This window comes from Mobula hypostoma, chromosome 22 (genome assembly GCF_963921235.1).
Source record: "Mobula hypostoma chromosome 22, sMobHyp1.1, whole genome shotgun sequence".
Classification (NCBI taxonomy): domain Eukaryota; kingdom Metazoa; phylum Chordata; class Chondrichthyes; order Myliobatiformes; family Myliobatidae; genus Mobula; species Mobula hypostoma.
The window spans coordinates 34,220,740-34,364,918 of record NC_086118.1 but is presented as its reverse complement, the minus strand read 5'-3'; the positions used below and the strand labels follow the sequence as shown (position 1 = coordinate 34,364,918).

The window sequence follows — 144,179 nt, the reverse complement described above, 5'->3', positions numbered from 1 at the left end:
GCTAATGTGGGTACTTCCCAATGTGTTGATGTCAGAGTAAACAGATTAACCAATTCAAATTAACTTTTTGATGTTGGGGTGTCCTGTGCACTAACTAATACTTGATTTAGATTTGCTGAGTTCACATAATACTCATGTGCATAAAATTTTGAAAATGAATGCAAGAACAACGTAACAGTTACAAAAGCCTGATCAATCCTACATCAAAATAAAATACTGAAAACTAACTTTTGGAGAAACCTTACAAAATGCATTGATTTTAGAAAGATGAGAAGAAAACAAAAAGCAAATTAATGACATCTATAACTATTAATGACATATGCAGAGCCAATAGGAAAATTTTGTATCATTTTCATACTCTACTTGGATAAAAAGATATAATACACAATGAATATTATATGATAAAATATAAAGAGATGTAAAAGAGATAACCGTTAAAAGGCAATAAATGGCAACAACTATCAAAATGAGTAAATCTCCACTTGCTATTTTGTTGACATGATTTTGATTAGTCATTTTAAATTTATGGCCAATTTAGTAAGGCTCTGGATATAATCCTGTTGAGTACAGAATAAAAATCCATGACGTTCCGATAGCACTTCCCTAACCTACTGCCCATGATAAGGTGTGTGGGAACATCACTACTTGCAGGTTCCCTTCCAGGTCACCGACCATTCTAACTTGGAAATATACTGCTGTTTCCTTGTCATCAGTGGGATATCCTTCTCAAATTGCTTTATGAGAGTATCTTCACTAGAAGCACAGCCATAGTTCAAGATAGTGACTCACAAGGCTAATTACAGACATGCAATAACTGCCGGCCTCCCCAACAATGCACATATCCTGAAAAATGAATAAAGATATCTTACCTTTGGATTCCCACACTGTTCACATTTCACATACTTAGCTGAAAATTAAGAAAAAAAATGTTATAAGGAAACCGATTTTATCATTCTTATGTCTAAGTTCACAAAATCTTTGAAAACATCAATATACAATTGTAAAGTGTAAAACCAGATGCATTTCGATGAAGGGTCTTGGCTCGAAACAGTTCTTTTCCATAGATGCTGCCTGGCCTGCTCAGTTCCTCCAGCATTTTGTGTGTGTTGCTTGGATTTCCAGCATCTGCAGATTTTCTTGTGTTTGTATTGAAACCTACATTCTTGCCTTCATCAGCCATAGGTTTAATTGTTTCTATACACCCAGGATTGGCATATTTTCTTTTTCTCTCTATAAATTTGATGTCATATAAAAATGTGCTGCTCTGGTTCTAATTTGCACCATCTAGTTCTCCAGTCACATGTCTTTTTTTTAATATAATGGCTCTCAATTCAATTTTAAAATTCTCATCCTTGCTTCTTTAGGTGGTCAGAAATAGTCTTCTTCCTACAGCTTTATAACTCACCAAGAAATCAAAGCTCCTCCAATTCTGTCCTCCTGATCAGTCCTAAATTTAATTTCTCCTTCATTGACGGATGTACCTTTGGTTGGCGAGACAATAAATTTCACTCCTATGCTCCTTCCTCTCCCCCCCCCCCATTTAAATGTTCTTTAAAAATGTAAACCTTAACTAAACTTCTGATCATCTCACCTTAAATGGATCAATGTACAGGTACCTTAACCAAAGAACACAAGAGTTGTTCAACTAGAATATATAAAGGTTCAAGTTTTACCATCCCCCCATCACCAAAATGCATTGATTGACAGCATTTCTGTTTCATTGTTGAAGACATGTAGGCACAAACTAAATCCCAGATGTCCTGGATTGGATAAACACCCCTTCAGTTAGCTTTTAACTGTTAAAGAGAGCAAAGCAAACTTTCAAATTCAGCTTTCATATAACGGGACAAATGAACAACAAAATGCGTCAACTGGTGAACAAGATAAATGTGAAGTTGTTCATTTTGGGAAAAAGGAATGGAAAAATTGAAATATTTATCATGCACATTCAGATGTTCAATGGAGCACAATTAAAGCCATAGAACAGAATGAAGACACAGGATTTTACAATAGTAATGACAGTGAAGCTACCATTATTGCTCAGAGAAACTACTGACAGTCAGCACCATTAACTGAAACTGACATCAACCTTAGGATGTCCATGTAGTATATTTTAATATGAAAATCCTGAAGATGCTGTCAGCCATGCATTACAATCCTGCAGGCTGTGATGATGATATTTCTGAAACAGGAATTAACAAACAAAGCAATGCGAATTTGTGTTTTTTTCCCAAATGTAGGAATATAACTCACCCATAGATTTTGCACCAGGTCCTAGAAGGTGCAAGAAGTATTTTCCCATAGTGGAGGGTTTTAATAGAAGACAAAAGCTGCGAGGGACCCAAGTAGCAGATTTTAATTCAAGACTTTCAAAAAATCATCCCAGTGGCTTGTTAATTTGTAAAAAAGAACTTTCGGAATGCATATTAATTTGAAAAGATTCAAAATAAATCTCTCATTTGGCTTGTTGATACAAATTTTTAAATTTTCAAAAAGCTATGTTTTGAAAATAAATTTCTCCAAGTTTTTGAAAGTGGCTGAAAGTTCCTAAAAATTTGAACAGTACTTTTCTCCCCTAACTGTTCAGACAGAATCCAAGGGAGAAACTTACTCTAGTTTTCATATCTTATTTTGTGTATGAAGATAATGTGGCCCCTCTTTGGGTATACCACTTTGCAAGCACACAAATTTACACAAAAAACAGTTATAGAAGATTGACTCACTGACCATCACCAGTTCCCACTGGCAGGACCCCTGGGGATTAAGTGGCGCTTCTGAAATGAGTCTATTGCCAATTGTTGTCAGTGGCTCTTGGCTGCAAAACCCAGGCCATAGCGCTTATTAAAACCAAGCTCAAAGCAATGAATTAATCTGGTATTTATATATGAAGGAATTAAGTAAGAAAAAGTATATAAGACATCACTGAAACTGTATTTACAATTTTGCAACCTTCAATAAAAAAGTGGATACAGAAAGCATGGCAAGATGCAATGTGGATTAAGTGGGATGATACTTGGGAATGAGACAGGGAAAACATAAGAAGCAGGAACAATAGCAGCCCCTTAAACCTGCTTCCCCATTCAATAAGACATTGACCTCAACAAACAGTTCATTGCCTATCCCTCAATTCATCTAATATCCATAAAATTATTGATCTCAATAAACTCAATGTTTAAACCTGCGCAGCTTTCTTAAGTAAAGGATTCCAATGATTCACCCCTATCAGTGAGGATTTCTTATTTCAGATCTAAATTATCTATCACTTACTGTGAGCCTCCACGTCTAGAATCTTAAACACATAAACTGTGTTCAAGATTATTACAGAATTTCAGAGGATAGTGGTAAAAGATTATTTACAGGCCTGTATCCATCAAGGCTTTTGAACAAATTAATGGAAGTTGGAAAAAAGTCTTTAAACAGAATGCATTTGATTTTGAATTTACCACCACATACAATTTCAAAGTGGATTCTATAAATGATTTTAAAGGGAAATTAAATACAGAACATGGATGACAAGAAGGAATGACCATGTGGCGCTTACAAATACAGACTGATGCACATGTTGCCATGTTACTGTGCTATAATCTTCAATTCTATGGCATGAATGGTAGGGCACTGAGGAGTGTGATAGAACAAAGGGGTCTGGGAATACAGGTCCAGAACTCATTGAAAGTAGTGTGACAGATAGATAGGGTCATAAATAAAGCACACTGGCCTTCATAAATCAATGTACTGAGTACAGGAGATAGGCTGATATGTTGAAGTTGTATAAGACATTGGTGAGGCCTAATTTGGAGTATTGTGTGAAGTTTTGGTCACCTACCTACAGGAAAGATGTAAACAAAGTTGAAAGGGTACAGAGAAAATTTACAAGGATTTTGCTGGGTTTGGTGGACCTGAGATATAAGGAAAGATTGAATAGGTTAGAACTGTATTCTTTACAATATAGCAGATTGAGAGGAGAATTAATAGAGGTATACGAAATTATGAGGGTTATAAATAGGGTAAATATAAGCAGCAGGCTTTTTCCACTGAGGTTGGGAGGGACCACAACCAAATGTTATGGGTTAAGGGTGAAAGGTGAGAAGTTTAAGAGGAACATGAAGGGAAACTTCTTCACTTAGAGGATCATGAGAGTGAGGAATGAGCTGTCAACATAAGCGGTGCATGTGTGCTTCATGTCAACATTTAAGAGAAGTCTGGATAGGTGATTGGTACATGGATAGTAGGGATATGGAGGGCTCGGGTCCTGGTGTAGGTCCATGAGACTAGGCAGTTTCAGCATGAACTAGTTGGGCTGAAGGGCCTGTTTCTGTGCTGTACTTCTCTATGTCTCTATGAAAAAGGACTAGGATACAAATTGGGCTAGAACAGTCTCGATGAGTGAACAGTCTTCTTTTGAAGCTGACATTTTATATTTTGTGTAATTACCATGCCTTATTCCCCATTCCTACTAATAGAAGACCTGAAAAAAATACTTCTGGTTTCCTTCAACTTCATTCAGGCCAAGTGATCACTATAATAAAATCCAGCTTCACTCAGATAGTGCTTTGATGTTATTGGATTTTAATTTATGTCACTGTGTCATATGTCCTTTGGTTTCTCCTTCATTTTGGAACCATGAACAGAGAATTCAAGGATTGAAAGAATGCAGTTAGTCTAGAATTTTATTAATTCTGCTTCCAAGTAGCATCTTGCATGACTCACTTTTAAGAATGATTTTAAATACTTTAGCAGGATTGGTATTGATATTGGTCTATTATTGATACAGTGAAAAGCATGCCTTTCATGTGTTCATACAAGTCGAATCACTACATGGTGCATTGAAGCAGAACAAGATATGTTGTGTTTGGAAATCCATGATGAGTCTTTTGCCATAGATTCAATGGGCAACAACCACGGGGCTGAGCAAAGAACACAGCTCACTGTACTCGGAAGGAACTCAAATATTTAGCAGTTGACCAGTAATTTGGTTTCTTTGCTTGAACTCAAGATGTTGTGGAGTTTTGTGCTGTACAGGATTCCATAAGTATTCAAACTTAAAGTATATTCTGATCAAAACATCACACTTTGACTGGGACCAGTGCAGGACTAATAACTCAGTGTACCCATCTATAAAATTGGCTTCATCCTTCACGTAGATCCCAAATTAGAAAACTTACGTTTCACTGAGGTATCAAAATTTTTTTTTGGATTTCGTGCTTTCTTTTTCTGTTTATTCTTTGAAAGGGATTCAAGATTCCCATCCTCCTCTTCCAGTGCTCTTTTCCCACTGGTTTTCCCACCATTAGGTTGTTCCCCATTTTGGGAATTACTGTCCTTGGGTCTGTCAAGCAGAACAGAAATATTATGTTTTAAATTGAAATTACTTACATCATATGTTACAGAGTCTGTGCACTTAAATATCATCAAGAGCGTCAGTGCAGAACATAATGTCCTGCTCAGAGCCTCTGATATGGTCACAATCCACTTGGTTGATTTGCCTTCCTTCTGTGTGAACATCAATTTATTGACACTCCCAAGTATACTACCCAAAAGCTAATAGTTCTTTTACAAAATTGAACAACTCTCTACAAAGGTTATAGCCACCCTGCTGCCTACCAGCTTGCGACTGTCACATTGTTGGTGCTGGATGGAAGTACCAAAGTACCAAGATCTGTCTGACCAATGTGTTCTGCACTTATTTTTCAATACTGCAGTGACTAAGTAACATTCGTGCATCATCTGCAAATAATTTCCTAAAACAACAATAAGCTTTGTTTTCTGTCAAACACAAGTCCAGCAACTTCTTCCAAATAATAAACGTCAGAGTTGAGTACTCAAAGAGGTTGGCGTTGAAGCATATCAAATCTTGCCTGAGAAGCAACTTGGATTTGCTCCAATTTACCTACTGGCACAACAGGTTCACATACCTCCTTGTGCAACTGGATTCCCCATTTCCTCACTTGCAAACCCAGTAAGTTCCAATTGGCAACAACATCTCCTCCATGATCGCCATCAGTACAGGTGCACCACAAGGCTGTGTGCTTAGCCCCTTGCTCTACTCACTTTACACCTATGACTGTGTGGCTAAGCACAGCTCCAATGCCATATTCAAGTTTGCTGATGACACCACTGTTGGCCAAATCAAAGGCGGTGTCAAATCAGCATATCGGAAGAAGAATTAAAATCTGGTTGGGTGGTACCACAACAAGCTCTTACTGAATGTCAGCAAGACCAGGGAGCTGATAATTGACTTCAGGAGGAAGAAACTGAAGGTCTATAAGTTAGTCCTCATCGGGAGATCAGAGGTAGAGAAAGTCACTTTAAGTTCCTCGGTGTTATCATTTCTGAGGACCTGTCCTGGGCCCAACACATAAGTGCAATTACAAAGAGAGCACAACATCACCTCTACTTCCTTAGAAGTTTGTGAAGATTTGGCATGACATCTAAAACTTTGACAAACTTCTATAGATGTGTGGTGGAGAGTATATTGGTTGTCTACATCACATCAATGCCCTTGAATGGAAAATCCTACAAAAAGTGGTGAGTACAGCCCAGTCCATACAGGTAAAACCCTCCCCACCATTGAGCACATCTACGTGGAGCATTGTCGCAGGAAAGCAGCACCGATCATCATCAGGGAACCCCTACCCCCCACCGTCCAGAACATGCTCTCTTCTCACTGCTGCCATCAGGAAGAAGGTACAGGAGCATCAGTACTCACACCACCAGGTTCAGGAACAGTTATTACCCCTCAACCATCAGGCTCTTGAACCAAAGTAGATACCTCCCCTCAGCTTCACTTGCCCCATCACTGAACTATTCCTACAGCCTATTAACTCATTTTCAAGGACTCTTCACCTCACCTTCTCAATATTTATTGCTTATTTATTTATTTTCTTCCTTTTGTATTTACACAGTTTGTTGTCTGCACATTGGTTGTCTGCCTTGTTGGGTGCGGTCTTTCATTGATTCTATTATGGTTATTAGATTTACTGAGAGTGCCCGCAAGAACATGAACCTCAGGATTGTATATGGTGACATATATGTACATTGATAATAAATTTATTTTAAACTTTAAGGTTAGAAGACATTTCCCGCCTAGTCACTGTATAAGCAAGAGTGGCACTGTGTGGCAAAAAGACAGGCACTGGATATCTGCAACTGCGCAGAGCAAAATAAAGAGAATTTAAGGTTGACAAAGTCTACAACCCAATTGTATGAACACTGAACAATTTCAGGTAACCCTTAACTCATGCCCCCCCCTCTCTATTTCCCATCCATGCCAGTCTTCCCATTTTTGTTCCTTTCCCATATCTGCTCCTAACTCTAGCCCCCCCATCACTCATTTGCACCCATGCCCCCCTTTCCCAGATTTGTCCGTCTACCACCCATGTACTTCATCTATCATATCTATTCCCCCTCTGGTTCCATCTGCCCTTCATCTTTACCTTAATAATTCCTATTTTCATCTTCCTTACTTTTCAGAGTCCAGGACTTCCAGACTTTGTGGCTCCACTTACCACAGTATCTACTTATACCTTCTCCTTCTCCCTTCTGGCACCATGTGACCTTATTTTCCCCTCATCTGCTTATACTTATCATCCTTCTCTTTCTGTCTCCTAACTCCACCACACTCCCAGCCCCACATGGCTCGTTCTGTCCACCATTCCTCACCACCACCCCCCCCCCGCCAATCTATCTGTCATCTATCGGCTCCTGTCTCAGCCCTTTCTCTCTCCTCTTTATACCAGCTATCTCCCCCCCCCACTCACTCCTAATGTAGAGTCTCGACCTGAAATGTTAGCAATTCCCTTCTCTACCCACAGATATTGCTCAGCCCACTGAATCCCTCCAGCAGTTCGCTTGTTGAATCCTTTCACTTGATTTACCATTTTCTTATATTTAATATTGGGTTGAAGACCCTACCTACTGTACTATACTGAGACATGGTGACATGCTCCTTTTGGGAGTTTTCTTGGGGAACAGGGGAGAAACTAAGACAGTTGAGGAAGGTTCTCTCATTTAGTGACTGAATTCAAGTGTTGGCTGAAATATTATTTGAGACCGTTAATATTCCAAAGTGATGGATTTCATTAAAAGAGCATTTTAGAAGTTCAATGAACTGAAGCATTAACTGGTTCTCTCCACAAAGATGTTACCTGATCTGTTCAGTACATCCAGCATTTTTCTTTCTTTTTTGTCTAAAAAGTTATAGTGGCTGCAACTCCATAGCCTTTTTATTCTCATCTATGTGCCTTTATATGACTGTAAATTCAGATGGCTGTGTTCATTTTTATTTCATATGTCGTTTATTTTACTTTACACATCAAGGAAAGTAATGTGTACCAGGGTAGGTACTCAAAGTGTGCGTGGCACAACTGCAAGTGTGTTTACAGACATTTTTAATCTCTCCCTCTCCCAGTGTAGAGTGTCCTTCTGCTTCAAAACAACCTATACCCAAAAAGACCTAAATGACTGGCATCCTGTCACACTCACCTCAATAATAAGCAAATGAGAGGCTGGTCAAGGACTACATCTGTAGAACGCTACCACCCACACTGGACACCTACAATTCGCCTACCTAACCGATCGCATAAACATCACCGAGGATCTCACGTGGTCTGTCCATTCTGGCTGTGAGGTGAAAAAGGCACAACAGCACCCCTTTCACCTCAGACAGTTGAAGAAGTTTGGTATGGGCCTCAAAATCCTAAGAACTTTCTACAGGGGCACAATTGAGAGCATCCTGACTGGCTGCATCACTGCCCAGTATGGGGACTGTACTTCCCTCAATCGCAGGACTCTGCAGAGAATGGTGCGGACAGCCCAGCGCATCTGTAGATGTGAACTTTCCATGATTCAGGACATTTACAAAGACAGGTGTGAAAAAAGGGCCCGAAGGATCATTGGAAACCGGAGTCACCCCAACTATGGTCTATTCCAACTGCTAACATCCTGGAAACGGTACTGCAGCATAAGAGCCAGGACCAGCAGTCTCTGAAACAGCTTCTTCCACCAGGCCATCAGACTGACTAATTCATGCTGACAACTGTATTTTTATGTTATATTGTCTGTCCTGTTAAACATACTATTTATTATAAATTACTATAAATTGCACATTGTACATATAGATGGAAATGTAACGAAAACATTTTTACTCCTTAGATATATGAAGGATGTAAGTAATATAAAGTCAATTCCATTCAATTGATCATCCTTTGAGATTCACTAAACATTTGATACTAACTGCTGTGTCCTGCGAGGACAGATTATCAGTGCAGTCAATGAAGCAGGTCACAATGATGAACACCATGACTGCAAATTCATTTTGGAGCTGTGAGAAGATTCAAGCGACATTTTGGTGATAATCAGCTCCAAGAATTTAAAACTGTAAATAATAATTAAGGCCCTCCATTACAAACCTTGAGATACATTATACAGGAAAACTCTGTATGTGATGAAGTGCACTGACCTTTTGGATTGGGTGTAGGTTCAAGTGCAAGTTTATTGCCGTGAGACTGTACATGTATACAACCAAATGAAAAGCGTTCCTCTGGACCACAATACATAGACTACACGCAGTACATAACACAAAATATTTCCAAAATAAGTTAATAAAATATAATTCAAAATGCACATGAAGTGTGCAGCATAGGTAAACAGTAAACAGCTCGGTGGTGCCAGGGCATTCATTATTCTCACATCCTGGGGGAACAAAATGTTACTCGGTCTGGCAGTCCTAGTCTTGATGCTCCTGTACCTCCTTCCTGACAGTAGTGGGTCAAGGAGATTGTGGGATATGTGGTAGGGATCCTCAACAACGCTTTTAATGAATATACAATGCTCCCAGTAAATGTCACAAATAAGGGAGAAGGAGACCCCGGTGATCCTTTCTATCCTCTGTTGTGTCTTGTGGTCTGATCCTTGCAGCTTCCATACCAGTCAATGATGCAGGCAGACCGGACACTCTCAATGGTGCTCCTGTAGAAGGCTTTTAGAATGGGGGTGGTGAGCCTCGCATGTCTCAATCTCTTTGGAAAGTGTAAACTCTGCTGTGCTTTCTGAACTAATAGGGAGGTGTAATGGGTCAAGGTTAGATATTCCGTTATGTGCACACCAATCAACTTTGTACTCCCCACTCTCAGAAACGGCAGAGCTATTAATTGAAATGGAGAGTGGTTGATCTCTGACTGCCTTTAGTCCACAATCATATTTTTTTGTCTTGTCCATGTTCTCAGGTTGTTGTTCTCACACCATTTGACACACCTTTCCACCTCCTCTTCATATGCCGACTCATCATTGTTGCACAATCGGCGAACTGAGCATACAGTCCTGGGGGACACCAGTGCTCAGCATGATAGAGCTTGAGATATTGCTGCTAACTTGGACTGATTGCGGTCTTTCCATCAAGAAGACTAAGATCCAATTCCAGAGAGGGGTGTTAAGTCCCAACAAGGACAGTTTACCCACCAGCCTCTGAGGGATGATCGTGTTCAATGCTGAGCTGAACTTGATGAACAACATCCTGGTGTATGAGGTTTGGTTTCTAGGTGGGAGATGATAGAATGGAGGGCCAAAGCTATGGCATCACCAGTGGACCAGTTTGAGCAGCAGATGAACTGTAAAAGGTCCGATGTTGCTGGAAGGTGGGATTTTATAGAATCCATCATCAGCTGCTCAAAGCACTTCATGATTGGGAGGTCACTGCCACTGGTTGGTAATCGTTAAGGCCAGTTACTGTTGCTCTCTTGTGCACCAGAATGATGGGGCTACCTTGAAGCCTGCAGGGACAGTGGACTGTTGCAAAGAGATGTTAAAATGTCCATTAGGACCTCTCTTAGCTGGGCCGCACAATCCCTCAGCACCCAACCATATATGATGTCTGGCTCCGCGACTTTGCAGAGGTTTACCTGGCTAGGATCCTCCTTACCTTGGCTATGGCCTGTCAAGGTGCCTGTTCCTCAGGGAGGGAGGGGGCTTTCCTTGATGTCACTGTGTCAAATCGTGCATAGAAGGCGTTTAGCCTATCACGAAGGGAGGCTGCGTTGTCATTGACGCACCGGGTGGACTTGTAATTGTCCCTAGTACCACAAAAGTGTCTATGAATTTTCTGGAGAACTCTCATTTTGTCTTCCTAATTGCACAGATCATGGCTCTCGCTGGCCTTAGAGTCATCGGCTGCCTAAGCAGTGGACGAACTTCTGCAGTCAGCCATGGTTTCTGAGTTGCCCTGGCAGTGTAGTGTTTAATCACAGTAACATTCACAAAGGATTTTCCTATGTAGCCAGTCACCGATTCCACATGCTCATTAATGTTGACGTGATGATCGTAGGTAGCCGCCTTACTGAATACGCTTCAGTCTTGTATTTTCAAAACAGTCCTGCAGTGCTGAGGTGACACGTTCTGGCCAGGTCCTGATCTTCCTGTAAACTGGTTTTACTCATTTAACCAATGGTCTGTATGCAGGGATTAGCCAAATGGATATGTGGTCTGAGTGTCCGAAGTGGGAGTGGGGTGCAACCTTGTAGGCTCCATGGACGTTGGTATAGACCAGATGTAATATATTCTCTTCTCTGCTTGCGAAGTTGACATGTTGGTAGAACTTGTTTAATTGGTATGCAGCGGGTGGGAAGCTATACTGCACAGGATCTGTGTAAAACTGCAGAGAATTGTAAAATTAGTCGGCTCCATCATGGGTACTAGCTGCCATAGAATCCAAGACATCTTCAAGGAGCAGTGTCTCAGAAAGGCTGAGTCAATCATTAAGGACCCCCAACACCCAGGACATGCCCTCTTCTCATTGTTACCATCAGGAAGAAGGTATGGAAGCCTGAAGGCACACACACTCAACGATTCAGTAGTATCTTCTTCCCTTTTGCCATCCAATTTCTGAATGGACATTGAACCCATGAACACTACCTCATGACATTATTTCTGTCTCTGCACTACTTACTTAACTAAACCATTTAATATACATAAATATATACTTACTATAATTCACAGTTTGTTTTCCTATATTTATCATGTATTGCATTGTATTGCTGCCGCAAAGTTAACAAATTTCACAACATAACATACACCAGTGATATTAAACCTGATTCTACTTCTGCTTCTGAACTTTGGCAGGACTGTTTTCTGTTGGTATGACTGAAGTCATCAGCAACAATAAGGCTAATGTTCAAATTCAGCACTGGCCATTATGCAAAAATATCCTTTACACTCAGTTTTAGTGTTCAATATAAAATGATAATGGAGCACATTTCCTGCAGGTATATGACACAAAAACTATCCATAATTTAGTACTCATAGACCATAAATTTGGCTGCTGTAAGAGTTGTTTTAGCTCTCTGTTGAATACTTTGCTGTCAAAGATCAATATTCTAATTTTGAATAACAAACATTCCCAACTCAGCAAATTGCTTTAACTACACTCCTAAATCTTCAAGAAATATGCTATTATATTGATTAAAATATATTGTAGGACATGAAAAAGAAATCTGTTTTAAAAAATTATGAATTTAGGAATCTTCAGGAAGTGTAAGAGTTTGACACTGTTGATTTCACTGGATCATCAGACAGTTCCATAGGAACATCCCAGCTGTCCACTTTATAGGTTAATGGCGAAAGCAAATTCACTTTTAAAACTTTTCATAATGAAACACTGAGGTATAACGCAGCTTAATCAGAAGACATAACATAACACATGTAAAGATACCCAGAACAGATGTAAACAAAGATACATAAAATGTGAATAGCTTTCATCTCCAATACCACACTCCAGTGTAAAACTGGAGTCACATTCCATCAAGCTTCTATCCCATAACTCTTCTGAGCTGAGTGGTTCTATATCACTAATTATGAACTGACATTGTATGTCTCCTTTTCAGCTTTTACTGCCTCAGTGACAGTGATCACCCACAACACTTGTGTGGAAAGGTACCCGTCATGACCAAGGAAGGAAGAATAGAATCAACTTTTCAATTGAACGTGGTAGGATAGTTGCTGAATTACTGCATTATGGAGTAACTGCCAAATGGTAGAACAGTATTTTCACATCACCTAGCTACTTTAAAGGTTACTTTTTTTTTTCCCCTCTCAAGGTACAATGGTATGAGTTTATGCATTTCCCAAGCACAGAGCTTCCAAACACGCAGAGATGTTGCCGGAAATTTGCCAAATTTAATTAAATTGTGCTGACCCTGATTCAAGGATAGGTTAGCTAACATTATGTCGGCAGATCCGCAGTCATAAACTCATAGAATCATACAGAATAGAATCAGGAACACGTACACACCAACCTATGGGCACCCTTATGTATTGATGCCATCTCTCAGCGCTTGGTGCTTCGTCTTCTATGCTGAAACGATTCAAGTGCATATAGATACTTATTAAAATTCTGAAAGCAACCTACGAGGGGTGATTGATAAGTTTGTGGCCTAAAGTAAAATGAGTCAATTTTAGAAAACCTAGCACATTTATTTTTCCTAGATTTACACACAGCGGTCGTGGAGCATACAGATCCCTTGTTTGTAGAAGTCGGTGTCTTGGACCTCCAGAAACTGGTCCACAGCAGTGGTGATTGATAAGTTCGTGGCCTACTATAGAAGGAGATGAGTTATTAACTTCAAACTTTCTGCATAATCACTCAAAGAGCTGAACTGCACATGCATATAACAAGAGCTGTATAACTCATCTCCTTCTACCTTAGGCCATGAACTTATCAATCACCCCTGCTGTGGACCACCTGGAGGTCCAAGACACTCTCATTACATGCACGTGCAGTTCAACTCTTTGAGTGATAATGCAGAAAGTTTGAAGTTAGTAACTCATCTCCTTCTACCTTAGACCACAAACTTATCAATCACCCCTGTTGTGGACCACCTCTACAAAGAAGGGATCCAAATGCTCCATGACTGCTGGACTAAGGCTACATCCACACTAGACCAGATAATTTTTAAAACGCCGGTTTCGCGTAAAAACAACAGGCAGCCACACTAGGCATTTTTAAAAATACCTCTGTCCACATTAAACTGGATATTTGGGCGAATCTCCTCCTACTGGGCATGCGCAGGACACACAGAAAACAAGCGAAAGGTCTCGGCCTGAAACGTCGACTGTACCTCTTCCTAGAGATGCTGCCTGGCCTGCAACTTTTATGTGTGTTGCTTGAATTTCCAGCATCTGCAGAATTCCTCATGTTTGCATTAATAAAGCACCTTGTTAAATGTATAAAACTATGTCTGCATCAGTGTTATCTTGTATTTCCATACAATGTTACGTGAGGCTGTTACACATCTATTGTCAGATATTGTTGTGGTGTTGGAGGTTGTGTTCAAGAGAACAATGAAATGCTGTGCTGCCGCCACCATTTGTTCCGGCACGTCATGACTGCGGTTTTAAAAATAGCCGGTTACTCTGTACACACTACGCCAGATATTAGGCGTTTCCAGATTCATTCACTCTGGAGAGCGTTTCTGAAAATCTTGGTTTTCAGGGGAGGAAAACACCTTTTCAATGTGGATGGAGGATCAAAACGAAGAGAAAAAGCTTCGGCTACTGATTTATCCAGTCTAGTATGGACGTAGCCCAAGTGTGTACATGTAGGAGTGGACTATGTTGAAAAGTAAATGTGCTAGGTTTTCTAAACCTGACTCCTTCTACCGTAGGTCACGAACTTATCAATCACCCCTCGTATTTCAATCACTCTCTCAGACAGTGCATTCCAAGTAGTTTCCTCTCTCTGGGTGAAGAAGTTCATCTTCGAATCTCCTCCAAATATCTCCCCCTTATGCTAAACCCATTTTCATTAGTTTTATTATCTGTTTATTTAGTTATTTAGAGAGAGAGTGCAGAACAGGCCCTTCCCACCCAATGGGCCACATTCCCAGCAACCCACCAACTTATTTAACCCCAGCCTAATCATAGGCCAATTTACACTGACTAATTGACCTACTAACTGGTATGTTTTTGGACTGTAGGAGAAAAACCAGATCATCTGGAGGAAATTCATGCGGACATGGAGAGAATGTACAAACGCCTTACAGACAGCGCCGGGATGGAGCTCTGAACTCCGATGTCCTGAGCTGTAATAATGTCGCAGAAACCGCTACACTACCATGGCATCCCATAAGGGGAATACTTCCTGCGTTATACCTGATATACACCCCTCATAATTTTATATACTGTATCTCCATCAGGTCCCCTAACTTCCTCTGTCCCAGAGAGAACAGATCTAATTTCTCTTTTTAACTAAACAACTCTGTCCCAGGCAACATCCCAGTAAATCTCCTTGGCACCCTCTCCAGTTTCACAACATCTACTGCCAAGAAAATCTGTATTTTATTTTATTTTTTTTAAATTGCAACTAAATAATTACATTAAGTAAAAAAATAAGGTGTTTAGCTCTCATTTTGAACAATTGGGAACTTCTTTTTTAAATGTAGCTATTATGTTAGCTTTGATAATATCCAAGTAATTCAACTATGATTATTTCACATCTGTTAAAATTTACTATACTTCTGCAAGGAATGATGAATTTAAACACTTCAGTTAATTGGGAGATGGAAGTTCTGCTTCATGACCGAGGTTTGCAAAAATCATTAGTAAGCACTAGCATTTAAGAAAAATACACCATCTATCACCAGCCAGTCTCTGCCTCGTCCCTTCCTCTTAATACTGGCAATCTCCCGTCTATACACTCTCTGCCTTGGGTTCCTCCAGCAGTCTGATTTTTGTGCTGGATTACAGCATTTCCAGCGTCCTGTGTCTCCACAAAAACACTGATTCATTATTCCATTTCTGTTTATAGAAGCTTACAGTATGTAAATTGGTTCCAATGTTTGCCTCATTAAACAGAGACTGCATTGGGAAAAGCTGTAAAGCATGTTAGGATTTGCTGAAAAGGACATGAAAGGTGCTACATAAATAGATAATAATCTTCAAGTGTATTAATATTGAATACAATTTAAGTATATATTGCTGTTTACATACATCCACTGATGCTTCTGGACACATCTTCAGTGATGTTCCTGGAATCATCGGGTGTTTCGGGTCTTTCAACATCATACAACCTCCTCCAGGTGACCCAGCCGGGGCTGATCAGACCCCAGCTTGTGTCCAGATGGCTAGCTACTTATGACTCCATGGCTCCCCTCTGTTGAGCCACAGCCATCTTGAGGCCCTCTCTGCCGCATCGGTATGTAAAGTATGATAAGTATGTAAATCATAGGCTGTGTACACCTTCTATGTTCCTTTCAGCAAATAATTTTCCTCGACTGTAAGCAACTCCTTCACAGTATTGGAACGATTAATTATGACTAAAATTTTGGTGCTGACTCTATTCTGATGGATCTGTTAATCACTGTAATATTGAAAGAAAATTATTGGATCTTAACTTGGAGTCTACTTTAAGCCAAATGCTGGCCAAGTCTTACGCTGAACTCAGCAATTAAAGATATTAACTTTTGCTCATCAGCAACAACGATGAGTTGCAGCGAAGTTACAGAGAAGTGGTCGAGCGGTTTGTGGACTTGTGCAAACTTAACACCTTGGGTTTCAATGTGGACAAGATGTGGACTTCACGAAGGTGCAAGCTAACCATTCCGTACTGCACTTCAACAGCTCCTCCGTGGAGAGAGTTAGGAGAACCAGGTTTCTTGGGGCGCACATCACAGATGATCTTCGCTCAAGAAAGCACAGCAGTGCCTCCACTTCCTGAGGAGACTGAGGTGAGCGAAGCTCCCTGCCCCCCTCATTCTAATCACATTCTACTGGAGCACCATCGAGATTACCCTGACCAGCTGTATCCCTGTCTGGTATGGGATTTGTAAGGCATCTGACTGCAAAACTCTGCAACAGATTGTGAGGGCTGCTATGAGAATTATCTGGGTCTCTATCTTCCCTCCACCCCATCCCAGGACACTTACTAGAAGCACTGTGTTTGCAGAGCCCTCAGCTTTGTCAAGGACCCCTCTCATCCATCCCACAATCTCTCACTGTCAAGCAGAAGGTACCGCAGTATAAGAACAAGAACTGTGTTAAGCTGGATAATAGTCTCTTCACCCAGGTTGTGAGACTTCTGGACACCCTACCACCAGTAGCTATAGTGTTGTATGTTTAACTATATGTTGTACATACACCTGATGTCAACTTGTACATCCAGAGAATTTTTATTATGTTAATATTATTGTGTTAATATTTTTTATGTCCTGAATAAGGGTCTTGGCCTGAAACATCAACTGTTTATTCACCTCCATAGATGCCACCTGACCTGCTGAGTTACTCCAGCATCTTGTGTGTGTTGCATGGGATATACGTACTGTGTTTTGTACCTTGATCCCAGAGGTAAGTTGTTTCATTTGGCTATAGACATGTGTACAGTTGAACAGCAATAAACTTGAACTTGAACATTTCTTCAGAGTTCAGATATTCCAGCTGCTTCCAAGTCAACCGTTGCTGATGCAGGCTTTTAGATTTCTCATTCGCAGCATTTCTTTACAAAACCCAATTCCTGAGCTCTTATGCATCAGTAGTCAAGTGATTTTAATTTTTTGACAGAGGGAAATGAGCAAATCCAAAATGGATCCCTTGTTTGATTATCCTTTGCACTGATTTTAATGTGGAAGAAAATCAGATAAGGTGTGCAAGCCAATTAGCTATTGCAAAGTTTAAACAATCATATCCCACATCCATTCAATTGAAATGAATTTGCGGGGGGGGGGGGGGACTTCCGGGTCATCAAGGGAATGGCGGCGTAAGGAAAAGGTCTCTCGACAAAAAAGAAGGTAAACTGCCCCAAAATCGAATTTAGACAAATACTTAATATTGCATAACTATATTAATAAAAGGGGCAAGGATGATGTCTAAGAACAAGAATAAAAAGTCCACTTCGAAGGCTGATAAACATAAAGAGATGCAGCAAGGCGACAGGCCTAGCTCCCCCACGGCAAGCCAGGACGGAGATAATGAGGGGGAATCGGTGACTCTGTCTTTGATTCTCGGAGAGATTCGCGAGTTCCGACAAGATAACAGCAAACAGCTAGAAGATATTAAAGGAGAAATAGTAAAAACTAACTCGCGGATAGATGAAGCCGAAGCGAGGATTGTTGGAATTGAAGAGAAGCTACAAAACGCCGAGGAAGTGATAGCAGAAATGCTGAAGCTACAAGACCAGCTCCAGTGGAAACTAATAGATCAAGAAGGCCGCTCGAGAAGGGAAAATGTGAGGATCTACAGAGTTCCCGAAGGAACCAAAGGTAAACCCGGATTGATGATTCCCTTCGTGGAGAAGCTGCTTAGAGAGAACCTTGATATACCGGCCGCAAAAGACCTACAGATAGAAAGGGCTCAACGCGCGTTGGCACCACAGCCTCCGGCAGGCGCCCAGCCCAGATCGATTCTGATCAGATTTCTCAGTTACAGAACGAAGGAAGAGGTGCTTAAAGAGCATGGCAAAAGAAAGGTTTCATGTGGAACAACTGCAAAATCAGTTTAGACCACGACTACGCACCGGGGATTCTTGCCAGACGGAAGGAATATACGGAAACACGGAGAATCCTGAAGGAAAACATCATCAGATTCCAGACCCTGTATCCAGCTCGGCTGAGAGTCTTTTACGACGAAGGGACAAAAACTTACGCTATGGTGGAGGAGGCAACGTTGGACCTGGCGGACCGGGGACTACCTATTAAAGTTATCACCCAACCGGAGTCGCTACTGGAGAGGATTCGGCAGAAGTCGTGGTAGTTAGTGGGGCGAGGACGCTCCACTCGAACCAGAGTGTCAAACTACAAGGAAAAGCTGCAAATATTCAGACGCGAATGTACAGAGAATACAGATTAATTAAGAGAAATGACTGAAAAGAGTAAATCGGACTTAAAAGTAAAATGAAAACTGGTAACTGAAAATAAACTAGGCGGAATAACTTGAATGATAGCAATATGGTCAAGACATAAATAGGAGAAAATTCTCTATGACTATTCAAACTGCTGAGGGCCCTCTAACACAGGGTGAAGATAGAGGTTATCCCTCTGAACTGAGGCGGGTCGGTGCTCAGGCCTCACTGTGGGAAGTCGGGAAAAATTTTCAAATGTTATACGTTCAGAAATGTCTAGGGTGTGGTTATATGTCTTGGTTTACTGTTGAGAAGGGATTGCTTACTGTTTGGTTAAAAAAGGAGAGTGCTTTTTTTCTACTAGAGAAAAATGCAAACTGAATTGGTAAAAATAATTTCCTATAATGTTAATGGGGTTTTGAATCCAATTAAAAGAAATAAGATTATGTCTAAATTGAAAAAAGAGAGGGCACAAATAGCTTTCCTCCAGGAAACACATATGAGCCAATCTGAACATGGAAAATTAAAAAGAATGGGCTTTAAGCATGTATTTTATTCATCATATAAATTGAGTCACAAAAGAGGGGTAGCTACTTTAATATCAAGTACTCTTAATTATGAACATATTTCAGAGACTAGAGACAAAGAAGGACGGTTTGTAAAAATCACAGGAAGAATAGAAGGTACAGAAATAACATTGCTGAATGTTTATGCTCCTCCAGGTAGTGAATGATCATTTTATAGACACATTTTTGACCTAATGGTCAGTTCTCAAGGGGTAGTAATTTGTGGAGGGGATTTTAATATTAGATTAAATCCTATATTAGATTCTTCAAGAATAGTTACTCAGAATAAACCTCTGACTCGGAAAGTGAATTCATTGATGGAGGAGTTGGGAATTATAGATGTCTGGAGGGAATTACACCCTACTAGTAAAGATTATACATATTACTCTTTCCCTCATTCAGCCTATTCAAGGATAGACTATTTCTTTATCTTTAATACAGATAGACTCAGGATAAAAAACTGTAATATTGCAACAATTGATCTGTCGGATCATAGCCCAGTCTCTATGTCTCTAATCCTGGAAAGGAAAATGAGGAAAACACTATGGAGGCTAAACTCACATATACTCAATAACCCGGAAGTAATGGAGAGATTAAGGGGAGAAATCAAAGAATATCTAGACCTTAATGACACGGAAGAAACATCACCAGTGATTTTATGGGATACATTGAAAGCTGTACTGAGGGGGAAAATTATTTCCATTACTACTCACATGAAAAAAATCAATGCACAAAAATTAGCAGACCTTCAAGGAAAATTAAAACAACTTCAAGTTGTATACAGCAACAAAAGTAATTCAAATCGAAAACAGGAAATTAGGAAATTGCAAAGTGAAATTGATGATATTTATACGTTGGAAACTCAAAGAAATTTTCTTTACCTGAGACAAAAGAATTATGAAGTAGGAGGTAAATCAGCTAGATTATTAGCATATAAATTACGAAAACAACAAGCAGTCAATACAATTCATAAAATAAAGAATCCAAAGACAAAGCTTGTGGAGAGTACAACAGGGAAAATTCAAGAGAGTTTTGAAACACATTATCGAGAGCTGTACTCCCAACCCCGGGCCCCCAATGAGCCCTATATAGACAGTGTATTGAATTTTTTAGATCTACCTAAACTTACAGATTTACAAAATGAAAGTTTATTAGAACCAGTAACTGTCAAAGAACTGAACGTGGCCATCTCTAGGTTAAAGGCTGGAAAGTCCCCAGGTTCTGATGGGTTTACCTCAGAGTGGTACAAGTCCCTGAAGACACAGTTAGCCCCATTACTACTTAACACCTTTAATTGGATCTTGCAGAGAGGAGAAACTCCACCTTCCTGGAGAGAAGCGATTATTTCAGTTATTCCTAAAGAGGGTAAAGATAAACTAGAATGTGGCAATTATCGGCCAATTAGTGTTCTTCATTTAGATTACAAACTATTTACATCTATATTAGCGCGCAGATTGGAAAAGCTTTTACCTGGCCTAATCCATTTAGACCAGACTGGATTTATTCAACAAAGACAAACACAGGACAACGTAAGGAAAACTCTGCACATATTAGAACAGGTTAATAAGAACGAGACAGAGACAATGGTAGTAGGATTGGACGCTGAGAAAGCTTTTGATTCGGTTAGTTGGGCATTCCTATACAGAGTGTTAGGAAGATTCGGCTTTCAAGAAAGGTTTATTAAAGTAATTCAGACTCTATATGACAGCCCTACAGCCCGAATTAAGATAAATGGGGACCTCTCTGACTCCTTCATTTTAGAGAGAGGCACTAGACAGGGATGCCCAATTTCTCCTCTCCTTTTTGCGCTATATATTGAACCACTTGCCCAACTAATAAGACAGAGCGAAATCGTAAAAGGTATCAAGGTGGCAGGGATTGAACAGAAAGTGGCGTTATTTGCAGATGATGTTTTGGTCTATCTGAGTGAACCAGAAAAATCATTTATAGGATTGTTTACACTGTTGGATGACTTTGGGAAAATATCAGGTTATAAAATAAATGTAAAGAAAACGCAGGTTATGTCCCTAAATTATACACCATCCAAAAAAATTGCAGGATACATACGATCTTAAGTGGGAAGCTAAATCATTAAAATATTTAGGAATAACCCTGCCGAAGGATCTTTCAACACTGTCACAGGTAAATTATGGGCCATTAATCTCAGAGATAAAAGCAGATATGCATAGATGGAATCTTATCCCCTTTTTAAGTTTAAATTCAAGGATAAATACTATAAAAATGAATATTCTTCCTCGGTTATTATATCTTTTCCGTACTTTACCAGTGGGTGGATGATAATCAATTCAGGGAATGGGACAAATGGATTTCCCGCTTCATTTGGCAAGGAAGGAAACCTAGAATTCGATATAACACCTTACAGTTAGGGAAGGAAGGAGGAGGTATGGTTCTTCCTTGCCTGAGAAATTATTTTTATGCCTCACAGATAACCCCTCTGTTATATTGGTGTAATAGGGAATATAAGGCTAGATGGAAGGAAATAGAATTTGGATTAGTTGACAGTTTTCCTCTTCAGGCCTCAATAGCTGACAAAGGATTGATGGCCCAGTTGGAAAAATTTAATAATGCTTGGATAAATCTTACATTAAAAGTATGGCAGAAGGTGGTTAATTCAGGTGGAATTAATAACATGTTAAAACTCTTTAGATGGTGTGCATATGATACCGAATTCCTTCCCAACAGAGGAGATAAAAGATTTGAGCTATGGATAAAGAAAGGTCTTACAACCTACCTCTCATTTATAGATAAAAGAGTATTACAAAGTTTCCAAATCCTGCAGGACAAACATGGCCTAGAACATAATGACTTTTTTAGGTACCTTCAAATACGAAACTATGTTAACCAGAGTTGTAGATATACAGACCTATCAACAGTAGAATTAGAATTTTTCAAGATTCTGAATTCGGCTTGCAGTTCAATACCTAGTAAATCAGTTTCTCGCCTATATAATGCACTCTCCCATGCTAAAAATGTAAATACACTGTATATTAAAGAGAAGTGGGAGAAAGAAGCGAGGTTGGTACTTTCAGAGGAGGCTTGGGGGAAAATCTGCAGCTTTCAATGGTCCTCGACTAATTCTTTGACTTGGAGAGAACATTGTTGGAAAAACATTATAAGATACTTCAAGACCCCATATCAGGAAAAATATAAAGATACAAATGTGATGTGTTGGAGAAGGTGCGGCTCCAAGGAGGCAAATTATTTTCATATTTTCTGGGATTGCCCTAAATTAAGTCTATTTTGGGAAGGTATTCATAGAACATTAGTTAAGGTACTTAGGTCCCAGATACCTCTGAACTTTGAGACGCTCTATTTGGGGCATGTATTGTTCCTTGAACAGAAGGAAGATATAAAGTTGCTGCAGGCCCTCTTAGCGGCAAGTAAGAAATCAATCACTAGAAAATGGCTAAATCCAATACCACCTACATTAGAAGATTGGTACGAAATTATCTTGGAAATATTTAAAATGGAAAAGTTGACTTACTCCCTGAGAACTCAAAAAGAAACATTTTATCAAATCTGGAATAAATGGATTGAATATATAACCCCAATGCGAGCAGACTTTAGATGACTCTCCTAATGATTTATATTGCTCTTCTCATCAACACAGTAATATTGCTAACGTAAGCACCCCTAGTCTAAATGTTTGTTTTTTTTTGGAAAATAGAGAATTAACACAAGTAAAGGGAAAGATTTGGGAAAGGGATAAAAAAAAATGAAAAAATTAAGTAAATAAGTACATAGGGATTGGAGAATTATGTCTGCGGGCAGGATCAAGCACGAACAAATTGGGATATAAACACCTACAATGGTTGGTATATAGGCTTGTATGCAACATTTTGGACCAGTGGAAATGATCCAGAAGGGTTGTATGGAAACTATTATTACCATTTTTCTTAACAACTAATTTCATTACTTAGCCTAATAGGTTAGATTTACCACAGTACATAATTATCTATTTAAATGTTTATTTTCCTTTTATATCATCTCAATGTGTACTTAAGAATGTATAAATAATTGTAGTTTTATACATATAAAAAAATGGAAAAGGTTATATGTGTGAAAAAAGTACATGATAATTGTGAATTCCTTATCCAAATAAAAATAAAATTAAAAAAAAAAGAAATGAATTTGCATCATTTCTCATTTAACTGTTAGCTTTGGCTTCCCCCAACCCTCCTCCAACAAGTTATTATTGTATAAATTTACAATAATCCAAGTTGAGTATTTTTGTAGCTCTGATTATAAATATGCCTGTCAGTGTAAACTCTAAATTTAAATCTCTCCTACCCTGGTCGGACATACGGTTGGCAAATCCAGTGAGGAAGAGGCAAATGGTTTTCTCCAGTTTCTTCTTCCTTTAAGTTAGATATTTCATCCTACAGACATTAGGAAACAGTTATAAATATTTGCAATAGAATAATGCAAAAAATTAATTCAAATTCTGCAAGCTCTTATTTACCATGGGTAAAATCTCCCTCTTATTTGAGTTCATTGCCATCTACAAATGGGGAGGTACCTTCACTGCTCAAACATTCTCTCCCCCCCACCCCCCCATCATGTTACATTCCAAATTCAGCTTTCAAAATCGACCTTTTTCCCCGATTCTGATAAACAATATAGTAGTGTTTTAAAATCTCTGCCCACAGAAAGTGCAGATTTTCCCCGTAGGAGTTGGCTGCCCAGGATTTGTGGCTACTTCCATAGTCAGATTGCTGAAGGGACTGGGAGTCTGAGACCAAGCTATAAAAGAACTCTCAGAGGTAGCCAAGCGAAACCTATTGGTTATGGATGAAGAGGAGTGATGGCAGCTGAGCCCTAAAATGACCCATGGGTGGCCAGATGTGAAGTTGCGGGGGGGGGGGGACTTGGCACACCAGGTTGCACTGTTGAACCCCCTGGAAATGTAGTGGGCTTAAATTGACAAAACATCTAAGAAAAGGGGTGCCCACCTGATGTTCCCTGAGAAGCATCTACCACCCTCCAAGCCCCTCCTCAAAATCTCTATGCTATGACCCGAGTTAGGATCTGCTTATCAACGGGATTGAAACATCTAGTCCTATGAGCTCGAACTGAAATAATTTCTGATGGAGAGATCCATGAGAAAGATCAACCTGAAAATGTCACTGTTTCTCACCTCAAAGACACTTGCTGCCCAACTGAGTATTTCTAAACTTTTCTACTTTGTTTTCCTGAAAAAGTAATTGATGTGGCATCTCCAGAACTACCTATGTACTCCAAAGCTCTTCTGTGTGATCTTCCATCACCACTCTTAATAATTTATAGTCAATATAAAGGTTTAATACTGAAACCAGCAAGTACCACTTGCCCTTCATCAATATGCAATAACTTACTTTGGTTGCTTTTACCCTTGCATTACAAATTTACAATTCTCATCCACAAGCTCATATTCTTTGAGACCCTGTACTCTCCCTTCATCCACGACTACATCCACCTTTATAATCCTGCCACAAATTTAACATCCTTCAGACTCTGGACATTCCTCACCCAGTGAATAGCTACATAGTCCTGCACTATGAATGGAATTTCTTCTCTACCTCTTAGCCTTCAAGGTAACTTTGACAATAGCTTTAAAAAATTCTTACTTTATGTTATTATATAATGCTTTTTTTCAAAAATATGGTTATGAATTTAAAAGTTGAAAATTAGCAAAGCACCTTGCAATTAAAATGCAGTTCTCCTTCATCCAGGCTCATGTTAATTTTAATGTGGTTAATGTCATTAGTATAATGAGCTATTCTTTGGGAATGCAACTGGCCACACGGTGTAGCTCATAACAGTCAAAAGCAATTGCACTGTAAGGTGATACTACATTCCATTTGAAACTCAGCATTACGTTGCAGATTAATCAAATCCAACTAGGCCTTTTAAAGAATATTTTCCGCTGCATATTCTAACGAAATCATGTTAATAAAATGTTTGTATTTTAACAGAATCAAAACAAGTTTCATTTTCAACCAGGCTTGTATTATTGTTGTGCCATCCTAATTTTATTCTGTAATAAATAAGCTGAATATATCTTTGCACAAAAAGAACAAATCTTCAGGAAAACAATATTAATTTCTTTAATGCAAAACATATCTATCTTTCCCCTTCAAAACACTTACATTGTCTTTCAGCAACAGATATACTTATTGTGGGTATGAGCACCAATTCCTTGATTATATCATAATTATGCATACCTGACACCTTCGTTTAAGTTCTTTGTTGACCTCTATAATGGCCTCCAGAGTTTTCACTTTTGCTAATTCCTCTCTTAATTCATGGTAAACCTGTAGCCTATAAAAAGCACAGGTCTCTGTTCAGTAAAATACACATTGACAAGTAAGAAGCTTGACAAATAACACAATGTGTTACATCAAAAGTTTTCAATTTTAAAAATGTAATTGCTAGTCCAACTGGAAAGATTTTAAAGGTTTTAAAATCAGACAAAGTAAAAATTCTGTAGCTGCTCTCAATCTGATAACTACTTTTCTCCCCTGGTTGTGCACAGTACAGTGGGCACAATGGGGCTCCATTCATTTTTATTACACAGGTATCAGCTACCTAGGGGCATCTATTGGTAATACAGGGAACACCACATGCAATCATACACCTCATTTACTTTCCCCATTCTAGGATGCAGTAAACTGGAATTACACCTTCAGGTGGTAGAGCTGATTATTTAATTTTGGTTATATAAAATCAGACGTGGAATAAAAGGACATAATGGCAAATTTGAGTCAGAGACAGAGTGAAGTAAGTCTCCTTCAAATAACATTTCCTATATAATCACACATAATATCATTCAAACCCTCATTAGAAAAATTGCTTAATCTTTCCTGCTGTGTGACATATTGAAAACAGAACATTCAAATTGCTTAGATTTAATCCGCCTTCATACCATTGAGAGTTTGTCAGCTTCCATCAAAATGGAGATGATCCTACTGACCCAATGGACTAACCCTTTCCAAGAGGATCACATTTCAAAGCTACTATTAATATGTAATGGTAACTCCTATTATCCCATCCATACAATAAATTATAAGTACTTCACAGGCTGCTTCTGAAAACACCTGACACTTGCATTTCATTGGTGCTCTTAATACAGGAAACAGGCTAAGGAGAGTCACATAAATGATATCAGATAAAGTGTGGCATTGAGCCAAGAACGAGAAGACTAAAAACTAACATGAGTTTCCCTCTCTGCCCCTGAAAGCTTTGTAAGAAACAGCCTCTTGATGAAGTGGTGAAATTGAAAAATAATATTTTTAATTCTTTTTTTAATTTTTCCCCAAATAATCTTTCTTTTCTTGATCTTTTACTATCTTTCTGCCCTTTAACACACAAAGATGTCTCTCCACCCTCCAACACGGAGGACACTAAATAAATACAAAGATCAGAATCAATCCAAAATTTATAGCAATTTCAAGTCTTCTAACAATGGAGTTAATTTTATAGAATAGGCCACTTCAATCTAGCAGGAGAAATGTGTATAACAAAGTATATTAAAAATATTAGATGTGATGCTGTATACTGTACCAGAGTAGTGTAAAACAGAAGTTCTTGTTTCATATTTCCAATAACGAAGTTTTATTTTTAAATAGACTCTCCAATACAAAAGGCACACACAGATAGTAGTCCTTACTATTTGCCTGTTATCTCTGTATAAACTGCAATAATTATGGGTAAGAAAACTAGAGACAAAGCATCTTCTTCTGATTCCTGTCATTTAAATTTATTCCTTTATTCTTTGATCCCAATACAATCTATCTGTCAACTTTCCTGAATAATATGTTTTACAATGAAGGACAGTGGTATTGCAGCTCTTGCTTTTATACAATTCAGATAACTAGACTGGGTTTAAAAGATGCACAGTTGTCAGAATCAACTGCATTAGAATAAAGTGAACAGCTTTTTGAGATGATTCTGGGTGGCTTCAGGGAACATTTGTTTCAATTCCTGCAGCCTCCTCCCCCCAACTTCAAACCCATTCAATCCCCCAGCTCATGGCACCAACCCCAAATCTGTCAATAGGAAATGGGTCTCACTTATCATTGCTTCTGATAGTGTTAGGCCAATGACAGATCTTCAGACCCATTGCAGGGGCTTCTCGGATGACGATCTGCCTATTCCATTGTCATGAAGGCATAGTACAAATTAAAAGAGAGACTCAGACTGCATCAAAGTAAGCACACCACTTAATGTTCTGATCATCACATTTAAGAATATTTACACAGCATACATTTAAGAAAATCCCAGGAAATAGCTATAATTGTGTACCTTGTCAAAAAGAGAATGGTGCTTTGTCTATCGTGTGTTATTCTTCAGCTATATTCATGTTGCTGTCTGGCAAAAGGTGCCCATAACCTTCAGCTTTATAAACACTGGCTTATTCCTGGGAATCAGCAGGAACATTGTTTTCTATGGTCTGTAAAGTTTGCCACCTGGGCGATCATGGAACATCGTACATATATAACTTATCCTACAGTTTCATTAGTAAATGGTGAATGTATTTCTGCGATTAATGTTGATCTGGTGCAGTTCGTGCAAAAAAGCAGAGGATCCTGTCCACATTGCTCAAAACAAGATGATCAGGCAGACTGTATTGAAGGCAATAATGAAGAAAGTTTGCTCATTAACTCACGTGTGATGCCAGAGTTTGAAGAGATGGGCTCTGACAAACGAAAGTGGACAAGGGTACTGGCTGACAATCTCTAAATACTCTTCTGCCATCTCCCACACAGGTGGCTTTCGACCTTCAAACAGAGCTGGGTTGTGCAGATTTCCCTCTGTCAGAGAAAGGTACAGAAATTGTAGACTCTAAAGTTAAAATTCCAAGTATCTTCTATACCCTAAAGCTACACAGAAGCTACATCTAGACCTTAACTCTAATTGTTATTTGCACATGGGACATATCAAAGTACTAGACCATTGTAAGAGAGAATCATACTTCCTCTATTTCAATTCTTTATCCTAATTTCAAGTGACAACATCAGAAATGAGCACTTTTAGTGTTGACTTTACCTTACTTAGAATCATGTGAAAAAAAATGTGTTGCATCCTTAGGTACTATAAATCTTAGGGATTATGAGTATTGAACACAGAATACATCAAGTAAAAAGCATTGTGCTTAACATAAGATGCTGTAATAACTGCCATTTAACAGCAAAAAATTAAAAATGCTGATAGCAACTCTTCTAAGATTTATTTTCAACAGAAAAATATGGCAATATCTCAAAATGAAAAAATATGGAATGGGCATCATTCAGATATAAGATTATGAACATAAGGAAGCATTTATAGTATGGCTTCAATTTATCATCTGATGTTCACTCAGACAAAACACAATGGGGTCCAACAACACCATGTTAGAATGCCTCATCTCTCAGGCTCAGAGACAATTTTAAGTTGATGGCTCATCATCACTGATGTCTCCCCACAGCAGCAATAAGTTTGCAAAATCAAAAGTCATATAATCTGAAAGATATTTATGTAGAAATAGTTCCAGGATCTGGAGTTTCTCTTGCCTACTACAGGATAGGTCACAGTGGTTGAAATGAAGAGCATTTCATATGGGCACACTGCAAATCTAAGATCAAACTTATAGATAAGCTGAAGATACCATAGCTATATTAAGTCCATTAATACTGCGGTCTCTTTCTTAACATGTTCTTTTCCTTCTTGAACCTTAGCTTGAACTGATATATTGCATTCTGATTGATTGATTGACTGTTGTATTTGATGATAACTCATTAACTGCACAGAGGAACCTGTGTGGGAGAGCATTGACTGCTACTGCATTTTAACTGGTATGTAAAAACACTTTAGTAATTCTTCTTCTGATTCTCATGACATATTCTGTAAATGGTACATGCTGGGAAAATAACCTGGCTCTAGATGATCAAAACTACAAGTCAATCATAGTCTGATGGCTTAGAACAATTGTGATTTTTATAGGAACATATTTTAAAGCATAACATATACAAGTTATCTCACTGAAATGCCTGGTGTTACAATCATAACAAATAAGATTTATTACCTTCTCTCTAATTGAATTCTTCCTTTCTCATTAAACCTGTTTCTCTAACCATTTCTGGTTTTGATGAAAGATCCAATCAGAAATGTTTTCTGCTTCTCATTCTGCTAAATTAACTTGCTGAACATTTACAGCATTATCTGCTTCTATTTCACCATAATTTCTTCAAAAATAAGTATGAATTATTATTTATTCTATCTTTTATTGCAGAAAGAAATGTAGCTATACATCTCTGACAGGACTATGGCCTAACAGCACTGTTTTTAAAAAAATATATATAATTTCCAACTGGTTATTTGCCGTGTAGGTGCCAAGTATAAACATATATACTATTACTTCATTGCACATTACATTGACGTAACAACACTGCAATGAATCACAGGTATTCTTAATACCTTTGACAAGCCGAGCAGAAGATAAAATACATTTGTCTGCCTTCATAATATCTCCATTGAACTGAAATGTATCCCCTTAGAAAAATAAGTACTTCATGGCACCATGACATTGCACATGAGAAGTCAAGATCAAATCTAGTCCTCTAATGAAAAGCGATCATGAAATAGCAGATTATTAGACCAAACTGTATAAAAATAATTTAAATTCTACCATATAATTCTGCACATTCTATCCTCAATTTGTATTCAAGTTTCTGAAAAGTACAAAGTTAATATTACTAATTGTCAACATTAACTGGGATAGCATTAGTATTGTAGGAGCTATGTATCTGTGTCCTATCTGCATTGTATGCTGTGTTGCATGTTTATTATGTCTGTTAGTCATGTGGGTGGGGGCGCATGGGTAAAGAGTTTTAATTATGTGTTCGTGTTTTTTACTCATTTTAATTAGTTTAGAACTAGGGAGTAGGTTGGGGTGATATCATTTTGTTGACAGTTTAATTCCGCTTATTTTGTTTAACTGTGTTTAATTTCGTTTAACCATTTGCATTTAATTTCGCTTAACTTCATTTCATTCTATTTAAGTACTCTAAATAGCGTTAGTTTTAGTTTCATTAATTATATCGCTTCAAGATTGTTTGTTTTGCTAGTTTCTTAATGAAGGATCAAATAAATTTCTTTAACTTTTGAACATGATTATTATTAGAGTCTATGGAAGATGCCTCAATCAGGATTAGCCTCCACCCACCCACCCCCCACCCAAGCCTGGTCTCTAAACTGTGCTGGTTGTTTGAGGGAGGAGGAGGAAAAGATTGCGCGGCCACTCCGGTGAATGATATCTGTAATCTGTCAAGTAGGGTGCCGTGCACAATTCTGATTTGATGGAGACAGACGTGAGAGAACGGAGGAACATCTGGAGAAACTTCTGAGATGCCTTTTCCGCTGCCGCTGTTACTGTGTGATCCAGAATCTCTAGAGAGGAAGGCCCCGAATCCTCGGCTTTGCTTGTTGATTGGCGGCTGGGACGGGGTCGAAGCGCTCGGCAGAGATGGTGCTTGGTGTCGAAGGGCTGGCTGGAGGCTCAAAGTTTTCGGCTGGACTCAGAGTCGGGTGCTTCCAACGCATCGATAGTTGTCGGCGCCTGGAGGTTTATGGCAGAGAGAGTTTCTCCCTTCTGCCGCCTGCTATTGGGGACTATCGGGAATCGATCGGAACTTTGAGACTTTTTTTTAACCGTTCCCATGGTCTGTTCTTTATCAAATTATGGTATTGCTTTGCACTGCTGTATCTATATGTTACAATTATGTGGTCTTGTCAGTGTTAGTCTTTGGTTTGTTCTGTTTTTTTTGTGATATCACTCTGGAGGAACATTGTATCATTTCTCAATGCATGTATGCATTTCTAAATGACAATAAACGAGGACTGAGTGTCCTCATAATCTAATCTAATCTAATAATACGTAGAGTGTTCTTGAAATGCTTTTGCCAAGTCCAACCCCAAAGCGGCAATACTGGAATTAGTCTTAGGATATGAACCTAAGCAAGTAGAAACACTGGCAGAAGAAAATATTTGATGCAACAACTGCAATAGTTATATTTGGCAGACTTATGAAAAAGGACAGAAAACTTTAAACTGGAATACATTTTATAGTGCTGAATATAAACAAATTGAAAACAAGGACTTGAAGGTAAATCTGTGTCATAGCATGGAGACATTCAGTATATGTATCAGTTGCAGAAATGGCATTTGGCATTTAATCTAGTCAAATGTGAGATATTACACTTTGGGAGATCAAATGTTAATGCTAATGGCAAGATCTTTAGCAGTACTGATGTACAGAATGATCCTGGGATCCAAGTTCACAGCTCTCTGAAAGTGGATGCACAGATTGATAGGGTCGGGAAGTTATGGTGCAGCTTTATAAAACTCTAGTTAGTCCACATCTGCATTTATTTCTCGTCACCACCTGATAGGAAGGATGTGGAGGCTTTGGAGAAGGTGCAGAAGAGGTTTAACATGTTGTTTCCTGGATTAGGGGCATGTGCTATAAAGTGTGAATAGACGAACTTCTTTCTTTGGAGTGGCAGAGCCTGAGGGTAGACTGACAGAAATTTATAAGATCATGAAAGGCACAGAATAGACAGCTGGTATCTTTGTCTGTACTAGAGGCTATGCACTTAAGGTGAGAGGGGTGAGTTTAAAGGAGAGGTGCAGGGCGTTTTTTTAAAAAATAGAATGGTAGGCACCTAGAATGCATTGACAGATTTGGTAGGGGAGGCAAATATGATGGGGGTGTATAAAAAGCTCTTAGATACGCACATAAGTGTGCAGAGAATGGAAAGATATGGAGATTGTGTAGTTGAAAAGATTAGTTCAGTTGATTACTAATTAGATCAGCATAATCTGTTCCTGTGCTGCAGTGTTGTATGTTCTATGTTTTTTTAAAATACAGTCAATTCTGCAAGTCATTCGATCTGTTCGTTACATGATATTACCCATGGGAAGTCAGGGTCAAGACTAATCCACTAGTGAATGTAGCACATTAACAGACCAGACTGTAGAAGGGGACCTTAATCCCAATCTTACAATCACACATTCATTCCATTTTTTAAATGATTTTTAGTTAAATGGAATAACTGATAGATTTTGCTATTACAGCAAGCTGACTGGGATAAAGATGATTCCATGTAGCAGCAGCCACTTTTGGAAATACTAAACTTGAGGTATTACAGTTCAATCATCGACAAGAGGATGCAACTGAAATGTGACAAGTTTGCTTCAATGATATACATGGATTATAGCAATTTATGATGGTACACCTTTATATAGTATTAAGCTTTTGTCAAAGGGAACTACATGTAGAAACAGGGTTCACACAGAGATATATTGCAGCAAAGAATGGATACTTAAGTGCAGAAATAAATCAGGCTAATTAGGAATAAGGTGAAGTAATTCTCCTTTGAGTACATACCTGCACTCATTACACCTTGTACATCAGTTTCCCGGAAGCATCGCTCCACATCACTTAAGTACTGGATATTGCCATTTGCAAAAACTGGAATGTTCACTTCTTTCCTGTGTTGAACAGAGTTATTCCACTTATTTTATGAAAATATTTAGGTATCACATTAATGTTTGATTATCAGTGTAGCAGAATGATATCAAATGTGTCTTTACTTGCGTATATTAAGTTTTAAATTTAAGTGGAAGCTGTTAACTGTAATTTGTCAGAACACTTTGTTAAAAGATAACCAAGTATTACAATATGGAAATAGCCCAATGAATGAATAAACTGACAGAATCAAGCTTTACCAGGAGTCTATTTTACAAATATTTTGTTTTAGAAGAAAATTGTCAAATTTCCATTTTCATTTGAGTATTATTAATCCAGTATACTGTATTCCCTAGTCCAAATCAAATAGGCTGCTTACACATTTTGCCTACAACCTTTAACCCCATAGGGAAAAAAATAATGTATATGATGCTCCTTCACTACCTAGTAATCCTTCATGCCACTGAAATTTTAGGTGAGCAAACTTCTTTTAGAACTCACAGTCCTAGAACTTTGACTTCAATTTTTTTCCCCCAATTTTTATCTGAACATAATACTGGAAAGGAGAGGCAATGATAAAAGGAGGAAAGAGTAAAACTGCAGAGCTACTGCATGCCTTCATGAGAGAATAGTTTTAAATGAGCAAAGGAGAGACCAGCAAAAGTGATGAACATTAGCTTCCCATGTTAAATAATATGCACTAACAGATACACAGGGATTTAGTGACATGAAATTTAAGGAATTGTAGAAAAAAATAGCAATTATTGAGAGATAGCTAATATGAATACTTTCTAGTCAGGGACAAACAATTGCTCCTCTCCTTTACTTCACTTCTTTATACTGCACTTACTGAAGGTGTTCGCTGAGCTGAACAAGTGTGTGGTTTATGAATTGAACTTTGTGCTTTGAATGACCATAAACAGCCTGCTTTTATTAAACAGCTTTAATCTGTACAGTTTATGCTGCACATACCGACACAGAAAGAACAACTAAAGTCTCCCATTATTAAAGTTCGTTACAATATTTTCTTAACATATATTTTCCATATGTAATGTAGTGAACTTGTAGGCAAATGATAAAGAAGGAAAATTGTTTTCCACTATGTATTATGGGTCTACTAGGAACAAATCACGTGAAAGAGCAACCCATAATCCTTTATGAGGAGATGGGAAGAGATCTGAAATATAATGCATGAATGCAAAAGAGTCATCACTATCTTTAACGTATGGAGATTTGCACAGCGGAAGGTTAAAATTAACATTAAAATAAAGAAACACTCATACCTAATGCCTCTTTGGTCAAGAAGGCAGAGCACTGTCTCCACTTACTGAGGGGACTGAAGAAAGTAAGACTCCCCCTACCCCCATTCTAATCTATTTTTACAAGAGCACCACTGAGAGTGACATGACTAGCTGTATCACTGCCTGGTAAAGGAATTGCAAGGAATATGACTGCAAGTCCTAACAAAGGATTGCAAGGACAGCTGAGAGGATTAATGATGTCTCTCTTGCTGCATGCGTAGTGCCCTTAACATTGTCAGTGATCTCTTCCATCCATCCAACAATTTCTTTGACCCCCCCTATCATCAGACAGGAGGTACCACAGTATTAGGACAAGAACTGTTAGGATGGCAAACAGCTTTTTTCCCCAGGCAATAAAATTACTAACCTTCTTGACATCATCCAGGTCTCATAACCTATGAAGCACCTGTGGTATTATACTGTTTACTTTGTAACTCGTGTCGTAAATGCATCTTATTATTTGTTAATTTATTTGCGGTAATATTTCTTTATGTGTTGTGTGTGAGTTATATGTACTGTGCTGTGCACCTTGGTCCAGAGGAACGTTATTTCGTGCCATGCTATACATGTATACAGTCAAATGACAACTAACTGAACTTGACCTTGAGACTTTTATATGATATTCAAGGTGAGAGCATAGTATTGGTAGTTCTGAAATCCAAATTTTATAACTTTCACAAGATTAAAATAATTTATTCATAGTCAGATCAAGTGAAAACTGAACAAGCTATAAATTTTAATTGAACAACTATGACAACATGACCAAAAATGAGCCAAGATTTCATTCGTAACTAGGCTCCACCCACTATGCAGATGAGGAAGAGGGTAAGAATGAATATACTTGTTACCTATTATCATGCACAACATTATTGGCTACTTACCTCACAGCTTTTATGTGTTCCCAATCAGCCACTCCAGTCAGGGGCCCCTTTTGTTCCTTTGTACGACCATGAACAGTTAGCAGCTGAAAAGGATTGGAATTTTTTTCATTACATACGCATTGTAAAATCAGAACATTTGGAAGGGGCAATACAAGCAACATAATTCTTTTGTTTGGCTACAAAATATAGTAAGTTTGGTTGAAATGTAGAGAAAGCCATTATCTTTGCCCCATTAAAGGCCTTGAATTTCTGTTGACTGTGATTTAACACATCTGAATATTAGGGCTAATCATTGAAAAGTGAATGCATCTCACCTTCCATATTTTCAAATGGAACTAGATTCCCAAAGTGAGGTTAAACAAATTCATAAAGTCCACCAAGTTTTAATACATTTAGGATTAAGGTAGGTTTGTGTTTAAAATCCATACCCATGCAAAGTAAACAGAGTGAATGCAAGTTTATCAATGTAGGTGCATACTGCAATAAGAAACTTGTATTTAATCACATTGGTTTGATCTCGATTTTTGATCCAGTCTCTGAGCAACATGTCAATCTTTTCCTTAAACAATTAATATAATACACCATTACTATGTTACAGCTTTTATTGTGGAGGAAAATATTTGAAATCAATTATATCACAAGACTTTCAGTTAATTTTTCATGATTTAAAATTCACAACATCAAAAACCCAGACATATTAGTTCCATAGTGTGCACAGTTAGGTCATTTAAAAAATCATCCATTGCTTACATGAACCATCTCAAGCTTCAGCTGAAGTAAGTAATTGTACATATCTGAAATATTCAATAGCAGTTAACAACAATACTTGGTTAGGATAAGTCATTAATTGTGCAAGGGAACATTCCAATTGTCCAAATGCTCAGATTTTGACTTTGCTAACTGTGTGTAAACTATATTATATAGTTACCTATAATTACTTATGGACTTCCACTTTGCATTGCTGAGTAATATATGGCTCCAAACATGACACAGTACAGGAATAAACCATATGTATTGTCAAATATTTCTTAAAGTATTCCAAAAATTCAGAACCCTGACCATATAATGCATTTGAAATCAATTTTCTCACTTGGGTGGGAAACTATAGGCTGAGCCAAACTGCCAATTTACAAATTACAATCACATCCAAATATGTGCTAAACGTATGCCACATATTTTCCAAAGTTCAACAATCAAGATTATTAGAAAGTAAAATAAGTATTTTAATTACCTGACAACCTGCCTTCTCCAGCATTTTTGCATATTGCACAGTTTTACTGACTTCTGGGAAGACACGAATTTTGCAGGTGATAGGAACAGAGATTCTCTTATGTGCCTCAGAAACTAAGAAAACAGAACAAATTGAATGCATTATTTATCTTTCTTAAGTCGTCCTCCGTTTAATCTCATTCCATGACATAAGCAAGTATTTACTCTTAAGCCTCAACAGTTAAATACATCAGGATGTCACCCAGCTGTTTTTATTAAATGTGTTTTCCAAATTCTCTTCTAAAGTCAGAGGCTGTAGTTTTAAAATTGCTCTACCACCTCCGACAAACATCTGTACATCAATGTGTTATTTTTTAAAAGACAGTTAAAATTCCACCTTCTTGTTTATAAAATTAGAGACTAATCGTTTCTCCTTTCCTCTCTTCACTTCCCCTTCCACTGAAAATACCTTCTGAGCTGGTATGTTATAGGCATCCGTTAGTCTCAGGAGACCATGGATTTGCGCCTTGGAAGGTTTCCAGGGCGCAGGCCTGGGCAAGGTTGTATAGAAGACCAGCAGTTGCCCATGCTGCAAGTCTCCCCTCTCCATGCCACCAATGTTGTCCAAGGGAAGGGCATTAGGACCTATACAGCTTGGCACCGGTGTCGTCGCAGAGCAATGTGTGGTAAAATGCCTTGCTCAAGGACACACACGCTGCCTCAGCCAAGGCTCGAACTAGCGACCTTTGAATCACTAGACGAATGCCCCTTGTGAATTAAGTGATCTATTTATGCTGCTGAATTTTCAGAAACAGCCTGATTTTATTAAGCAGATTTAAACTGCAGAATACATGCTGTACAGACTATCTGAGGATGGCATAACTTTAACACGTCCTCCTTCATAAAATTCTTCATTTGATTGGTTTAGTTTTGCATTTGTAACACTATACTTCGGGGCAAATGCTAAAGCAAGAAAAATTGTTCGTTGTGTAGTTCCACTCAAATTGTGTACATCTTGGAAAGGGTTTCAGTAATTTCAAGGAAATAATGAAAAACGCTAACAGATAGATCACAAATTACCTAAAGAAACTGAAGAGGGCCTGCAAATAAATTTTTAATTTTTAAACTAACTACTCACGCATTTTGTGTAGCAAGTCCCATTCTTCTTGTAGAAATGCTCCATAATGCCCTATAGACAAGAACAAACACATACATTTATTGTCATATTCCCAGCAAAATACCTTGCTGATTAAAAGAGAGGTATTATTTCAAAAGGATGAGTGTTTTTGCAGTCTCTGTTAAAGAGCGTGGTTCTCAGCAGCAGCTGAGAGCCAAGTGGAATGTTAGAGGATTCGCCACACATTAATATAAATTTATAAAATGTGTCACCTGCAAATTCTCTTCATTATCTCATTTATGTTCAGGCTTTTAATTATTTCCACTAATTATACAGCAATTAGTTAATGGTATATTTTAAGTTGAGTAAGATCACATTTGATTTAGTGCAGTAGAAAAGACCTTAGCTGCTGATCAAAAAATATAAAAATACATCCTTTTAATCCTTTTGTAGATTTTGGCTTTATGAAAATATATCAAGAAAAGAAACGGAAGCTCATATGAAGACTGCCAAATATTTGAGAGATTAATGCCGAGGAAATGAACTTCGTGTTACCACAGAGTTTCTTGAATTCAATTATTTTCTTTTTGCACTCTAACATATACCAAATGTATTGAAGTAGATAAATGATCATAAGCAAAAAATCAAGACAGGTCAGTTCTTTTTTTTGATAGTTTAAGGCAGTTTTAACGTCAATAAATACTACAATAAGTCAATGGCATTTCCCCAATTTTATTAAATGCTACTTACATCCCACCAACATGCACTAATTTTCTAATAGTTACATTCTTCTAAAGGATTAGCACTCCAAGGAAAGACTTAGCTATTCAAACTTGAACTAAATTGCAGTTGATCTATTCAACTGGTCATGCAAAACTGTAGTTCAAATATAGCTTCATCTTACAGAAGTGACTGACTTTTTTTCTATTAAAACATGCACTTTGTGTGCAATATTATTTTTAGATGTGAATTTAGATCACTTCTGATTATATATATTATTTGGTATGCAGTATGTACACCACCATCTGCATTCCCAACAACATTCATTAGATGGACCTCAATCCCAGGGGATAGACAAATATATAATAATGGGAAAAAAATAATCACAATCTATTTTAATCTAAGTATTCCATACTCTGTAATTGCTATTTTTTTTAAATGAAGCAAAAACAAGAAATGGATGTTACTAAATGAATATAATGCATGAAAGGCTTTCACTTGACAATTGGCAAGTGTTCCAAAAACCTTAGTAAAAATAAACCACATATTCCAATCAGATCATAATCACAACATTCATCAACTTTGTGTCCATTCTCCAACCCTATGCATGCAGCATGCTCACATTCAGACTTTTTGCTGATTTACACTCTCACCATACTATTAGATCTTTAGTTCTATGCATGCATAAATACAGTGTTTCAAGACTGAAGTAGGAAGAATCAGGCAATGTTCATAAACAATTTAATGTTTGCTTGCCCGGTCTATAAAGGCACAAAAAAACTTCCAAAACTGTTGTTCTGATATTAACATAGATGAAATATTTAAATAAAAATATTAAAAGGTTCAAAGTTTCATTTTATTCTCAAAGTATGCATTTATAATACAACTCCAATATTTGTCTACTCCAGATAGCCATTAAATAAAGAAAGACCATGGGGGTTGATGAAAGAAAAGACATCAACTCCACGCGCCCCCCCCCGCCCCCGCAACCGGCATGAAAAAGAAACAAAATCTGCAGACCCCAAAATACCCCCCTTGTCCGCAACAAAAAAAAAGCCACAAAATCAATGATCCTCAACACATAATAATTCCCGACCCCCTCACTTGCAGTAAAGAACAGTGACAATAGCACCAAATCCTCAACCCCCCCACACACAAAAAAATTATCAGATCATCCACCTGCCACACGAAAGAAAACACTGAAAAACTGAAAGAAACTAACATAAAGTACAGTTCAATAATTACATAAAACTTAGAATGTGGGAAACGTTTTTTCGTTGCATACAAGGAGAGCAGCCACACAAACGCAGTCCATCCTTAGAGTAACTGCTGATCTGGGTCCTAACACCGCCAATCCAGGGCTGAACGGCACCCACCTAGGCCCAAACACGCCGAACTGGGTCCAAACGCGCTGATCTGGCTGCCGACTGTCTTGAGCCAAGCCATTGCTGATCCCCTCTGCATTCACCCCAATGCTTCAATCTTCCTCGCTGCTTTGGGATGGAGTCATTCGTGACCCTGCAACTCATCTCTGGTCTTTTCCACGAGTCGGCTTGTGGTCTCGGAGCTTTTCGGCCCTCTGTCTCTGAGCTCCACAAGACAACTCTCCAGACATAGGAGATCAAGTTCCAAATTATACGTCACAGGCTCCAACAGTTTCCATAACACAGGCAAGACAAAAAGAACAAGCAGAAGGTGTAGAAAGAGTGAAATAATTGGAATGTTTTACTATTTGGAAGATGTTGCCCTTGGAATCGTTGCTCACTGGCGCCATCTTGACCAGAAATGCTAATTAAGACTAAACTACTTCCTGCATTGCTAGTACTTCAACATATTTTATGCTTATCAAAGCTTTTGGCCTTTAGGATTTAACTCTTTCACATTTATAGTTTGTGTTGTTTCAGATCCTCAAACAAATTTTACAATATATAAACATAGTCAATGACTCATTGGTAACATTCCGATCATTTTTACAAACAAGAGTGCTAACAGTTCAACCAACAATTTCTTATACATTGCACCACTCTAAAGACCAAAATGCCATGATGTAATTGGCTGAAAAAATGGTGTTTTTTTTTTAATTTCATGTCAGCATTAGTGCAGTTTAGTACATCAGATAAACAGAAAAAATCCTCAGCTACCTCGTTTTGCAATCATCTGTGGACAACCCAGGTTGAGATCAATGGCATTGCAGTAATCCTGAGCGAGCAAACAGGCTTGGACAAACACTTCTGGGTCATTTGCACAGAACTTAAAACAAAAAAAGACAATAAAACATATTAAAAATAGGTAATGCAATCAGACTGATATTTCACTAGGTTTTTTGGTAACCAGGAATATTGGATGATCTAGCTGCAGTGGACAAAGGATTACATTGAGTCAGGTTCAACTACAGATGTGCAATCCATCTGCCCAATTTCACCTACACTCGGGTGATCCATCTGATACACAGGGAAGTCTTCTTGTTATTGTAAATGGGACACTAAATGGAAATAGTTACTGGGTTATCGAAGCTAAATAAATTATAAACATTTTAGTTCATATTTTTCTGTTAATATGCTCAATATATTTAAATTAAATCAATAGACAGAATGATGTTACAATTCAGCGATAGAAGGAGTGTGAAAAGGTCAAGTTCAAATGTCAGTGAGGTATAGTTTTGCTTTATTCCTGTTATAATTGCTCTAAGCCCAATACCTGAACGACGAGTGGTCGATCTTCTGCATTTGTCTCATTGTACAGGTTCTCCTTTCTGTAATTTGCATCCCGCACGAATACCTGAGCATGAAGCATAGGTGTGTAACAGAGATGGGCACCATGGCGACGACTAAGCAACCTCCATGCAAGCTCACTCTGATCCACCATTGGAGCAACCACGTATCGTGCACCATTTAGCGTTGTCCTCCAGAAATCAAACCCCTCCAGTTTGGGCATCCCGACTGATCTGCAAAGAAAGCACGACTTCAGGATTGAACTTCTTTTTAGAACCGAGATGCAGAGAAATTTCTTTAGTCAGAGGGTGGTAAGTCTGTGGAATTTGTTGCCACGAGTGGCTGTGGAGGCCAAATCATTGGGTGTATTTAAGGCAGAGATAGATAGGTTCTTGATTAGCCAGGGCATCAAAGGGTATGGGGAGAAGGCAGGGGAGTGGGGATGACTGGAAGAATTGGATCAGCCCATGATTGAATGGCAGAGCAGACTCGATGGGCCGGATGGCTGACTTCTGCTCCTATATCTTATGGTCTTATGGAAAGCACAATGGAAGTTTTTATAATCTCAGATGATAGACTGTAACAGCAGAAGTTAGCAGGTCAGTATGAGAAACAGTGGTCAGTAAAAAAGTAACACACACAAAATGCTGGAAGAACTCAGCAGGTCAGGCAGCATATATGATAATGAATAGATAGTTGATGTTTAGACTCTTCTTCAGGATTTTGGGTTATCAAGAATCACCACTTTTTGAATCAGTGCCCATCGATCCCAAATGTGTGCGTTGCTTAGGATTTCCAGCATCTACAGACTTCCTTGTTTATAATAAACATGTGTTGTATTAAATCACTGTCATATGGGCATGTGAGTGCCAAATGAAAGATTTCAAATTAGATATGACCTGTGATCTTTCTAGAAGTCAGGATACCGGGTAAAACTCCAACTCCTCTTCAAAACTGAAATAGCAGGGGATCTTTTTTGGCCACAACTTACGAAAAGTACTACAAATGCTAAAAAACTCAAGCAGAAACAACAAGTGCTGAAACCCCTAAGCAGGTCAGGCAACAGCTGTGAATAAAGAAAAAAAGTGTTAACATTTCTGGCTGAAGGCTCTTGGTCAAGCAGCAATGCAGGAATTGCTCAATACTGCTTGTGCACATCAGCCTCGAGCACCAAGAAACAGTGTTTGAATCAGTAGGGTGGATCCATGTCTTAAAAACAGCTCTCTTGAAAGACCAGAAAATCTAATAATCCTTTCGTAACAACAAATTGCTCCTGCAAAAATAAAATCCATCCTTCCATGAGATGCACAAAATATAAACTACCTGCCTTTCTTTCCTGTCTTCCCCTCCTTTTCTTTACCCTTTTTTCATTACTTTGACAAAAAAAAACATCCTTTAAGGAAAGTTCTTTAAATTTCCAACCAATCAGCAAATTATGTTCTCTCATAGAACATTAATTACAGTAATCAAAAAGGCATTTCCAATCTGTATTTCTTAACTTTAAAAAGGGCAAATGTTGAAACTATCTTTGTGGCTACAGATGAAAAGAGAAACCTCTGAGAAACTCTATGGATTTGTACTGAGCTGCATGTCAGGTCTTGCCTCTGGATGCATGTTGAAGTCCTTGGGTGCGGCTGGAACCCATCGATTTATTTAACTGTAGTCTTACACTGTTCCTAAATAAATCAGTTATATATTGTGACCTCAGCTCCACATTTGGAAAGCACACAGGAATAGCCCAAAATTGCCCTTGAAAGGTTCAATTTCTCGTTTCTTTATGCCTAAAAGCAGCTTGTCATTTTTCTTTGCAATTGTTCAAACTAATTAACCAGATGAAAATTAATAAAAATTGCAGATGCTAGATACTTGAAAGAAAAATACTGCAAAAAGGAGGTTTTCTGGAAGAATGTGGGGCACGTGGCCAAGTGGTTAAGGCGATCTGGGAGTCCTGAGTTCGAGCCCCAGCTGAGGCAGCGTGTTGTGTCCTTGAGCAAGGCACTTAATCACACAATGCTCTGCGATGACACTGGCGCCAAGGTGTATGGGTCCTAATGCCCTTCCCTTGGACAACATGGGTGTCATGGAGAGGGGAGACTTGCAGCATGGGCAACTGCCAGTCTTCCATACAACCTTGCCCAGGCTTGTGCCCTGGAGAGTGAAGACTTTCCAGGCGCAGATCCATGGTCTTGCAAGACTAACGGATGCCTTTTTTTGTGGAAGAATAGGTGGAACAATGGATGTTCCTTCCTGAAGTTGTTATCAAATGTTCCAATCAGGGAGGCACAGTTTTGACCTCTAAATTCCAGATGCAAATGTCATATCTCAAAACAGTCACAGTACCTCCCTCTCAACTAGGTCCCTATTATTGAACCACAGGCTATTGTCTCCTGCACAGTCGTATTTTTCACTTCCTTGGAAGATCTTACCCCTTTTCACCCAACCCCCACATTTCCCAACTTTGTAGTGCCCCAGCCCAGTTCTACAAGTAGGACTGGCTTAACGAACCCATTGTTTCAGTCTGCTCTTACCCCATTATTTCTTCCTATTTTAACTCTACTCTTTATCCCTTGTCCAGTCCCTTACATCCATGATACCTTGAATGCCCACAGACATTGACAGTTCCATTTTCCTGGCCCTAAACTGGTGCATCCTCACCATGGATGTACAATCCCATTTGACCACCGTCCTGTATATGGAGGGTCTGAGAGCTTTCTGCTTCTTCCCTCAACAGAGACTCAACTAACCAGTTCCTCTCCATCAGCATACTTATTTGCCTGGCAGAACTTGTCTTCACAACGAGGAACTTCCCCTTCAAGTCCACTCACTTGTAGTTAGGGGAACTTGTATGGGCCTCAAGCTGTGTCTGTCTTTGGTAGGATACGTAGAACAAACTCTGAACCTCCCTCAACTCCCTCTTCTGGTACAGTGATGACTACATTGCGGCTGCTTCCTCCGTACATACGGAAATCAGAAATTTTATCAGTTTTTATTCCAATTTTCACCCTCTCTCTGTGAAGAGTAAGAATTTTAGATTGTATACTGTATACATTCTCTGATATTAAATTGAACCATTTGAACATCTGATCTAATTTTCACTTGCCCTATTTCCGAAGCTTCTCTTTCCTTTTCAGATCAATATCTTTGGGAATAGATTAACCACAGACATCCATTAAAAGCCCAAACAGTATCACGGCTACCTTGATAATATTTCCTCCCACCATGTATCTGAGAGAATTGAGAAGAGAATTGATACATCTTTAAAGGCGAAGGGTGGTCACACTAAATATTAATTTGATTTAGGCTTTTACTGTGTACTGCTCTTTGTAGTAATAATTTTTGTTATTTAGAAACATTTTTGAAAGCATCTTTGGTTTACAGAATATTTTTACATGTGCCTTAGACTTCTGCACAGTTACAGTACCACTGAGCTCAGGGGCATCTGTAGTTTACTGAGCCAAGTAGCTGAACACATTCTATATAAGTTCATGTAATGATAATCCTATATCTTTATCCTTTTAATTATCCATCACCTGATGATAGCCATTCGTTTGCCTAAGTTTTCCACATTTAAAAATAATTGTTTCCCCTCTAAGAATGTTCAGGGTAAAAAGTTCAGTGTCATATATTTGATGTGTATATATAATGTCATACACTTATTGAAAATAATTGATGGTGTATAACCAGACAGCCAGTGCATGGCAGTCTGGACTTAGAACTATTAAAAGTACCTGCAATATATCAATCAAGATGGTGGAAGAATGTGTTAGTTTTGAAACATTTCGTCAACAAATTTCCTATTTTGCCTCCCTTATTCTTAAATCTTTCTCAATTTTATTTCACTTGCTCCTGGCCTGCTTTCCCTCTTTCATCTTATTATCTACCAGTAGGTTGTATTCCCACTCATGATGCTAATGTTTGTCGGCTCATTGTGGGAGAAATACGTAATTCAGCAATTCAGTACTGTGCTGAGAAACTGTTCCAATGTTAGAAGATCTGGGCTGCTTTATGGATGAGACATTACAAATTAAACTTTGGTCTTCTCTTTCAGAATTTAAAAGGTTGCATGACATCAAGAAGACAGGAGCTAGTCTAGGACTTTTCAGCTTTCAAAACCCAATCCACCATTCAACATGATTGTGGCTAATCTGCAACCAAACTCCCTAACTGTTCCTGACATCTTCTAATAACTTCGGTTATTAAAAACTACTTAAATTATTGCAACCTAACATTATCCATTATTCTGCTGTCTCCTCCCTTCTTTTCCAGTTCTGCAGAGGGGTCTCAGCCTGAAACATCAACTGCTTATTCATTTCCATAGATCCTCCTGAGTTCCTCCAGCATTTTGGATTTGGATTTCCAGCATCTGCAGACTTTCTGGTGTTTATTATCCATATTTTTCAGAAGTAGAATTAAATTCCTACTGCACTCTGCACAGAGCAGTTTCCTAATATTATTCCTAAAAGCTATTTTATTAAATTTTACAACAGGCATCCAAATCTGACAATAGAAAATAGGAGCAGGAGTAGGCCCACAAGGCCAGACCTATATTTTAATATGACCTTTACTACGATGGGCTCAGCTCCTCTTCTATGCCAGCTCTCATTAAAACCTATGTTACAACATGGGTTTCAACCCCAAAACAGAAATGGCTAGAGTTGCTCAGCACTTTCATGCATGGGTATTTATTCAGTGCATCAGAAATCAAACTTACAAAAATAGTGAAAAGAAAACTGCAAATATTCACAAAAAGATATCTACCAAAAAAAACCACAATTATAGTTAAGTACTTATACTTGGCCGATGTGACCTGCTGGCAGCTCAATCTTTCTCTCCCCAACCGAGAGCGATCCACCCCATTTTTTAAGCATGGGGACGTACCATCTTTAATTACCCGCAAAGTTAAATTAAGACTACACATGAATTAGAATATGATGTACCCCACAATACAGTTACAGTCATACTACAAAATAAACAGAAGAATCCACCTTAAATACAGAATATAAACAATATATACACATTTACACATCCCTATTACTAAAGAAATGGAGTATTCCACTCTGTTTGGTGAGAAAGGCACCATTAAACCAACGCCATTATAAGAATATACCCGGTAAGACATCCAAGTGCGCACACTCAGTGCAACATCAGCAGAATGACAAGGAAATGTTTGTGTGTGTGTGTGTGTGTGTGTGTGTGTGTGTGTGTGTGTGTGTGTGTGTGTGTGTGTATAAATACGCATGTGTATGGAGTGCATTTACCGAGAGCTCTCTGTCACACCTTAATTGCTTGATCTTTCAAATACTGATCAATCTGCACATTAAATACACTTAGTGGCCACTTTATTAGATACATCTATACACCTGCTTATTATACAAGTATCTAATCAGCCAATCATGTGACAGCAACTCAATGCATAAAAGCATGCAGACATGGTCAAGAGGCTCAGTTGGGAGTGAGGAGTGAGGATTGAGGTTGGAGCAAAGGACTGAGCCTGTTGTTGGAAGTTGATCTCAGGCAGGAAATTGGGGGGGGGGGGAGTAGAGATGGCAGGAACTGACAGAGGAAGCGAATGGGAGGTGGTATTGGGTGTTAGGAGTTGTATGGAGGAAAGCAAGTGGCAGGTTTCTGAGAAACAGAAAAATAAGTGGCTGATTGAGGATTGCAGTGATGAAAGCAGCAGACAGGATTTAAATAAAAGAAGGAAGGAAGAGTTTAAGGTCTTCATCAGTTTTTGAATGTGAAGCTGTTTCTGATATCAATCTAATTAGACCTAAGGATTTAAAATAAACCAGTGGGAGATATGTGGCTGCAAAACCTTCAAGAGATGTATCACTCAGTATTTTATAAAGATAGTAAGCAATGTGAAAAAACTTTGCGGTTAAAAGCTGTGGAAGGAAGGAATTATATTGAATGATAGTGGTTTTGGGGAGTAATCGCTGGAGTGCCTCTAGATGCATCAATTGACCAAGTTACAAATAATTTAGTTGGGAGAAAACATGTGGGCGCTAAATGTTTAAAAAGGGAGTAAATTTGTAGTGGAGTAAGAACAAATAGCCTATTGGTGTTAATTAAATTTGACAGATTGAAGTTACTGGTTAGAGTATATGAGTTATATAGTTTTAGTCTATGCATCACCCTTTCTGAAATGTTTTCAATGCCAGAAGTTTAGCCATGTAGTAGCTGCATGGAATCATAAAAAGCAATGTGGTAGATGCACTGCAGAGCATGATTATGGCAATTGCAGAGAAGGCATTCAGCTAAAATACATAACAACTGTAGAGGAGAATATAGCTCTGCTTATGAGTGTCCTGTATTTAAGAAAACTGGAAGTCCAGCATGATCAGGTCAGGAAATGATCATATCATATGCAGAGGCTCTGTAGAAAGTACAGAAGACAGTGTCGGGGGACCTATTAATATCCAGAAATCAGATAAATTAAAGACAGTGTATAAAGGGCATGATTGTATAATAAAGGATTTATTGATTGTTGATAAACTAAAGTTTGTCACTTTCATGGCAAAAATGGTAAATTGTACAGCACAAACTAAAAGTAGGATAGAAAAAATTAAAGCCACACACAAAATGCTGGAGGAACTCAGCTGGCCAGGCAGTATCAGGAAGAATACAGTTGACGTTTCAAGCCAAGATCCTTCAATTATATAAATAGCAGCAAAATAAATCTAGAGATAAAAGACTTGACTCTAGAAGTCACTAATGATGCCCTTCACAGAATAAATAATGTTCAAGGTTCAAAGGAGGATTGTTAATGTTTTTTTTCTGATCTTACAATGGAATGCAAGAAGCCAACTAGCTAGTGGTCAAGAATTTAAGAAATTTACTGAAGACCTACAAATAAACCTGATATTATATGTGTACAATAAACATGATTGAAATCTTGTTTAAGTTTTAAGATACCAGGTTATGTTGATATAAGATGCAATTGGAAAATGGGTAATGAAGGAGGTGTCCTGAAGAAGCGTCTTGACCTGAAACGCCAACTGTTTATTCATTTCTATAGATACTGCCTGACCCAATGAGTCCTCTAGAATTTTGTGTGTGCTGCTTTGGATTTCCAGCATCTGCAGAATCTCTTGTGTAGGAAACTTTGTCACATGGTGTGAGCAGAATTATCTGCAGCTTAATGTGAAAAAGACTAAGGAGCTGGTGGTAGACCTGAGGAGGGCTAAGGCACCGGTGACCCCTGTTTCCATCCAGGGGGTCAGTGTAGACATGGTGGATGATTACAAATACCTGGGGATACGAGTTGACAATAAACTGGACTGATCAAAGAACACTGAGGCTGTCTACAAGAAGGGTCAGAGCCGTCTCTATTTCCTGAAGAGACTAAGGTCCTTTAACATCTGCCGGACGATGCTGAGGATGTTCTACGAGTCTGTGGTGGCCAGTGCTATCATATTTGCTGTTGTGTGCTGGGACAGCAGGCTGAGGGTAGCAGACACCAACAGAATCAACAAACTTATTCCTAAGGCCAGTGATGTTGTGAGGATGGAACTGGACTCTCTGACGGTGGTGTCTGAAAAGAGGATGCTGTCTAAGTTGCATGTCATCTTGGTCAATGTCTCCCATCCACTACATAATGTACTGGGTGGGCACAGGAGTACATTCAGCCAGAGACTCATTCCTCCAAGATGCAGCACAGAGCGTCATAGGAAGTCATTCCTGCCTGTGGCCATCAAACTTTGCAACTCCTCCCTTGGAGGGTCAGACACCCTGTGCCGATAGGCTGGTCCTGGATTTATTTCATAATTTACTGGCATAATTTACATATTACTATTTAACTATTTTTTATGTTGCAACTGTAACGAAAACCAATTTCCCCCTGGGATCAATAAAGTATGACTATGTGTTTATAATGGAGGAGGAGTGGCTACCTTTGTCAAAAATGGGATAGCACATAGTTATGGAAATTGGGGTTGCTTATGAGTCAATTGTGGTTGAAATTTGGGGGAAAGAATAGTAAAGTACAGATAATATATTTTTATAACCCTTGTAAAAGGTTAACATCTCATATATATTGGAAAGTGTTGATGGAAATGGGAGAAATAAGCTCATACATTGTGGGGATTTTAATGCTTAGTGCTACATGGAGTTGTGGTGTCACAAATGTGAATGGGACAGTGGTGGAAGACTTTCTGGAAAAAAGTGTTTGGAGTGCTTCAATGATGGTAGGAGTATAAGGATAAATCTATTAAACAACATTGTTTCTGCTATAGACCTTACACTGGTATCTGAGGATATAGCAAGTGTGTTTAACTGGGAAGTCTATAGTGATACGGTAGTGGGGAGTGATCATTTCCCAGTATCTGCACAATGGGAATAGATGTGCATCAGAGAAAAGGTTCTCATATCACAAGTTGAGAAGTTGTGTGGAGATCTCCAGCGCATTTTCAGTCTGAGTCTCAGCCTGGAAAGGGTCCTCACTGTGGTCCCAGTACCAAAGAAGGGCCAACCGAAAGGGTCTTGGCCCGAAACATTGGCTATATTTTTTTCCATTGATGCTGCCTGGCCTGCTGAGTCCCTCCAGCATTTTGTGTGTGTTGTTTGTTATAATATGTTTACACAATTATTGGATTTGAAACTTACGTTGGTTCTGAAGTTCTTTATTACAATATGGGTTGAAGAGCGACTTCCTCTTTCCTGGCAATGAGCAGTTGTTATCCCTATACTGAAACCTGGTAAGGATTAATCAGATTCTTCCAGTTATAGACCTATTTTGCTAACTTCACATGTATGTAAGACAATGGAACAAATGGTTAGAGCAATGCTTTCTTGTTTTGTGGAAAGTAGTGGAAAATTAGATAGAGTTCAAGCTCAAGCACTAAAATTATGTTGTGTGCTATTAAATCATCCCTAATTTCTGCCTTACTGGTAGAAGTAGGTGAAGTACCTTTGCATCTACACATATTACGGTTAGCAATGATTTATTGGGTTAGTAAGACTTCAAAGCTGGACATCCAAGATTGGCAACATTAGTAGAGCATTGGGAGAACTACGTTCCTAAGGTCATCAGATTTGGCTGGATGGGAAATGAATGGGCACAACATTGAATTGCTTAATGTGGAATATGGTCTCTTTGTACCCTTTTCTGTCACTCCTCCAAGGTTTTTCCCTTTACCTGAGGTTGATTTGGGTCTTCAGGAAAAGATCAAGATCAGGAATGATGTATATCAGTGGCAGAGGAAGTTCAGCAATATATACAAGGCCGATATTATGGCTTCTTACATATCTACACAAATGGTTCAAAAGATCCAGGGACAGGTCGTTCAGGTGTTTCTACTTATGTTCCAAAGTTTCATGTGACAATTGAGAAAAGATTATCAGACAAAGTATCAGTATACATGACTGAAATGATTATGTACTTCTGTGCTCAGATTGTTATCGGTGTTGGGATTTATTAAAACAAGTATTTCAAAATATAGGCCAGACATTCTTCTTGAGATTGAACATCTGTTGAGGCTGCAGAGGCTAGGCTTGTGTATACATTTCTTATAGTTCCCTGCTCCTGTTGGGGTTGAAGGAAATAAGGTGGCAGACATTCCAACCAAGCAATCACTTAAAATTGAGGATATGTGTTGCATATAAAAGTAGTGTTGCCTTTGCATAAAGGAGATGGAAGCCATAATTTAAAAACTCTATTTGATCACTGTAGCAACAAAGTTGGGATAAGGAAAAGAAAGGACAGCATATACATAAAATTAAGAGGATGGTGGAGACAAGTTTAGATGGGTATAAAAGGAGGGAAGAAGTTTTTTTTACTGTGGAATGATTGTTGGTGCCAGAACATCTCAGAAACCGTTGATCTCCTGGGATTTTCATGCACAAGTCTCTAGTTTACAAAGAATGGTGCAAAAATCAAAAAAAAAATCCAGTGAGCAAAAGTGAAAATGCCTTGTCAGTGAGAGAGGCCAGGGAAGAATGACCAGACTGGTTCAAGTTGATAGGAAGGCGACAGTAAATAAAATAACCACGTGCTATAACAGTGGTTGCAGAAGAGCACCTCTGAACGCACAACACATCACACTGTGAAGTGGATGGGCTACAGAAGCAGAAGTCCACATACACACACTTGGTGGCCATTTTACTCAGTACAGGATGTACCTGATAAAGTGACCACTGCTTGTCTGTCTAATGGTGGGAATTTTCTAGAAATTCACTACCCTCTGAGAGAAGAAATTCCTGTGCCCCTCAGTTTCAAATGTCCAGCCCCATATTTTGTAGGTGTGTTTTTTGCCTTTTCCCGTTGTATCTTTTCAACATGCATCCTGTAATGCCGCCTTCAGATCTAATGTGTTTCAGAAAGATCATCCTCGTTTAAACTCCAAGGAATACAAACCCAAACAGGTTATCCTTTCTTGACAGAATAATCCCCTTGTCCCTGGATTGATGCCCCAAGCAAAAGTAATTCTCTTGTAAACCTCAATCAAATCACTCCTTTACTAAACTTCCACATAATACACCACTAGCTGCTGTTATCATTCCTCAGTTTAACTCTTGGAATCCAGCTGGTATGCCAGAAAAATCTCTGCAGTCTTTCTTCCAAAAACAATCAAATGCATTACCTAAAATAGCTCACGGTTCCAATCAATGTTTTTGTTGAAAAGCAGTAAATATTTTCCACTTGTTTTCCAGTCCTTTGATAAAAAGCCAGAGTTCCATTAGCCTTCCTGATTTTCCTCTGCATCTATGACTTTTTAATAATTAAGAATTTGAGCAAAGTACCTTTGGGCCTGTACTGCTATTTATTTTTATAATTTCTGTTCTATCCATTTTAGATCCAATCTGCTATTTGCTTACAATGAAATTTAATTCATACAAGTATAAGCTTACACAAGTATGAGTGCAATGCTTCCACCTGGGCTGCTCACCTGTCTTTGGCGAACTTAGAACTGTGTTCCATCTATCACTCATGTCATTTATAAGCTTGATAAGGAGTTACACCCAAACAACAATCCTCATGAAAAAAAATCCTAAATCTGAATTCCTTGACAAAATTTACCCTTTAACCCACATCACAAAGAGAAAACATTTACTCATGAAGAAGGAATTGTTTGCGAGAGCTTGCGGCGTTTCCTGCTTTATCGCGCTGTTTTAGACTTTGCAAAGTATTTAAGTGGTCGCATATTGCTTCGAAAGATACCAGTGAAAAGTGTAATTTAAATGCAAGCGTTAATTTCTTCCTCCTAAACGTGACCCAACCCTCTTTCTCTCTCAATGTCCCAGCCGTTCCTTTGCTTCCCCTTTTTGACGTGACGGCTTTTCCCTCTGCCCCCTTTCTCCAGCTCGCTGCCGTATTCCCTGCCGCTCCCATCCCCTCCCTCTTCCCTGCTCTTTCTTTCCATGTGTTCCTTCTCGCCACTCACCCACTGCCGCCTCCGAGTCCGCTCCTTAAATCTGACCGCCGAGCGGTCCGTCTTTACTCTGCTCCGAATGGAAACCGAGTCCCTTCATCGCGTTCGGTCCGACGGCTGCAGCACCGCCTTTGGCCGCGCTGGGGATTGCGCTGATTGATGAGGGAGGAGCTGTGATGTCCTCTAATCTGCATTAGGTCCATCGGTGTAATTAAAAAGCACATTCTAAAAATCGAAATGATTTTTTTCTACTGATGTATTGCAGCATTCAATTATGTGCTGATGATTACTGTTCTCCTCAAATGATGTTTCACTTGCAAACCAACATCCACAGCATTGAGGCCCTAGTCAAGTCACTGGGTAACCTTGAGCAAGCTACTTATCTCATACGCCTAACACCTATCTCCAGAACTGTGGTAAACCATGTATATATGTTGTAACTCGGTTGCCTGTCTGGACACACCCCTCTGCTGACTGCCCCTGTGGCTCCTCCCACAGTGTCCTGTATAAAGGTGTTTTGCCTTGCCCCTCCCCCTCAGTCTGGGGGCAGACACTCACTGTGGAGGTGGTATTGTACAGCGAATAAAAGCCTTTCAGTATTTTACCAAACCTCAGTCTTTTGGAGTTATTGAAGGTACTTCAAGAACCAAAAAATCAATCTCATGTTCTATCATAAGTATGCATTTCCTGGTAGATGAAGATTCAAGGATGTCCTCAAAACCTCCTTAAATCTCCCTTGACTCCTCGGATTTCCTGGCCAATGATTACTCAAAGTGAAGAAAGAACAATTTAAATAATATTGGGAACTTCAAGGCCATGCACCAGAAGCATACAGACACTCTGTATAAATAGAAAAGGACCTCCTCATAAGCTACCCAGACATCTAATCCCACCCCCACCATCACTTGCCCATCTGTGGAGTCTATGGTTCTCAACTTTGCCACATCAGTCATCTCAGAACCTACTAAACTGGAGTAGACGCAAATCACCATCAATATAAGAGATTGCCTATGATGAAGGTCTTCTTTGTCATGGAGTTACAATATTTCTTAAATTTACTATGCATAAAACCAATCTGTATATGGTTTGTTACAAGTGTCTTGAGTTAGATTAAATTAAATCTTGGGAGAAGGAAATTTTGGTAAAGTCCAACACATCCGATGTCTTCCACAAAACAAACACCTAAAATAAATTGGCTTGTCACAAGTCCTGCTTATGCAACCACTGACACCGGGCAGACAATCTCTGAAGAGTAGTGATAATGGCTGGAGTCACCCATCATGCAAAGACACTGCCCAGATGAAGGCAATGATAAACTACTTATGTAGAAAAATTTGCCAAGAAAATTGTTATAGAAAAAATAGCATACCGGTCATCCAATAAATTAATGGCATGTTAAACATAGAGTGAAATTTATTATAAATAAGGTTGGAAAAGAATGCTTAGCAGAAAACAAATGAAGCAAAATCCACATTGCAAATAGGAAGCTTCATGGTAACTATCATCAAGTTGATTCATGTAATAAAGTGCATGAATGTTTCAACATATAACACAAATACAAAATCCAATTCCTAATACTCAGTCAGTATTGTAACTATAAGTACAGATTAAATTTATTGCGAGAAGTATTTTGGTCAGGAATGTGAAACTGGTTATGATAAATTATGGGTTTATAAACCAGAGGCCAAGCAAACCCTTGACTTTGCATTGTTCCATGGTGGAGAAGTATATTGCTTGGCACTGTTTCCTGTGATGCCAAAATTAACTTGTTTTGGGATAGGTTAGCTACTGGAGCTTTCTTGTTTCTGCTCTGTGGCCTACCTTTCTGACCCAGGACTTTGATCTCAGTGTGGAGATGCCCTGTGGCAATGAACGGGGAAGGTACTTCTAGTGCGGTCTCCCAGAAAATCCTCCAAACTGACTGGAGGGACAATTGAACCAACAGCAGCATCCTCTCCAGTCAAGCAGCTCTGACTGGAAGGTCAACAATCTGAAAGGTTAATCTGTTTCTTTATCAGTTGTTAATGTTATGGAGCAAAGGAAACAAAAAAATGTGGTAAAGCATATTTTTTCTTGATCAATATTTAACCTGTAGGCAATATTTATCCTCGCCATTCACCTTGATTGGCAAGGATCGCATACGCTCTTTGATAACACATGTGTTATACACATTTAGAGGTAAGGTACAGCATCTGTATCCAATGCACAGAGTTTTCAACATTGAGCCAAAGGAGCAAATGTTGGATTATATTGACAGACATGTGAACCCTGTGAAGAGCTCATAATGTATGATCTCCTGACCATTCCCTCAATAATCCTGGAAGAATCTTAATGGAGTCATCTGCCTCCAGGGCACTATTATGGGCACTAACTGGCCTGTACCTAGAAAATTATCTCCATACGCGTTAAGGAGCAGACTATTTAGTCTAATATTTATAGCAGTGATGAGAATGTTTTTAATAAGAAGAGAAAGTTATTATACTTGTTTGCTTCCTTTCCCATGCTACCTTATCTACTCAAGTCTTAGAAATATAGAAATATAGAAAACCTACAGCACAATACAGGCACTTTGGCGCACAAAGCTGTGCCGAACATGTCCTCACCTTAGAAATTACCTAGGGTTACCCATAGCCCTCTATTTTTCTGAGCTCTATATACCTACGTAGGAGTCTCTTAAAAGACCCTATTGTACCTGCCTCCACCACCGTCACCGGCAGCCCATTCCACACACTCACCACTCTCTGCGTAAAAAACTTACCCCTAACATCTCCTCTGTACCTACTTCCAAGCACCTTAAAACTGTGCCCTCTCATGCTAGCCATTTCAGCCCTGGGGAAAAGCCTCTGACTATCCACACGATCAATGCCTCAAAAGCATCTATACCTAAAAGCAACAACAAAACCTTTGGTGTAAACTATAGACACCAGCTCATCAATTTGCAACATCTGTCTGGCTAAATAGTTGCTCTTGTGTTTTATGGCTGCCTTGCTATCTATTCTGCTATTTGCCCAGTATATAATATGTTGACCTTAAAAATAAATACCTTATTGATCCCGAGTGGGAATTTCTTTGTTACAGCAGCAATATTTAAAAACACACTTAACAGAGTGCCGACTTAACTCATAATAAATCCAGGATAATAATATACCAATAATAATTTACCGATGTGCAATAATAATGCACAAAATAATAAAATGGAGACTATTGTATTCCTGTCGCATAGAGATGAACTGTTGCAAATGATTATTGTATTTGGTAGGAAAGTACTTGATTGCATTCTTTTTTCACTTTAAAGAATTCTTCTAAAGTCGTGTATCCTTTTTAAAGTCTGCTGATGACACTTTAAAATCTTACAAGAACATTCAAATTTTGATGATTGTGCAGTTCGAGCAGTTCAAATTAAATGCAGTATTTTAACTCCAGTCTTGTGCTTTTCCTGAATAATGTCAAAATCGCCATTATATATGTTTTTTCCCTTTTTTTCTGCCTCTTTCCTATTTGGAGTAGGTAAAGTTATAAGCAGAAATAGCTTATGAACTCACCTGTTTGTCCTTAAAGCGTTGAGCGCATTAATCTGTTCACTTCAGTATAGTACACTAAGCTGTAAACAAGTAAGTCTTTAATTCCCCCAAATACTGAAAATTCTCCATGAAGATGTGATGACAGAATGCTTTATGGATACTTGATAAAATATAAATGCTTGAGTTTAGTACTGAATAACCTCTATGCGTCTTTTGCAAATGTCGCCTATGTCAATATTTGGCACTACTGCAAGTTTAAAAATAGGGATTGAAAGAAAATCCAGCCGGTACCAACAAGCTACTGCTGCTGGAGATGACTATTGTTAAGTCTATTTGGAATGTTCTTATTTGTATGGAAATTATCGCAATCAGGCTGAACCTATGAGTGAGGTAGATAGATATTTTTGTTATGCAATTTGCTTCATAATATTTTCTTTGAAGGTTGACATTCTGTTCTGTTGTTATCTTGCAGTTGATCCTAAAGCTAAGGTACTCCTCTGGGCCAGTTGAGCAATCCTCCCCCCTCCCCAGCCCCAGTTGCCTTGGGGATAAGTCAGCTGCAGCATCCTTATCCCCAACCGCAGTCTTGAGTAGAGCCATGAAATTTCAGGCCAGCAGATAGTATTGTTAAATGCAGTACTCCTTAATTTGCCCCAATAAGTCTTGTTACCTGCGACCTAACAAAGATGGCATCACAGCAAGCCAGCCTAAAATGTCTGCCATTCATTGATAATTAACCAGAATCTACCTAGAGAGAAAAAAACAAGGGATCCTGCAGATGCTGGAAATCCAGAGCAACATAAACTAAATGCTGGCAGAACTCAGCCGGTCGGGCAACATCTATGGAAATGAATAAATAGTGAATCAGAATCAGAATCAAGTTTAATATCACTAACATGTGTCATGAAGTTCAGAACGAGGGGTCACAGTTTGAGGATAAAGGGGAAGCCTTTTAGGACCAAGATGAGGAAAAACTTCTTCACACAGAGAGTTGTGAATCTATGAACTTCTCTGCCACAGGAAACAGTTGAGGCCAGTATTTAAGAGGGAGTTAGATATGGCCCTTGTGGCTAAAGGGATCGGGGGTATGGAGAGAAGGTGGGTACAGGGTTCTGAGTTGGATGATCAGCCATGATCATACTGAATGGCAGTGCAGACTCAAAGGGCCGAATGGCCTACTCCTGCACCTATTTTCTATGTTTCTATGAAATTTGTTGACAGTACGATGCAATACATAATAATAAAGAAACTGTGAACTATAAAAACGGTGTATTATAATATAACTATTATACTGCATATATAAAATAGTTAAGTTAAATAGTAGTGCAAAAATAGAAATTAAAGAAGTCATGAGGTAGTGTTCATGGGTTCAATGTCCATTCAGAAAGGGGAAAAAATTGTTCCTGAATCACTGAGTGGGTGCCTTCACACTTCTGTACATCCTTCTTGAAAGTAACTTGGATGTATTTGTGTTCCTCAGCAGTAGCAGAGTGAAACGGAAGTATTTGATGGTTTCTATCAGAGCTGCTTGCACGAGTCCCCTTGACTATGGCGCCCGGAAATGCAGTGCCCTCCCTCAGGACTGGAAAGGAAGGGGGAGGAAGCCAGGACAAAAAGGTGGGAGAGGAGGGGGAGGAGGATAAGCTGGTAGGTGATAGGTGAAGCCAGGTGGGTGGAGGAGGAGGAGGGTGTTAAGTGAGAGGCTGGGAAGTGAAAACTGGAAAAGGCAAAGAGCTGGAGAGAAAGGAATCTGACAGGAGAGGAGGGTGGATAATGGGTGAAAGAGAAGGAAGAGGGGCACCTGGGAGATGAGGCAGGCAGGTGACCAGAAGAGGTAAGGGGGAGCCAGAGTGGGGAAATGAGAAGAGGGAAGGGGAGGGGAAAAATTACCAAAGCCACTGCGAGCACCAGATGACCCTAACAGATTTGCATGTGAGGTGTTGCATCACCAAAGACTGTTCCACATAGCCAACGAAAAGACAGGCATATTGTGACTTCATTTTATCCCCCATCATTCAGTCCCATTCCACCTATATCAGCGACACTTCTCATGCTGTCAGTCTCAACAAGTTTCAATTCCCTGGCCCTGATTGCCTCATTTTCACAATGGATGTTCTGTCCCTATACACTTCTATACCCCAATCAAGAAGGCCTTAAAGCTTTTTGCTTCTTTCTTGGCAACAGACCCGACTATCTCCCCTCCACCACCACCCTCCTCCATCTGGGGGACAGGTCCTCCCCCTCAACAATTTCTCTTTTGGCTCCTCCCACTTTCTCTTACTCAAGATGTAACCAAGGGCTCCCACAAGGGCCCCAAGCTACAACTGCCTTTTCATTGGCTACGTGGAACAGTCCACGTTCCAAGTCTTCACTGGTAATGCTCCGCAACTCCTTCTGCACTACATTGTCGACTGCATCAGTGCTGATTAATGAACCCATGCTGAGCACGTCAATTTCATCAACCTTGCCTCCAGCTTCCACTCTGAACTTAAATTTACTCAGTCTATTTCTGGCACCTCTCTCCCCTTTCTCTAGCTCTCTGTCTCCGTCACTGGAGACAAACCGTCCAGCGATACCTTTTATAAACTCACTGATTCCCAAGGCTATCTTGACTATTCCTCTTTACATCTTGTCTCCTGTAAAAATGCCTTTCCCTTTTCTCGGTTCCTTCGTCTCTACCTCATCTGTTCCCAGGATGAGGTTTTCCTCTCTAGGACATCAGAGGTGTTCTCCTTCAAAGAACAGCGTTTCCCTTGCTCCACCATCCATGCTGCCCTCACCCTCATTGCCTCCATTTCCTGGACATCAGCACTCCCTCCATCTTCCCACCGTTTTAACAAGGATAGAATTCCGCTTGTCGTCACCTACCTCCCCATCCAACACATCGTTCTCCACAACTTCCGTCATCTTCAAAGGGACTCTACTACCAAACTCATCTTTACCTCCACCCCCCTCCCCATTCTTTGCCTTCCACAAGGATCACTCCCTCCATGATTTTTTGTCCACTGGTCACACTAATTTCCCTTTTGGCACTTATCCTTGCAGGCTTCCTCAGTGCTACACCTGCCCATTCAATTCCTGCCTCATCTTCATTCAGGACACCAAAAAGTCCTTCCAGGGGAGGCAACACTTCCATGCAAATCTATTGACTATTGAATTGAATTGACTTCATTTCTTACATCCTTCACGTACATGAGGAGTAAAAATCTTCATGGTATGTCTCCATCTAAATGTGCAATATGCAATCATAGTAATTTATAATAAATAGAACAATCAATGTTATATAGAGTACAGTCAAATCAGTGTGAGTTCATCAGTCTGATGGCCTGGTGGAAGAAGATGTTCCAGAACCTGCTGGTCCTGGCTTTTATGCTATGGTACCGCTTCCCAGATGGTAGCAGCTGGGATAGATTGTGGTTGGGATGGCTTGAGTCCCCAATGATCCTACGGGGCCCCTTTTACACACCTGTCCTTGTAAATGTCCTGAATCATGGAAGTTCACAACTACAGATGCGCTGGGCTGTCCGCACCACTCTCTGCAGAGTCCTGCGATTAAGGGAGGCACAGTTCCCATACCAGGTAGTGATGCAGCCAGTCAGGATGCTCTCACTTGTGCCCCTGTAGAAAGTTCTTAGGATTTGGTGACTTCTATCAAACTTCCTCAACTGTCTGATGTGAAAGGGGTACTGTTGTGCCTTTTTCACTACACAGTTGGTGTGTGCAGACCACGTGAGGTCCTCAGTGATGTGGATGCCGAGGAACTTTAAGTTGTTTACCCTCTCAGCCCCAGATCCATTGATGTCAATAGGGGTTACCCCCGTCTCCATTCCTCCTGTAATCGACAACCAACCCCTTTGTTTTTGTGACATTGAAGGAGAGGTTGTTTTCTTGACACCACTGTGTCAGAGAGATTACTTCTTCTCTGTAGGTCACCTCGTTATTGTTTGAGATAGGGCCAATCAATGTAGTGTCATTGGCAAATTTAATTAGCAGATTGGAGCTGTGGGTGGTGATATAGTCATGGGTATACGGGGAGTAAAGGAGGGGACAGTACACAGCCCTGAGGGGCTCCTGTATTGAATGTCAGAAGGTTGGAGGTGAGGGAACCCACTCTTACAAACTTTCCTTTATGGATCCTGTCCATCAGAGAATGATCTGTCTACTGTATCTGGTGCTCCTGGTGCAGCCTCCTCTGCATTGGTGAGACCTGACCTACACTGGAGAACAGCTTTGTCAAGCACAATCTCCATCCACAACAAAGTGGAATTTCCGGTGACCAACTAATTCAATTCCTATCGCCATTCCCATTCCAACATGTTGGTCCATGGCCTCCTTGTCTGCCACAATGAAGCCATTCTCAGGTTGAAGGAGCAACACCTCATATTCTGTCTGGGCAGCCTCCAACCCGATAGTCTGAATATTGATTTCTCCAACTTCTGGTAATTCTTAACACTCATACTTCTCTACTCTGGGCTCTTACCTGTTCCCCTCTCCTGCTTGTCACCTCGTCCTGGCCCATCCCCGTTCCCATTCTCCCATGATCCACCCCTGTCTTCTATCAGATTCCTTCTTCTCCTGCCCTTTGCCTTTTCCATTTACCATCTCCCAGTATCTTACTGCATCACCCTCCCCCACTCACCTGGCTTCACCTATCACCTTCCAGCTAGTCATTCTTCCTCTCCCCTCCCCCCCCACACCCCCTTATTTTGGCATCTTTCCCCTTCCTTTCCAGTCTAGATGAAGGGTGTCAGCCTAAAACGTTGATTGTTTATTCATTTCCATAGTTGCTACCTGAGCATCTAGGCTACCTAGAAATATCAGTTACATAATATTGCTTTTCTTTATGACTGCAGGGGTTTACTTTTTGCCACAATTCCCTTTCCACGATAGACTTATAACCCTAATCTTCTATACAATTCCCTTTACAGTTCAAACCCGTATGTACACCTACTTTCTGAGATAATTTAATTTCCCCATAACATGTGAATATGTGATAGTTGTGAGGGAGACGTGGTGGCAGCAGGAAATAGATTGAGATCTAAATATTGAAGTATAAATGACATTTATGTAGGATTAGAAGCTAGGGAAGGTTGGAGGAGTGGTTCTGTTAATCAATGGTGCTGCTAGCACAATAAAGAGGAACGATCCAATTTCAGGAAACCAGGATGCAAGAGGCTTCGGTGAGGATGGGAAATGATGAAGGCAGCAGGTCACCAGACTACATCGAGGCCACCTGACAGTAGCCACATCATATTAAATGCAGCATATAAGGAAGAAAAAATTAAGAGTACAAGACAAAACCAGCCAAAAAAAAAACAAACTTGAGAATTTCTATAAGTGAAGTTCTAATAGATGGAGTATAATGTGGGAAGATGTGAAATTATCCATTTTGGCAGAAACAATGAGTGATTTAGATCTTTCAGATGCAGCAAAACCTGACACATGATTTGTAAAGACTAATAGTATAGTGCTTAATATTGTTTACTGCCAAGGGTATCAAGTACAAAAGTGGCCAGATTATACTTGAGATGTGAGAGATTACCAGTTTACATGGAATATAATGTATAGTGATTTGCTTTAAAGCAGAATGCTGAAGTATTGTAAGTAGTTAAAAGATTTTCTGGACTATGAAAAGGCCGACTGTCTTTTGAGAAAAGGTTCAACAGGCTAGGCTTGCAAATCTAGACACCGAAGAGGAGACATGTTTGAAACATAAGATCTGAGGGAATGTAATGGGAATACTTTCACTTCTGGGAAAATCTAGAACTTGAGGTGGGGGATGGGCACTGTTTAGCAACAAAGGGATGTCTAATTAAGATAATGATTTTTTTTTCAGTGAGCCCTGAGGGTTTTGTAGCACTGTTTATTAAAGTGAAGCAGAGATAAAGTCCTTGAAAAATTAGGGAAAATTATTTAGATTTTTGATAAGCAAGCCGGAGGCTTTGTATTGATGGCTTGGCAAACAGTCAGGTCATCCATGAACTTACAGGACAGAGCAGGCCTGAGGCCTAAGGGCTATAATGGCTGCTTTCTCATTCTGATGGGTTCACTTTACCATTTTCTGATGTGCAAATGTCATTTTCCCTGACAATACTGAATGTAACAATGGAAAGCTTTACGAAGTGATGTGTTTGTTATAGCTGCAGCTTCCAAGCATAAAGAGGATAAAAGGTTCCATTATGTATTGTATGCTTGGATTCAAAATCACCAAGGAAGTTTACGGAGTCACGTTTAGCCTTTTTGTATATGAGACAAGAACACCCATGTTAAACTAAATTCCTGACCGGTGAAATGGAGCTGTCTTTTTAGAAGTATCAGAAAATTTCACTTGTGTTCAGATATGGTTTTGCTCAGAAGAGTGCAGAAAAGTAAAATTAAATCTGATCAGAGGATGAAGCATAGGAGGCTAGATGAAACCTGCAGCAGAGTATACCACTTAAATCGTTGTGAATTGATGTTTTATTGGATGTTGATAATACAAACTGCATTGCCTCACCTCAAATACATATTAAAGTGTTCCTTGTACGATCAGTCTAGAAACCTGGGATATAACAGGAGGCAGGAATCAATTACATTCTTATGAGGAAATAGTTTAATGGCCATTAGTATATAACCAAAAATTGACTGACATCAGCCAATCCTTTCAGACCTCTAACCAGCTAAAATTACTCTTAAAATGCAACTAGTTCTGCTTTAGAAAAACAATTTTAAACAAGTTTCAGATGTTGATTTTTATTAAAACATAACATACATGAATATGGCCCAAGGTAGCTGTCTTACAAAACCAAGGAAAAAAAAATAAGCCACAAAATACATGAAAGAAATTTAATGACATTTGCTAACGACTGTTCGAACAGCAGAACTGGCTGATGTTCACAAATACACGGAATGTTCTTTTTTCCATGTCAAGATACCTGTCACATTAACTCAAAGCATGATCCTTACAGAGTCCCTCTGTAAATTTGACCTCTTTGGAAATATCTCAGCTACAGGTTCTACTGGGAGAAAAATGTGGCACTTGCAATACATGCACCTAATGCTTCACCAGAATATTCCAGTTTATTAAATAGTAATGGGTTCGTTCACCATCCACATGAAATGCTCAAAGCTTTGTGGCCCTTTGTGCGTTTATTTTGCAGGTTTTTCTGCAGAATCAGTGCCTTAGCCCGAGGGTGCTTCAGAAATATCAGCTACTAAACTGGAGAAGTTAGCAAATAATTAATGGGGGGGGGTAGGGGAACTAATTGTCTAGTGAGTTGGAGAAGGATCTTGGGAGTAACTGTATGAAAATGAAATGTTTTCCGCTTTCTCTGTGAAAAATAGCTATGGTTTTTGCTTTACATGAGCGACAGGGCATCAATGGTTGTTTAATGAAACCCTGTTTTGGCTGCCTTACATAGTATGCAATTTCAAGTCTTTCAAATTTCACTTGGCCTATGTTCCACTAGTCAAAGAAAAGTAAAATTTCTGCAGCTACCAATATTTGTCATAATGGGACATCAATGGCAACTTCCCATTTACCACAAAAAGCCTCACTCTTATGGTTTTTCCAAAGAGCAACTTTCCCAATCCAGACAAACCAAATGAACTGATGAGAGATTGCCAAATCCTAAAATCATTTTCTTCTGCCTTGAAACCAGGCACATAACAACTGATTATTCCAGATTAATCTGGTCATACTTACTTTAATGCCAATCTTCACTACTGGGGGAGGAAAAAAAAGACCGTCTTTATTTCATTCCACACACAAAAACACAAATATTTTATAACTTTTCTCCCATACTGTAAACATTACTTCCATAAAAATACAGAGGAATGGGTCATGCTTTTGATAGTTTCCACATTACATCATTCTTTTACAAGCTATTCCAATGGACAAATTAAAAAACTGAAGCATCATTGGTTTCTATTTCCTCATAGACAATGAACATCTCAGAAATAGGTCAGTCAGTTTTTCCTTGTTTGCCCGTATTGGTCCAGCCACGTACCAGTTTTTTTTTGCTCTATTAAGCACTATATTTACTGCTCTGAATTTCAACTAAGCCACATAAAATTACAGCTTTTGCAACAAATTCATTTTGTGAAGAGACTTAATAGCTGTACAATCTATTCCACGCGGTAGGAACCAGAGTCAAATTAACAGTACTTTGATATTTTCTTCAACCCTCCCGAGCGGCAACTCGTGGCTCAGCCAATGTGTTATGGATGATGCTGACGACAGAATCCACTGACGTCCCCTTCAGGAAAGTCCAGTGATCTCCTTCAATGACATGAATTAAGACCATGCCATCACAAACCTGGAAGTGGAAGTGGAACAAAATTAATCTCCTTCACTGCAGAAATATGGGAGTGCAAATGTCAGTTATGCAGCACATAAACAGGCCTTGTAGCCCAAATCATCCATGTTAACCAAGGCATCTCCAAATTGTATCATTTCTTAATGCATGTACTACTAAATGACAATAAAAGAGGACTGCGTGTCCTCATAACCTAATCTAATCATTGTTCCTGTTGCGATGGTGAGGATAAGGGAATGGACTGGGCTGATGGAAATTTATATACTATCCAAGTACCGGGAACTGATTAAGGTGCTTTTAGAAGCTGTGAAGATGAAGACACAAACTGGTTCATCGAGAGCTAAAATATTTACATTACTCATTTTGTAACACATGGTCAATTAACTTCCCTGTCCACAGAGTTAATGATGCAATTGAGGGGCTCATCTTCTGATTATCCCAACTGCTCTGCCAGCAACAGATCCTGGATCACCATCTATTTCAGCGTATACTGGCAAGTAACGTATGTAAAGTACACTTTACATCATTTCCATTCTTCTATACAAACTGTAATAAATCACCCTCTGGGATGTGGGTAGAGAAATACCACTTGTAGAGAGACTTGATAACTTAAGATCCCATCTTTTTTTTTTGAAATCATGAGTAAATCTGAGAAAGAGCACTTAGCCTCTTCAAAGTTTTATAACACTTTATAAATACAGTAGATTGTGTTTAATTGGGACATATCAGGACGAGTACATTTTGGCCCAATTAAGCAACTTCCCTAATAAACTCAAGTACCATGGAAATAGTTAAAAAGGTTAAAAAAGACTCAGTTAACAAATCATATATTTAAATGAAATACAGAATTAGAACATTACCATTATTCCAGTATTATAAAATTATGTACTGATTCCCAATTATGGATAGAGGAATTCATCCAGTGTACACTGCTGTGTTCTTTACATCGACTGTAAATTAACAGAATCAGTGCAGACACCTAGTGCAGGCAATGAATTTCCTTCAACGATTGTATCTTCCAAACTTTCATTACCATTGTAACATTCAAGATGATTGTTGATACCATCTAATTTGTTGAAGTAGTGAAATTGTTTCATTTTCATTCCTGGCCATTTCTGGCATCTCCAAGCCTGAATGCTTGAAGCCGTAGTGAGCAAAACAGTTCTGTATCGCCTTACTACATTTTTCTTGCCAGCTATCAGTGGCAAAAATAACTGCTTTTTGAACACAAACACATGCAAATGATGTTATTTAAAAACTTCACTCTAAGCGCAATGTAGTATCTGACAGCCACAAAAGTGCATGCAACTGATGCCAGTTACTGTTCAGCAATAGTCTCCTGTCCCAAAATAAGTGGTAGTGTTCCAAATAAATGGTTAGTTTTTGATTTTTTTTTAAAAAGAAAAAAGTTGTCCAAAATAAGCAGCTGCCCCGATTAACTGTAGCCCAATTAACCAGAATCCACTAAGTGCAACATCAGCACACATGCAAACATCCCATATTACTGATTGTCAATACAAAAATGATACATTTATCTCAACTGTGGCTAACCAGCAGAAAATATGCTAGCTATGCACATTTTCTGGTTCCCCTTTAATTATCCTGTCTATGATATCTGCCAAGAAACTCTTTCATAATACCATTTTGTCTTATATTAACTCAAAAACTATAGATGCCAGCATTTTGCTGCTGACAGATATTTGACTACTTGTCTATTGGTCTTTTGATTTGTGTCTCCCTCCAATGGTGGGTGTGTGCACACGTGCACGTGCCTTTTCTTTCTCCCACCCCCAAGTTCTATGGGGCCTTTCCTAATTCCAAGCAAATTTGCTATGCTGCTACTCTTCAACTTTGTCGTTTGGATGTATGAGAATTGACATCTAAGTTTAGACTTTGAAAGACCAATGACATTTGAAGAGCACACTCCCTAAGAAGCAAATGCCAAAGTACAGCAAGCTCTTTCAGGTATCTTTCCCCTCAATTCAAATTACCAGATTAAAAAGGGCGGGGGGGGGCAGGGGAAGGAAGAACATTTTGTTTAACTATTGTTTTTAATAGATTTGAGTTCCTTTTCAGCCCAGAGCCACCAGACTGCATACCATGCATACCTGTGTAACACCCTGGGAAGGCTTCACTGCTAACACAATGGTCTTTTTGCAGAAGCAGTGTTTGGGTTACAGTTACAGATTATGGATGCTTTGGAATGTGATCTGCCCTATGAGGGGAGTGCGGTTTTGAGTTGTGTGCCTGACACCGGTGTGAGCTGGGCCTTTTTGTTTGGCGGGAGATGAAGAAAGAAGATGCTGGGGCAAACTGGTTGTAGGATACGACTCAGTGGGAGACTCGTTTGTTCGAGATAGATTGCAAGCGATGTTCAGAAGGTGCTGTATGCTTTCACGCAGACTGTGGGCCCAGCGCGGGAGTGACAGACAAGTTCAAGATGAGCTCCAGCTTGTGCAATTTTGGCTGTTAGATTATAATGGGCCCTTTGCACTTTTTCTTTACTAACCCTCTAGTTAAGATTCATAAATACAATTCCTTTAATCATGTGCAGTGTGCTGTCTGTTATTTCTTGGCACTGAGTTGTAACAGGGTAACAAATTACACAGCATCCATACAAACCAGGGTTTGGGGTGGGAGGGCCATCTCAATCTCACGGGTTTGACGGGACCAGAGCACGTCTTCCCTAGACTTATGCAGCCAAGGAAAGCAGGTGGTTTCATAGGGGAAAAGGCCATGGCAGATTAAGGCACGAGGGAAAATACAACATATTTATATGCCCCCCTTTAACATAGCAAAACATCCAAAAGTACTTCACAGCACTTTTTCCAAACAGTAATAATGAATCATAAAAGGTGATATTTGGGTAGATATCTAGAAGTATTGTCAAAGTGGCAGATTGTTAGGACGCAAAGCTATGTTTTCAATGCGTTTAGCAAGAAAAACTAAACAAACTCTACTGTGTTTCCAAATGCATCCATTTCTATTATCAAATGGAAGTAACTATAGGAGACAGTGCAAGGGAGCAAGCATGTGAACAAGGGAGACAGAGCACAAGCAAGAAAAAGAGAGAACCATCTAAAAGTCATCAACAGCTCACCTCTGAAAGTTGGTAATCTCCACCAAGACCTTCCTGAAGTTCATGAGTTGTCTTTGCTCGCAGCAGTGTGATATTTCCACCAAATTTAGATGCTGGGACATACTCATCCGCTGCTTTAAGTTTGTAATAGAAGGCAGTAGCTGCAAAGCTGAGCGTGTTACGGTTAATGCCTTTATGGTTTGTGATGATCATATCAACAACTGCATTGACTCTTGCTTGCAAGTTCTCCAGAGGCAGTAACTTCTCGAAGAGCTGTAGAAAGCAGGATGTTAATGGTTAATCTTTCACCAACCACATTGGTCAACTGTACAAAAATTCTCATACATCACCAACTCACTAGTTCAAGGAGGATCTCGGGACTTGCCAAAGACCACCTGTAAAAAAGGTGCCCACCTATGCAGTCAGATTTTGGCCAGCCTTTGGCAGAGGTAGTGGATCCCATATTGGTTTCCTTGGCCATTTTAGAACCACAAAGCTAGAAAGGATGCAAGCCATTCTCAAATCTGCCTTAGGATAGAACTAGAGCTTAAGTTTCAAAGAAACGCAGAAAAATTAATAAGTTCATAACTGTTCTGCTTTATTTAGAAAATAAGCCCAACTAAAAAAAAAAATCACTTTAACATACTACCTTGTTTAAAATAAAACAACACAATAAGAATGAGGGAAAGTTTTACATTGTTTCATGGAGAGTTGCAGAAATGTGGCATTGTTAAAATAATTAGATTTGGAGGTAATGTACAATTTATTGTTTTTCCAATAATCTCTAACCCAAACTCCTCAATAATTTGAGTCTTTCAGTGCTCCTGTTACCATGAACAACATGTAATCTGCAAGGCTGATGGATTCCTTTTTCCCTCGGGCTTCCACACACTCCATTTCTATCAAAGACTTCTTCAGGAGGAGGTGCCTCAAGGGGGTAGCATCCATTATTAAGGACCTGCACCATCCGGGACCTGCCCACTTCTTATTGCTACCATCAAGGACGTGGTACAAGAACCTGAGGATCTAAGCTCAAGCTTCTTCTCCTCCGCCATCAGCTTTCTGAACAGTCCATAAATACTCACTCATCATTCCTTTATGCTGCACTGTTTATTCATTTTTGTAATTTATACATTTTTGGTTTTCCACTACATTACTGTCACAAAGCAACAAATTTCACATCATGTGATAATAAATCTGATTCCAGATTCTAAATTCTAAGCAGAAAGGCAGGAGCACCCCATCCTGAAACTTATTTAAATATTCCGAATATCATGGCAATATTTATTGCAGTTGAAACATAGATGTCATTACTGTACATTGGATCCACGGTAATTACAAGTTTTAGGCACCAAGCTCAATCATTAGATTACAATTATTTCTGCTCCATTGCTCGGAGTGGAATTTAATGAAGACCCACAGGATAATGGGGAAGACTAACTTATCTCCTCAACATCACTTGTTTAGAGATACCAGTGATGTTTATGACATGTAATTAACTGGTGTTCACGTTGGAATTGTTGTGACAATGATGAGGCCCAACACTTCACATGTGAATCCATCAGGGATGCTCGCTGTATCTGGTGCTTCTAGTGTGGCCTCCCCTACACTGGTGAGCCCCAATGCAGATTGGGCGATTGCTTCTTCGAACACATCACTTTGTCCACTGTAACAGCCAGGATCTCCCGATGGCCAGTTCTTCTAATTTCAGTTCCCATTCCCCTACTGACAAGTCTGTCCGTGGCCTCCTGTACTGCCACATTGAGGCCAGACACAGACTGGAGGAACAACACCTCGTTTGTCTTGGTGGCATCCAAACTAACGGCATCCACATCAATCATTCTACGTTCCAGTAACCGCTCCCCCTGAGCACCCCCTTTGATTTCCCTTATTACTAAGACCCCTTTCACCCTTTCCCCCTCCTCTGCTCTCATGACCTGCCCATTCACCACACCTTCTTCTCTCTGGTTCCCCACCTTCCCCCCACCCCCCGCAGTCTACTGTTCTCTTTTCAGATTCTTTCTTCTTCAGCCCTTTGCCTCTTCCACCTATTACCAGCCAGTTTCTCACATCATCCCCCACCCCCCAAACAGCTCCACCTCCTCACCCCCCCCCCCATTGTGGCCTTTGCCATTTTTCTTTCCAGTCCCAGTGAAAGGTTCTCGGCCCAAAATGCCCACGGCCTTTTCCTCTCCAGAGGTCCTGCTGAGTTCCTGCGGCATTTTGTAAGAGTGGTTTCTCTCTCACATCTGCATTTGTGCTGACCGATTCATTTTTCACAGAGCTTACCTTGTTGTGTTCTGCATTTGTGAACTGCCCAACGAACGCACACATGGCTTTGGTTTCTGCTTCAGCGTCATTGCCGGTAGTCAGTTTTGCTTTGTAACTCTGAAAGTATATGGAAACAGAACTGTTAGTGCCAATCTTAGGAAACCACCAGGATTAAAAAAAAGGTCTAGGAGTTGATATTTCTTTGTAAAATTGCACGTGTGTGTGTGTTGGGGGGTGGGGGGGGGAAGGTTAGAGAAAGAAAAAGGGTCAAGTATGCTTTCTGTATTATTTATATTTTGTATTTGTACAGTTTCTCTTGTTTTGCATATTAGTTATTTGTCAGTCTTCGCAAGTAGTTTTTAAAAAAAATATTTGTACTTCTTTGTTCTACTGTGAATGCCTGTAAGAAAATGAATCTCAGGGTCATAAATGGAGACATGCATGTACTTTGATAATAAATTTACTTTGAACTTTGAAGTAATATTACCAGTTTCCAATTATGGAAACATTTTTTTGATTTTGCCCATGAAGCTTCTTCTACTCACTGAGTGAAGTCAGTATCAGGTTCTATAATTCTAAGTTTGAAAAAGGATGATCTCATGAGAAGCGAGCAAAGGTCACCACCACTTTGAGGAATCTTCACTGAGAGGGTTAAATTAGTGTCTTCGCGGAGTTCCCTTGTGATCTGGGAGGATGCAGAGCAGATAAACAACAGGGCAAAGAACAGATCTACACCAAAGTAGGAGGTATTGTGCAAGATGGAAATTTAGAACAGGTTATTCAGGCAAGGGAAGACACTTCACATATTTTTTCTTCAACAGGACCTTAAATGGAACAATTTCTGGAGGTGGGTTAATCAGGGTTTGGGAATGAGGTGTGAATAAGAGGAGAAAAAATACAGGTCTGTTGAGTTTAGGTAATTTGCAAGATATTAAAGATAGAATCTTGACATAGTTTGATACCTGAGTGTATGCTGCCACATAGGAGTGGGAACCGTCAAGTAAAATAAGGCAATCAACAGGTCGTGGCATGCTGGCCTGCGCTTGCAACTGTGTGCAGATTTCAAATGCCACACAGGCACCGAAGGAATAGCCGGCAATTCTGTAGGGTCCCTCCGGCTGAACCTGTTTAATGCAGCTTAGGTAATACGAAGCCAGGTTGGGAATACTATCCAGGGGAGCGGCTGCATCGGAAAACAGAAAAACTTGAATTAATCCATACTGTTATATCCTGCATTTCTGGTTTTGTTTTTTTTCTTTTTACTACATAAGATAGAATCATTTATCCTTGACATGATCTGCCATTATGGCATGCAAATAAAAGCTTTTTCTGAAGCTCGGTACATGTGACAATAATAAACCAACATCAATACTATGGATAAATACTACCAATAAATAAAGCTGTTGTATACATATTGAGAGCAGAATATCCAGGTCTCTAAAACAATCCTCTGCCCCTCACTGTGGAATGGGGAGGGAGAGGCAGGATTGAGAAATTTGACAGGAATATTTAATTTTTTTAAAAAAAGATTTTTTTTAAATATAAAAAGACCACAGCAGTGAAGTGGAACAGTAGTTTCTTTGTAGTACTGCTATGGGGAACGCAGGTGTCACTCGAATGACAAAAGTGTCCGACTGAACTTTGTTTTTTAAATATACAATATAACAAAAACCAAGACTATTTGTACTACCGTTGCTGGTAGATAAATACAGTCCAGAATTTCAGTCCTGATTGCAGACACGCTGCTTTGAAGCTTGGAGCTCTCCAAGACTACAGAATTTTTGGCAAAGTAGAACATCTGCATCTGTGCTTACTAAATCACCTTAATGCTGTTTTCAGGTACAGTACTAATACTTCGATAAAATCTTGTTAAAAATTAGAATACTGTGATGCTTAATGAATAGCAAATAATATATTTTCTATAGCTAATGCTGCATAAAATCTAGCTAGAATCTGAACATTTATTTATTCCCCCCCTCCCCGAGGAATATTCTCCCAAAATTTCCATAGTGATGGAAGCATTTTTAGACAAACACATTCATGAATTTACCTTGTGTACACTGAAGACCATAGCAGGGAATGCTGACTTTGGATGCAAGGGTCTTGAAGGCTTCAACTGACCCTTCAATTGGGTGAACAAAAAAGAGGGGGCGCTCATTACTCTCCACGTTATTCAGCTGGGTGATGGTTGAACTTTCAGGATTGACGAGTAGCACATTGAGGTCCAACTCTTTCAGCTGCGAGTCTATTGGCGTCAGGGGAGCAGGTTTTGATTCTGTATCAAAGAACATATTAATTATCTAAAGCAAGGTTATGTGCTTTAAATTTGTACTTGAAACATGCAACATCACAATATATATTGATATAAATTAACATCTGCAGAAACCTCAACAGGACTAATATCAGTAAGTAGCTCAGGTGACACTTGGAGAATGCAGCTGGATTTTGCTGTAAGCAGATACAAGAGCACTTGCCACACAGGCCCTTAGCAGTTCAAAAGGTGTTACTTGAAAAGCATTAACATGTACTTATTCATGTGACATTTGAGGAAGAAAGCATCCCACATTAATCTGTCTATAATTGACCATCATTATGCTTTAAAAGGGGAGAGTCATTGGGAGAACATTTCCTCCACATTCCAAGATCATTCGAAGCTTGCCATATGGGAAAATAAGAAATGGGTACACAAGATGGAAAAGATTTATTTTTGCTTTCAGCCCATTGAAGTGTTAAATTATTCTTCTTATACAAGGCAAAACAGAAATGTGGAACACTCTTCCTCAAAAAAATGGTGTGGATTTGAGCTCAACTGACTCTTTGAAGAGTGAGATCAAAGTATCTTCAAAGCAAAAGTTTTGGAGAAAAGTCTGGTAAAAGGGGATGAGATAGAGATTAAATTTCCAGCATAGGCTCTGGGACAGACTGGTTCTGGTCAAGTGTGCTACCACATCTTCCTATATCTGCAGACCTGTTCAAATAGCAAATTCTGGGAACTCCTGCACTTCATGTATAAACAACAAATACACCTTGGTATGCCGTTTTGTTGGAACAGCAAAAAAAAATTCATATTCCTACCTCCAGTACTGCTAGATTTATCCACTAGTTCACGCAGTTTATTGATGGTGAGCTGTCGGATTTCTCTCATCGTCACAACTATTTCATAGTCCCGTTCAAGAGTTTGTCGTACTTCTACTGCCATCAGAGAGTCAAGGCCTAGGTCAGCAAGAGTTGCATCTGGGTTCAAGCCGTTAACATCACGTGCACCTTGGAGGAGTGAAAGAGCAGAATTTTAGCTCAAGTGGCCAAGTGGTTAAGGCATTGGACTAGCAACCTGAAGGTCGTGAGTTCGAGCCCCAGCCAACGTGTTGTGTCCTTGAGCAAGGCACTTAATCACACATTGCTCTGCGACGACACTGGTGCCAAGCTGTATGGGTTCTAATGCCCTTCCCTTGGACAACATTGGTGTCGTGGAGAGGGGAGACTTGCAGCATGGGCAACAGCTGGTCTCCCATACAACCTTGCCCAGGCCTGCGCCCTGGAGAGGAAGACTTTCCAGGCGCAGATCCATGGTCTCGCAAGACTAATGGATGCCTTTAATAATTAGCAAATTCCCAATGAGCTAATTATTGTGTATGAGAAAGCATGTCAAACTGCAAACTTCTATGTGGCTGTCAGTTATGTACCTTCATTGTTGTTGGAAATGCCTGCTTATAAGTGTTTGTAAACATTTTTTAATTACACAATGCTGTAAGATTCTTCTGATGTACTTAAGTATCTGAAACAAGTGGTTTCTTAAACAATCACAAGATGGGCTGATTCCAACAACACTGTTAAAAAGCATTGAGACGATGACTGGTGCATTGTAAACCACGTCCTAACCCAGAGTCAACAGAAAGTGCAAATGGGTTAGAATTCAACATGACACATGACTTGCAGAATTCAATTAAGGCATAACAACCAGGAGTAACTCTTCATATTATGATTCAAAGATAATATCTAAAATGCATGTTTATTTGTAAAGTAATGAAAGGACTTGACCACCACACACTCCGAGAGCTTAATGATGCGCCAACACTTGCAGTAAAAACACATACGTCGGAAACCATGATGCATTCTAAATCATACCCCATTACAGAGTCAACAGGAAGTAAGTGTGGGTGGGTTAAAATTCAATGTGGCACATAGCTTGCAGAATTGGATCAGCTGAAAGGTGTAGCTATCCAAGGTCAATAAAGTGTCAATCCAAGTATTTAACAGTCAGTTAACCTGCTACTTCTGATTTGGTGCTCAGGTCACCACTGAATTATACCCTCAACACACCTATAATGAGCGAATGGCAGAAGTCTGATGGGGAGAAACTAGAGGCAAATGTCTGTCAAAAGCGCTTCCAGCTGAATTGTACCCAACCAATCTTTATGGTATGTTGTGGAATTGTCACGATTTACAGACACTTTTGTTGTAAAATGACTATAATGAAGTACAGAGTTGACAAGCATACTTTAATTCAGAATTTTTGAAAAATAATGAGGAATAATCTGTTATTTTATGAAAATTTATATGAACTTTGATTTATTAATGTGGATCTCAATGTATTGCAAGGCTAATAACTGTCAACTGAGTTAAACTGCATTTAACTTGAGCACGAGTAGTGTTACAAGTGTAGCCAGGGAGAAATTTTAAAGGGAATGGAGAAAGGAAGCCATCAGAGCCTCTTAGCAGATAGATCAAAAGGTACATTCACAATAGTGTGAAATAGTAGCTTAAATCAAACCATGGGTACAGCTACATTAATAAGTCATTTTATTACAGGATGTAATATTGAGACAAGAGATATTGCAGATGCTAGAAATTTGGAGCAACACATAAAATGCTGGAGAAACTTAACAGGTCAATCTAGGGAGAGAAATGGACAGTTGATGTTTCGGGTCAAAACCATTCATCAGGATGGGAAGGAGGAGAGAAAGCCAGAATATTGGCTGGAAGAAGACTATAGCTGGGAGATTAACGTCCAAGGATACACATTGTACTGAAAGGACAGGCAAGAAGGCAGAGGGGGTGGCATTGCTCTGTTGGTAAAAACAAAAACGAAATCAAATCATTAGGAAGAGGTGACATAGCACAGAAGGTGTGAAGCATGTGGATAGAGCTACGGAACTGCAAGAGTAAAAAGAGTTATATACAGGCCCCCAAACAGTAGTAAGGACATGGCCTAAAAATTACAATGGGAGATTGAAAATGCATGCCAAAACGGCAATGTTACAATAGTCATGGGGGATTTCAATATGCAGGTAGATTTGGAAAAATCGGGTTGGTGCTGCATTCCAAGAGGGGGCATTTCTAGAATGCTTACAATGCCCACTAGATGATCAGTTATTCTGGATTCGGTATTGTGCAATGAACCAGAATTAATTGGAGAGCTTTAAGGTAAAATAACATTTAGGGACAAGTGATCATAATATGATCAAATTCACCCTGAAATTTGAGAACAAGCAGTTAAAGTCAGATATATCAGCATTACAGTGGAGTAAAGGAAATTAGAGGCATGAGAGAGGAGTTAGCCAGGACTGATTGGAAAAGAACACTGGCAGGGATGATGGCAGATTAGCAATGGCTGGAATTTCGGGAAGCACTTCGGAAGGCACATGATACATACATCCCAGAGAGGAAGAAGTATTCAAAAGGCAAGATGAAACAACCATGGCTGATAAGGGAAGTCAAAGCCAACATAAAAGCCAAAGAGAAGGCATATAATAGAGCAAATATTAGTGAGAAGTTAAAGGTTTAGGAAGCTTTTAAAAGCCAACAGAAGGCAACTAAAAAAGTCATTAAGATAAAGATGGAATAAAAAGTAAGCTAGCCAATAATATTAAAGAGGATACCTAAAGTTTCTTCAGATACAAAGTGTAAAAGCGAGGTGAGAGTGGATATCAGACTCCTGGAAAACTATGCTGGAGAGTGGTAATGGTGGGACAAGGAAATGGCAGACGAACTGAAGTATTTTGCATCAGTCTTTACTGTGAAAGACACTACCATTACGGTGGAATTTCCAGGTATCAGGGGTCATAAAGTGTGTGAAGTTACCATTACTAGGGAGAAGGTTCTTGGGAAACTGAAAATTCTTTATATAGTTAAGTCACCTGGACCAGATGAAGTACACCCTAGGTTTCTGAAAGAGGCGGCTGAAGAGATTGTGGAGACATTAGTAATGATCTTTCAAAAAAAAGAAAAAACAACACACACTAGATTCTGGAATGGTTCTAGAACACTGGAAAATTGCAAATCTCACTCCACTCTTCAAGAAGGGAGAGGCAGAAGAAACAAAATTATAGGCCAGTTAGTCTGATCTGAGTGGTTGGAAAGATGTTGGATTGTTAAGGATGTGTTTTGGGGTACTTGGAAGCACATGATAAAATAGGCCCTAGTCAGCGTGGCTTCCTCAAGGGAAAATCTTATGACTTAAACAGATAGATTGTCTTGCAAAGTACATACCTACATTCACTAGGTATGAATACCTATTTTTACATTTAGTTGCATTAATGACACAATAATCAGACCAGAGGCAGCAGCATTATTACCATTATATAGATTGTAAAATCCATACTTTTGATCAGAAATACATAGTTGAAAATCATACTGGACGCAACGTGAATCAGCAAAGCTTACCGAGTATATGGGCAACAGCCTCAATGAGGTCCCTTTGGCCACTGCCATCAGTCTTCATAACCATTGCCTTCTGAGCGAGGACAAAGCTGCACATAACTGGATGAGACTGATTCAGGAACTGGTCCAGAACATCTAAACAGGAGCTGATCTTCTGAGGCAAAGTTCCACCAATTACTGTGTCATTATCACCCATAGTTTCCAAGATAACACCCACATCTCCAATGGCACCCCACTGTATGGCTAGACCTAATAAAAAAAATTCAAAAAATACTCATTGTAAATTACTGAAATATACTTAAGTATCATCAGGTAGCTTGCCATACTTTTATACTCCTTGATTACTGCATTGAAACTATTTCTCATTTGAATGTTTCCAGTTGAATGCTCAAGTTTCACTTGGACATATTACATATCCCTTTATTCCTGACCTCCATTATTCAAGTATTATTAAGGAAAACATTAATATATATATTTTGCAGTTATGTTATTGGAACAATTGCTTTTGGGAGTGGTGCCAAATTGCAACAAGGTGGAAAGCAAATATGATGTCAAAGGTAGGTTGTTATACAAAGGACAGAATTTGAATGAGTAGATATTTTGTGAGATGCCAAGTACAATTATTGATTATTTGAATACTCTGTCCCATTTTTTCCTACCCTCACAAAACCACTCACCACACAATGCACCGTAAGCAGAATTGACACCAATAGATGTGTAGAGGTAAACTAGCCTGCATATTAGATTCACATTACTTCACAATAATAAAAGTTTAACATTAAATTGGCTGATAGCCCAGTTCTGGCAACTGGAAGACGATGATTGATAATAGGCTGTTCTCCAGAACATTAATAACAAATAGTCATTACCAAAAGTTTAAAAAAAAAATCAAGATTTTTTTCATGGGTGTGTGTGTGTGTGTGTGTGAGGGAGGTGGTAGGGGATTAGATTATGAGGACACTCAGTCCTCCTTTATTGTCATTTAGAAATGCATACATTAAGAAATGATACAATGTTCCTCCAGAGTGATATCACAAAAAAAAGGACAAACCAAAGACCAACACTGACAAGACCACATAATTATAACATATAATTACAGCAAAGCAATACCATAATTTGATAAAGAGCAGACCATGGGCACGGTAAAAAGAAGTCTCAAAGTCCGATCGACTCTCGATAGTCCCGATAGCAGGCGGCAAAAGGAAGAAATTCTCCCTGCCATAAATCTCAAGGTGCCGACAACTGCCAATGCATTGGAAGTACCCGACCATAGCCGACGCCGAGTACGTCCAAAAACTTTGAGCCTCCGACCAGCCCTCCAACACCGAGCACCATCTCTGCCGAGCGCTTTGACCCCGCCCCGGCCGCCAAGCAACAAGCAAAGCCAAGGACTCGGGGCCTTCTCCTCTGGAGATCCTGGATCACACAGTAGCAGCTGCAGCGAAAAAGGCATTTCAGAAGTTTCTCCAGATGTTCCTCTGTTTTCTCACGTCTGTCTCCATCAAATCAGGATTGTGTACGGCATCTTACTTGACAGATTACAGATATCATTCACCAGAATGGCCACTGCGTACTGCATCGCACCACCATCTTCTCCTCTCCTTGAGAACCGAACATTGGAAGGGAGACTGCACAGAGTCATTCACCAAAGGGAAAATGTAACGCTCGGAATTTGCTGGACCAGTTGTTCTGGCAGAACACTCATTTAGGTACATTTTAAATTCTCAAAACGGAATGATAAAATATTCCTTACAAGCTCCAGGTGAGAAACGTAGTGGCCAGGAATCTGGATGAAATAAGGGGTTTCTTTCCTGCAGAAGTGTCCACATCTTCTGGGCTTTAGGGCCATTTTCAGAAGATGTTCAGCCAAAGTTATTGCTAGCACTTCTGTTTGTGCTACCACCCTACAAGTACCTGGATGTGCACAGCCTCAAATGGTGTTCACCCATCATTTCACAATGATCAACCTTCTGTTAGCCTTGTCCATGAGAGCACTGGAGTAAATCTTAACTGGAGGGTTGAAATTTGCATCAGGATCTGATGAAGGGTCTCGGTCCAAAACATTGAATCTTATTCCTTTCCATAGGTGCTGCCTGAGCTGCTGAGCTCCACCAGCATTGTGTGCATGTTACTCTGGAATTCCAGCACCTGCAGAATCTCTCACGTCTGTTCCACAAACACTTTCCTGATATAATTTCTCCTTCACACTCCATCACCTCCCCCAAAGCTGCACAATTCCCTCCCTGATGTGGTTCTTCCGCAACTTTCACAATACCATGCATTTGGAGAAGGAGGATGTATTTGATGTCACATGACATATTTGTGCCCAGTACAGCAACTTGAGAATTTGACCTCAAATTAAAGTTTGGGTATCCCTTGCCCATCTCAACTACTTTGAGAAGTAGCATCATGTGAAACTGGGTACAGAGCAAGAAGTGGGCCAAGAGAAAAAATCAAATTTTAACATCCATAAAGCTCCTCAAATTTACTAGCTGTAACAAATCGAAGTCAGTGTAATTGTTCTGTTCCAAATCTGGAAAGGTTATTTTGCAATGTGAAAACAAATCTCTCAAAAATGCTTCCATTTTCAGAAGATGACAAGCTAAGATTTCAGCCAACACTTAGTTGCAGGGACAGCAGGTTGGACACTGCAATACGTTTTCCAGGTAAAATTCCATGACATAGGAGGCCAATGAGAACAAAGAAGTTAGCATAACCTTTAGAGAGCGAGGTGGATATATATTTATCAAACCCATTGGCAGGTTGAAGACCAACTGCTGCTCAAGTAGTGGGGTACTGCAAATCATCTGGTTTCTCCCCTCAACCATTGCACATAATTACAGCGAGCCAATGCCATTAAACTGTTTATTTCAGCAACATATTCCACACATATATATTTAATGCATTAGGAGTGCATTCATTTAAAAACCAACTCACTTTGGGAGTTCTTCAAACAAGAAAAAAAAATTTTGGTGATTTCCTTCCAACGACTACCACATACCTGCCAATCCGTCACGGCATCTCTGCTCACAAATACGTTCCATGGCAGAATTTGCAAAACCATAGTTGCTTTGGCCAGCAACTCCATAGCCACAGCTCACGGAGGAGAAGACAACAAAATAATCGAGGGCTGAGCATTTCTCCCTACTGACCCTAAAAGAGATTAAATGCAGCCAAGTTGTTTCATTTGGTTGTATATATGTACTGTCAGATGAAAACAAACTTGAACTTGATCCAAGTCAATGAGTTAAGTAGCCTATTCCAGCCAGTTTTAATTGGCCGCATTAAACATGAATATGAGTTTAATAACATTTAAAGTAAAACAAGTACAATGTAGCTATTACCGAGTCCACTGTATGGATCAAATAGTATCCCTACATAAAGGTTGTTGGTGAGAGTCAATGCTACTGTAAGCGTACATTTTTGAAATGATTTGGCAATGATATGGCTCACATTACCTTGACAAAGCAAATGAATCATGTTACATAATGTGAAAGGTCAATCATGTATTCAGAACATGCAAACTGATTTTCAATAATATAGATGAACAGATTGCTCAAATGAAATGTCCACTATAATTTGATTTTCTGTCCCGTCCCTCCCCTCTCAAAGATTTACAACATTTACTTGCCTGTCCAGGTGAATAGTGCCATCGTATTTTGGCCGATTAACAATCTTGAAGAGATCAGGAGTCAAGTTTTCTAATAAGGCATCTTTCAAAACCTGCAAAGTTAAAAAAAAACTCTCAAATGAGATTTCTTCAAAATTGAAGATGTTTTTGTTTTAAGTGAAACATGATATATTACAAAGAATCTGTTCATTAGATTATCAATCCCATTTGAAGTCATTTGGAGACATTTTCCCCAATCCAGATTCAGACAGGATCAAAATGAAGGAACAACACATTTCCAAATCCTGTAGCTCCCCACCCACCCATGCTGAGGAAGCATCTTTATCAGAAGGGTGGCAGCAGCTCAGTATGGTGGCTCCACATCATCTTCTCAAGGGCAATGGATATTGACCTTGCCATCAACATATCTAAGAAATGAAAAATGTCAGATCCTAATGTGGGTAGAAGCTGAATTTTAAATATTTTTAAACTCAGCTTTAGGCTGAGGGGTTATTTGCAGACATAATATTTGGGCCTTCCCTTGAAAGAAAATCAATAAAACTGGTTAATTATTTCTAGGATGTTGGGCAAAGCCATTGGAAAATAGCAACCACCTTCACCCAATTCCTTCCAGCATATTATGGTACTTCTCATTTCCATGGCAAAGGGAGCTGCAAAACACCTCCATTAAATTTAATGCCTCTCAAAGATTTTCAATTTAGACAGGAGCAGAATTAGGCCATCTTGCCCATCAAGTCTGCTCCGCCATTCAATTACGGCTGATCCATTTTTTTTTTCTCCTCCTCAACCCTAGTTCCCGGGGCTTCTCCCTGTAACTTTTGATGCCATGTTCAATCAAGAACCTATCAATCTCTGCCTTAAATACACCCAACAAATCCCACAAATTTACCGCCCTTTGGCTAAAGAAATTCCTCCGCATCTCTGTTTTGAAAGGGCGCCCCTCTATCCTGAGGCAGTGTCCTCTTATCCTAGACTCTCCCACCATGGGAAATATCCTTTCCACATCTACTCTGTCTAGGTCCTTCAACATTCAAAAGATTTCAGAAGGATGAGGGGGAATCTCTGAATTCCAGTGAGTACAGACCCAGAGCCAACAACGTTCCTGGTATGATAACCCTTTCATCCTGGAATCATCCTTGAGAACCTCCTCTGGACCCTCTCCAATGCCAGTACATATTTTCTAAGATGAGGGGCCCAAAACTGTTCACAATACTCAAGGTGAGGCCTCAACAGTGCCTTATAAAGCCTCAGCATCACATCCTTGCTCTTGTATGCTAGATCTCTTGAAATGATCTTAACATGGCATTTGCCTTCTTCACCGCCGACTCAACCTGCAAGCTAATCTTTAGGGCGTTCTGCACAAGGACTCCTCAGTCCCCTTGCATCTCTGATTTTTGGACTTTCTCCCCATTTATAAAATAGTCCACACATTTATTTCTACTACCAAAGTGCATGACCATGCGTTTTCCAACACTGTATTTCATTTGCCACTTTCTTGCCCGTTCTCCTAATCTAAGTTTGTCTGCATCCTACTCGTTTCCTCTACACTACCTGCAACAAAGCCATCTATTCCATCAACTAAATCATTTATATACAGCATAAAAAGAAGTGGTCCCAACACCGACCCCTGCGGAACACCACTAGTCACCGGCAGCCAACCATTCGCTGCCTCCTACCAATCAGCTCCAACCATGTTAGTAACTTTCTTGTGAATCCCATGGGCTCTTAACTTGGTAAGCAGCTTAATGTGTGGCACCTTATCAACGGTATTCTGGAAGTCCAAATATACAACATCCACTGCATCCCCTTTATCTATCCTACTTGTAATCTCCTCAAAGAAGTCCAATAGGTTTGTCAGGCAGGATTTTCCCTGAAGGAAACCACGCTGACTTTGTACATCTTGTCCCGTGTCACCAAGTATTCCAGCACCGCATCCTTAATGAACTAATATCTTCACAACCACTGAGGTTAGGCTAACTTGGTCTATAATTTCCCTTTCTGCTGCCTTCCTCCTTTCTTAAAAGAGTGGAGTGACATTTGCAATTTTCCAGTCCTCTGGCACCATGCCAGAATCCAATGATTTTTGAAAGATCATTTCCAATGCCACTACAATCTCTAACGCTACCTCTTTCAGATCCCCAAGGTGCAATTCATCTGGTCCAGGTGATTTATGTATCTTTAGGTCTTTCAGCTTTTTGAGCACCTTCTCTCTTGTAATAGTAACTGCACCCACTTCTCTTCCTTCACAAACTACAACATCAGTTTGGTTAAATTTAGCCCAGGAGTCACTTTTGTTGAAGTGATAAGCAAGCACTAATTCAGGCCTGTTGTATCCAATTAATTTTAATCTCAGCCAATTTTAAACTGGCTTTAAAATTCACACAACACTGAAGTTCTGAACTCACCATAGCAAGGTGGAAGATGCCACCCACCGGGCCAAGACCAGAAGCCTCTGCAATGAGATGCTGCGTACCCTCTAAAGAGCAAACATCACTGGTGGAAACAAGGACATCTACCCCCATTTCCTTCCATTCCCGCACCCGCTTAGCTTGATACCCTGAAACAAAGCACAAAATTTCAATGGAAACAGCAATGCCGAAAATGCAACATGTATTTTAAAAAATGATAATAATTGCATTAAAATTATTCAATTCCACAAAGCACTTTGTGGCCTTGGTTTAGGAGAAGTTAAAAATCTTTAACAGGTAAACAATGGTATACCAAATTCACTTTCCCCATTATTGACATCAAATTGTATGAGGCTAATTAGCAGAAGGAAACTTGTGCATTTGCAACATAAATTAGTGTGCTTACAGCTTGCCCCAAGGTGCCCAGGAATTACAGAATATGGCAATTATTTGTTTAAAAGATCAATGCTCAGTATAGATTTATCTCTGCTTAATAGAACATTGAAGCCACATAGGAGAGCTGTAATTCTACAAAAAGCTCAAAGTGAATGAAGATATTTCAAAAATTACTTGAAAGTATGACTTTACTTTGGGTAAATTGGAGATGGAAAAGATTACAAACAAATTTAACAAGCAAATTGTTTTAGTCCTTTAATATACAAAATCCCTCTCCTTCTTCAGAAATGTAAGCACCATTAGTTTCAAATACATCTTTTCCAGAACTCTTACATTATTGCATGTATAATTAGTATAACAAGGAAGTACGGTAGTGCAGTGGTTAATATGCTTTACAGTACAGGCGACCCTCCTTCAATCCCGTCGCTGCCCGTAAGGAATTTGTGCATTCACCCATTGACAGCGTGAGTTTCCTCCGGGTGCTCTGGTTTCCCAGCCACTGTTCAAAGACGTACTGGTTGGTAGGTTAATTGGTCATTGTAAATTGCTCGTGATTAGGCAAGGGTTAAATTGGGGGATCTCTGGGCAGCGCGGCCTATTCCACGATCTCAGTAAATCAAATACAAAAATAATTAATTACTTGGAGATGACTGCCTTATAAGTCAAGCAAACACCTCAGACATCACACAAACAACAGTTTTAGTGACTAACCATTCCGTATTCCAGATCGGGAAGTCAGCACAAGTTTCCTAGCACCCCTCTCAATCAGCCAATTTGCCAACTCCAAGCCAAACCCTCCGAGACCTCCTGTGATGATATAGCACTTTGTTGCTGGACATGCAGTACGAGGAACTGCAGCAATAGAGAGTTGGTCAGAGTATGTAGATGGGGATTTGCCTTCCTCTTCTCGGACCTGTTTGGAGAGACACCATTGGATTTACTGAGTCTGAACTGAGAGCAGATTAGTGAAGAACACATTTCTGTGCCTCTGGAACTACAAAGGCTCCATGGGTCAGCATAGTTCATTTCCTTCCTTGGAGGAAATTAGTAGATGACAACACAATAGATTCTGCAGATGTTCGAAATCTTAAGCAAAGCACAAAAAATACTGGAAGAACTCAGCAGGTCAGGCAGCATTTATGGAGTGGAATAAACAATTAACATTTCAGGCTGAGACCCTTTATTGGGACTGGAAAGGAAGAGGGTAGAAGCTAAAATAAAAAAGGTGTGTGGGGGGGGGGGGTAGGATTACAATCTGGTAGGTGATGGGTGAGACCAGGTAGGAGGAAGATAGCTGGGTGGGGGAGTGGGGATGTAATGAGTGAGAAGCTAGGAGGTGATAGGTGGATGTGGTCATGAGCTGAAGAAGGAATCTAACTGGAAGATCAACGGACTAGAGAAGATGGGAAGGTGGCGAACCAGAGGGAGGTGACGGGCAGGTGAGGAGAAGGGGTGAGAGTGTAACCAGAATTGGGAATGGAAAAAGAGAGAAGGGAAGAGGGAAGAAATTAGAAGTTGAAGAAATCAATGTTCACACCATTAGGTTGGGGTGAGAAGTGAGGTGTTGCTCCTCCAGCATGAGATTGGCTTCATCATGGCAGCAGGGGAGATCTTGGACCAACATAACAGAATGGAAATGGAAGGTTGAATTGAAATGGATAGTAAATGAGACGGATTTTTAAAATGACAATCCAGTCTTTTACAAGAGAAAATCTGCAGATGCTGGAAATCCGAGCAACACACACAAACTGCTGGAGGAGCTCAGCAGGCCAGGCAGCATCAAGGAAATGAGTACAGTTGGTGTTTTGGGCTAAAACCCTTCGGCAGGACCAGAGGAAAACAGCTGAGGAGTAGATTTTAAAGGTGGGGGGAGGGGAGAGAGAAGCACATGGTGACAGGTGAAACCTGAAGGGGAGGGGATGAAGTAAAGAGCTGGGAAGTCGGAGATTGATGGCCATGGAAGAAAGAAAAGTGGGGAGGAGCACCGGGGGGGGGGGGGGAGATAGGCAGACAAGGAAATAAGGTGAGAGGGAAAAGGGGATGGGAAATGGTGAAGGGTGGGGGGGTGCTCATGACTGGAGGTTCGAGAAATCGATGTTCATGCCATCAGGTTGGAGGCTATCCAAACAGAATACAAGGTGTTACTCCTCCAGCCTACGTGTGGCCTCATCACGACAGTGGAGGAGGCCACGGATAGACATATTGGAATGGGAAGTGGGATTAAAATGGGTGAATGGGAATGGGAAGTGGAATTAAAATGGATCCATTTTGAGTGGAATTAAAACCAGTCATCTCATGGTCACTCAAACCGGTCCTAGCTTGAATGGAAATATGTCAGCTATGGTGACAAAATTGATGTCCGATCCCTAGATTAGCAGACAACTGCTTACTTGAGTCAGTCAAAGGGAGAAGGAAATAATGCTGTACCGTACTGAAAACATAGAAGTGGTGAAAATTACTACAAAAGACAGGTTGGTTCACTGTGTACTGCAACCATTTGTTAGAGCAGGAGAAAACTAATCTCACACTCCGTTCTCAGCCCCAATTCTGCTTCTAGCTTAAACACTGATTCGGCATTTCCTTGGAGATTGGCCCATCTCAGCCTGTCACCGGGCAAAGCTCTCAAGCGAGAAAAAAAAGCCTTCCCGATCTCTCTCCTCACTTGCTAGGTAGCAGTTTAGAATTGGTGATTCCTCCCCCAGAATTCCAAACAGTAGAAATAATGTCACCCCGCAATGCTGACCATTTCATTCCCAGCTGCTGCATAGTTGTTGCATCATTTGCTAAGTATTCCAAATACCTAATGTTATTTTCATTTTTCGAATATAGTCCAATCCTTAAAAAAAAAAGCCTCATTTGTTTCAAATGTCTTCTTGTTCTATTTGAAATAATCAGGTGTAGCCATTGATTCTTATGCCTCTGCCATCATGTGGGGGGTTAATAGCTAAGCCTCAGCAAGTAGGAGAAAATCACAAGTGCTCAGTGAATCACAGATATCTCTCCATTTCACATGTCTCCAAAGGAGAATTCACTATTACTTACAAACGTCTGTGAGCACCTCTCACCTGAGGAGCCAGGTGGACATTAAAAGTACGCTGCCATCAACTGAAAGCAAAATCTGTGTGCAAAACATTAATCTATTCATTTTATATGGATTCAGTCTGTTGCCCCAATGCTCTATTCAGTCTTTATTCAAATTAAGATTAGCACTATATGCTATATATTTTTTATTTTACAAAAATTTAGTTGCCTCTAGACATGTCAAAAGGTAGATACCACATGCTGCTTTTTCAAAGAATATTTGCATACAGTACTTAATTCATTTGCTTAACAAACTTATCATTTTGAATTTGTTGCATAGGTTTGTTTCATTCCTGATATTTTAAATGTATAGCTAGTCTTGTCAGTTTGTTGGAAGGTGATTAGCAGAAGCACAATTTTGGCTTAGATTTGGCTCAGATCCATAATATTTGACGCTACAGATGATCTTAATTCTCTTGAACTGCTTTTCTGATAATCCTAATTGTAGGCATCTTGCTGAAGTAGACAATTTTGAGGAACCAGAAGTTACATTATGTGACAAAATTTTCTTCAACCTCGAAGTTCAAGATAACTTTATTAGCAATGTATATGTTACCATATACTACTTTGAGATTCAATTTCTTGCAGGCATTTACCTCACCTTCAAAACAACTTTTCCGATATGTTTACCCTGCGCCATAAACCGGAAGGCAGATTCCACATCATCTCGATCAAACACTGTGGTCTTCAGAGGTTTGACCACTCCACTGCGAATCCCATCCTTCAAGAGCTGGGAAACCTCCTCCCACTCACTGTTTCCATCTTCGAACAAGGCATCAAGTAGGATTCCATGGAATGCTATATTCTTCAGGAAGACAGCCATTCCTGAAAGTAACAAACCTTTGTTGAACTTAAACTTGAAAACAAATTCATACACAAGTAGAAACTACACCATTTGGACGACACTTCGATTCATCATGGATTAAAATAATTTGAATTTGGATATATAGAAAATGAGTAAACTGTTACAGGTGAAATTAAAAAAAATGAAAGTAATCAACTGGTTTTTCCAGTTCCATTTATGCCAGAATGCTTACCAAGTGGGTTGTTGTTAGAAAGGTCATATTTGCCAATCTCAAGGAAGCGTCCGTGTCGAGCGAGGCAACGGAGACTGGCCTGCAACTTCTCTTCAGCTAATGAATTCAGTACCAGATTGACTCCTGCAGGCAATTGTATTACACACAGATAAATCAGCCAGAAATTGTCTGGAAATCATTCTTACTATTCTGTGAACACTTTGGTAAGGACTTTAAAGAGCTTCCTAGATCAGCTAATGTTCTAAACTCTGCAAAGCCACTTCAAGCCAACCACAGCACAAACATGCACTATGCCATTAAATTGTAGGCAAAAAGTTGAAGTTATCTTCATTATGCATTTTTCTTATCGTGCATATCACGTTCATGTGGTTTCAGGAGGTGGAAGAGTTATCATTAGTAGCAGGCAAAGCCCATTTGAAGATGCAAAGCACAGCAGGTGCTTGAATCTGGAGTGAGAAATACTGTTGGAAGAACTTAGTGGTCAAGCAGAAGGCCTGACTGTGGAGGGACAATGGTCAGGATGTAGAAGTGAGAGGGAGGGGAAATACTGAGGCTGGTAGATGATAGGTGGAACCAGATGGCTAGACAGAACTAAGTGACCAAGGGTGAACCAATAAAGAAACTAGGTAGATCAATATGTGGGTAATGGGCACATGGAACCAGATGAACCAGGTACGGTCTTGGTAACAATGAGAGGGAGGCTAGGAGCGATGTAAAAGGTGAAAGGGAGAAAGATCCTCAGGTGGTATGGGGAGTGATAAATGAAAACAAGGAGTGGGTTACTTTAAATTGGAAAATTCAATGTTCATGCCATTGGGCTGTTGGCTACCAATGCAGACTACAAGTTGCTGCTCTTCCAGTTTGCATTTGGCCTCACAGTAGCAGTGGAGAAGGCTGAGCCCAACATGTTGTGGGAATGGGAAGGGGAGTTGAAATGACATGCAATGGGAAGCTCAAGAATGCTGTTGTAGACAGAATGCAGGTACTCTTGCAGAACAATTGCCTAATCTAGGTTTGGTCTTGAGGGTTTAAGATAATTTCTTCTAATAGGTACTAAGCTTAATGCCTGGAATATTGTATACAGTTTTGGTCTCGTCACCCAAGAAATGATGCACTCAAACCTGAGGGGGTGCATGGAAAACTCACTAGACTAGTTCCAAAGATGATGTGTTTGGTCAATGAGGATAGATTGAGTAGACTTGGTGTCTACTTTCTGGCACAGTGGCAGGAGGTAATCTCATTAGAACTTCCACAATTCTCACAGGGTTGATCCTGTAAAAGCAGGAAGAACATTCTCCCTGTCTGAGGAGTCTGGAACTGGTGACAGAATTTCAGAATAAGAGATAGACCTGTGTAAGGTCAAGAGGAGGAGAAGCTAATTAATTAAGGAGAGGTGGATTTTTGAAATTCTCACAGGTCAGCATATAGATATGGGTATCCAAGTATCAGAATCAGATTTAGTATCACTGGTGTATGTTGTGAAATTTGTTAACTTTACAGCAGCAGTACAAATAAATACATGATAGAGGGAAAAACTGAGTTACTTTAAATATATATATATATATATTTAAAGTAACTCAGTTTTTCCCTCTATCATGTATTTATTTGTATATATAAGTAGTGCAAAAAAACAGAAATAAGTAAGTAGTGAGGTAGTGTTCATGGTTCAATGTCCATTTAGAAATTGGAAGAATACAAGGGAAAAAAAAACATCAAGATACAAGGGAACAAAACAAGAAAAATGGAATGGAAGAATAAGGGCAGCCATGAATGGTGAAGCAGACTTTAAGGGTCAACACCGACCCCTAGATCCTTCCTACTGAAAGAATGTAAAACTGATCCAAAAGTAGATTATTAACAGCAGTTAGGACCCAGAAACTGAAACCGTTCAGAAGTCACTTCAGTGGGAAAGCAGACTGTTACAGAACCTACTGGTGATAATCCACATAAATTCATCAGTTTAAAAGGATGGTTTTAGATCTAAATAAACCTGGAATTGTAACTTGGTTTGGGGGGGGGCAGGGAAGAGGGGTAGGAGATTTCTTTGAAACATATCGAAATTGGAAGGCCTAGATAGATTGGAGATGGAGAGGATGTTTCCAGTAGCGATGGAATCTAGGACCGGGGGCACAGCTTCTTCAGAACAGAGACGAGGAGGGATTTCTTTAGTCAGTGGGTGGCGAACGTATGGAATTCATTGCTACAGATGGCTGTGGAGGCCAATTCATTGGGTATATTGGAGGTTCATAGGTTCTTGACTAGCAAGGGCATCAAAGGTTACGGGGAGAGGCAGGAGCATGGGGTTAAGAAGGATAGTAAATCAGTCATCGCTGAATGGCAGAAGCCGACTTGATAGTTCTCGTGAGCTAATTCTGTTTCTAATGTCTTATATCCTTATGAAATTTAAGATGTGTGATCAGAATTTGGCAGCTGATTACCCTGATATTTAATTTAATTCACACCTTCCTTTGCAAAAGGATAATGTCATAATGTGTTCCAGAAAATTCTGTAAAGTTATCATCTACATCCAAAAGAATGAATGTGCAAAAATCAAGGACATTGAAGAATCCTGCCTCCCTTTGCCTTGCCTCCTTGGAATTGCTTTCAGTGTGTCATCTAGCAAGCAGACCAATTATACATTACTCTCCAATGGAACTAAGCACTTCTATTAGTAGCACAGACGATGACAAGTACTCAGTCTGGATCAAGGAAGCAGGATTAGTTACAAACTACTGTTGAATATAATTAAACCCATCTTTTAGAAGTGTGACCCAGCTGGTGGTGTAGTGGCATCAGCGTCGGACTTTGGGACAAAAGGTCCCGAGTTGGAATCCAGCTCTGGCCAGCTTCCCTGCACACCTTCCATCCGTGCTGGGTGACGAGCTGGTGATCTTTTTGGAAACTCACCCGGCAGAAGGCAATGGCAAACCACTATGCCAGAGAGGCGTGGAGGGAAATCGTCCGCTAACTGGAGAAACTCCAGATGCAATGTACCTTTCCTTTTCCCTTTAGAAGTGTGGGTAACACAGATTACAGGTACTCTTCGTCTAATTGCATGCCAGTTTATATTTTCACTACTCCCTGGCTACTTCAAGGTATTTCAAATGGCCCTAACAGAACCACTAGGTAAGCTAATGAATTTAACCATCATTCCCTAATCTAGAGATGCTTAGCAAGATCTTTTACCACAAATGAACTGGATCAATGGACAACTTGTCTCAGTTAGTCTAGTTAAACAATACAAAGAACCCACCTTTACCACCAGTTACCCGCAGTACATGCTGCTCAAAGGTAGTGTCCCGAGAATTTGCAAAGGACTCCTCATTCAGCTGTGGAAATCGTTGCTGAAGGTAGGCACGCTTCTCTGCAGACCCTGTGTGGAGCAATTGGGCAATTTATCAATATCACTCGACAGAGGGGCCCTTTTAATTAATAGACTTAATTAAAGCTCCCAGAATCTTTTGTTAAACCTATTCTATTTATGTGCCAACTATATAATCAGAAAAATATGTCTCCATATTTAATGTAGAGTTATGAAAACATTCAACTTCATTAATAAACACACTGATACACTTATTACAAAAACATTCATCAGCAGCCAATCTGAAACACTAGAAACACTTTTACTGATTTTGTTCCCACCTTCAAAGCTGGTAAATCACAAATGCAGCAAGCCAACACATTACAGTCGCACCTTCAGATACCATTAAATTGTAGCTAGTACGATCTCTCTCAAGATGTGCTACGTCATGCTAATGTATGGATACACGTAGCCAAGGATGCTATTTACATGGCCAACAGAGGAGCTAACGTAATTGAGAGCCACAACATTTTGCAATGTGGGTCGGGAGTAAAGAGGAAGGACTCACTCAACTGGCACAGGGGTTGATAAGATGGCATAAATAAATCAGTTGAAGACCTAGAGGAGAATTGGGGAACAAACTGAAGGGTAGTTGATTTGGAACTTGATTGCTGAAAGGGACACTTCAAAAAAAAAAAAAAAAAAAATGGTAAACAGGTGCGATCTGAAGAACCAAGGCTATTGACCAAGAGGTGAGAATGGACGAATATAAATGGCTCCATTTTCAGCTGGCCATGGACCCAGTGGGCCAAATGACTCCTGATAATCAATGATTTAAAAAGATGGATCTTTTCTTTTTAATTTCACTTACCAACTGTGGTAAAAACACGGCATCCCATGCTGAGCGCGATAGAAATGGCAGCCTGTCCAACGCCCCCAGACCCTGAATGGATAAGTACACTCTCGTTCTTCTTCATTCGGCCTCGCACAACTAATGCATAGTATGCAGTAGCATAGACAACAGGGACTGAAGCAGCTTCTTCCAAAGTCCTTAACGAAGAGCAGAGGATGAGAATAATAGCCATGCAAATTTTCCATGCACTGAATCTGTAAAAGACAGCTAAACTAACATACATCTATTCTGTTTTAAACATGTCTTGTTAACAATCTGGCCTGCAATTGTACATGCGTAACACAGATAAAACAGCATAAATAGAAATCACAACCATGTCTTGTGTGAAATTGTGGAACTCCCATCATGGAGTCAATCTACCAAAGGTACTGTTGGTTCACATGGTTTACAATCCCTGTTCTACACTCTCAGCAAGGAAAGATTTTCTTCTCATTGGCTTCAGGATCTACAAATTTTGGGGGGGGGGGGGGAAGGGAAAAAAGAGGGAAGGGGAAGCAGAAAAAAGGCTGATTTATACTTCAGCGTCATATCGACACTGTAACCTAGGCAAGTGGCCTACACGTGTTGTGAGCATTTGTACTTGTGTGTTGGTGCGTCTGCATTGTTCTGCAATTCGCACATGTCACGCAAGCACACGTACCTGCCCATGCAAGGCTTTATGGTCATGGTAGTCTTTCTCGGGTAAACAAGTTTAAAGTGAGCGTCTTTTTTCGTAAAAGCGAAATATGTCCTCCATAATTTTGGAAGCCTGTAAAGCTTTATGGAAAGCATTGCAGCCAGAGTTCCTTCCCTGCCCTTCAGACGCCCAATGGGAAGCTATTGCAGCGTAGGAGGAAATGCGATGCTACCAAGCGGACCCATCACAGTTGTTGCGGTCCGCGTTGCCGCGATGCGTAGTTACATTTTGGGAGAGGTGCGCATCAGGCTATGGCATAGGGATCAGCGTAGGCACTGCATAGGGTTTGCAGCGACACCACACCTACAGCGTCGATTTGACACAGAAGTATAAATCAGCCTTTAAAATGAACAGCGTTCAAGGCTACTGTTGATTCCATAACTCTAACTTCCATTCATCAGCCTTGTGTGAAGATGATGATTAGGAGTCTTTCTGCAATCTTGCTCAAATAAAGAACACCCATTTGTTTGCACATGCACTTAAAAGGCTGCAAAGGAGGACAAAACGGGTCTCAGTTATCAGGCAACTAGGTAGCCAGGAGATGCTGAGCCAGCTGCAGTGATTCAGCGTTTGGTCAAAGAGCTGGTGCTGGCAAACACAAAATAAATATCTGAGTCACTACCAACGGGCCAGGAGGAGAGAAAAACAGGGAAAAAAAAGCAGAAACGGTTGCAAATGCCTTTCCACTATTCCAGAGTAGTTGGTACAAATAGGGAACAGTGGTGATACTAAGCAAATCTTCTTTGTCAAACACGAGGAATTCTGCAGATGCTGGAAATTCAAGCAACACACATCAATGTTGCTGGTGAACGCAGCAGGCCAGGCAGCATCTCTAGGAAGAGGTACAGTCGACGTTTCAGGCTGAGACCCTTCGTCAGGACTAACTGAAAGAAGAGCTAATAAGAGATTTGAAAGTGGGAGGGGGAGGGATGGAGTCAAGAGCTGGACAGGTGATTGGCAAAAGGGATATGAGAGGATCATGGGACAGGAGGCCTAGGGAGAAAGAAAAGGGGGTGGGGGGAAACCCAGAGGCTGGGCAAGGGGTATAGTGAGAGGGACAGAGGGAGAAAAAGGGAGGGAGGGAGGGGGGGAGGGAGAGAATGAGAATGTGTGTATATAGATAAATAACAGATGGGGTACAAGGGGGAGGTGGGGCATTAGCAGAAGTTTGAGAAGTCAATGTTCATGCCATCAGGTTGGAGGCTACCCAGACGGAATATAAGGTGCTGTTCCTCCAACCTGAGTGTGGCTTCATCTTTACAGTAGAGGAGGCCGTGGATAGACATATCAGAATGGGAATGGGACGTGGAACTAAAATGTGTGGCCATTGGGAGATCCTGCTTACTCTGGCGGACAGAGCATAGGTGTTCAGCGACACGATCTCCTAGTCTGTGTCGGGTCTCCCTCCTGGCATTTATCCTTCTAAGCGGAACAAGTGCTACACATGCCCTTACACTTCCTCCCTTACCACCATTTAGGGCCCCAGACAGTCCTTCCAGGTGAGGCGACACTTCACCTGTGAGTCGGCTGGGGTGATGTACTGTGTCTGGTGCTCCCGAAGTGGCCTTCTATGTATTGGCAAGACCCAATGCAGACTGGGAAATCGTTTTGCTGAACAACCATGCTCTGTCTGCCAGAGAAAGCAGGATCTCCCAGTGGCCACACATTTTAATTTCACATCCCATTCCCATTCTGATATGTCTATCCACAGCCTCCTCTACTGTCAAGATGAAGCCACACTCAGGTTGGAGGAACAACGCCTTATATTCCGTCCGGGTTGCCTCCAACCTGATGGCATGAACATTGACTTCTCAAACTTCCGCTAATGCCCCACCTCCCCCTTGTACCCCATCCGTTATTTATATACGCACTCTCTCTCTCTCCTTTTTCTCCCTTTGTCCCTCTCACTATACCCCTTGCCCATCCTCTGAGTCCCCCCCCCTTTCTTTCTCCCTAGGCCTCCCGTCCCATGATCCTCTCATATCCCTTTTGCCAATCACCTGTCCAGCTCTTGGCTCCATCCCTCCCCCTCCTGTCTTCTCCTATCATTTGGATCTCCCCCTCCCCCTCCCACTTTCAAATCTCTTACTAGCTCTTCTTTCAGTTAGTCCTGATGAAGGGTCTCGGCCCGAAACGTCGACTGTACTTCTTCCTAGAGATGCTGCCTGGCCTGCTGCGTTCACCAACAACTTTGAAATCTGCTTTGCCACCAGTCACTGAACTGATATTTTTTCTACAGAAATTTCGTAGTTGTTTACCCTCAATTACATTTATCCACTTAAATTTTGCCTTTAAAATTTGAAATTATTCTTTTTGACTTTGCTATTTTTTTTTATGTATAAAATTAAAACAAAATGTAGTCATTGATCTAGTTGGCTCAATCTCTCTTACCCAACAGAAGGTTTTAGTGTTAAAATGATCTTCTTTTCCAATACTCTATTTCCCCAAAAGAATGTATAATTAAACCAATAAAACCAATAGCCAGTGAGCTTTAAGTGCTCAAGAAATGGAATCATACCAGTTTTCTGGAACTTCCCACAAAAATCGCGCGTCACAGTCTACAAATGTTGACAGTCCCTTAGCAGGGAGCAGTCCCATCACTCTCCTTTCGCTGGGGTCACGGCCTGAAAATTCCATTCCCAATAGGCAGTGCTGTAGAGCAACATCACCTGGGAAACAAGACAAAAATAAAAATGACAGCGTATTATAATTGCAGATATTAGAACAAGAACAGGTCCTTTAGCCCACTGTGTTTGTACAGACCACTATACCAAACTAAGTCTAATCTCATCAGCCTAAATTCCTCTTGAATGTTTCTACATAGAACAAAGAATATAGAAGTTTACAGCACATTACAGGCCCTTTGGTCCACAATGTTGTGCCCACCATGTAACCTACTCTAGAGTCTGCCTAGAATTTCCCTAGTGCATAGCTCTCTATTTTTCTAAGCTCCATAAACCTATTGAAGACCCTTCCAACACCGCCGCCGGCAGTGCATTCCACACATCCACCACTCTGTGAAAAACTTACCCCTGACATACCCATTTCCAACCCCATTACAACTATGCCCCCTTGTGTTAGCCATTTCAGCCCTAGGAAAAAGTCTCTGGCTATCCACATAACCAATGCCCCATAACATCTTATACACCTCTATCAGGTCACCTCTCATCCTCTGTCACTCCAAGAAGAAAAGGCCAAGTACACTCAACCTATTCTCATAAGGTACACCCTCCAATCCAGGCAACATTCTTTTAAAATCTCCTCTGGACTCAACAGTATTCACACATAGTTTCTATCATATCTCCTTCCACCATCTCCCTTGGCAGCACTTTCTATTCATCAGGTACCCTTGGTTAAAAAAAAAATTGCCTTGTCAATCTCCTTTAAAATTTCTCACTATGCTCTCTGGTATTTGACATTTCCACGAACGCCTTAACTACTTGGCCACGTGCCAACACAAATCCCTGTGGAACACCACTAGTCACTGGCAGCCAGCCAGAAAAGGCTCCCTTTATTCCCACTCTTTGCGTCCTGTCAATCAGCCACCGCTTTATCCATGCTGGAATCTTTCCTGTAATACCATGGGCTCACAGCTTTTTAAGTAGCGTTATGTGTGGCACCTTATCTGAAAATCCAAGTACACAGCATTAACCGATTCTCCTTTGTCTATCCTGCTTGTTTTTTCATCAAAGTTTCCAACAGATATGTCAGGTAAGATTTTCCTTTAAGGAAACCCTGCTGACTACAGCCTATTTGATCATGTGCCTCCAGGTACCCTGAGACCCTATCCTCAATAATCGACTCCAACATCTTCCCAACCACTGTGGTTGGATTAACAGTCCTATAGTTTCCTTTATTCTGCCCTTCTCCCTTCTTGAAGGGTGGAGTGACATTTGCAATTTTCCAGTCTTCCGGAACCATTCCAGAATCTAGTGATTTTTGAAAGATCATTACTAATGCCCTCCCAATTTCTCCAGCCACTTCTTTCAGAACTCTGGGGTGTACACCATCTGGTCCAGGTGACTCATCAACCTTCAGAATTTTCAGTTTCCCCTGAATAATTCCTTATTAATTTCAATAGTAAATCTTCAGGCACAGATCTAGCTCTTGAAATGCATAGAGTGGTGTAAACAGAGGGTGTCACACTTTCCGATTGTTCTTTAGTAATACTCTACAATTTGCCTGATAACAACAGCTTCAAAGCTATGGTTTTAATCCCAAAAGGGACCAACACTTTGGAATTAAAGCAAGTACAAGAGAATAAAAGGCTTGGTAGGTTCATCTAGTCCAGGAAGGACAAACTTATGGAAAAGTATTTGCACATTTTACCTCCCTGACATGATATTCTCTAGCAATCAATTTATCTTCATCAGCACCACCATGTAAAATGTCCGAGAGGGGTGGTGGGGGGGTAGAGGAGAGAATTTCACGTTCAAGGAGAATTAACAATACACTCACTTTGAACATTCTGCCACTGGAATTGGACAGCTTACCAGGAATAGCATCAGGTGGGAGCTTGCCCGTTGCCAGCATGATGTCACGAAAGTTGAGAGATGCATAATACACTTTGCACAGCTGAATATTGGGATCCTTGGAACTGAAATGTTGCAGTGGTGACAAAATCCAGCAGAGGGAGGAGAGGTCTCCTCGGGTCAGCACATTAACGTAGGCAAACTCAGTTTGTTCTTTATTTTGGTCTGCAAAGGACAGAGACAACGTGTTGTACACCAGTTTCTAATTAACTTTGAAAAAGTGTAGTGCAGAGAGACTGCAGTATGTTCCTTGAAGAACTTGTGATAACACAAGTTAAAAATGCCTAGACAGTGGAGCCACTTGTCCGAAATCACACTTTAAAGCTGTTCGGTTACACACTATGACACCACAGCAGTATATAGACACACACACACACACACACACTCCCCGAGGACAGGTACTCCTCACCTGTCAAGGTCGTGACCCACTTCCCATGATTCCCAATAGCAGCCATACTCTGTTAAAAATGTTTATTTATTTTTTAAAATAATGATGTTTGGGTGTCCCCAGTTGGACACTGACCCCATTGTAAACACTTATTTAACACAGCAAATAAGGATGAAATGTAATAATCAGATAAGTCTTATGGGAAACTAAGTTTTAATTTACCCTAATCTCTTTCCCCAATCCACTCATCATTCCCAGTCTGAAAGTCCGATTGGGATATTGCTATTGAGGCTTCTCTAAGAATACAAATCAGCCAGCAACCCAAAAACATTGAGGTAACAGGCCATCTGCTTTCCTCCGCATCTACGTTGCATTTTCTATCTAGAAAGATTTTCTCTCTAGTTCTGGAAAAACCCATTCATTCCGAGTACAACACGAGCCAACAATATGCCACTGAAACAATGGAGACACAAGAGATGCAAAGGCTTGAATCTGGGGCAACACACAATCTGCTGGAAGAACACAACAGGTCAAGCAGCGCTGATGGACAGCAAGTCAGCGTTTCAGGGCTAACACATTCTTTCTTCCCACTGATGTGGCTTAACACAGTTGTCCAGCAGATCATGTGTTACCATCGGAGCAGGACAACCCCGTGACATTTTTTATTTAGAGAAGCAGTGCCAAACAGCCCTTCCCGTCCAATGGGCCACACTGCCCAGCAACCCACCTACTTAACCCTTTCCTAATCACAAAACAATTTATAATGACCAAAGGTTCCAATGAGAATGATGCCTTATCAGGTGCTCCTTCAATGGCAAACTCAGCAACGTCCCATTCAACCTTTATACTAAAAAGCTGCCTCACATTTTATCAATACCAACAGCAATACCTTGTTGTACAAGAATGTGACGGAAGCTGCCCCAGTGTCCATCACGATAAACGTTCATCACCAGATCATTGCCCACAATGGTTTTCATGTCCTTTCCAGAAGGATCCAGTGATGGAACAGATGACGACGAAATTAAGTTTGTTACAAATACACACCTGGAGATCCGAAAAGTAAACATCTTTTAAAATAATCATCCCTGCAGCTTTAGGCTACCGTGCTGTTAAATATGAAACACCAAAAGTTGTTTGTAGTTGCGAGCACGGCTTAGATGAACCCAAATTCCAGAAAATATTACAAATACTTTCATTTGAATGGATGACTTAAGGTTTTTTTGCAAATTAAAATATAGCTCAATTTATTGAAAAGAAACAGCTATAGTGTAAAATAGACGCTCGATTTCACAACTTAAATGAGACTTTCCCTTTCAAACATCTGAATCAGATGTTTTGTAGAATCTCAAATTTCTAAACATTTGCCATCTTATAGATTTGAAGAGTTTGACACAAATTGGTATCCTTTAAAAAAATACTTAATGTCAACTTCTGCCACTTCCTCCACAAGTCACAGACATACAATACATACCTGTGTTTAGAACACTATTTACAGTTATGATACCCCTTTGTAGCTTCAATTTTGAAGCAACTACTCTGATTCTTCTAATGAACTTATTGCCACATTTGTATTGTAGCCTTTCACTTCCACCAAACAAACCCGAGTGGAACTCTTTCATTTGTTTTCACTCTGTACCTTCTGCTTCCTTTCCAGCACTTTTTCTGTCATTGGTTGGGACTCTCTACTATAAAGAAACCAATAACTTTCAGCACCATCGGCTGGTGATTGTCTTCAAAGTTTGACATTTTGCTCCTCAACTTAAACCGCACAGTTTCTCCACACCTCACAAAAAATGTGACATCATCCACTTTAATTAAGGACCTCAATCAAGGAGGCAGTTTGGCCTACATTGTAAAAATTGCCTCGGGCAGTGAACTGCTTGAGACAGTGCCATGTAAACGCAAGGTTTCTTTGAAATGATAACCCAATCACCAAACAAATGCTAAAGAATTGGTAAGCATTGCAAACCCACAATCCCTTGCCTTTCCAGCACTACTGGTCCCCTGTAACAAAATAAGTCAATGTTTTGGTTCTTTAGTTGAAGAAGCTGAAGGATTCTTGTGACAAAACACCATTCAAAGCACAGAACAACCGTATTATTGACCCCATGTCATGTACATCGTACAGAGGGTGCACTCGCTTTGTGATATCTTGCATCTCTCCAGAACATAGTTCACTGGTTCTGAAAAACCATTCTGGAGTGCACCGATTAAATAATCTGGCAAGTAATTCAGTCAAACGATTTCATGTGTAGTCACGAAGAGTGTATAGGAAAGTCAAAGGAATAATTTTTAAATTGTTGAGTGAATATTGAAATTTATCCAAGGAAAAGCAACCTAACAATGAGGGACGACAATGCAATCTTCAAATTATCAGCTATATTTACCTCCAGAGGCTTTGAATGATGTTTGCCAACAACTACAAGTAGACAGGTTAAGGGAGCAAATAGATTAGCGTGCTCAGTTTAGGACTAGGCGTCACAGTTGATTAATGCAGTTCATACCAAATTCCTATAACTCTGAAGTGTTTGAAATCTGGTAAAGACCAGCAATTTCCATTTTCCTTCCCACTACTGCAAACCTTGCCTACTAAGTGTACTTGGAGAATCACAATCATGTCCGCAGCTCAACTTGAGAAATGGACGTTCATGTCATCAGGTTGGATGCTACCCAGATGGAATGCAAGGTGTTGTTCCTCCAGCCCGAGTATGGCCTCATCTTGGCAGTAGAGGAGGCCATCGACTGGCATGTCAGAATGGGTTTGGGAAGTAGAATTGAAATGGGTGGCTACCGGGAGATCCCACTTTTTCCTGGAAGATTGGCAAAGCAGTCTCCCAATCTCACCAATATTCTACTTCCCATTCCGACATGTCAGTCCATGGCTTCCTCTACTACCATGATGAGGCCTCCAACCTGATGCCATGAACATCAATTTCTCAGGCTTCTGGTAACTGCCTCCACCACCCCCCCCCCCCACATTTATCATTCCACATTCCTGTTTCTCTCTCTCTTTCACACAAACCTTTTCCCTTACCTACAAACCCCTTTGGAGTTCCTCCTCCTTCCTCCCCCCCCCGCCGCCCCCATGGTCTTCTATCCTCTCCTATCAGATTCACCTTCTTCCAAGCCCTTTATATATTTTACCAATCAACTTCCCAGCTCCTTACTTCAGCCCTCCCTACCGGTTTCACTTATCACCTACCACCTTGTACTTCTTCCTCCCTCCCCTTCATCTTCTTATTCTGCCTTCTCCCCTTCCATTCAAATCCTGCTGAAGGGTCTCCGCCTGCAATGTCGACTGTTTATTCCTTTCCATAGATGTTGCCTGACCTGCTGAGTTCCTCCAGCGTTTTGTGTGTGCTGCATTAAAACTATATTCTTGCTTAGTCCACAGGATGGTTGAGGAAATGTGATGACATTAACACTGCAGCAAAGTGGTCAGATGTGGGCAGGACACATTACATTAGAGCACAGCATACTTCATACAGTTTCAAGTAAAGGTTTCATTCAATGCAAACGCTGACATTTTGCTGTTGAAACAAATGGGAATCAATGGTTTCCTCAACGTGCACAAATGTGCCCTAAAAATCGTAAAAGCCAACAAATGTTGTCATCTCCATGATGAGAATGTGTTTTTACAAAGAATAAAGCATCTCAGAATCTTAAGTAATTGGACAACAGCCCTTTCAAAAGAAATATTTGTTAGTATTACATTGCAGCATTCCCAACCCCCAACCCCTCCCCCACACCAAAGCCCTGAAAATTACTCCCAGACGAGCAGCACAGTTTTTGAAGTGTTTGAAGATGAATCTTTCTAGTTGAATTAATTTCAGTTTTGTAAACCTTTTGTGCAACAGATTGGTTATGGTCTTCAGCAAGCAGAAAAATACATGTAGAACACACAACAAAAATGGCACATGTGGGCATCATGGGAGTGGTATGATAAAAACCAGGATTCCCAGTCTTTGATAACGAACAACTCACCGTATCCTATGCCCTTGTGGCTCCTGGCGAAGACAATTTACCATCCCCACAATTCCAGAATTGCCACAGTTGGAGACAATAAGCCAGACAGGATCTTCTGAAGATTGCTCTAAAGTAGTCTGAAAGGCAGTAAACTTTTTAAGAGCCAATACGCCCCACAGGAGGTAAACTTTTGACTTCACCATTTCCATTGCCAGAATGGCAATTCTGATGATTGATTTCAGCAACCAACTAACATTTATACAGACCACAAAAATAATTGAACAGTGTTTCACAAAGGAATGAGCAAGCAAAAAAAACACAAAAAGGACCAGGCCAAAACTGTAATAGGGATCATAAAGTGAATTTTGAGTCAAGCTTTAAAAAGGATGCAGGCAGCAAAAGGCAGTAGAGGGGAGTATTTCAAAGCATACAGATTGGGTGTTAATTATTGGCCAGCATTAACTTTGGAAAACAATTTTGTGTGTTGAACATTATATAAATCCATACAGCACATGCAGATGGCTTAACAGAAAATGCTTTAGGATTGATATTCTATGCACATTATGGGCAAGTTCAACTTATTTTATTTAGAGACACAGTGTGGCACAGGCCCTTCCAGCCTAACAAGCTGCACAGCTCGGCGCTTATTTAACCCCAGCCTAATCACAGGACAATTTACAATGACCAAATTAACCTACAAACAGCAAGTCTTTGGAGGAAAACAGAGTACCTACAGGAAACACACAAGCGCACAGGAAGAAAGTACAAAGTTTCTTACAGAGGATGCCAGAATTGAACTCTGAACACAGATGCCCCAAGCTGTAACAGCATCTCTGACCACTACACTACTGTGGTGCCTTTAAAGGCAAACCAAATAGAATTCTATTTAAAAAGCTTTGATAACTCAATTACTTTCTCTAGTGATTAGTTAACCCTTAGTTTAGGGGAACTGAATAAAGCCAGACACTACCAATATCATGGCCAAAAGCAATGGGGAACAAAAAAAAACAAAGACAATTACATCCCTCACGTACATGAGTAAGAACTTTACATAATGTCTCCGTCTAAATGTGCAACTTACTTATACTGTGGGAACAATACCCAACGAAAAGGGCATTTTCTATACAGAAAGGGACAAACAATATGCAACAGAACATATCACCAGTGTGGCAAATAACCTTGCTTGAGACACATAATGAGAGATAGTTGAATGGGCCACACAAGTAATTCTGCAAATTGTCTTGTTAGGGTTAAAATTCACTTTAGATAAAATGCCTATGGCATTTGCAGATAAAGGAGTGGGGGAGGGGAGGGAGGGAAAGAACAAAAAGGACATTTTGTAATAAGAAGAGACTCGATGGAACTAGGCAATGCTAGGTGCCAGTTGGAGATGGAAGAGAATGGTAAAAAAGTTGGTGAATAATACAAAAAGGTCTAATCAATGTGATGCAAGTATGAAAGAAAGAAATTCAAAACGAGGGGGGTGGGGGTAGACAACTGAAAGCTTGAAATATGAGATACGGTCAGAATGACAAATTGTCTGAAATTGATAAATTTAATAAGTCTAGAAGGTTAAAATGCATCTAATCACAGTGTTCTTGTGTGCTGATAGATGGTCACCAAATACTCTTAAGTATTTTACTCACTTTCAGAGGCACAATCCAGTTAAAATCTGTTGAATGGGCCGGGAGAAAAATAGGATTCTTTGGTTCAGTCTTTTTGCGACACAAAAATATGACAGAGCCGTAGAAAGATTTCTTCATGCTGATTATGTCTAGTGAGGCATGGCTGAATACCTCTTCCCACTCACTCTAAAAACAAAATGCAAAGACCTCATCAGTTTACCCAAATCGGTTAAGATTGGAGGACACGTTACAAAGGCACACAAGTGTTTCATTTGGAGTTTTCAAACTAGATAACCAAACATGGAGTTTTGCCAAAATAAATATAATTCTTTCAAAAGTAAACTATCTCTTCTATATTGGAGCTCTAGCTAATTCCTACCCAGTATTTCTATTAGTCAATTGGGCTTGACATGCTGTGTTAATTTTACATGCCAGTTCACTCCTATCCAATGAATCCTGCTAGTTTAGCTGAAGTAAAATTCCACATTTCCCTTTACAAAGTCCCATTGTGAAAATAAGAGTTTATTCACTCCAACCAGAAACAGCACTAGTGCTTCCATAAACCCAAGTTTAAAAGGCACTTGAGGAATAATTACTCATTGCTAATTTTTAGCAATACTGTATCCCAAAAAAATCTGCTTGTAATCACTGACAACGGACACTGCTGTGACTTTGCTAAAAAGACCCTTGTATGACATCTCAAACATGTAGTTTTGCATTCCACACAGTATCAGAACTATTAAACAACATTGACACAGAAAGGCCTCTTATCATTTCACATTAGTGAATTAGTGCAGATTGTAACTGAACCCAAATACACAAATTGGAAATGAAATGCCAAAATCACGCACATTTTCCAATGAACTACATTAGTGGGGAAAAAAATCATTAACACACAGACTATTAGTTGTATACACAAAAAAAAATCCAATGTTGCTGTTTCATTAGGAGTACATTACTAGAGATATTACCCATAAATTGAGATGCTAGGTGGATCTTTGTCTATATATTAAAAAAAGGCACAAGTGCAATCACGAGTATAGATATGAAGAATATATTCATAAACTAATGTCTCATTATCTGAAACCATACAAAGGAAAATGGGCATCTGCTTGCAAAAAAAAAAAAAAAATCACAACACCAACTCTGTCTTGCTCTCCTCAGATACACTCTGGCCCAGAGTACATCAGCAGTTTCTGTTTAAGTTCATGATCAGCGACTGCTATTATTCATTATGTTAAAATAAACTTACCTGTGTTAAAAGCCCTTGTGATTGCTTCGGATCTTTTCCTGTAAGGAGCGCAATCGTCTCACTAAGGATTTCCCCTTTAAGCAGTGTGTGCAATAGTAAAAATCCATCAGCTTTAATAGCAGCTGCCATATTGGAGATAACAGTCTTTGGGTCCTCAAAAAGGAACGCTGAACTGTTGCAGGCAACTAACTGAGCATTGGTCAGATTCGATGTGGCAGGATTCACGGGATCCCACTGATCCACTGAAACACCCATTTCCTGGAGTTGGTTCTGGCTGGATGACATGAGTTCGGAATTTAGATCAGTGGCAATGTAATCGAGATTGATTATTGGCTGATTGTTCAGTATTGGGACAATGCGAGAGTACAGATTTCCACTGGCTGCTGAAACCTAGAGCAACAAAGAAGAAAAATGAAGTCAGACTATCATTAATAAAACATTAATTAATGAACAAATGAAAGTGTCAAGGAAGGAAAATGTGAACTAGCCCATCTAGTACAGCTCTTAAAGTGGTATTGTCTCTAATGCAATTCTCACAGAAACATCATCATCAAGAAAAAAAGACACCAGGGTCAACTTTGAGACCAGCATGGGGAAGGAGGAGGAAATAATGAAAACAGTGCTCAGATCCTTTTGGGAGTTAAAATACACTCAGGAGACCACAATATCCCTAACCTAAACTGGTATACCAATTTAATAGTGGAGTTCATTAAATTTAGGAATTTTAGTCAGTTACTATTTGGTCCTCTTCAGCTAGGTTATTTATCAGCAAACAAGCAATACCCAGCTCTTCTATGTTAACAAGATCTGAATCTTATAGCGTTTCCATGGTGTCAAATCAGTCCAGCTTGAGTAACACCACCAGAAGTAATGTAACAACTATGATGCACAGGGTCAATGCTTGTAGAATTGAAAGTACACGTGGACTAAGATGTTAACTGTCCTGTGCTAACACCAGTAGGATCATCAGTTGATCTGCCACCTGTCTTCAGGAGTTTTGGCCCGCTTATGATCAAGAGTCCCTCGTGGTGGTGGGCCAGCAGTGCTAAAGCACCACCTCCCACTGGTGAGCTTAAAAACTCGGCATCTGCCGCTATTAGAGTTGCTGGTCACTTCCAACCAACAGATAGTCTACTCTTCAGGTGTCTATGCAACTACTGAAGGGTTTGCAAAAGATGTATACACTGTCCGACTATCTGCCCCTCTGGACGTACTTGGTCCACACCCATGCTGATCCTGTCTCTGCTGCCTCAGCTACAGCCCTGCTAGTTGACTTGATCTCTTCTAGTGAAGCCAAGGTCACGCAGCCACTTCTGGAAAGTGAATGCAATAAACCCACAGATAGAATAGAGTTTACAAATATACAAGTGCACAACAAGCACTGATATATTGGTGTAAAAGTCACTGTTTCAGACTGACTACAGGAAATGGTACCAGCAAGCTTCATATCATAGCTGGCTTCATGAACAAGGTCAGAGTTGGCTATCCAGTAGATGGCATAGCTCAATATCTACCTCTGTTGATGCCAGGTGCTAACATGACTAGTATGTGGCCTAAAGGAATAGTTGGTTAAGTCTTCTCCTATGCCGCCAAGTAGAGATTCCTAGCTCCCAAAAAAGGCAAGTCTAGGAAAATGTAAAGTACTGCAAGCTAAGTGTGCTGAAGAAAAGCATTTAAATCTTGAAGCTGTGTCACTGGATGGACTTTTCCAAAATGACATCTCCTAAAGGGTGCTGACGGAACCACTGTGTGCAATTCTTCACCCACGTGCTTGTCTCACTGCCACCCCATACTACTAAAATACTGTAGATGGGAATGGCATGCATTCGAAACTCAGAAATGCAGCTTCTGTCATTTAATCTGATCATTGGCTTATCTGCATTTCATTTCAATTTATCTGCCTCCGATCTTTAACCTCCATATTCAACCCATCATTCAGTTTTATGTACCCATGGATGGGAAAGGAAGAAACTTCTCAGGGTAAGGAGACTTCCTTTCCATTTAATTTGACACTTGCACTCCTTTTATTGGGTGCTTAAGCTGCACAGATCACAAAAAACTTCCCCCTAAATCTGGGGAAGATTAATCTTTAATTTTGAGTCAAACAAGATGCATTGCCATCTAATAGTGTACAAGCACATCAGAAATGTGGGTGATCCACTGTGTGGAGAAGTAGGTGCGGATATGATTTCAGTAAGCAAACTATGACACAAGTAGCTATGTTTGATTAAGCAAATAACTAGAACGAGGTTTGAAGTCATACAATTCAGCAAAAGGTACTGTATATCACTTATAATCTTTACGTTATCAATTCATAAAGGATAGTAAATAAAAAAGGCTTTTAGTCATTAGAACAAAACTGTCTAATTTCGTCCTACACTTAGGAAAAGGCGCAACGTGGCTGTTAATTATCAGTTGATTTGACTTGCTTCCTAATAGCACATTTAGAAGGCCACTTGGATTTTGGTACACTAAGATTTTCAAAAATTCCTACATCAATTGAAGTTCATTTTGTAAAACAATATTAGTCGACTTAATTAAAGCCATTTGGACACGATCAGCTTCAATCTGGCATCCAGTCAGGCTGCAAATTCCACCGTCATCCTGAAGTTTGCCAGACGCAACTGTGACAGATGGTGTTTTTTTTTGTACTACTTACAGATTTTAAAGCATAACAGGCCAGTTTGGTTCGCATTACATATCAGGTACTACTGCATTACTTATTGAAAATGACATTTACCTTAAAATCTGCACTCGGCTGTTTCTTGATTGGTTAGGTGGGTAATACAAGGTGCTATGCTCTCATCTCAGAGTTGATAAAATTGTGTTAAAAACTTCACCCATTACAGAAACCAAACACCAACTGCCTTCTCAAATCCCCTCGTCAAGTCACCTCTGGTAACCAACGCTGGATACAAGCAACACACGCAAAATGCTGGTGGAACGCAGCAAGCCAGGCAGCATCTATAGGAAGTCGACGTTTCGGGCTGAGACCCTTTGTCAGGACCCAACACTGGATACACATGCATTTAATTTCAAATAAATTCACATGATCCTGGATTCATCTTCACATTCTTATTCCAGGTAAGCTGATACCAGCCAACACTTGGTTCTTTTAACATCAAGCCCAGTTCATACAAAACTTACGGATTCAGTGCTCCCCTCAAATATTCAACCAACTGCTTGCTGTTCTCCAATTACAACCTTACCTCCAAGCACCCCCTTCTAAAAAGAATCCATATATCAACATGGCAGTCATTAAGGTGTATTGAAATTTGATGTGTTCAGTCTTAACCTCCTCATTATTGTCCACCAGGTACTTTAGTCAACTGGTCACATCTTCCTCAAGTCCATGGAACATGCACTCAGTGGCTGCTTTATTTGGTACCTCCTGCACCTAATAAAGTGGCCACTGACTGCATATTCATGGTCTTCTGCCGCTGTAGCCCATCCTCTTCAAAGTTTTGACATGTTGTACTTTCAGAGATGCTCTTCTGCACCCCACTGTGTAGCATGTGGTTATTTCAGTTACTGTCAACTTCCTGTCTGCTTGAACCAGTTTGGCTGTCCTCCTGACTGCTCTCATTAACAAGGCATTTTCAGTTACAGAACTACTGCTCACTGGATGTTTTAATTTTGTTTTCCACACCATTCTCTGCAAGCTGTAGGAACTGATGTGCATGAAAACTTCAGGAGATCAGCAGCTTTCTGAGATATTCAAACCACCCTGTCTGGCACTAGCAACCATTCCACTTGGATCACATTTCTTCCCCATTCTGCTGTTTGGTCTGAACAGCAACTGAACCTCTTGACCATGTCTGCATGTTTTTATGCCTCGACTTGCTGCTACATAATTGGCTTACTAGATATTTACATGAATGAGGTGTACCTAATGAAGTGGCCACTGAATGTATGGGCTCAAAGGTATTTTGAGCAAAATAATACATTTATTTTGTTTGACAAAGAGAGATTATCCATTACCTCGACAATTTTCATCTTCTTGTTGACAGTGTTTTCCATGCAGATATCAAGGCAGACTTTCAGTGCCATGTTATCTAGTAACCCATTCAACAATTCGTCTTCATACAAACAACCCCTTTCTCTCTCCACTGTCTGCTGCAGTTCAGACCAAAGGTTCCCATTCAGGTCAAGACCGCACAGTACACTGAGCATGTGCAGAAGTCCTTTCTCCGAGTCAGAGGTCACAGCAGAGGTAGTTATACCAGCGGGCAGGCCTGAGAAGGAAAGCTTAAGCCCGTGATTGGACAGCTTGTCCTGTAGCTTCTGCACAAAACCTTCGAAAAAGAAAAGAAGAATGAAAATCTGCTTTTAAAATGAGCTCTTTTTTCTGATAGAATTATAGGCAGAGAAAACCATTTTGGTACTCCACAGCATACAATGATTTCTCATAGAGCTAATTTAAATAGTGTTTGTCAGAAGCATCAAGTGATGGACTGCCACTCCCCCTCCCTCCATCTCCCTAGAGGACAGACAGAAATCAGTTCCATGCAGTTTGTTTTAGACCCCGAAAGGTTATTTTGCCGTTATTTTACCAAAGAGTAAGGCACTCGTGGTGAGTACTGGCAGGTGAGACGGGGAGCATTCTTGAACAGCAGAGTGTGGAAAGAATTGGTAGAGCAATAGATGCAGAAATGTCACTATTTATGACAGAGTAATTGCAGCACTTTATGACAATGCTGACAAAATGTCAATATAGAAATTTGACCAAAACCAAGCTGAAATATTAAATTTCACCTTTGCACTGTGCTAGGCAGGAGCGAAGTTTCTCACTTCCACTCAGACAGTCACTCTCAAAGTACGGAGAGAAATGGAACTCTTGCAAGACGGGCATTCCTTGTTGCTGCTGTCGGCGAGGAGCTACGGTGGCATGTAATCCGCTGATCTGGACTCCCCCCGCTACAATGTTGTCTAAACAACGATTTACAACAACATCCACAGCTATAGGGGGAAAGGGAGAGAAGAAGAAAGCATATTGATATGGTCAGGTTTGGCATTTCGCTAATTTACCTGAAGTATAATGAACTGGATTCTGCAATAGTTTCAAAATGCCGACTTTGCATGCAAGCATTTTACAGAATGCCAATTTGAAACAATTTTTGCTGCACTGAATCTCTCTGTGGATACTAAATTATGTTTTAAAAGTATTTTTTTTTTGTTAAACTTAAGCTTTGCAATACCTTGCAATTTTATTAAGAACATGCAAAAGTAGAATTTTCCTTAAATGCAAATATAACAAAAGCACAAAAATCATTGATTTGGTAACAGATACACAACTAAATCAAGCACTCTATCAAATCTCTAGAAATGGAAGATCAGGCTCTTCAAAGTCAGCAATTAGTACCAAAATATTTTTAAACTCAAATCTGATAGAACTAAAAGAAATGAGGTCCAGCATTTAATGTGTCGTAGCAGTAAAGCTCCAGCAAAGTGAACACTTTGTATTGTACAGTACATACTTTAGAAAATGCTTTTCACTTTGAATCTATCATAGAGATTAAAAAACAAATACCCACTGCCACTAATGACAAAAATAGAATCGATTACATTTCAACTCCTTTGGGCTTTGTAACAAACAAATATCAAAATTGATCACAGTAAGCATTTTAAAGACACCTTTTCTCTCACTATCCTGGTATTGTTGGACTGTCTCTTCATGAAGCTGTGGGTCAACGCAGACTGAACGGATGCGGGTTGGTACTCTCAAGCTGCGGCCAGATAGTCCAACCACAATCATCTGTAACATGGTATCCAGGAAGGTCACCCAGTTTCCAGACCACAGCAACTTTCCTTTGTCTCCTGCAGATGAAAGCCAACAAAATGGTATACTTAGTATATGATGATACCAAGAGTTTCTCTCACTTCAGATGTGTTCCTCTCAAAGAACAAAACTAAACATTTAATACAGAATTTACCAGCATTATTAGATTCCAAGATTCCTTGGAAGTGTTTTCCATATTCATATCCTCGTAGGCGCAGCTCTTTGTAAATATCTCTTGCAGATAGACGGAATGCTGTCTCTGTATCTTCAGACTTTGAGTTTGTCTTTACCTGTTTCTTAAAATCATCTAGAGCAGTTTCTTCCAGAAGAGACACTTTTCCTGGAATTAGTATTGTATGGAAATAAAAGTAAGTTCCTATTAAAATGAGCATTATTGAATAGCAAACATTTTCACTTGTTAAAACATCAGAGTTCCTGCAAAGTTCAGAAACCTAGCTATCTGTTACACAATCCAAGATTGCCAAGTTTGTTGAAATGTCTCATTGCCTTTCTTATAAATAAGGGGGGAAAAAAACAAATTAAAACAAAAAAAACCAAATTCAATTGGAAAACCATACAAATTTAGGTCTCATGAACAAACATATCAAGCTTCACAGCTTGACACCTATTCCTATTGAAATAGGAAGCAGTTAAATATCAAAAATTTGGTGCAGAGAAACAGTGACTTGTCAACGTATGGTATTCTTTGTAATTTATAGTGTTGAAGAGCAAAATTATTTCTTATTCTTAAAGGCCAAAAAAAAACCTCAATGTGAAATATGCTTCGCACTATGGAAAGGGAAAGTTCCAAAACAGCCTGGCACAATGGATTATCTGAAAAGGTTACTGCAGTAGAGACTTTATTGTAAATTCACCAACATTACAAACTGGTCACCATCTACTGCAGCCATTTTATACCATTTAAGAAAGTTAAAACACAATTTCTAACTTTAGGCTATAAGCAATGAAAATCTGAAATGAATAAATCATTTTAGTTTGCCTGATCATTACTTGACATGCTAGAGTTTGGCATTGATGAAGGTTAAAAATATGAAAACTCAGCTGAGTATTTTAAATTTCCAAGCAGAAAGAATGATATTTACTGAGAGGAACTGAGGGAAATAGACTGTTGATGAGGAGACCCCTCTTTTACATATCACTTGCTAGCATTTCCTTATTAACAGCCGGATGGAAAAAGCACATATGTAGAACTGAGTAGGCAGATGAGCTCATCCCAAGCAAGAATCTTTACTTTTGTAAGGTACCTCATGAACATGGAAAAAACAAAATCCTAAAATAGCCTGCAGCTTTTGAATCTGCTGAAATTATTTGAGCGTCAATAATTAACTCTGCATCATTTAATCTATGTCATTTAGGAAAAGTTTTTAAGATTATTATGACTTACCGCTAACAGCTAGGTTGCTGTTCTCTGAAACTTCAAATCTATTTGAAGCTGGCATCAGTCGAACTTCAAGCTGTACGGAGCCTTAATTGTAAGGGCAACAGAATTCAAAAAATTTAGTTAAAGAAAAAAAAATGGCAATAATAACAGAGCAGGGTAGCACAGGGACAGGGGCATTGGCCCACAATGTGCATGATGCTGAATTAAACTAATCACTTCTGCTTTATCTCATATCCCTTCATTTTCATGTGTCTAACTAAAAGCCTCTTAAATGTCACTTCTAATAACTTACGAAACAGAATACATAGTTTTGGCAAAACAAAAAAACTGTATACAAGCTATCTTTTCCTAGTAAAATCAAAGGAATTTCAGGCTCACAAGTCTTGCAAAACACTGGTATATGCATGCATGGGTCGGGTACAGTACATGGATGCAAGGAATATGGAGGGCTACGCTTCAGGGTTGGGACGATGGGTCTAGGCAGAGTAACAATTTGGCATGGACTAGATGGGCCAAAGGGTCTGTTTCTGTGTTGTAGTGCTCTACAGCTGCATACTTAGTAGCTCGTGAAACTACAATGGGACTATACAACCCAGAAGCATCTTTCTTCTCAATGAGCTTACCCCCTCCACTTAACTCATTTTCTCCTGGCAGTGCAGGTAATGGAAGAAGATAAGAATATGCAACAGCTGAAAGAACTCATAAGATATTAACACTAAATGGGTAGGGTCAGATGTACATTGCCTAGAATATTATTTATAATCAGCAAATCCCACGTTCCATGCTGGGCAACTGACAAGATTTTACTAACAGAAAAGAAAATTACATGCGAGACATTCTATTCAGTTTAAATTTCTTGAAGTATTAGAAGTCTTGCTTTCATGCTTCTAGCATAACAAAACTTGCTTCATCAAACAGTCTCTAACCTTATACAAATTATCTTAAGTCAATCTCTCCTCCCCACCATTGACTTCCTTCTATAGGAAATTGTTCTTCCTTCCCACTCCAAACAAGAACAGTCAATTTTTATTTTAAATACAACTGAATCTCTATTCTGCTTCCACTTTTACAGGGTAAACAACTCCAGACTATCTAACCTTTCCTCGTGACTCAAGTTCTCTAGATCCTCATTAGCACTTCCCTTATTGTGGTACACAGAACAATGGTCAGTAACTGAGCTATGCCCAACTGCCACGTGGTAACAGCCCAACCAACCACAAATAAAGAGAAAATCTGCAGATGCTGGAAATCCAAGCAACATGGTACATGTGACAAATAATAAATCAATACTAAATTACTGTTGCCATAGGCGGTGGAAGCCAAGATGATCCATAACTTCAACTGGAGCTCAAACAGGCATTTGTAGATAATAACTTCTCTTCAAGGGGAATGGGAATGTTTCATTGAGTTCTAATGACTATGTCTGTGTTGCAATGTGAGCTCAGGCAACAAGATGGCTAATCCAGAGCTACCTTGACTGATCTAAACACATCTAAATTTTGAAGAGTGCAAATCTGAAATAGAGCTAGAAAATGCTGGAAACACTTAACTCAACAGTCTTCAACATGAAAGGTTAATTCAGTCTCTCTTTCCACAGATGTTGTCTGCCCCGATGAGTATTTGTAACATATTCTGGGTTTTATAGCTATCCTAGTACCTGTTTTTGGTAGAATTGTTGCCCTGTGTATGACAACATCCTCAAATATCACAGGGGTCTGATCCATTACAGCACCGGTCAATCGTAACAAAGCTCGCCATGCCAGTACCAGATACCCAGTGGCTGGATACAACACCCTCCCATCAATGCAATGGTCAGCAATATAGCTGTCAGGAGATTCAGGATTCATATCTGTCGGGGCACAAAACAAACCAGATTAAAAGAATAAACAAACAGTTTTAACATTTAAATTCACTTAATTTGTTTTCTTTTCAAATATTGTAGAATAGAAATTTATATTTTATTCTACACCTCAGTGGGCACATAGCAACTGCAGTAACCTGTGCTTTGTTTTAAGTATTTCAATGGAACTGGAGCACAGTGCCTGGCCCGCTATAGTTTAGTGCAAGATGGACGATGAATTTTTCATGCTACACATTTGGAAAGTACCTGCATAGTGTTTAATCACTACCAGCGGGCGGCAGAGTCGTGCAGCAGTTAGCGTAATGACGTACAGCGCCAGCAGTTGGGGGTCAAATCCCGCCACTGTCTGTAAGGAGTTTGTATGTTCTCCCCAAGGCTGTGAGTTTCCTCCAGATGCTCCAGTTTTCTCCCATATTCCAAAGGTGTACGGGTTAGTAAGTTAAGGGAATGCCATGTTGGCACTGGAAGCACGTCAACACTTACAGGCCTCAGCACCTTCTCAGACTATGTTAGTCATTGACACAAAATAATGTATGTTTCAATGTAGATGTGATGAATAAAGTTAATCTTCAATGTAGTCCATTGCATTTACACAAGAAGTCTCTGACAATTCAGCAACTCACCAACATTAAACACGATGGCAGATCCCAAGCCTCCAGAACCAGAAGAAAAGTCTTCAGTTTTGGGTACATCCCAGATCTGGCTATGGTCCCACACAATGCTAGGAGAAATTAGGGAAGTTCCGGCAGGGATTGGGTATTCCACAGGTGGATATAATTTGTTGGAGTCCAAGTTCACCCTATTTCAAGATAGCATATAGATATTTAATTACTTTGTGCTTTTCAGTGATATCTATCAGTGATCAACACATCAAGACATCAATCCGAAACACACCAGATTTGGAGGACTGAACAAGCTTATTCACCAGCCTTGGAAGTTGGGCTGTGAGGCCTAGTGACATACAGGCCTTAAGCAACGTATGAAAGCAGACATCCCACCCTGCAAAAACTCATTTCAGGGAGGTAGCACCATCAATTTGCAGTGAATTCCCGGAACTTCTGGGAGACGGGGGGGGACGTCTGCAACAGAGTAGCTCCTTAGCAGCTAGCCAGCTAGTTTAAATAATGTTAGCTATGCTAATGAACGAATAACACCTGTTAAACTCACCTCAACATGTCTTTTAAAGTCTTAACCCACCATGGGCAACAGTCACTGTTGCAAACAGTGCAGTGAGCAAAACTGTCATTATTTTTGACCCCTATTAGGCAGGGGTACACTTTAGTGTAGTCTGGGGTGAAGTACGTTTTATATTTTCTTTTTTTGGAACACTGCCACAGTTCCTTCGTTCTCGTTTGTTTTCTCTCTCTCGCGAAAATTGAATTCTGGGATATTGTATATAATTTGCGGACATCAGGGAGCCACTATCAATATGCAGGAGACTCCCGGAACTTCCAGGAGAGGTGGGATGTCTGTGAAGGCCCCACCCCAGAGCATCCAAACATCTAGCAAGACTGGGGGCAAGAGCCATGACTCCTGTCATGGTCTGAGATGCTTTAAGGTGTTTTTTTTTTAAACTTATGTATCTACTATACAGAAACAAACCAAAAATTTGCTCTTTGGCTTTGAGAACAAAATGTTGTTTATCATCTGAGCTGGATCATTTGAAGAATTCAGATCCTTCCCTGAACATCCTATCACTCACCCACTTGCATAGATTTTGCCAATGTTCATTAAGAAGAATTCCAGGTTATTGCTGTGCCCTCGCTTCATCAATGGTAGAATGAGACAGGTTGGTTTCAAACTCCGCTTTAGAATAGCCTGAAATAAGAGCAAACTGCTTAATAGGTGTTAAATTTCATAGCCATTTAAGCCCTTTTGTCAGAGCTGATGTTGAGCAATCAAACACAACTTCATATAATACCTTGTTCAGTACTTAAAAAAATAAACAGTTTTGTTACCAATTCAAAATTGCTTTTGTGTTTGTGAATTTTCTGTACAATTATTTCACTATGATTTAAAGGGGAAAACAATTCAGGTGGCAAGCTGATTTTAATGATTTGTGACATGTCCTGGGAAAGACAATGTCTAAAAACTTTGCGGGAAGGGGGTCAAATACCAATGCTCTTTGTAGATATCAAAACACAGTAAGTAAACAGTAGGAAACTACAGTATATTTATCAGATTGTACACCTACCATACTTGAAGGAGACACGAGGAAATCTGCAGATGCTGGAACTTCAAGCAACACACATAAAAAAATGCTGGTGAACGCAGCAGGCCAGGCAGCATCTATGGGAAGAGGTGCGGTCGACTTTTCGGGCCGAGACCCTTCATGCGTTCACCAGAATTTTTTGTATGCGATACTTGAAGGAGAGATAGGTACAAGTAATGCAAGGAAATGACACATTATTTCTGATGGAATGCAGATGGATTCCCAAGTGAACAACAGGAATTCTGCAGATGCTGGAAAGCCAGAGAAAGCAGGATCTCCCAGTGGCCACACATTTTAATTCCACATCCCATTCCCATTCTGACATGTCTATCCACGGCCTCCTCTACTGTAAAGATGAAGCCACACTCAGGTTGGAGGAACAACACCTTATATTCCGTCTGGGTAGCCTCCAACCTGATGGCATGAACATCGACTTCTCTAACTTCCGCTAAGGCCCCACCTCCCCCTCGTACCCCATTTGTTACTTATTTTTATGCACACATTCTTTCTCTCACTCTCCTTTTTCTCTCCCTGTCCCTCTAAATATACCTCTTGCCCATCCTCTGGGTCCCCCCCCCCTTGTCTTTCTTCCCGGACCTCCTGTCCCATGACCCTCTCGTATCCCCTTTTGCCTATCACCTGTCCAGCTCTTGGCTCTATCCCTCCCCCTCCTGTCTTCTCTTATCATTTTGGATCTCCCCCTCCAACTTTCAAATCCCTTACTCACTCTTCCTTCAGTTAGTCCTGATGAAGGGTCCCGGCCTGAAACGTCGACTGCACCTCTTCCTACAGATGCTGCCTATCCTGCTGCGTTCACCAGCAACTTTGATGTGTGTTGCTTGGATTCCCAAGTGAACTCATTTTTGTTATAAGCAAAAAAACGTCCTAACACAGTGGGAGCTACCACAAAGCCAATTGCACATAAAGACAGGAAAGCTGGGTACCTGAAGCAGGGCATGAGCAGAAATCTCAATCACCACAGCATTACTCGGAATATGTTGCAGTCCTTCCTGAAACAAGACCGGGCTCACCAAGTTGTTGACATGATACTCAGCTGAGGAGTACTTAGCCAAGTCACTGTCCCATTTGGACTCTGGGATTGATGTACTGATCCAGCGTGAAGTACGAGGCTTGGGAGCAGTTATCACCTGCCAAGAAAAATGTGGGTGCGAAGAAGTGTGAAAGGAATGTATTCAGAAAAATGTAATGCACATAATCAGTATAAATTATAGTGGGTACTCAATTAAACAATAAATCCTGAAGGGTAATTCAGAATATATATTCATAAAATACATTACAGTGCAGAAGAAATCAGTGCAGCGCAGAAACAATCATCTGACAGGATATTTCATTAACATTTAATGCAACTCCCTAACATATCAATTCTGTTCAACAGATTATCACCGTCTGGTTCGATTTAACTGAAAGAAACAATAATAATGGATTTGTAAAGTGATATTTAGACAGAAGGGCAGACTTTGGCCTACAGAGTTGAGCTGGGCAACAAGCACTAGCAGAGCATACCATCCATAAACAGCCAAGATTCTCACCTGATTTCTACCTTTCCACTTTTCTCACTCACATATGCATCAAGCCTTCAATTAGAACAAACTATGGGTTTTAATTTAACATTTAGTGCTCCAAACTATCAGCTCCCTGTATAAGGAAATGCTAATTGGATCACCAATGTATTTTATAATTATGCTCATTCTCTGCACTGATCTGATTAAAGACTAATTTTAAAACCCACAATTGCTTTTTCCAGAGAAATCCTCCAGTCTGTTTAGTCTTTCCCTTGTAGTCAAGTCCTTATTTTCTAGTAATGTACATTTCCTGTATCTTCTTCAATGCTTTACCATCTTTGTTTGAAAGGGGTCAGAACTATCCAGAGAAATCCAACTATGGTCCAGCCACAGGCTGATTTCAAAACTTAACCACAAAAATCAACGTGCAATCTCAAGTTCCTTTGGAAATAGCCCCTATTCTTTATGCCCAGAGATACTTGGGTGGCAATTTTTAATTGCCTCAGAATGTCCCATAAACACAAGATATACGTACTCACAGCTCATCATCTCCTGGCTCCATATATACTGTGTACAGATCTTCAAGTGGCAACTTTGCCAATGAAACTGCCTTCAATCTAGTTGGCCTGACCTTGAAAGAAGCATGCCCATTTATGTGTAATCATACGTTGAGTTCCTAAGTCCATCTAAAGAATTGCATTGACAGCTGGAATAGCCATGCCTCTATTGTACCTATTTCTCTGCTCATTCCACTATCTGGTTCACTGCTCTAAAATGCTAACCAACACCAGACATTTTACCAAGCATACTATCTTAGCCCAAACCTCATGTTTACCACTTTGTGCACGGCAGTCAAGTCTATGACAATTCTTCATAAGATTGATGTTACAAGATATTATTCATACCTTCTGTAGAGCATTAAGAAGGGTTGGGGCAATGGAAGCCATGTAGTAAGAATGGAATGCAACTCCTGCACTGCGAACCTCTTTTGCAAATACTCCCTCCTCTTTTAACTTGGCCACAAATTTGCTCACCGCTTCCTAATATGGGAACAATCACAAGTTAGAGCATGAATGAAGGTAGATCAGTATATATTTATCTGTATACAAGTCCCATTGCTAATCACTTGTCATCAGTACCAACTATTTCATATTCCCCCTTTTCAAATATTTGACGATTTTCATTCTAATGAACAGAACCTGGAACAGATAGATAACGATCTCTATTAATCTCTCTAGCTATGTACCTTGATCAGTAGCAAATTTCTAATGACACCAATGACTGTACAGAATTTTCTCCATTTTCCCCTTTATATTCATTCAAAACATTTCCTTTACACGTAAACAACAGGAATTCTGCAGATGCTGGAAATTCAAGCAACGTACATCAAAGTTGCTGGTGAACGCAGCAGGCCAAGCAGCATCTATAGGAAGAGGCGCAGTCGATGTTTCAGGCCGAGACTCTTCGTCAGGACTTCAGTTAGTCCTGACGAAGGGTCTCGGCCTGAAACGTCGACTGCGCCTCTTCCTATAGATGCTGCTTGGCCTGCTGCGTTCACCAGCAACTTTGATGTATGTTCCTTTACACGTAGTTATTTATCCATGGAATATCATCATTTTGCAGTATTTTGGCTCTAATATTTTCTAGAGTTTGTTAAATTTCATTTAGAAATAGTACTGCTGATCCAAAGTAATTTATCTGGGTAAGATTCCATTTTGATCCATTAAACTCAGTTAATTTTCAGTGAAATTAATTTTTATTAGTTTTTTTTTATATAAATACAACTGCCCCAAGCGTCATTCAACTTGCCATTCTGTCCCATTATTAACTGAAGTCAGGTCCAACGTGATATACACTACATTTCTCATTTTACATGATTTTTATCCATTTCCTACCTGTGGCCCAGAGATGGTGACAGTATCCTCTGCATTGTGACAAGCTGGAACCACTCCTTCAGGACACTGTGCCTTGCATTCCTCCCAGGTCAACCCTGTTAGATATCAAAAAGCTTTGTGGTTACTTTTTGAAAAAAATAACACATTTCCATGTCTGACTTTAATCATTTACATTTGATACGACAATTTATTACAAAAATAAAATGGCATGCTTTATAATCATTTAGTTGATGTTAAATGCCTTGATTTGGACTTAGCTCAAGTCAGTGATCATCTATCATCCACAAATAAAACAGCATATAATCAATTAAATGGCCTAATGTGACAGACCCAACAGCTTTTCAGGAACCCACACAATGTCAGCCTACATTGCAATTGTGGGTGGCCGTTATTTTTGCTTTCTACAAATTGAGTGGCCATTTGGGAATCAAGTGCAAAAACTCGATTCCTTTGAAGAAAATGGTTTCTACAGCCCTGCAGCATCTTATCAACATATTTTCCCATAAATTCTAGGAACTTATCTCCATAATGTTCTTTAAAGTACTAAATCTGCTTTTGAGCCAATTTTTCTGGTTCCTGTGTTTCAGATATCAGTGTAATGAATACAGCAGATCCACTGGAGATGCTCCAATATCATGCCCTTCCTGATCAGATGACCAAATCCACCATAAGGTCAGCTCTGAGCAGCACAGCAAAGAGACATTCCTTCCATATTTAGCACAATTAATCATTTAGATCCAGCTAATTGTTGACCAATCATCCTGCATTTTGATTTGGCCAACTTGAATTGGCTTCCGTTAGATCAATTTATCTTTAAATTGCAAAGCAAACTCAAAAACACTTGCCAGCAAGAGCCTGTTAGGAAAAAAAATGTTTTAAAAAAAACGTGCAAATTGATATGACTTTCCATTGCAACCACAGCGCAAGAAGCAAAACTTCTAGGCCAAGCATAGTGTGATCAAACATCCCCTCTGCTTTTAACAGTGTGACCTTGTCCTAACCTTAAAATATTCTGCACAAGGGCAATCAGGTCAGTGTTTCAATAAACTGCCTAAAAGGACATTTAACAATATATTCCAAAAACTCAATTAAAAATTATTATGGATGGCATAGGAAATTTTATATGATCAAGAGCTGGAATTATAGCAGTTCATATCCCAGCAGAAGGAGAAAAAGGAGTAAAGTTGAACCATTCCTTATTTGTGTGAAAAGGGCAAGTTCAAATTCATTGTTATCTGACTGTACACATATACAATCAAACAAAACAATGTTTCTCCAGAACACAGTGCACCCAGAAAATATATCACACTCAGCACAGGAAACAAAGTATCACCATAAATGTTAATAAGACATAATTCAAAATACATGTGGTGTGCAGCACAGGTAAAATAGCAAACAGAGAGCAGCTCACTGTGCTAGTGATGAGACTTGTGGTACAGGTATAAGATTTTCCTTTAAATGAGAGGACAACTGCTCCAATGACAAGGGGCATTTGACTCCATTTATTTTATTATTCACCCTTGATTCACTGGGCTAAGCTGGCACAAATCCACCCCCTATGCTGTGGAATTTAGAAGGATGAGAGGGGATCTGTTTGAAACATATAAGATTATTAAGGGATTGGACACGCTAGAGGCAGGAAACATGTTCCTTATGTTGGGGAAGTCCAGAACCAGAGGCCACAGTTTAAGACTTAAGGGGTAGACCATTTAGAACGGAGTTGAGGAAAAACTTTTTCACACAGAGTGTTGTGGTTCTGTGAAATGCTCTGCCTCAGAAGGCAGTGGAGGCCAATTCTCTGGATTCTTTCAAAAAGAGTTAGATAGAGCTCTTAAAGATAGCGGATTGAAGGAAAATGGGGAGAAGGCAGGAAAAGGGTACTGACTGTGGATGATCTGCCATGATCACAGTGAATGGTGGTGCTGGCTTGAAGGGCTGAATGGCCTACTCCTGTACCTATTGTCTACTGATACTTTACTGGGATGTAGTTATATAAACGATAGTCAACCACACAGTCACTCTGAATTTGCCTTAATATTAGCATGAGTATGCTTTAGGGAACTATAGCAAAACTCTCACTCTTATCCAATATCTCTGATTGCCCTGATCCTTCTGCTTCTGCTAATTCTGACATTAGCCATAGTCACGGCTGCTTTTCAGATCCTTGTAATATAAGGCCACTTGTAACAATCCCCCAGCAAATTAACTCTGGTCAGAGAGATTTCATTGACTGCCACACTTCAGTTACCCATTGGAGAAACTTGTAAAGGTTTGAACAGCTTTGTGATGCAAGGGAGTTCAACCAGTCACTTACCAACAGCAGCCATAGCCCCTGGTGGTAGTTTAGCTTCCTTAATACATCGCCCTCTCCAATACGCTGCCAATATAACCTCCTCGTGTGTCAGCGAATTATCAGCATATCCGCAGGCCAGTTCACCCACGGAGTGGCCAACGATCCCAACTGGCTGCAGACCCATAGCATTCAACATGTCTATCTGAGCAACCTGCAGTAACATGACAAAGTAGTCACTGACTCAAGAGATTCTGCAGATACTGGAAATCTTAGCCACCCTAATTAATTAGCTGATTCTTTCACACAATTAGAGCATTTCTTACTTGAATGGCAGCAAGGGCTACAAAGGCATGCACGGTGTCATCAAATGTTGTATCATCGGTACTCATAAGGAGTTTGGATACTTTCAATCCTGTCTTTTCTAGTGCTTTGTCGGAACGCAGAATGGATTCATGGAATATATCCAACTTCATGAGAATACGACCCATTCCAATCCACTGGGCACCCATACCTGAAGGAAACAATTCACATAATTAGAAACATTATCCAACAACAACCAAGTCAAGATGGTGCTGCTGATATATAACATTTAACATATAGCTCACAAAACTACTTGACATACAGTACTTCTGAACAACTATCACTGCAATCTGCAGCCTGTAATTTCCCTTTTAAGAAAAGCATTTTTTGAACCATCTAAACAAACAAGCAAATTTATGATCTCCGAAAGGACCTGGTGACGGTATTGTTTGTTATATTTAGTATTATTTGTATTTGCGCAGTTTGTCTCTTTCACATTGGTTATTTGTCGGTCTCTGTGTATAATTTTTTTTCTTCAATGGCTCCATTGTATTTTTGTTCTACTGTGAATGCCTGCAAGAAATTGAACCTGAGAGCAGTACATAGTGACAGATACGTAGTGATAACAAATTTACTTTGAACAGATATAAAATACTGTGGTTAATTGTCACTGACCACTTTAGTTACAATATTATTCTAGATTCTGTTAAAAAGAATTGGAGGAAGGGGTTGAGGAGAGTGCAGGGTGAATACTTCTCTAATCAGAGGGACCATTTAGCAAAACAGAAAGCACACGGCAGGGGGTGGGGGGGGTAATAAGACACAAATAGAGGGTAGAGAATAAAAGAATATGATTCAGATGTCTTCTACTTATAACTGGAAAATCAGTAACCAGTACAGACCATCAAAGATCCTTACAGATCAAACATACCTAGCATATTTACTCCTGAAACTATCATATTGTTCCAACAAATTCTTAATAATAACCTAATATCCACAAAATAAGAACTAGTATAATTTAGGTAATTTTGTGCCATACTTAATTGCTGTACGCATGGGTCATGTTAGTCTGTGCCCATTCCTTTTATCAACACTACTGTTGCTTCAGCAGTAAAATACTACTTTTTTGCCCGTTTCTCAAGTTGTGTGCAAATCAGAAACAACAAATATCACATTAATTGTTCACTTCCAAGTCCAAGCCTATTATATCCAACAAACTCAGCAACAAAATTTAAATTGTTGCTTCAAATTTATTTCACAATCAACACCCATGCTACAATGTTTTAAAATGTTAGACGTGACATAAAACAAAGTCATCATCATTGGTAGTTACCTAATCTTGACCTTGCCTCAGAAATCAACATCTATCAAAGATCTCCACCCTGTAGGCCAAGTCATTTTCAGAATTGGGCTTATAATCACTGACTTGTATGATGTGAAATTTACTATTCTGCAGCAGCAATACATTGCAAAGACTTAAAAGTACTATAACTTACAACATAAATAAGTAGTGCAAAGAAACGAAAAGTGAGGTTGTGTTCATGGATTCATGGGATTGCTCAGTAATCTAACAGTGAACGGGAAGGAGCTTTTCCTAAACCACTGAGTGTGGGTCTTCATGTCCCTGTACTTGCTCCTTGATGGTAGTAATATCCAAACTACCTGAGGTACATAGTTTGTTTTCCTTTGTGAATGCTGCACATCTGATGCTATCTGCAAGCAAGCTTCTCATTGCACCCATGTGATGAACTTTGACTCCTCTCTGTTGAAGTCAACCCTCTTCTCAAAAGTTTTAAGGCACCAACCTGAACAAATATACCACAAAGGTCTTCCAGAGGACTGGACCTGCTGGACTTCTTTAGCGTCTGTTTCACCTCCAACTAGCATGTAGCCCCTGTACGGCATCGCAGCAGTGGGCATTTTTGAAATATCGTTGAGCAGAGTCAGCAGATTGGCATCGTTACTGTGCTGCCCGGCTTGCTCAAGCAGAGTCTCAACAGCTTCAGGTGTCCGGCCACATGCTTGGAGCAAACGAGGCAGAGCCAGTGGTTCTGAAGGACGGACTCTCTTTGCATTAGGACGCAAAATGACATGAACATTGGAACCTCCAAATCCAAATGAGTTCACTCCTACGATTCCACCAGTCACTGGAATAGGTTCAGTTATTACTTTGAGTAATCCATTCTGCAAAGCCGGAACATCAGGGTTGGGGGTTTTGTAGTGAATGTTGGGAGCCCATAAACCGTGTTCCAGAGATAATATAACCTGACAAGAAGAAAAGAAAACTAAAATTCACCGTGGTATTTAATTTTTGCCAAGTGGTTCAACAGATGCAATCCACTTTCATTTATTTTGAATTACAATTCACACATAGATACAAACAAATACTCATGTTGTTTCACCCGCTGGTACAATATTAACAGGAAAGTTGTTTTGCTATGATTATCAATGTAAAATTAAAAAGGGACATTATAATAAACTGACTTGATGGAGACTAATTCATTGTTCTTTTCTAGCCTCTGTGCTCACTCTTTCAGGTAGCCACCAGAGATTAGATGTTACTGCCAACCTATCCTTGCTGTCATACTCGCTGATTTGCAGATGACAGAGCTGACTTTCCTCCAAGAGGACCACAACCTTGTCGTAGGGTTTGGAGTCTTGTGTGCCTCAATGACAGGGGGGAGCCATCTTAGCTGGAGTCAGGGCTTTATGCTTTGGCTCTTGGTAGAGTCCCCAACACCATACCACTCAAAGACTAGAGGGCAGACTAAGCATGGTCCAGGTTCTAGGGCTTAGCTCAGGGCCAACAAAGCCGACTGGTAAAACAAAACTGTTCTGGAAACAGCATTGAAGAGTCATTCTACATCCGTGCGCGACTGTATTCCTGAGTCTCCGCCCGGGACTTGCATGGCTGACAGTAGTGAAAACTGAGCCACTGACACGATGAAGGAAGCCCTGAACACCACCAGAGATGGTGGACCTTCACTGCTGCCCTAAATGCCAATGGCATAATGGGCAGTAGGTAGAGTTGACATTGGAGTATTGTACAAGCAATGAGTTATGCCATCACATGACTACATAACACATTCTTGTCCAATTTAATTGATAAATATGAAAAGTCTCAACTCCACTTTTGTTTTAAAAGAAGTCCTCATCTAAAACTGAGTCTACATGAATTTTTACTTTGTAAGAAATCAGAGCCAATATTTCTATTAACTTTTCCATTTATCTTTAGATTTACAAGAACGTGCAGGTTGCTCACTGTGCTTAGAGACATTCTTATACTTACTACTAATATACAGATAAATTACTGCTCCATGGAAAATCTCGTTGTCCTTCTTTTGAAATGTAAAGCAGCTCCCAGGAGATTCTTGCTTTCAAGCATATTTATCCAAATAGCCCACAGAATCCTAAAAGCTCTTACTCATTGCCAGCTAAGATAACCAGGATAAGAGAAGATACTTGCCTTTGCTAATGCAGCCAGTCCTGATGCAGGCTCTGGGTGCCCCATGTTGGACTTGGTCGATCCCAACAGCAAAGGCTTGCGATCAAATTGGCAGAAGACATTCACAATGCCATTCAGTTCCTGTGGGTCTCCAACCTACAATACACAATATTGAATGATGAGTGGGATATAAATGTACAAATGTAGATTTGCAGGCGACACAGTAGAGTAGTGGCAAGGTGAACACTTTACAGTGCCACTGTCTGTAAGGAAAGGGTATGCTTGCCCCGTAGCCGTGTCGTTTCCTCTGGGTGCTCCACTTTCCTACCACATTCCACAGAAGTGCAGGTTAAGGTTAGTGAGCTGTGGGCATACTATGTCGATGCTAGAAGCACAACAACACTTGCACAGCACAACCCTCACTGATTAGATTTGATATAAAAATGACACATTTCACTATGTTTCAATGTACAAGGGAAAAATAAAGCTAATCTTTAATATTTTTTGTTATATCTGAGATAAATCTTACATTACCTTATGGTCCAGCACTACAATATGCCTGCAAGTATAAGGTCTTTGCTGCAAATGGTAGCTGCCTGCAGTCTTCAAAAAGATACTAGCATCCATTGATGTATACACAAGGAATAGTCTTCTACATCTTTTGCTTCCCGATGCCCTCCACAGTTCTGCTTCATTTGTGGCCTACTTCGTTCTTCTCCGAGAACCATCATCTTGTCGTGGTGGAAAGGCTTGTGGGCTCCTGAGGGCCCAAGGGCAAAGCTGCCTGGAACTTGAGACATTTAGCACCCAGCTCCTTTAATCATGGTGGTCATGTCCGGGGGGAAGTTGCAGACAAAGAGTGATCCAACCAGGACCTCAATGGCAGAAGTGGCAGAAGAGGATGACACAGAGAAAGGCTGCAGCAGTGAAGTTGTCTTGCACTCCGTACCACTGGACCCTGAACTTGATCTGTCAAGGACCACGGGTTGGCTGCCCATACTTCAGCCTCCCCCCGCCACCCCCATTAAACAGTCATGCACAGATATTCTCCGTTAAGGAAACCCACCCCAGCATTCTGATTATATGGATCCTGGATTGGCCTCTACAGCCATCTGAGGACCCACCAATAGACTATCCCTTTGGAGACCATCATACTCAAGTGATTGCATTCCTACTTCTTTAACACTCCCTTCTAATGTATGAAGCACATTATATTTAATTAACATATTCCTCGACCACTGCATTACTCCTTGACCTACCCAAGTTTTCCTGAGGGGTTTCAAAAAATTATGGATATAGCATGAAAAAGCTAAGGAAAATGTCATGACATTACGTATGCACTTTGCATAAGCAAGTTGCTGTGTCACACGGCAATGTAGTGGAAAACCAGCTGGAAACTTAGGTGAGCAGGGATCTGCATTCTGGAATCTAATCCATTTGTTCCCTGGCTGAATACTATCCATGAGTGAACGGAATTCTATGAGGCATTTAGCTTATAAATTAGGTGTTTTTTTTTAAATAAAACAAAAGTTTATTCACCAACTACACTCTACAATAATCAGGGTTTCATAAACTATTTACATTATTATCTACAACACACTCGAGCCCAAGGGAACCACCATTCTCAGAAATTCCCCGTTGTGCCCACAGAAACCATGTGCTCATTCTCCAAGGCAACCTCGGCATAGACATAACCCTGGAAAAAAAAAGGCAGGCTGCCCGCCACCTGGACCTGTGAATGGTGAGCTGTATCAGGCCCAGGAGCATACATTTCCAAAACTCTGACAAACTTCTACAGACACGTGATAGAGTGTATATTGACTGGTTATGTCACAGCCTGGTATGGAAACACCAATGCCGTTGAATGGAAAATCTACAGAAAGCACTGGATGTGGCTCGGTCCACCATGGGTAAAGCCCTTCCCGCCATTGAGCACATCTACACACAGCGCTGTCGCAGGAAAGCTGCATCCATCCCGCTGGGGTCAGAAACTTGTTGCACGACACAGCTCCATGCAACACCTTCCACCCCAGGTCCCCAATGTGCAGGGGCAAGGGACCCCTGCCCAATGCATCAGACAGCTGAACAGACAGACCTTGGTTCCTGTGCCATGGGCTTCAACATATTCGACAGCAGCTGGAGAGATGCCTGCTTCCTCGTACACAGCCTTCATTAATCTCTGCTGCATTTCTCCAGAGGGGAATGTTACACCTGCAGGTGGAAACCATAGGAACACGATAGGGTAAAAGCTGTCAATAATAATGTGTTATTGTAGATGAACACCACATAGTCTGTTTCATATCACATCAAGTAAATGCTCAACAACATAGCCTATAAATAGAATGCACACCTGTGTTCCATGGTTTGCAATGGAGTCACTTGACCCTTCCCAATCTTCCCTGGGCAAGTGCTACTGAATAATGGATGAATTATGACAAGAAAATGTGAGGAGAAGGCTTTCTCCACCCTCGCAAGGGTCCGGTGAAACACAGCACTGCAGAGTCACAACCTGCTGCTCATAACCTCTCCTCACTGAACTGGTCACAAGCTCCTTAAACGGATCAGATTTGTTTACCTGCTGCCTCCTGTAGCTTTTGGTTCTCCCTACCTTATGTAAAAATCTCAAGTAAATTCCAGTGGCCTCAGGAGGTCATTAATACCTATTTTGTTATACTGCTCCTTGTTTACAGTTTTATTGCAATTTCACAACAAAATTGGTTCTACATGAGAATCAGAACTTAATTTTACTTTGGCCATGAAAAATATACCACAAAACTCCCTAAGCAATTATTTTCTATTGATTCATTATTTAAATATTGTGCAATCCTATGAAAGAAATTAAGACAGCCAAATAGAATACCAGTCCTTCAGTGACCAGCAAGACTCACTATCACAGATGTGGTGGGTGGTTTACATTGCAAAGGCACATATCAGTTTATAGGCAAGGAAGACATTACCACCAGGTTATACGATCTGTTGTTAAATATAGAAATCAATTCAACAGGTACTTGACTGTTAATGATATTCTGGTAAACTCTTCTGTTTTTGGAAGTGTTTATGTACCTGCTGTATCACTGCCTGATCAGGTATCAGAGATCAACTCATTTGGAGTTAATTTTCTATTTCTGCAGGAAGGGTGTACAGCAATTATCATGCAAACCTTCTCTCCAATGATATACTTCTTCATTTCAAAGTATGCCCTGAACTTTGCTGGTTCTGTGCAATTATATAATCTGGAATATTATGTATCCTTTGCTGTTGCCAGCATACAATTTAAAAGTAAACCTAGAACCCGAAGCATTAAGCATAAAAAGCAGCTCCTTGCACTAGACTGGAGTCTGAATTTCCCTGCCTGGTCAGTGCAAAATTAAGTTCCCTGCAGCTTTGGTCCCCCAAATTATTATAATCATGAAAATGATTCAGCACACCTTGTTCCTTATACCCATCAGTGTTGCTTCCTGCATTAACCAATGTCGCATAAACTCGTTTGGCTGCTGATTTCTTCATCAAAAGAACAACCACAGATGCTTCAGACCGACAGTAACCATTACCTGGAAACACAAGGCATTGTCACATATATTGAGAGGGGACAGATTCAGAAAGAAAATTAATGAAAATAACCTTTATTTTGGCAAATCATCACTATAGTAGCTTAAATTCCGAAATACGATTAATAATGCAGAACATTAAAAGGATGTGACAAATGCAATACTAAGTAGGTAAACAGAAACCTCACTTGTTGGCAAGGTCACCCTGTATTGGTGGCAAACAAGGGCACTTGGCTCAAAACCCAACTACTTAATCTTTTAAGCAGCTATTACAGTCCCATTTCAGTTCCCTCTAGGCATGTAGAAAATTACTGAAAAATATCAGTTTTTAATTATAATGGAAAGAAAATTAATTTAAATGTTATGAGAGACTTGCCATTTTTCCTTTTAAACTGGAGAGTTTCAAACATATATTCTATTTGACTTAAAGAGAAAATCATACAGAATCAATCGATTTTTTTTTTACCTGAGGCATCAAAGGACTTGCAAGACCCATCGGGACTGAGCATACCCAGCTTCATAAACTGGACTGATGTATTGGGTTTCAGCAAGAGGTTGACTCCTCCTACGATGGCAGAATCACACTGACCATGTCGAATTGCCTGGAAGGCATTTTCCAGGGCAAGCAAGCTGGATGAGCAGGCAGTATCGATGGAAGAGCTGGGACCTAACATCCAGATGAAACAACTAATTATTCACCGAACTCCTCAAAAGTACATGCAATCATAGATTGGTGGGTGGGGGAGTGCCTGTTTAAGATAGCTCAAACGGCTACTTCAAGACAGGCTCAATAACCCAACTAGTCTTCCCCTCTCCTTTGTATATTCCTTTTCTTTCACCCCTCTCAGTTGATGTAAATCCATTCAGTTTCAACGTTAACATAAAAACGTTGAGTATTGTTCCTGTTGCTGGGAAGCCTTCAATCAAAAGGCAATGTGGACTTCAACTGGAAGTGAAAAAAGTTATACAAGCCACACCACCCACCACTACTCCACTTCCTGTCCAGTGCCACCTTATGTACAGACACTCCTGTGCCTAGCATCACATAATGGACGTACAATCAATGTATACGAGCTATTATATGTATTGTGCTTTTTTATTATTGTGTTCTTTACCTTATTTTTGGTGCTGCATCAGATCTGGGAGTAACAGTTATTTCATTCCCCTTTTCACTTGTGTACTGGAAATGACATGCAACAATTTCTCAGAAAGTTTTTGAATTGAAGTTTCCTCACCTTTCAAATCGAAGAAGTAGGAGATCCTGTTTGCAAACATGGCATGCTGACAGCCAGTCATGCTGTACCCCAGCAATTCTTCTGGGTCTCTACTGAAGGCCTCAGCTGCCTCAGAGCCACTCACTCCAATCCACACCCCAGTATTGGTACCTCGCAGGGACGTGGGGTTTATACCTGAACAGCAGATGCAAAATAACCTGGGTCACTTGGACAGATTCAAAACAAAGCGAGCAAGTGCATAATCATGTGAACATTTTTTTTAAAATTTTGGTACCAGGGAGGAAAAACAAAAAGTAAGTGTTGTGCAACGTTATGTCTACTGGCCGGATGCAACACTTTATCTCAGCTGGCTGAAGATTATGAGAGAAGTGACCAAGCAAGCGGGAATTACACTCCAGGGATCTGTTTCTCGCTATGAAATGGGACTTGCAGGAGGATGCTGTGGTCGGCAAGGACCAGTTGGGGCAAAGGGACTGTTTCTGTGCTGTACGTCTCCAGGATCCCATGACTTCTGACTATACATAAATCGGGTGAAAATGTGGTGGGCATGTTCTTATGCTTGCTGCAGTAGACAAACACACCGTACTTTTTGATTGATATGGGGGGGGGGGGTACAGAGGGGAACATGAAATTTCCAGGTATTGCAAACAGAAAGAAGTGACATTAAACTATTTCACCATTTCCTTCTCTTTGTCTAATGCTTCTGATTTGTTTTTTTAAAGTTTCTGTTGGCAACCACAAGCCACCGAGATGGTGGGGTGGGGTGTTTAGGACAATTTGCAGCTTACTATTTTTCTAGTACGTCACTTGATCTGATTTAACCAAACTGCTTTATTTTTTTCAAAAATACTCCTATTTGAAATGAACAAGAAAATGAACTTAAAAAAAAAAAAAAATCCAACTCCGTTGGCGAGAAATTATGACCACCAGATAGGAGTCAATTAATGTCCAGGGCAAAATCTTATTGGGATATTAAAGAATACACAGACATGTAGTCAACCAAGAAACCAATGCAGCAGTAGCAACAGATATAGAAGATTCATGGCACACATATGTTTTGAAGAAAGGAAGAGAAAGAGATTTATTTTAATTGATTTTATCCAGTATCCCATTGTAGTCTGAAAGTTAAGCGTCTGATTGCAATATGTTACTTCTACAACCTGATAAAATATTTTCCACAGAAAGTTTAGATATGGTTACCTCCATCTACAATTGCCTCATACGTAGTCTCCAATATGATGCGAAGCTGGGGGTCCATTGTGTGCGCTTGCTTGGGGTGGACACCAAAGAAGGATGCATCAAACTTGCTGATGTCCTTCAACTTGCCACTTCGGTGAGGGAGCCCATATAATCCTGGGAAGAACAAAAAGGTCATGTTAAAATTGGACATAATTGGTTACTTTGTGCTTATGCTGTGATACGGAGATATTAAACGTGTCTGCACGGCTGGCACTCATGAGAGATTTCATGTCACTGCTTCAAAAGAAAACGAGAGCACTATCCCAGCAGTTAAGAGTTTGTTCCTCAGTCAAGTAAGTGAATGAGCTAGGGATCTTATCTTTGAATGAAGGAAGAGGAGAGGCGACTTGATAAAGGAGTACAAGATGATCAGAGGCATAAATAGAGAGGAGAGCCAACAACATTTTTTTCCCCCAGGGTGGAAATGGTTAATACAAGGCATAATTTTTATGGTGATTGAAGGAAAATATTGGGGGTGGGGGATGTCAGAGGTAGATTATTTTATTACACAGCGTGGTGGGTGATGTGGATCTGCCAGGTATGGTGGCAGAGGCAGAGATATTAGGGATATTTAAGAGACTAATAAGATAGGCACATGGGTGAAAGAAAAAAAAATGGAGGGTTATGTGGGAGGAAAACACTGTTTGCTCTAAGCTGCGTAGATACACAGCAGCACAGTAACTGAAATGCTCCCACACACATAGCCTTTGTTACCATGCAGCCACAATTGGACACAGCTAGAAAAAGTTTACAAAACGTGAAAGATTTTCTTTGTTGCACTGTACTTCATTATATCCTTCAATTAATAATTAAACTCAAAAGTATGGGATTTTGCAAATTTCATTCTACATGTTCATAGCATATTACAAAAAAATACACCTAAAGCGCTGCACAGTTTTCAGGCAGTATAAAACTTTCCTGCTCACAGCAATGGCTGGTCCATGCAGCTGTAAAAAAAAATAAAAAGAACGTTGGAAGGAAACATTAGATTGACCTTGGGGCAGGTTAATAGATAGGTACCACATAGTGAGCCGAAGGACCTATAATGTGCTGTGCAGTTCTATGTAATGCAATTCTAAAAAAAAAAAATCCAATTATTATAATATTGCTGTGTCAAAATTGTAGAGCCAGAGAGAGAAGGACAGAAATAGGTCCTTTGCCCACCATATCCAGCTAATCTTTTTGCCCATCCACACCAATCCTTTTGCCTACAGTGGAGCTGCATCTGTCCATGCCTACCCAGCGTCTGCCTAAATGCCTCAAACAGAATAGTATCAGTGGTATTTTCAGCATTACCTTTGCTATCACTCTTTAAAAAATATTTTGATAGCATTGGAATATTTGAGGTGATTTGTAAAGGAAATGTCCTTCAAGCCAAATCTTACCTTTTTTTTTAAAGTCCACAATTCACCACTTTAAAAGGGAATGAGAATTGAAACCAGTTCAATTCTAGGCACTAGTAACCACAGAGCAAATTAAAAGGGGATTAGATGCTTATTTTTAAATGAATTAATTGTGTACAGGGAATTGTTGAAAATTAGGAGAATTTAGAATATGCAGAATTATAAAGTTCACAATTGTACTCAAATTAATGCAAAGTATTCAATGGAATTTGAATGCTTTTTAGAGTGAGCATCTTTTTGTAAATGAATGTAATATTCATTCTGCTTTAGTAATGACAACCAGCAGTAGCAAACAGTTTCTCATTAATCTCTATTCAATATCAAGTCACAGACTGGAAGAACTCCTGTCTCCCATGGCAATTGCGCCACAGGATTTTTAAGTATCTACACGAGCCATCAAGAATCAGCAGGCACAACATTAATTTTATATCTTATTCAAAAACAATCTTTAACAGTGAACTCCAAAGTCCTAAGCTTCCAATACCAATATGTGTTACAATAAATTATGTTACCAAAGGAGCCAAGTAGACATGTAATTGTTGTAGCAGCTAAAAAGGCAACTGTCTCTTCAAAATAGAAGATTTATTTTCAGACCTTTAAGTTTACATTTATACTACAACTTAAATTATTGGGAAGCAATGAATAATCTCCTGCTTTTCACTGCTGCAATTCAGAAAGCACCTCCGATTTCATTTTTGACTATGAAGCAAAACAAAAGCAGTACCTCTGAGAAGAAGGACATTCCAGGATTGGCCCTAGCTCTGGATTTATACTACAATTCTAATGTAGGAGAGGAGCTAAAGAATTTTTATGCGGCTACAAGCAGCTTATTTGAATGCAAAACTAATTATTCTAGCTTGCTTGAATAAATAGTCATAATATTTTGTTTAAAAAAAAAATCAGAAGATGTTCTGTGGCTAAAGGTTAATCAGTGATCTCAATCGCATAAAGTCATTGCTTATATTTCTCCAGAACTTCATGCACCCTTATTTCAGCTTTTAGTACCATTATTAAAACATTGGATAAGTATCCTAAAGAAAACACACTGTTAAATATTAAATCACTAAGGAGCGTAAAGCCAGAAATCACACGACTGCTGAGGATCACAAGAATAGGCTTCTTGAACCTTTTACAACAGCTCATTAATCGTAAAGGTGAAAAAAATCAAACAATTTCCATTCACTCATTACTCACCTGGCTTCCATCGTCTATCATCATCTGTTACCATGTCAATGCCATTGATGAGATTATCCCAAAATTCTTGCAGGTTGTCTGATTCTGGCAGTCTTCCTGCAATTCCTGCTATCACTATTTCCTCCATTTTGGCTCGCAGGCTGCAATCAAAACCAGAGTAAGAATGAACCATAAACCTACACTTCTTGGCCTCCAATGTCCCAGGAACAATAAAGTACATTTAAAGTGTATTTTGTAACACAAGAAAGTACAGTAACCAAATTGTGGAAGCCAAATCACAGATTTGGGGGTGGGGGGGGTGGAGGTGGAGAAAAAGAAGAATCAAAATAAATGACATTCAGGTGTTGATTTTTTGCTACTATTTTGCTTTCCAAAACATATCCCCACCTCAAACTCATGGGGTTACTGAACAGGCTTAAATAAAGGTCATGGCCAACTTGAAGAGTGGTCACGCCTGTCAATGGCGCTGAGTTTGCTGCCACTATCCCCACCCCAGAAGCTTTATGCACGTGAAAACAGCCAAGCACAAACAATTCCATTTTCTGACCTGATCCAAACAAAGAAAACTCTTTGAGAGAGAGACTTTCTGAGCAAGACCTAGTCTACTGAAATGAACAAGTAACTTCTACTTCCATCACCCATGCAAAGTACTCCAAATCCAGTGCCTGACACCTTTCATCAACATGCATCTTTAAAAAGGTCAAAAACACTAGTTTGATCTAAACATTAGCAGAATCAGTATCTATTAGTGCTTTTAACAAACAGATTTCACATCCTGGTCAGCCTTTCAAATAGATCACAGAAATTTCTAGTACATCCCTTTTCTCTTTTGCACAGATGCCAGTATAGCAATTAAAATTAGGAGTAAAAAAAAACCCAAAACATTTGTTTTTGCATTGTGGATAATTATGCAATCTAAACTTCAGAAATTAAGTTGCTCTATAAAAAAATTATTTTGCTCCTTATTAATATGCAATTTTTCTATCTGTTTCTTCCCACTCATTCCCATGGAATCATGATTACAGGTCAAAGAACAATTAGATCCTTTGATAACCTCTTCCCTAACCTCCATCAAGGACATCTGCCCATTCACCTCCTCCCTTACCTCCATTCAGGGCCCCAAATAGTCCTTCCAGATGAGGCAACACTTCACCTGTAAATCTGCTGGTGTTGTCTACTGTATCCCATGCAGCCTCTTCTACATCCTATCCCTGTTCTGATATCTCAGGCCATGACCTCCTCTTTTGCCGTAATGAGGCTATTCTCACGGTGAAGGAGCAACACTTTATATTTTGCCTAGGTAACTTGCAGCCTGATGGCATGAACATCGATGTCTCCTTCTGGTAATTTTCTGTTTCCGCCCCCTTTTTCTATTCCCCTCTCTGGCCTCTTACCTCTTCTCTTCACCTACCTACAACCTCCCCCTGGTGCCCCTCCTTTCTCTGATGGTCCACTCTCCTCTGTCAGATTCCTTCTTCTTCAGATTTTTACCTTTTCCACTCCCCTGACTTCACCAATCATCTTTTAGCTAGTCCTCCTTCCTTACCCTCCTCTCCACCTTTTGACTCTGGGGTCTCCTCCTTCCTTTCCGTCCTGAAGGATCTCCGCCCAAAACGTTGACTGTCTACTCATTTCCATAGATGCTGCCTGACCTGCTGAGTTCCTCCAGCACTTTGTGTTTGTTGTACTGGATCCTTACCTTCACCAGATCAAACTAAAAGGCCACATATCTGCAAATTGTTTGCCCAGCACAGGTGGCCAATTCAACATCATACTGAAGAACTTCATGTCTCCAGAATACATTTGGCTCATTTCAAACCTTAATGTAACAACACCAAAGCTTCCAGCAGCACCAAATTTGCTAGCTCTCCAGACCCGTCACTCAGTCACCTTTGAAGTCTCCTCAATCCACTAACGACTACACATTTTGCAGTGTTTTCAAGGCTATGCATACTCCACTGGTGCACCACTTTCTCTGCACAGTTATCAGTACTAGTCTCCTATGTTGGCACTTAAAATCCTTGCCCTGCCCCCAAAACCAGATTCTACCTTGAATTCACAACAACCTCCTGCACTGCACCATCACCCACCTCCACATCTCTCAATCCCTTTACGCTTACTTAAATCCAAAATGTTATTTGCAGAGACTACAGCCATCTCAACCCATCTTGCTAGAGCTCCCTCACCAAGTTCCATCTATTGTGCTTATGTCTTAGCTGAATTATGCTCAGCGGTCATAAGCACTGTCAAAGCAGCAATACCTACACTTTAAAAATAAATGTATTTGATAGAAGTGTTCTCCCTGTCCACTTCTTTCAAATATTCTGAATTGGAATGTGAACATAGGACAATACAGAAACAGGCCATTCAGCCCTCAATAACTATGCCAACCATGATGCCAGTTTAAAATCTCACATCCATCCGCATATGGTATATATCCCTCCACTCCCTGCCTATTCACGTACCTCTTCAAATACCTCTTAGCGAGCACTATCAACTGTTTCTTGCAATTCTGACAACTACAACTCTGCGTGTACAAAAATTGTTTTACAGATCTCCTTCAAATTTCCCCTCTTTCAAAAATTATGTCCTTCAGTATTTGAAATTTTCACAGAGAGCATTCATTAACTTGTGCAAGTTGTGTTCACAGATGATAAATAATAAAAAAACACTTTTCCTTTAAAATTTACTATCTTTCTAAAGTTTATGGATCAAACCTCATGAGTATTCTTTCTCCATTCTCTCTATTAATTTCCATGCCCATCTGATTGTATTGCTCTTTGTACACCTGCCTGCTATATCCCATTCTCTGGGTGCATGGCAGGAAATGCCACCATGATGTGGAGATGGTGGCCACCTACTCAGTCATGGACAAAAAGAACATTTTATCTTCAGCTTAGAAAACAGACTAGGTTCACAATCAAGAGAAAAATCTGTAGATGCTGGAAATAATACTAGGTTCACAATCTCGGTTTTGTTACAGTTCAGAAGCCAGAAAAATTTCACATTGGTGAGCCACTTAAAAAGTCAAGAAGTGTATGGAAACAGGGAATAGGCAGGAACAAGCAGATGATAGAGTTGGAAAGAAACATGACAGTAAATTGTAGTGAAAGAATCCTGAAAATTTCATTTACTGTCCAGTAGTCAGCATTTAACAGTTTGAAACTTTTATATTGAACTATCTTTGCTCATAGGACAGAAAGCTCAGCATACAGTTTTGAGAATGTTACCTCAGATGAAGTATTCTTGTCCAATTGTTTCTAAAATATACAAATTCAAATTGGAAATGTATTTCTGAACAAGTGAAAGCAGAGAAACCATTATGTCCTTCTACAAGGTTAATACTCTTACAACACGCTGGAGGAACTCAGCAGGTCGGGCAGCATCCGTGGAAACGATGAGTCGACGTTTCAGGCCAGACGTTTCCACGGATGCTGCCCGACCTGCTGAGTTCCTCCAGCGTGTTGTGAGTGTTGCTTTGACCCCAGCACCTGCAGATTATTTTGTGTTTAGGTTAATACTCTTGAATTGGGAAAGCTCGCTTCAATTCATTTTATTGATGCTACTTCACTGAACCTCCATGTGTGTCAAAAGTACATTAACAGCTATTGTTCCTTCAGCTAAGCTTTCTCTTTTTACCAAGTACTGGGCTGTGCTGTTGCTCTATAGATGACAATGCCTCTTCACAACAGGTGCACTGTGAGCATCCTGCCCTTCACTTGTGACCGGGTGATGTGCATCAGCAGCAAATTTTACCGTGGTAATCGTGAAAAGAGAGCCGGATATTGTCCTGGCTAATCTGCAGAGATGCATTTTTAACAGTATCCTTGCCTAGCCACTGTCTCTTCTTTCCCCCTGAGCAGACAGATATATAAATTAACACCAAGGGCAACAACAGCTAATTCTGCACAGACAAGGAAATGAACCACAGAGGCCACAATGTGTAGGTAAGGTTATTGGCTCAAGGACAGCCTCCAACTAAGCTACCTATTGCAAAAGAGCTTTTCCTTGTTCCATTTAGCTCAAAGATTCCTTAACAGAGTTACAGCACCCTCCCCCCACTGTTTGTAAAATTTAGGTCTCATGAAAAATTTTAACTGTTCATAAAAATTAGATCAAAAGTAACCAATCCAATATTATAAATGAAACAGTGAATATTTGTATCACATTGTTTTACACTAGTATCAGTTTCTCCGTGGGAACCAAATGTACCAACCTTTTTACCAGAGTTATAAATCAGGGCCAAAAGACAATGTAATACTGACATCAAATACTGTGATTAGACATACTGTATCTTACATTTTCAGTGAACCTTCCCCACTTGGTTTGCACTCTCAGTAATACCATTTGATGGTTTTATATTCATGGTAATCCATTTTTGAAAAAAAATAAGACAATCTTCTTTTGTTTCTTCCCTTCAAAATCTCACTTTTTTTAGTCCTCAAAGTTGAGGTGACATTCTATAGAATTGATAATGTTCTGTAGTAAGAAAATGCCTTTCAAGTTAAATTTGGTACATTCAGTGGCAACAAAGACAGAACATATAAATTTAGAAAACAAGCCAATAACTTAATCTTACATAATTCTATTCATATTTAAGTTTTGGTCTTTCTTAAAATTTACTGTTCTTGATGTCTTACGTCTGCTAAAACAATTAGATTAATTTAATCACCACTTTGTCATAGAGTACACGCTGATTGAATGCCAATAACATCCCAAAGCTGCAATCACAAAGTTCCCAACATGTTCAAGAAAAGCCGCTATAGCATGAACCATAGTCAAGACAATGCAGCATGTCTGACGAAGGGTCTCAGCCCGAAACATCGACTGTACCTCTTCCTATAGATGCTGCCTGGCCTGCTGCGTTCACCAGCAACTTTTACGTATGCAGCTTGTATCTTTGGTTTCAAAAAACTGTACATTAAGACTAGGTAGTCAAATTTAATGGTAGGGGTAACGAAGATTACTGAACAATCGGGTTACTTCAAGCAGACTAATGCTTTGTTATGTTTATAGAAAATTTAAGCCCCCTATCAGTACAATAATGTTGAGATTGTTTTAAAATATTCAGGGAAACCAACCAAGCCAGATTAGTGAAATATTTCAAATCACAGAATGAAAAAGCACAAGAGAATGCCAGTCAATCTATTATTTCTGGGGGAGGGGGCTATCCAATTCATTAAGGGGATATCCAATTCCCACTTTGGCTATTTTATCAATTTCTTTTTGATGATTAATATTTAATCTGCTTCCTTTACCCATTTGGACAGCATGTTCCATATCATGTCAGCTAACTGCATTAAAATATGACTTTGGATCATTGCGCTTCTGGTTCTTTTAACAATGCATTCGATGACAATTTGCCATCAGTTTAAAAGGCCTATGATATATGATCAATATATGCCATTATGCTACTTAAGCTATCCTCTAAAAAAAAACAGCCAAACATTAAGAAAATTGAAACCTCCTCTAAAAATAAATGGTCTTGAAATCTGCTCTGAAAGCAGTAGCAATGAAATCATGATAAAGAAAAATTGAAACCTAGCTTCAACATTTTCCCTTCCAGTACTACTACTACATCAGTAACAAACTGTTCAATACCCTTCACTATACTCAAAAGTGCCTGCTGCATTCTAAAGTCATTGCATTGTACATAATTGAACTGAATTGTGCTTTGATTCAAGACTAACTGAAACCTTTCAGAGAAACTTTTCCTGGCTCTTGGTAACAGTCTGTTGTCTGTGTAGAGAGATCACCAATGTTCTCAATACCCTGAGCTCAGCTTTTCCATTGTATAACAGCAGCAGGCTGCCACCCTCGTGTGAAGGGCTCAAAGCTATTTTTTTTGGTAAATGTAACATAATAACTCTTCAGTTTTTTGTGTGTAAGCGGCAGGGAATTTTGCTCAAAAAAATACTGAATAAAATGCAATTTGAAATCTACACCTTGATATGGATTCCTCTGCTAAATACTGAATTTTATAGTACTATCATCACTTTTTTGTGCTATCCATGTAAACATGTCTGCAACCAGTACAATGCTTTCTTTATCCAGACTTGGGTTATCAATGGTTGGAATTATAAGTAATTTTCATTTCCCCAGAAAAAAAAATTGGCCCATGCAGTATATTGCACCATTCCTCTTGCTGTCGCAAATTTTATATTCTCTGATTCCTAAATCTATAGCATCCCCAGATAATAAACATTGTTTCCCCAAACTAAACATGTACTGGGAGAATATATAAATTTTAGCTCCAAGCAACAGTATATATATTCTTTCTATTAATCTCTCCCATTCTCTTTAGATCCCACCTGACAGTGTGGTGTCTAGGTATTTCTTCATACCTCCTTCACCAATGCCAATAGCAGCACCCATCATTGCCGAAGAGCAGGAATTTCAACTACTCTGCCTGGAAGCCCAGGAAGTTGTGGGGTTCACCAACCTCACCTCCCATTTCTCTCATTGCTGTCCTGGACACAGCAGTGGATCAGAAATTACCACTCCTTTCTCCAATGCGCACAGACTAAATTGTAAGCAGCTCGACCTCACGGGGACAGTTATAATCGACTTCCTCATCTGGACTGAAATTGACCTGTAGTGAGCAATCTTCATTTGTTCTCCAAACTTCTGTCAACCCCACCTCCCATCATCATGTTTGGAATACAACTCTATTCCAAAATACTATTTAGTCAGGCTTTTGGAGTTTGGCCATTTGGCAGTATTTGATTTGTTCAACTACTCTCTTATTTCTAGATCAAACAGTACTAGCAAACAGTAGCTTTCTTTTTCATTCCATTTGCTTCCCAGGGTACAATCACCAGCTTTTCTCTTTCATGGTCAAACTCTCCAGAGTGCCTCTCACACATTTGGCTTAACCACGTTAAGATCTGCCAGTTCATGACCTCACTCATCACAACGTCTAATTCCCTTACCATCAGCATGGAGAAAAGGTAGCTCCTAGCTCTTTTCTCTGTTACCCATCACATCTTTAAACCACACTCTCCACTCACACCTCTAATAACAACCTTTCGCATTTCTTCACCTCTAGGATAGTGATCATTAATTGATGTTCAAAGGTACATTTAATGTCAGAAAAATGTATGCAATATACATCCTGAAATGCTTTTTCTTCACACTCAGAATCCATCCCCCCCCCCCCCACCAGATACAAACTTGGCTTTTAAGCCAGAACTCCTTGGCCTAACCCTTTTCTAGTTCTGTTTTCCCAGGTTAATCTCATTCATGATACTGCTGCTGCCTTAATCTCAGACTCACTTATATTCCATTCCAGGTGTCTACATTGCATATGAAATGCTTTCCCCTCCCTGAAGTTAACATGTACTTACCTTTTGCTTCACAATTGCTCCATTAATTTCCCTGCTAATAAACCCACCCACAGTCCCGTCCTCACTAAAAATAATGCTGCCTTCACCCTCCCTTTCATCGACAAAGTCCTAAAATATACTGTTGCCTCCCAGATTGAACTGAACCCATTTCCATTCAAGTTTTCTTCCCTTTACATGGATGCTATCACTTCATAGATAATAGATGACACAGATCACAGTTGCCTCAACCTCTGAGCAGTCAATAGACAAAATCATACTGAATAAAAGAAAGCTAATATGTCTGCATGGCTTGAAAGAGTCCTGCTTAAATCTTGAATTTATTTTGTACTGGCACAGTCTTGGTGTGACCATAAACTTTCTGGCATGCTTAGCTGGAGTAATAACAATGTCTAATTTACTGTTGATTTGCTTGCAAAACTAAAATAAAAATCTAAGGTGTGTCACAGTGGCATCTCCAATGTGGCCGACAAAAGATGAAGCAAGTTGGGAGGATGTTGAGACTAGGTTGTGTCAGTGGTGATTTGTTTATTAAAAATGCCAGTCTAGTGGGTTGTTTTATCAAGGCGAGAGAGAAGGCTTGCAGAGGGAATCTGTGTGGTTAAGGTGCAGTTATTAATATTAGGAGTGGGGCATGAAACGAGGCCATTATCAGTGGGTTAAAAAGCAAGGATGGGGGGAAGTGACATTGCCACTAGAGATAAAAGGGATGGCCCCAGGCTTCTGTGTATATAGTTGGGTATCGCTCCCTGCGTGACTCCCTTGTCCATTCGCTCCCCCTCCCCATCCCTTCCCACCGATCTACCTCCTGGCACTTACCCTTGTAAGCGGAACAAGTGCTACACATGCCCTTACACTTCATCCCTCACCACCATTCAGGACCCCAGACAGTCCTTCCAGGTGAGGCAACACTTCACCTGTGAGTTGGCTGGGGTGATATACTGCGTCCGGTGCTCCCGATGTGGCCTTCTATATATTGGTGAGACCCAATGCAGGCTGGGAGACCGTTTCACTGAACACCTATGCTCTATCCGCCAGAGAAAGCAGGATCTCCCAGTGGCCACACATTTTAATTCCATGTCCCATTTCCATTCTGATATGTCTATCCACGGCCTCCTCCACTGTCAAGATAAAGCCACACTCAAGATGGAGGAACAACACCTTATATTCCCTCTGGGTAGCCTCCAACTTGATGGCATGAACACTGACTTCTCTAATTTCTGTTAATGCCCCACATCCCCTTCGTACCCCATCCCTTATTCATTTATTTTTCTCTCTTTTTTCCCTCCTCTGTCCCTCTCACTATAACTCCTTGCCCATCCTCTGGGCTCCCCTCCCCCTTTCTTTCTCCCTGGGCCTCCCCTCCCATGATCTTCTCCCTTGTCCAGCCTCGCATCCCTTTTGCCAATCAACTTTCCAGCTCTTAGCTCCATCCCTCCCCCTCTAAAATTTCTTTCTATCTCTTCTTTCAGTTAGTCCTGATGAAGGGTCTCGGCCCGAACCGTCGACTGCACCTCTTCCTATAAATGCTGCCTGGTCTGCTGTGTTCACCAGCATTTTTTTTTTAAATGTGTGTTGCTTGAGATGAGGAGAAACTGTTTTTCCCAGAGGGTGGTGAATCTGTGGAATTCTCTGCCCAGGAAAGCAGTTGAGGCTTCCTCACTAAATATATTTAAGACACAGTTAGATAGGTTTTTACATAGTAAGGGAATTAAGGGTTATGGGGAAAAGTCAGATAGATGGAGCTGAGTTTACGGACAGATCAGCCATGATCTTATTGAATAGTGGGGCAGGGTCGATGGGCCAGATGGCCTATTCCTGCTCGTATTTCTTATGTTATGTTTTAACTCTTAAAAAGATGGATATTAGGCAAGGCATTCTGATAGCGCGGTGGCTGTGCTCAGGTCACTAGAGGTGAGTGTTATTGGTGTGGAGCCTCTCTTGACTTTGGGTGATCTCAACTAGAGAGGGCATGTAGGTGATGGAGGAAAGTTTAAGGGGGATAATGGTGCTGGGATGGAAGAGTAACCACTGCCACAGTTGTTTCTTACTTCTGACTCCAGTTCTGCAGCTTCTTGCATCTCTATTGCCAAAGATATCTTGACTACATTTGAACAGGGTGAGAGCAGACCAAGCAGGTGCAGTACTGTACCACAGATGGAGCTGGAAGGTTACTTTGTGCCCAGTTGCTGCCATTTTAATCCCTGACAGAAACGTCATCAATGGATTGGTTCTGTTTAAGGAGTAATTAGGGCTCCATTCTGGTTGAATCAGATGGATAAAATCATGTTACTATTGGAAATCATGACAGAGATCTTCAATATCGGAAGTACAAAGCCAACCTGCCAATGGAGATTTATGCATGAATGTGGCCCTCATGTTAACCCTACTGAGTACATCTGGTTAAAATAAGTTTAGGTTAGAGCCAGGTTTTAAAAAAAATTTAGTTGGGAAAAATATTCCAAGATATATTTTTGGAAATTGATATATTACAGGCAGAACACGATACAACTTTATCTTTGGAAAAATCTGCAGTTGGACGTGAATCAACTGTTAAATCGAAGAAATCTGGCTCAGTTAAATTGACCGCAATGTTTAAGCGATCAGCACACCCATTTTCTCTTGTTTGATGTTTAAGCAAGAATCGTCTCCGCTCGTTGGAGGTGCGATGCTAGCTTGTTGTAAACTTCCTGCTTTTCACGTGCACCCTAGACGTCATTTTCAGCTGAAATCTGTAGATTTGGAATCAATCATTGGCTTTTTTAAAAAAAAAATTCCTGCATAGATTTAGTCCAAGACGCATTCGGGAAGTGGGAGCGGTACATTTACGCAATGACCTTACATTTCCCCTCCCAGATTGGTCAGGTGGGAAGGTCTTTACACATCGGAATGGTGAAATTCATGCTTCCACCTTTCTAAGAAATTACAACATGTCGTCCATCCTAACATCCGCAACGTGGAGCCAGATCGGCGAATGATGCATGAACGTGCACCCTCATTAATCCACGAAAAAAAACCAAAATCGCACTAGATTTGACGAAGGAGGCTTGCGCAGCTGATCTAAAATAAAACATCACCCTTAAGAGCTTTGACCAACCACAATGAGACAAGGCTCGGGAGGATGAGCTCCAAGAAAAAATGGCAGCGCTGTAATCTTATCTCCCATGCAATACAATCAGGCTAATCAGATGAGAGCGAGAGGAGCTCAGCGTTTCGGAGATAACCAGTAATACTGTTAATTAATTCATTCGTTATATAAAAAAAGGAAAGCTTGATCTGCGCCGCCTAGACTAGAATGCGTTAGTTCTCTGCCGGATTTGTGCGCATACTCCCACCGCGCATTGAACCCCCTTCATTAACAGTGCCGATTTCCTCTACTTCCCTTTTGATCTGTTCAATGTCAGAGCAACGATCTCCCACAATGGTACAACCGTCTAGCTATTATAAATATTTACAGAACACAAAGGTGAATCATACCTGGGTTGCAGTTTCTTTCCAATCTGGTAGGTCTGCTTTCTCGCCTTTGTTTGCTTGGCACCGTATTCTATGCTTCTAGTATGATTTTTTTTGCTGTTGTTTTTATTTCACAAATATAGTCACTTTGCTGTTCGCCGCCGCAGCCCGCTGGCTCAAGAGCTAGGCTGTGCTCCTCAAAGCTTCGCTAGATTATTTAAATGACTAATTCGCCGGCTCGCCACGCCACATGGTCTGACAGATTGGGTTTTCAACCCAGTCCAATGAGAGGCGAGGTAGGGCTGGACCACAAGCTCATGAGATGATTAACTCCCCCTTCCAAGCCCGAAGGAGGCGCAGTCGCCGCAGAGGTTACTATAGTTCATGTGTAACATCGGCGTGTTGCACGGATGGGAGGGTGTAGGGCGGGCGGTTTACAGTATGGAACTTCAGATAAATGAAATCCTTTCCTCACCGTGGGTTGAAGGCAAATTAGACGATTGCAAAGGACTAATTTATATTACAGTATTCCTCGATCGCTTTTCTTTCAAAATAAATGTATTCTATGATTTCCCAGACAATATCGCTTAATGTTACTATTCCCGATCGTTCGTGAAGTGTGTAAGTGTATTTTGGTAGGCACACTAAATATAACTACTGATGGCTAATGTCTAGATATAGCAGCATGCTGAAACAATCCAGCAGCACGTTCTCTGGTAAATTGCCGACAGAAAGGCTCTTTTAAAATAAAGGTAAGCCAATTCGTATCAGGGAGACAGAATCTACCATGGTTGAGTAGGGACCAGCTGGTTGGATTTACGA

At 40.0% G+C, this 144,179-nt stretch overlaps 2 protein-coding genes across 3 annotated transcripts in view; both read right to left on the bottom strand.

The window, feature by feature from the left end:
* The window catches only part of dus1l (dihydrouridine synthase 1-like (S. cerevisiae)), a 62,739-nt gene extending 10,418 nt beyond the window's left edge, over positions 1 to 52,321 (bottom strand). The window contains exons 1-12 of one of the 2 annotated variants that reach the window (XM_063074426.1): positions 52,211 to 52,321; positions 40,816 to 41,062; positions 40,260 to 40,368; positions 37,420 to 37,470; positions 36,304 to 36,416; positions 35,073 to 35,155; positions 32,810 to 32,913; positions 28,052 to 28,196; positions 25,608 to 25,704; positions 23,695 to 23,783; positions 5,163 to 5,326; positions 870 to 907 (exon numbers count right to left, since the gene is read on the bottom strand). In XM_063074426.1, coding sequence (XP_062930496.1) covers positions 870 to 907; positions 5,163 to 5,326; positions 23,695 to 23,783; positions 25,608 to 25,704; positions 28,052 to 28,196; positions 32,810 to 32,913; positions 35,073 to 35,155; positions 36,304 to 36,416; positions 37,420 to 37,470; positions 40,260 to 40,368; positions 40,816 to 41,052 — 1,230 coding nt within the window. In that variant the 5' untranslated portion in view covers positions 41,053 to 41,062; positions 52,211 to 52,321. Of the gene's footprint in view, positions 1 to 869; positions 908 to 5,162; positions 5,327 to 23,694; positions 23,784 to 25,607; positions 25,705 to 28,051; positions 28,197 to 32,809; positions 32,914 to 35,072; positions 35,156 to 36,303; positions 36,417 to 37,419; positions 37,471 to 39,494; positions 40,188 to 40,259; positions 40,369 to 40,815; positions 41,063 to 52,210 lie in introns of those variants that run through there. The other variant, XM_063074427.1, reaches the window with a different exon arrangement.
* A 9,850-nt stretch (positions 52,322 to 62,171) lies between these two features.
* On the bottom strand, positions 62,172 to 143,582 carry fasn (fatty acid synthase). Its single transcript, XM_063074425.1, has 43 exons — positions 143,382 to 143,582; positions 132,562 to 132,701; positions 129,926 to 130,078; positions 128,726 to 128,899; positions 127,957 to 128,157; positions 127,371 to 127,493; positions 126,038 to 126,153; positions 123,964 to 124,098; positions 122,303 to 122,762; positions 120,521 to 120,708; positions 120,219 to 120,408; positions 117,905 to 117,999; positions 116,915 to 117,049; positions 115,431 to 115,634; positions 113,977 to 114,092; positions 112,898 to 113,073; positions 112,071 to 112,262; positions 110,417 to 110,497; positions 109,166 to 109,351; positions 108,867 to 109,049; positions 107,988 to 108,191; positions 107,214 to 107,527; positions 103,233 to 103,622; positions 102,002 to 102,166; positions 100,374 to 100,492; positions 97,279 to 97,433; positions 95,963 to 96,166; positions 93,988 to 94,138; positions 90,752 to 90,930; positions 89,833 to 89,952; positions 86,580 to 86,702; positions 86,144 to 86,367; positions 83,173 to 83,374; positions 82,063 to 82,214; positions 79,658 to 79,749; positions 79,028 to 79,179; positions 76,030 to 76,275; positions 72,442 to 72,630; positions 71,417 to 71,641; positions 70,329 to 70,549; positions 69,385 to 69,483; positions 67,117 to 67,368; positions 62,172 to 64,016 (listed from the first exon to the last, which is right to left on the bottom strand). The coding sequence occupies exons 2-43, from the start codon at positions 132,686 to 132,688 to the stop codon at positions 63,879 to 63,881; spliced, it is 7,551 nt and encodes a 2,516-aa protein (XP_062930495.1). The 5' UTR covers positions 132,689 to 132,701; positions 143,382 to 143,582; the 3' UTR covers positions 62,172 to 63,878.
* Between the last annotated feature and the right edge of the window lie 597 nt (positions 143,583 to 144,179).

Bases quoted from the DNA above. Each gene is read 5' to 3' on its own strand.
- fasn (XM_063074425.1), bottom strand. From the start codon at position 132,688: ATGGAGGAAATAGTGATAGCAGGAATTGCAGGAAGACTGCCAGAATCA. The intron at 114,093-115,430 runs GTACCCAGCTTT...CTCTTATTTCAG, and splicing joins CTGCTCATGCCCTGCTTCAG to GCTATTCTAAAGCGGAGTTT. The intron at 71,642-72,441 runs GTAGGAATATGA...TCTTTGATACAG, and splicing joins TAAATCTAGCAGTACTGGAG to AATCAAAACCTGCTCCCCTG.